This window comes from Lytechinus pictus, chromosome 4, assembly GCF_037042905.1.
Source record: "Lytechinus pictus isolate F3 Inbred chromosome 4, Lp3.0, whole genome shotgun sequence".
Classification (NCBI taxonomy): Eukaryota; Metazoa; Echinodermata; class Echinoidea; order Temnopleuroida; family Toxopneustidae; genus Lytechinus; species Lytechinus pictus.
In genome coordinates this window covers 12425355-12569533 of record NC_087248.1, presented here as the reverse complement: position 1 = coordinate 12569533, position 144179 = coordinate 12425355, and the positions used below count along the sequence as shown (strand labels likewise).

The 144179-nt window shown below is 36.3% G+C and overlaps 5 protein-coding genes and 1 pseudogene across 6 annotated transcripts; 2 read left to right on the top strand and 4 right to left on the bottom strand.

The window, feature by feature from the left end:
- Positions 1–16417: 16417 nt before the first annotated feature.
- LOC129259529 (dehydrogenase/reductase SDR family member 4-like) lies at positions 16418–26779 on the bottom strand. The gene is made up of 9 exons (XM_064098402.1): positions 26609–26779; positions 25795–25934; positions 25347–25439; positions 23420–23558; positions 22946–22986; positions 21097–21166; positions 19922–19958; positions 18686–18749; positions 16418–17649 (listed from the first exon to the last, which is right to left on the bottom strand). Exons 1-9 carry the CDS (start codon positions 26676–26678, stop codon positions 17485–17487), a joined length of 819 nt encoding a protein of 272 aa, XP_063954472.1. The 5' UTR covers positions 26679–26779; the 3' UTR covers positions 16418–17484.
- Positions 26780–29245: 2466 nt separating this feature from the next.
- On the top strand, positions 29246–38768 carry LOC129259531 (uncharacterized; annotated as a pseudogene).
- Positions 38769–39402: 634 nt separating this feature from the next.
- On the bottom strand, positions 39403–54639 carry LOC129258429 (uncharacterized oxidoreductase MexAM1_META1p0182-like). Of its 2 annotated transcripts, XM_054896704.2 has the most exons (9): positions 54512–54639; positions 53676–53815; positions 53254–53346; positions 52296–52434; positions 51807–51847; positions 50969–51038; positions 50386–50422; positions 41798–41861; positions 39403–41360 (listed from the first exon to the last, which is right to left on the bottom strand). In XM_054896704.2, exons 1-9 carry the CDS (start codon positions 54579–54581, stop codon positions 41196–41198), a joined length of 819 nt encoding a protein of 272 aa, XP_054752679.2. In that variant the 5' UTR covers positions 54582–54639; the 3' UTR covers positions 39403–41195. The 2 variants fall into 2 exon arrangements, with proteins under 2 accessions (XP_054752679.2, XP_063954995.1); XM_064098925.1 differs by lacking the exon at positions 53254–53346 and having other exon boundaries at positions 54512–54636.
- A 5525-nt stretch (positions 54640–60164) lies between these two features.
- LOC129259532 (toll-like receptor 3) lies at positions 60165–65594 on the bottom strand. The gene is made up of 2 exons (XM_064098924.1): positions 65492–65594; positions 60165–63352 (listed from the first exon to the last, which is right to left on the bottom strand). The coding sequence occupies exon 2, from the start codon at positions 63231–63233 to the stop codon at positions 61401–61403; it is 1833 nt and encodes a 610-aa protein (XP_063954994.1). The 5' UTR covers positions 63234–63352; positions 65492–65594; the 3' UTR covers positions 60165–61400.
- Positions 65595–75345: 9751 nt separating this feature from the next.
- LOC129259006 (DDB1- and CUL4-associated factor 6-like) lies at positions 75346–98534 on the top strand. The gene is made up of 16 exons (XM_064098401.1): positions 75346–75533; positions 78483–78544; positions 79579–79749; positions 80391–80495; positions 81205–81318; positions 82825–82960; positions 83738–83988; positions 85209–85302; positions 86088–86989; positions 88565–88872; positions 89621–89725; positions 91333–91489; positions 92631–92787; positions 93772–93857; positions 94552–94657; positions 95345–98534. The coding sequence occupies exons 1-16, from the start codon at positions 75446–75448 to the stop codon at positions 95395–95397; spliced, it is 2895 nt and encodes a 964-aa protein (XP_063954471.1). The 5' UTR covers positions 75346–75445; the 3' UTR covers positions 95398–98534.
- An 883-nt stretch (positions 98535–99417) lies between these two features.
- On the bottom strand, positions 99418–143750 carry LOC129259533 (protein dopey-1-like). The gene is made up of 27 exons (XM_064098400.1): positions 143173–143750; positions 135330–135573; positions 134014–134178; positions 131591–131778; positions 129053–129242; positions 127495–128361; positions 125985–127020; positions 125475–125621; positions 122949–123220; positions 122356–122508; positions 120559–120662; positions 117769–119913; positions 117104–117317; positions 116729–116920; positions 115740–115865; positions 114981–115115; positions 114429–114589; positions 112851–113047; positions 112143–112291; positions 110952–111061; positions 110175–110324; positions 109384–109445; positions 108810–109015; positions 108220–108303; positions 107295–107497; positions 104002–104107; positions 99418–103748 (listed from the first exon to the last, which is right to left on the bottom strand). Coding segments are annotated over exons 1-27 (7935 nt in total). The 5' UTR covers positions 143175–143750; the 3' UTR covers positions 99418–103421.
- Between the last annotated feature and the right edge of the window lie 429 nt (positions 143751–144179).

Genomic DNA, 144179 nt, shown 5'->3' with positions numbered 1-144179 from the left:
TTTTTTTTAAACAAATTTTACGCTGTGGTGAACTTTGTTCTCCTTTAGCTTCAAAATAAATAATGAACTTGCTATCTTTAACCCTAAAAGGACTGGGCTATTTGAGATGTATTGAGGACGGGGGCATGATGCCCCCCTTCTGATCTCGGCCGCCGTTCTAGCGATCGCGCCTAAATTTGGCACGCACATTCTTTACCATATAAACTACAAGCCAGTATAAAACAAATTCTGAACATATATTTTTTTATTCATTAGGATTAAAATATGCAAATTTATTCGTGAAAAACATTATTTGCATATTTAACACTCTATTTCAGTTCAAATTATCTTCTTTTCTTCCAGATGTCATCTTGGTAATCTAATTTAAAGGTTTCCACAAAGAAAAATTGCGAAAGCCAAATTTTTCCTTATGTATTTGTTTTTATAATTTCTTATGTATTTTTTCTGTTTTTTTCATCTTTTGTTTTTTACTGTTTTTTTCCATGGAAATTATTACAGACCATTTTATCAACTAAATTAAACCCTAAATTAATAAAGCATATCAATTAGAATAAAAAATAATCACCCCTTTACGAATTTCATTTCTCATAGATTTAGTACACAAAGTATAAAAATTAGACATTTTCGGCATGACATTGTCTCGTATAAAGTCATATGTGGCGTCGCAATGCTATACTAGGATGTCGCAAATTTGGTCTCAAAAATTGCGCGATACTTTAAAGAAAATAAAGAGAGTCATAAATTATTGCGGCGCTGTCCTTCTGCCTTCAGTTAAGCCACTTTTGTTTTAGTATTATTTTCGTCAAATATATTTTGAATATAGAGAATATAAAAACGAAAAGGAAAAATTTACCCAATATTGGGTAGAAAGGGAAAAGCATGTTTGCTGTATAATTTTCCCCCAATATTGGGCAAATTGCATGTTTCCAGGGTAAATTTCAACGCAACATTGCGTAAAGTTTGCTACATATTTGATATCATTTTACCCAGCAAACATACCTGTTCCCATTTTACCCAATATTGCGTAAATTTTTTTATAGAGCGTATATTTTATGGAAATTGGGATATGTTTTTGTAAACTAATTTAAAATAGAAAATTCTAGGATCAATTCAGATTATATTCAAGATGAAAATACCCCGCGTCATATTCGTTAACAATAAAAAGACGCGCGAAACGATGATGGCTGTATACGCTTTATTGTTACGTCACCAAGTGGTGTCACAGTAACTAACGTTGCGCGTTATGTTACAAACAGTTCATTTCTGACTTGTCAGAGCTTATATACGGTTCTAGCTGATTTCTCTGCGAGAATAGAGCTTTTTCCTAATATTTCGGAGTGTTACAATTCGAATTAGCATGGGTACTTTACAAAGCAAGTACCAGGGACGCTACAAATATCTGAAAAATAAGAAAGATGCGGTAAGATTGGAAAAAATGATGATTGGAGAGAGTAAAAATAATATCCCAGTCACATTGTCATTAAATATATAATTTGAAATCTCTTTGTCCTAGTATTGCCTTTTCTCTGTTGTGGAATGGATTATCTCCTTCTTAATCATTTAAAAATTTGAGTAGATATTGCGAGTGGTTTTTACAAAAATTTGAACTATTTTTTAAAACAAAATAGAAGTTTTCTATCGACTTGAATAATCTCATACTTAAATTTATGTTGCGCTCGCAATAATTGCGATTAAATATGACTTAGACAGGACATTCAATAAAGATTCCGTGTCATCATGTAATAATTTTTAAAATTGCTCTGCTTTCTGATCTAGATGAAATACAGAAATGTAAAAGTCCCAATCATTCGAAACTAATCATATCTTAACAAAAGCAACCAAAACGAAAGTACATCATTGTAGATCGCATCTTAACTGTTAGAAAGTATTACACGTTTCATCAAATCGAATGTTGGCTGAGAGAAAAATAGGTTTCATTCCATTATGTTTTAAATGAGTAGAATAGAACTCACTGCTTGAATTCAATAATTCTTAGATTCAGGATCTTGAGGGAGAAGGAAGAGATGAGGATCAAATCCAATCAGAAGGTAATTAATCCGCTCAATAAATGTAGTTTAAATGTCGTACATTATTAAGTTAAGACGTATGATTCATACATGATTTATTATTATAATTACTTTTTTGTGGGGGACAGTCAACCCCATTCCGTTGACTTTGAAATGAGGCCCCCCCCAACAGTCTTCGTTTGAATTATTTCTGAAATTAATTTGAGGATAATTTAAAACCTTAAATCTACATATATATATCCATGTATTTATTATTGACTTCTAGCATCATTTTTTTTTATTAATTACACTTTCAACATTCCATCTTTCAGTGTGATCACAAAGTCCTCATAATTTTTTCATGCTCTCTCCCGATCTCTCTACCATGTCTACCACAAAACCCCCAACTTCACTATATTCAAGCTGAAGTTGCACACAGAAGTAATTAATTATTTTCATTCCAAATTGGTTGGATTCAGGTTCGACCGCGGGGGGGGGGGGGGGGGCGTTGGGGCACCGAATGGTGTGCAAACATTTTATCCCATAAAAAAGGGAAAAAATAAATAACAGCCCCTTCGGCCTCTGGATCCTCTCCTGGGGGCCGTTTCATAAAGCTGTTCGTAAGTTAAGAGCGACTTTAGGAACGACTAGTGATCCTTCCTTTGGTAAATGGTATACACCATTGGCGATGGTTTAGCGCGTAAGAAAGGATCACCAGTCATTCTTAAAGCCGCTCTTAACTTACGAACAGCTTTATGAAACGGCCCCCAGTTTCCAGTATCCCCTACCCCTCTCTCTGTCTACGTCTCTCTTCCCCTCTCAATCTCTCCCAACCCCTCCTTTCTCTTTCTTATTCGAGGAACAACCGTCATCTTTCATACGGTCATGAACTTGGTTTCTTCTAACTTTTATGATTTTCTATCAGTTCCTACTGAATTCACTGGACCTTATGTCGCTCCCTTGGCCACCATGGAGGATGTTGACGATATCCTTATCTCTCCAAGTCCATCTCTCTTTTCCATGCCTCCATTTGATGACGTCATCAAACGAATGATGTCAACCAATAAAAATGCCGATACAACCGACCCGAGTAAGTTGTTATGGTCTGTTAATGTTTTTGCTCTTTACCCCCGATGTTAATTTAGGCCTACTCTTTTATTTTGTGTACGCATGATCGTTATAAATTTCGCCGAAGTAATGGGCCTTTTTAAGATCAGAGTATGCCTACGTGATTTGGAAAAAAAATGTTATAATAATGACTTGCAGTCTTGCACTCGAAACCCTTTAAAGTTGACTTTTTGTGTAGACTATATATTGGCCCATACAATCATATTAATCAGACCAACTCTTATTACTCAGTATGTGGTGGGTATACACTTTTAATATCTCTATCAATATTTACTGCCTTTATTATAATCTTAACATACGCCTGTCATTCAGTCCGAACTATTTGGCGAAAATCATTCCACCGACGGAAACGCCAACTCAACTTTAACAAACAACAATTTGTGAAGTGTTTCAATAGAAGCAAATCATTCACTTAAGGTTCCGTTTGTAGATAATACTTTATGAGCAAATAATCTAAATCTATCATCATGTTTATTTGGGGGCTCTTGATCAGATGACTACGACGGGGAATCCATCACTATGAGCGAGTTTAACGAGGATTCCATCTCCCTGTCATGGGCAACTTCCTTCAGCAGTAGTACGGACATCGATGATCGCCTCAACCAAACCCACACCGACATCGTCTCCGAGTCCGATGATGATGAGGTAGACGATGAGGCAGTCGAGCCTTGCCCTGTGAAGCAGGAGAAAAACAAGCCTTGCTCTATCAGTAAGTACATAATCATTTACTGTAGACAGGAGTGGGTCAAGAATTTTCTGAAATAATCTTGACATGCAAAGAATTGAAGGGGGGGGGGGAACTTTCTTATTTCCTGATATACAATGAGGCATAATGAGAATTTTTTATGATTCTTTAACAAAAATAATGAATGCCCCCTGTGACTCCTTGATCCTGACCACATTGTACTTCTCTGTATGGCGCCGAGCCCGGCTCCGATTATCCTATATACTAGTAGCATCTTTGTCACTTAAAATGCTTGAATTATATAGCTTTCATGGCACACAACAAAAACCAGAAATCTTTTGTCTAGTTTTAGTATTTCAACTATAATTATGCGTTATTTAAAAGAGTGTATGCAGCCGTCATTGCATTTTCTTTTTACATTCAACGTTCTTCATCACTTTCCTTTCACTTTCTTTTTCCAGTTAAGGGTTTTCGTAAACGCCTTCGTCGTTACAGAGAGAGAAGGGATCGGAAGAAACCCAAGGGATGGGTTTGGTGGACGCCAGAGGGCACTCTTTGTGTTTGTGTAAGTAAAAATTATTACTTGAGCAAAATGTGCATTACTTTCAAAGAAAAAAAATAGATGGAGCTTAAGAACGATGAAGAGGATTAGAAGAAAGAAAAGATGATGAAGAAGAATGAGAATTAACAAGGGTAGAAGTGGTAGTAGAAGGAGAGGTCAATAGAAAAAGTGCGAATTGGAACCTTGTTGTGCCGTATTAGAAACCCTTGAGAAAAAGGGTCCCCCAAAAGATTCTTTACATGCTCAAGGAACATTAAATGGTTTAATTAGGAACCTAGAAATTTTCAGACTGGTTGTTTAATGTATTTAGAACATTTTAGGGGTCCCTTAAAGGTTCCAAATACGAGGACAATCATCGAACCCTCGAAGAACTCCCCCTTTTTTGTAAAAGTGTATGATGATAATGACATGACCAGTGATCATTCGCCAGACAGACGGGTTTTCATAGTTCGAAATTTAGAGAGTTGTTCTTTTATAATAATGTTGGAAAGATGAATGCAATGCAATAAGAAAATCATTGTCAAACAAAAGCCTATCATAATTTTTTTCATAAAGATTCTCACTTTACGCCCGCTCGCTCATGAAAATGAATTCTCTGCTTCAACGGGTTCAAGTGAAACTCACCAAGCTCAACATACATTTCATACTCCCACGTATCCTTCTTTCCCTCTCTCCCCCTCTCTCTTTCTTTCTTTCTCTCTGTCTGTCTTTCTCCCTCCCTCCTTCTCCCCCTCTCTTTCTTTCTGTTTTTCTGTCGTTCTCTCTCTCCAGGATGAGAATGGTGATTTCTATCAGGAGCATCACGTGGTTGACAAGATGAGGTTCCGACGAGGCGGAACAGAGATCCTTCGCTACTGGGTTCCTCAAGAATGCAGATGCTCAGATTAAAATAATCTTATCGCCTCAATTTGCATTTCGTTTGCAGTTCATGTCATCTTATCTGCATTCAATTAAATAAATGTATTTTGCATACATTTAAAGCGATTTATATTGAATCTATTTGTTTGTATTGAAGGCTCCCTTTGTGATTGATCAGAGGAAATTATAATGAAAAACTGAATTGTAAAGCGTTGTGGCCCAGTTGATTAGTCTTCGGACTTTGAAACAGAGGGTCGTGGGTTCGAATCCCAGCCATGGCGTAATTTCCTTTGGCAAGAAACTGATTCACAATGTGCTGCACTCAACCCAGGTGAGGTAAATGGGTACCGGTAGGAAGTAATTCCTTAAAAAGCTGTGTGCGCTATGAACGCCTAGCTTAGCCGGGTAATATAGGAGCGCCTTGAGCACCTAACAAGGTGGATATGTGCGCAATATAAATACCCTATATCATTATATCATTAAAGAATGTAATGTGTGAGAGAAGGGGTCGTCAAAGGTGAAAATTGTGGTAAAAAAAGGAGAAATTGGGAAAATGCATTGATATAAAAGCTCTTTCTGGAAGAGAAATTCCACAGCTATGCTTCCTTTGGTCATGTTTATAATTTACATTCGTCAGGTACAGAGATCATCTTGAGAATTAAATCGGTAAATGATTCGGAGAGAGAGAGGGAGAGAGAGAGAGAATGAAGCTTGCGGGTGGAAATGATATTAATATCCCACTTTATATATCCAGGTTTTTTTGCGCTTAATCGACAAGAATAATAAAGAGTAATGAATTAACAATCCTGAAGTAGCAAGAAACTGTCAAAAAGAATATAGAAATGAAAGAAAGGGAAGTTTTGCTAATATACGCAGATTCTACTGATATTTGACGACACAAAATCAAGAGACATACAAAAAACATACATTCTAATTTTTTTATTTTTCTAGTGTACAAAGATCATTTCATTAATAATGTTTTACGAATAGGTCCTGCATTGTAATTTAGGGAGAAATAAATGTTAAGTTCGAGCGCACATTTGAGAATTTGGCGGCAGCGACTGTCGTGTAGGCCCTGTTATAAAAAAAATAGTCTTAACATCTCTAGACAATACAAGAATCATGATTGCTATGATTTTGTACCCTTTTTTAGCCTCTTAAATTATTTGATTTCTCATCACAAGTCTTATCAGGCTTGGTGTATCATTAAAGTATTAGAATACACTTCATTACTCTATTAAAGTGCTTGTTCATGAAATAGAGTAAAAAAAAAAGTTGTGCATATATTGAGAGGTAGTAAGAGGTCACGATCGACAAATATATTAATTTCAAGTAACTCCATGCATAATGAAAATCCCATTCAAGAATTTGAAGATTTAGGCCTATACATTAAATTATAAATTCATGATAAAGTGCTCTAATGCCACCCGACACTCTAAAAAAAGGGTAAAAATTGACCCAATATTGGGTAGCAAAAGAACAAGCATGTTTGCTGCGTAATTTTCCCCTCATATTGGGAAAATGCAAGTTTAAAGGGTCAATTTCAAATAACCTTGCGTAAAATTTACAAAGTATTTGGTATCATTTTACCCAGCAAGAATACATGTTTCCATTTAACCCAATATTGGGTAAGCTGTTTTAGAATGTAGAGCATATCAATCGAAATGAATTGATTTCCGGACCAATGGACAGGCCGATATATTACAGACGGACCTGGACCCCTAACTTAGTGCCAGAATATACCAAAAATAGCCTTTCGTAGTATATTAAAAGTAAGGGTTAGGAAATTGTTGCTCGCTCACTTCGCTAACTCACGATTTTTTTCTACGTATTTCAGTCCCATTGGCTCACGCTTCGTTTTGACCACCAGAGGTTTTAACTCAGTGGCCATTTTATAATTCTTACTTGTGTTGGACTGACCAACGTCAGCGGGCCCTCCCGCTGCCCCCCCCCCCCCCCCGCTGCCCCCCTCCTAGAGCCATGCCTCAGGTGCTGTATTTGGTCTATAAATTCTAAAATGGTTTATGTAGCCTATCTAAAGGGGAATCCAGCCTTGTCCATTATAATTTGTGTGAGAGGGGAGAGAAATAAGTAAAACAGAATGATGACAGTTAAAAAAAATCACACAAACAATAAGAAAGGTATGGCGGCTGTTTTAATGGACAAGTCCACTCCAACTATATATAACACTGTAAAAGTGGATCTGAGTAAAACGAGAAAAATCCGACACACTAATTTTTTTTATCAAAATCGGATGTGAAATAAAAAAGTTCTAAGATTCTAAAGTTTCCTTAATTTCACATCTTGGACCGTATGCGAATGAGCTAGGGACTGATGACAGCACTCACTCACTATTTTTTTTTTTTTTTTTTTTTTTTGAAACGTTTTTATTTAGTATAACCATCTCATACACATATTACAAAACGAGTTTAATAACCATATAAAATAACAATGTACAGTATGGATAGGTTACATTTTGATAAAAAAAATACATACAAAACAAAAACAACAAAGGGAAAAGAAAAGAAACATAGAGAAGCAATACAGGTCTGTTCGTCTACATTACCCAAAATCTAATAGACTCCATTTTTTTAAAAATCTATACATAGTAGAGTCCCTATAAGCAATACACTTTTCTGTTTGGTACACTTGTTTTAATTTACTGGTAAACAAGTCAAAACAAGGAAGGATATTAATATATCTACACAGATATAAAGTTTTCTTTGCTACAATAAGGCAATGATTCAATAACACATCTTGCTTGTTTTTAATTCCGAATAAAATCTCTTCATCCTTTACTTGGATGATTTCTTTTTAATATTTAGTATGCCACCATCTTAGAAATTCATTCCAAAAATCTCGAGTATGCGAACATTCTACCAACAGGTGTTCAATTGTTTCCTGTTCTTGTTTACAAAAAGAACACATCTCATTATCTACAACTTTCATTTTCTTTAACTTTGCATTTACTAGTAAGCATCTTGTATTTATTTTATATTGAAATATTCTTGTTCTTGTATCTGGAATAACTTTAAAAGGCAACTCGTAAATAAAACTAAAATCATCTTCACTTATATCATACCTTGATCTCCAATATATTTCAGAAGTAGGGGTTTGGTATTTATCTTCTTTTAATATCATCACTCACTATTTCTTTTGCATAACTCTATATGAAAGGTATGGCGGCTGTTTTAATGGACAAGTCCACTCCAACTATATATAACACTGTAAAAGTGGATCTGGCTTTACTGCCAACGGAGAACAAGGCAATAGCCGAAGTGCAGATATTCCCTTCAATCAGTTGGATCAATTTACTCATCAAATATGTGAAATTATGTCGTGTGATTATGTGAAACATGTTTTCAAACACCTAACATGAGTGTGCTGATCATAAGATGCTCATGAATGAAATGCGGTGTTTGATATTTGCTCGTCAATTCGTGATTCAATCAGAGCAGACGATGTCACGTCACCAATCAAAATATCTTTGACAGAGCGCAATGATGTATTTAATGATTTGGGAATATCTAGGCACACGGAATCTGTGACTGATATAATTATTAATAATTATATATGATTATAAGAATAAGAAAAATAAAAGCGATCAGATACTTTTCTTGAACTGCTAAGCGAAAACAAAATATACTGTTATACGCATGAAATGAGAGGATTAATCCTTACGATAAAATTCAACAGAAGCTGCAAAATTAAAGAATATACTGACAAGGTTTGACAAAAATCCATCAAAGAATGAGAGAGCTATATGCTTTTAAACAAATAATAAAGTGACGTCATATGCGAGCAGTTGTATTATGTCAAATAATACAAATTCCATAAATTCACATTCTTAACGGTTCATGATGAATACAAATACAAAGAGAAGCTGGTAAGAAACTATGTGAAACAATGGGTCCACATTTAAAATCAATTTTCGTTTTCTTAGAAAATTTTGTTTTATGGAAATCGTTAAAATATCAAACGACATATGGGGCGATGCTCGCTTGTGACGTTACAAGATATGAAAGGTTTAATTAAACCAATGCCACAGTTATATTTTCATGAATGTGTTTTTGCTAAACCTTCACTTATAGTTTTTTCAATTTTTCATTTTTTTAATACTAATATTACGTTGTGGTGAACTTTGTTCTCCTTTAGCTCCAAAATAAATAATGGACTTGCTATCTTTAACCCTAAAAGGACTGTATGCACGACGGGGGGGGGGGGGGGGGCATGATGCCCCCTTCTGATCTCGGCCGCCGTTCTAGCGATCGCGCCTAAAGTTGGCATGCACATTCTTAACCATATAAACTACAAGCCAGTATAAAACAAATTCTGAATTTTTTTATTTATTAGGAATAAAATATGCAAATTTATTCGTGAAAAACATTATTTGCATATTTAAAACTCTATTTCAGTTCAAATTATCTTCTTTTCTTCCAGGGGCCTGTTGCATAAAACTTTTTACCTGAGAAAACTCTGGTAAAAAGTGAAAACTAAGGTTAGTCTGATTTCTGCCGTTGACTTTAACACACGGCAAAAACTCCGGTAAAAACAACCTGAGTTTTCTCAGGTAAAAAGTTTTATGCAACGGGCCCCTGATGTCATCTTGGTAATCTAATTTAAAGGTTTCCACAAAGAAAAATTGAGAAAGCCAAATTTTTTCCTTTTGTATTTGTTTTTATAATTTCTTATGTATTTTTCTGTTTTTTCATCTTTTGTGTTTTAATGGTTTTTTTCAAAGGAAATTATTAAAGACCATTTATCAACTAAATTAAACCCTAAATTAATAAAGCAGACCAATTAGAATGAAAAATAATCACCCTTTTATGAATTTCATTTCCCATAGATTTTGTACACAAAGTATAAAAATGAGACATTTTCGGCATGACATTGTCTCGTAAAAAAAGTCATATGTGGCGTCGCAATGCTATACCAGGATGTCGCAAATTTGGTCTCAAAAGTTGCGCGATACTTTAAAGAAAATAAAGAGAGTCATAAAATATTGCGGCGCTGTCCTTCTGCCTTTCGGAAATATCGAGCGAAGCGTTGGGGGGGGGGCATCATGGCCTCCCAGTCCCAGTTAAGCCACTTTTGTTTTAGTATTTCTTCAAATATATTTTGAATATAGAGAATATTACATTCTAAAAACGAAAAGGAAAAATTTACCCAATATTGGGTAGAAAGGAAACAAGCATGTTTGCTGTGTAATTTTTCCCCAATATTGGGCAAATTGCAAGTTTCCAGGGTAAATTTCAACGCAACATTGCGTAAAGTTTGTTAAATATTTGATATCATTTTACCCAGCAAACATACCTGTTCCCATTTTACCCAATATTGCGTAAACTTTTTTTAGAGCGTATATTTTATGGAAATTGGATATGTTTTTGTATACTTCTTTACTAAATAGAAAATTCAAGGAACAATTCAAGTTATATTCAAGATGAAAATCATGAAAATACCCCGCGTCATATTCGTTAACAATAAAAAGTCGCGCGAAACGATGATGACTGTATACCCTTTATTGTTACGTCACCAAGTGGTGTCACAGTAACTAACGTTGCGCGTTATGTTACAAACAGTTCATTTCTGACTTGTCAGAGCTTATATACGGTTCTAGCTGATTTCTCTGCGAGAATATAGCTCTTTCCTTACCTTTCGGAGTGTTACATTTCGAATTATCATGGGTACTTTACAGAGCAAGTACCAGGGACGCTACAAATATCTGAAAAATAAGAAAGATGCGGTAAGATTGGAAAAAATGATGATTGGAGAGAGTAAAAATAATATCCCAGTCACATTGTCATTAATATGTAATTTGAAATCCCTTTTTCCTAGAATTGCCTTTTCTCTGTTGTGGAATGGATTATCTCGTTCTTAATCATTTAATAATGTGAGTAGATATTGCAAGTGGTTTTTTACAAAAATTTGAAGTATTTTTTAAAACAATAGAAGATTTCTATCGACTTGAATAATCTCATACTTATATTTATCTTGCACTCGCAATAATCGCGATTCAAAAGAAGGGTATTGTTTTGTCAAATATGACTTAGACAACACATTCAATAAAAATTCCGTGTCATCATGTAATAATTTTTAAAATTGCTCTGCTTTCTGATCTATATGAAATACAGAAATGTATAAGTCCCAATCATTCGAAACTAATCATATCTAAACAAAAGCAACCAAAACGAAAGTACATCATTGTATAGATCGCATCTTAACTGTAAGAAAGTATTACACGTTCCTTTAAATCGAATGTTGGCTGAGAGAAAAATAGGTTTCATTCCATTAAGTTTTAAATGAGCAGCATAGAACTCACTGCTTGAACTCAATAATTCTTAGATTCAGGATTTTGAGCGAGAAGGAACAGATGAGGATCAAATCCATTCAGAAGGTAATTAATCTGCTCAATGATTACATTTTTTTTTTTTGGGGGGGGGAGTTAACCCCATTCTGTTTACTTTTAAATAAGGACCCCCCAAAAAATCGCCATTTAAATTATTTCTGAAATTATATTGAGGATAATTTTGAAAGTAGATCTCCATATAAATATATATCCATGTATTTACCATTGACTTCTAGCATCATTTTTTATTAATTGCACTTTCAACATTCCATCACAAAGTCAAATTGTAGTCCTCACACATTTTTTTATTTGATGCTCTCTTTCGATCTCTGTACCACAATAGCCCCCAACTTCAGTATATTCAAGCTGTTTGAAGTTGCACACTGAATTAATTATTTTCATTCCAAACTGAAAAATTCTCTTTTCCATCTATGGTTGGATCCAGGTTCGACCGCGGGGGGGGGGGGGGGGGGGCCTTGGGCTTTGGGGGTACCGAGTGGTGTACAAACATGTTCTCACATTAAAAATAAGGAAAAAGAAAAGAAAAGCCCCCTTCGGCCGCCTGATCCTCTCCTATTCTCAGTTCACCCACCCCCTCTTTCTGTCTCTCTTCCACTCTCAAACCCTTCTTTCTCGTTCTTATTCGAGGAATAACCGTCATCTTTCACATCGTCATGAACTTGGTTTCTTCTATATAACTTGTATGTTTTTCTATCAGTTCCTACTGAAGTCACTGGACCTTGTGTCGCTCCCTTGGCCACCATGGAGGATGTTGACGATAACCTTATCTCTCCAAGTCCATCTCTCTTTTCCATGCCTCCATTTGATGACGTCATCAAACGAATGACCTCAACCAATCAAAATGCCGATACAACCGACCCAAGTAAGTTGTTATGGCCTGTTTAATGTTTTTGCTCTTTACCCCCGATGTTAAATTAAGCCTACTATTTTATTTTGTGTACGCATGATCGTTTTAAATTTCGCCGAAGTAATGAGCCTTTTTTTAGATCAGAATATGCCTACGTGATTTGGAAAAAAAATGTTATGATAATAAATTGCAATCTTGCACTCGAAACCCTTTAAAGTTCACTTTTTGTGTAGCCTCTATATGCCCATACAATCATATTAATCAGACCAACTCTTATTACTCAGTATATGTGGGTATATTGTTTAATATCACTATCAATATTTACTGCCTTTATTATAATCTTAACAAACGCCTGTCATGCCTGTTTTCCTTGTGAAGTGTTTCAATAAAAGCAAATAATTCACTTAAGGTTCCGTTTTGTAGATAATACTTTATGAGCAAATTATCTAAATCTATCATCATGTTTATTTTGGGGGTCTTGATCAGATGACTACGACGGTGAATCTATCACTATGAGCGAGTTTAACGAGGATTCCATCTCCCTGTCATGGGCGACTTCTTTCAGCAGTAGTACGGACATCGATGATCGCCTCAACCAAACCCCCACCGACATCGTCTCCGAGTCCGATGATGAAGAGGTAGACGATGAGGCAGTCGAGCCTTGCCCTATGAAGCAGGAGAAAAACAAGCCGCTCTCTATCAGTAAGTACATAATCATTTACTGTAGACAGGAGTGGGTCAAGAATTTTCTGAAATAATCTTGACATGCAGAGAATTGAAGGGGGGGGGGGAACTTTCTTATTTCCTGATATACAATGAGGCATAATGACAATTTTTTATGATTCTTTAACAAAAATAATGAAAGCCCCCTGTCAGTGACTCCTTGATCCTGACCACATTGCACTTCTTTGCATGGCGCCGAGCCCGGCTCCGATATTATACTTAGTAGCATCTTGGTCACTTAGAATGCTTGAATTATTATAGCTTTCATGGCACAACAAAAACAAAAATCCTTTATGTAGTTTTAGTTTTTTCAACTATAATTATACGTTATTCCAAAGGGTGATATGTATTCAGCCGTCATTGCATTTTCTTTTTACATTCAACGTTCTTCGTCACTTTCTTTTTCCAGTTAAGGGTTTTCGTAAACGCCTCCGTCGTTACAGAGAGAGAAGGGATCGGAAAAAACCCAAGGGATGGGTTTGGTGGACGCCAGAGGGCACTCTTTGTGTTTGTGTAAGTAAAAAAAAAACATTACTTGAGCAAAATGTACATTACTTTCAAAGAAAAAAAAATAGATGGAGCTTAAGAACGATGAAGAGGATTAGAAGAAAGAAAAGATGATGAAGAAGAATGAGAATTAACAAGGGTAGAAGTGGTAGTAGAAGGAGAGGTCAATAGAAAAAGTGCGAATTGGAACCTTGTTGTGCCGTATTAGAAACCCTTGAGAAAAAGGGTCCCCCAAAAGATTCTTTACATGCTCAAGGAACATTAAATGGTTTAATTAGGAACCTAGAAATTTTCAGACTGGTTGTTTAATGTATTTAGAACATTTTAGGGGTCCCTTAAAGGTTCCAAATACGGGGACAATCATCGAACCCTCGAAGAACTCCCCCTTTTTTGTAAAAGTGTATGATGATAATGACATGACCAGTGATCATTCGCCAAACAGACGGGGTTTTATAGTTCAAAATTTAGAGAGTTGTTTTATTATAATAATGTTAGAAAGATGAATGCAATGCAATAAGAAAATCATTGTCAAACAAAAGCCTATCATAATTTTTTCATAAAGATACTCACTTTACGCCCGCTCATGAAAATGAATTCTCTGCTTCAAAGGGTTCAAGTGAAACTCACCAAGCTCAACATACATTTCATACTCCCACGTATCCTTCTTTCCCTCTCTCCCCCTCTCTCTTTCTTTCTTTCTGTCTGTCTTTCTCTCTCTCTCTCTCTCTCTCCCTCTCACTCCCTTCTCTCCCTCTCTTTCTTTCTGTTTTTCTGTCGTTCTGTCTCTCCAGGATGAGAATGGTGATTTCTATCAGGAGCATCACGTGGTTGATAAGATGAGGTTCCGACGAGGCGGAACAGAGATCCTTCGCTACTGGGTTCCTCAAGAATGCCGATGCTCAGATTAAAATAATCTTATCGCCTCAATTTGCATTTCGTTTGCAGTTCATGTCATCTTATCTGCATTCAATTAAATAAATGTATTTTGCATACATTTAAAGCGATTTATATTGAATCTATTTGTTTGTATTGAAGGCTCCCTTTGTGATTGATCAGAGGAAATTATTAATGAAAAACTGAATTGTAAAGAATGTAAGGTGTGAGAGAAGGGGTCGTCAAAGGAGAAAATTGTAGTAAAAAAATCAGAGAAGAAATTGGGAAAATGCATTGATATAAAAGCTCTTTCTGGAAGAGAAATTCCACAGCTATGCTTCCTTTGGTCATGTTTATAAATTACATTCGTCAGGTACAGAGATCATCTTGAGAATTGAATCGGTAAATGATTCGGAGAGAGAGAGGGAGAGAGAGAGAGAATGAAGCTTGCGGGTGGAAATTATATTAATATCCCACTTTATATATCCAGGTTTTTTGTGCTTAATCGACAAGAATAATAAAGAGTAATGAATTAACAAACCTGAAGTAGTAAGAAACTGTAAAAAAAATATAGAAATGAAAGAAAGGGAAGTTTTGCTAAAATACGTAGATTCTATTGATATTTGACGACACAAAATCAAGAGACATACAAAAAACATACATTCGATTTTTTTTTTTTTTCTAGTGTACAAAGATCATTATATTAATAATGTTTTACGAATAGGTCCTGCATTGTAATTTAGGGAGAAATAAATGTTTAGTTCGAGCGCACATTTGAGAATTTGGCGGCAGCGACTGTCGTGTATAGACCCTGTAATAAAAAAATAGTCTTAACATCTCTAGACAATACAAGACTCATGATTGCTATGATTTTGTACCCTTTTTTAGCCTCTTAAATTATTTGATTTCTCGTTACAAGTCCTATCAGGCTTGGTGTATCATTAAAGTATTAGAATGCACTTCATTACTCTATCAAAGTGCTTGTTTATGAAATAGAGTAAAAAAAAAAAGTTGTGCATATATTGAGAGGTAGTAAGAGGTCACGATCGAGAAATATATTAATTTCAAGTAGCTCCATGCATAATGAAAATCCCATTCAAGAATTTGAAGATTTAGGTCTATACATTGAATTATAAATTCATGATAAAGTGCTCCAATGCCACCATTCACTCTAAAAAAAGAGTAAAAATTGACCCAATATTGGGTAGCAAAAGAACAAGCATGTTTGCTGCGTAATTTTTCCCTCTATTGGGAAAATGCAAATTTAAAGGGTCAATTTCAACACAACCTTGCGTAAAATTTACAAAGTATTTGGTATCATTTTACCCAGCAAGCATACATGTTCCCATTTTACCCAATATTGTATAAGCTGTTTTAGAATGTAGAGCATATCAATCGAAATGAATTGATTTCAGGACAAATGGACAGGCCGATATATTACAGACGGACCTGGACCCCTAACTTAGTGCCAGAATATACAAAAAATAGCCTTTCGTAGTATATTAAAAGTAAGGGTTAGGAAATTGTTGCTCGCTCACTTCGCTAACTCACGATTTTTTTCTACGTATTTCTGTCCCATTGACTCACGCTACGTTTTGACCACCAGAGGTTTTAACTCAGTGGCCATTTTATAATTCTTACTTGTGTTGGACTGACCAACGTCAGCGGGCCCTCCCGCTGCCCCCTCCTAGAGCCATGCCTCAGGTGCTGTATTTGGTCTATAAATACTTTAACGTGTGTTCTAAAATGGTTTATGTAGCCTACCTAAAGGGGAATCCAGCCTTGTCCATAATACTTTGTGTGAGAGGGGAGAGAAATAAGTAAAACAGAATGATGACAGTTAAAAAAATCAGACAAACAATAAGAAAGGCATGGCTGTTTTAATTGACAAGTCCACTCCAACTATAACACTGTAAAAGTGGATTTGAGTAAAACGAGAAAAATCCGACACACTAAATTTTTTTATCAAATCGGATGTGAAATAAAAAAAGTTCTAAGATTCTAAAGTTTCCTTAATTTCACATCTTGGACCGTATGCGAATGAGCTAGGGACTGATGACAGCACTCACTCACTATTTCTTTTGCATAACTCTATATGAAATATTTTAATTTTCTACTCGGTACTCATTTGCTCACTGTCACGTGAAACAAAATTTCATTCCTCCCTATACATGCGGAATTACCATTGTTTTAACAATTTTGGGTCAGCCAAGTTGGTCATTATTGTCAAATCTGTAAACTTGAAAACTATAACTTAAAACAATAAAGAACAAAAGAAAAAAGTGAATGGGACACATCATCTACCTTCTCATTTGCATATCATCGAGTTGTGCATTATTTCGTATAAAAAATAGCGAAACTTTATAATGTCATAAGTCTTATTTTACATTCAATTTTGTTAAAATTTTAAAGCTATGCTGTGTGATTTTTCTATATTGATTCAAATCAACATTTTTCTGAGGTGGGCTGATCTTTACAATTAACATCCCCAAGACTATGTAAATTTCAAATCAGCAACTGGGTAGATAACAATCCATATAGGTCACTTAATCGGGGAATTGTAGTTTTCTCGTATTATAATCAATCAAAGTAGCATGTTCTCATGAAACAAAAATGATTATAATTTGAAATGAAACTTTTGTAGAAATGTGACATTTTAGCCATTTTATGCATCGGAGCAAATAGAAAGAGTAGTCCTTGCCCTACATCACTATGACATCTCATTATGCAGCCAATTTTAAGTCTCCAGTGATACAGTGATTATCATTTTTTTAATTTAAAAAATGATAATTTCCTACTGATTGTCCGGTATTGAACAAACTTTCACATATCTACTTCTCTGATTTTTTGTTTTTTTTTCTAAAACCTCTTTTTTATTTGGGTTGGATTCCCGTTAAATGCTGATAATGGAGAGAACAACAATCTCTACTAATCAAGGGTGGTTACTAAGAGATGATTCCCTCCATCTGTCAGGAAATTTTCCCCGGTGGTAAAGGACGAGTCACTGGATGCGAGAAATGCAATGAGTTTAGCCACTTCTTCAACAGTCCCAGTTCTGCGCATGGCATGAGTTTTCTTATGGAACTCCAAGGTCTGAAATACATAAATCAGAAGATATGTATTAAAGGTCAACTCCACCTCAGAAAAATGTTGATTTGAATCAATAGAAAAAAATCAAACTAGCATAACGCTGAAAATTTCATCAAAATTGGATGTAAAATAAGAAAGGTGTGACATTTAAAAGTTTCGCTAATTTTTCACAAAACAGTGATATGCACAACTCAGTGACATGCAAATGAGACAGTCGATGATGTCCCTCATCACTATTTCTTTTGTTTTTTATTGTTTGAATTATACAATATTTCATTTTTTACAGATTTGACAATGAGGACCAACTTTACTGAACCGTATATGGTATTAAACAATGCAACTTCCACATGTTCAGGAGAAATTAATCGCTGTTCACTTGACAATGAGAAGAAAATTAGAATATTTCATATCTCATATAATAAAATACAAAAGAAATAGTGAGTGGATGATGTCATCAGTGTGAAAATAAATGAAACTTTAAAATGTCACAACCTTCTTATTTTACATCCGATTTTGATGAAATTTTCTTTGTTGTGCTTGTTTGATTTTTATCATTTTATTCTAATCAACTTTTTGTTCAGATGAACTTTAAATGTACCTAAGTATCTTTATGATATTCATTCTAATAAATAAAATTAAAAAGTAAGCCAAACGAGCCAGCATGAATTAACATTTCTGGTTATCATACAGGTTTCTTAATGATTTTGTCATAAACTTTATTTACATATAAAATATTCTATAGGGGAAAAAAGTTACGCAGATGCAAAATAAAAGCTGGGGTGGGAGTGGTCTAACTCCATTCACAAACTTTGTCATAAGCCCGTGCCCACCTGTGAAAAGATAGACACTCATGATTTCGTGGACATTCCCCCACACAATAAGAAATTAGCATGTATGCCCAATGCAAGGGGGGGGGGGGGTCATGCGCCCTGTCCTTTTAGGGTTATACTGTTTAACAATTGATGTGAGGTGCATATATAGTGAACAGCGTTGTATAAACGATTAAACACCATTGTGTACAGGTAACGGAACAACAAACCTCTTGGACTTGCTCATCTGAAAGTCCTGCCCGCGCCGCCATTTTAGTAGGAATTACACCAGGGCTGTAAAAAAACAATAAGCATACGAACGTCTTTCATTAATTGGGGATGACGAAATGATAGAATATTCAAGCATTTTCAATAAATCATAATAAATCATACATCATAAATTTCACGAGCGTATACACGAAGATAATACTGCTAGCTCATCATCATCACTTGTCCTTTAAAAGATAGTGAGTGAAGGACTTCATCGACTGTCTCATTTGCATGTCACTGAGTTGTGCATATCACTGATTTGTGAAAATAAGTGAAACTTTGAAATGTCATACATTTCTTATTTTACATCCGATTTTGATGAAATTTTTAGCTTTATGCCAAATTATTTTTTTTCTATTTATTCAAATCAACATTTTCCTGGGGTGGACTTGACCTTTATGATACTCCACATTTTATCGACTGAAAATTTGAAAAAATATTATTGTTAATTACATATTGTTTTCTTTCAAATAATTCTCAAACTATGATAATGCGATTTCTCGAATTCCACATTTTTCAAGTTTTTACAAAGTAAAATTGGTGGTCAATGGTATCGAAGGCTTTGCTTAAGTCCATAGATACGCATATTATATATTCTTTGTTTGCCGTTGTGTTTGTAGATTTATCGTAAAGGGCTGGTCAGTTGAATGTCTTTTCCTGAATCTTGAATTCGTTTGAATTTAGAAAATGAAAAGTATTTAAGAACTTAAAAAGTCTGTTGCAAATATTCTTCTCTAATATTTTGGATATGCTTTCTTGACATTATTTTTCAAATAAATAATTTTATTACCGAATTTATATCCCCTTTATCATGATCATGATAGTGGCGTAATAAGCCAAAATCTTAAGGGGCTAGGTATTGGGTATCGGGCAAACTTTCTATTAGAAAAAGACATGCGAGCAAGCGAGCCAACAATTCTGTGATAGATTTTGACAGAATATTCAGAAAATAATGTAATATTTCACCCTATACACTCTGACTTCCCTTTCTTCCCTTTTCTATTTGTTTTCTTGGTCTTGGAAAATTTTAGGGGGGGGGAAGTGCCCCAAAGGCCCCCATCTGTACACCACTGGATCATGATTACCATAATCTTTCAGGTCCTGAATTGTCAGAATAACTTGTCTTATGATGAAAATCACATCAATGTTTGAAATGAAAAGGGTTCAACTTTGAAAAAAAATCTTCAGAAACTTACTTTACTGCATTAACTCTGACTCCATGAGGTGCCAATTCTGTTTCGTGAAAAATAAAACGCGTTAACAGGTGAACGAAGACAAATACATGTAACCAAATTTTATATATTACACTATTGACAGTCCACTATCTACCCTTCAAAGTGTTATAGCATAATGGCGGAAAATCACTCAGAGAAGAAATTGTTTAATTTCTTGGGACCAAAACGTCCTTCATTTTGTAGTGAAACCTTTTTTTCTTTTTATTTTCTTGTCAAATTTACTTCAGCACCCCCAACAAAAACATCGTTGCCAGCGCCCTGTAAGTTCTCAAATCGTACACAGACTACATTTCTATTTCTCCTAATGGTGACGTTTATATGATCATAATGATGTTTTAATTCTTGAAAATCAAAATATAATTGAAAAACCTGGACTTTGCAGGAACTTTCGAATGGCAAAAATAAACCATTATGTTCGAATGGTTACCTTCTCAAACCGTCATTTTTGCATTCTTGTATGTCGATCATGCTTCGTCTCTTTATTGCCTCTCTCTCTCTTTCATTTCATTCTACCCCAGTTCTCTAAACTCTTTGTTCCTCTTCTACTTCTTCTCTCTCCCTCTCCATCTCTCTCTCTATCTCTGAATATTGTATACATGTATCTGACAATTACTTTGATACTATGTTTTTGCTTTTTGTGTTACTTTGTAGCATGATCATTGTTGTCAAGTTCGACTATTGTGTACTTTCTGATATGGTAACACTTAAGTTCTCAAAATATATGCAACTCCACCTCCTCAGGCTTTACTATCTGATAATAGCATAACATTGTTTATTTAAATACATGAACATTTCTTATTGACTGGACATTATAATTGCACATGGAAACAAACAATCTTTATTATTAGGTTCTTTGTTTTAAAAAGTAATGCATCTAAACATATATTGTCATTTTATACCGATTTTATTTTTGTATATTTGTAAACCCCGACTAGTGAGGAGAGCTTCAGAAACAGAAACTAGTTTTTCTTTTAGTCATCCTCAGGCACTAGTCGGTGGTAATTTCTTCCTGTTGTGTATATTCTTGTTGTCTTTTGCCTGGAAATAAAATAAATAAAATAGCCACCTTTTTTATTTTTTTTTAAGAAAAGCACATCGAGCTACATAAGTCTTGGGAGTGATCAAGATAAACTTACCTTCAGCGATACACCTTGTCATGTGATTCAATGCTGTCTTACTTACACCGTAGCTTAACGTCATCGGCGGCTATACAAGCAAAAATAAGATAATGGGTATGGAATTTAAGAGAGTTAAGGTATTATTTGAAAACACAATTTAAAGTCATATCAAACTAAAAACTTTAAAATAGATAATGATTTTCTATCTTGAACTACAAACGCGACATTATGATTGTAAGGTAACAGCACCCAGCAGATACTGCATATTTTAGATTAGTATTGTATCTTAGTTCTCCCTACTTTCATCAGTATGTGACCTCACAGTATTAGCTCAAACAGTGGCGTAACTACGGGGGGGGGGCAATCGGCTGGCAAAAAAAAAACGGATGAAAGGGGAAAAAGAGGGAGAAAGGAAGAGAAACGCAGTGGGAAAGAAAAAAAATTGGTCAATATAATGTTATATTTTATTATAATTATGTTATATCACATAAGATACATTTTTATCATAACTTTATGAAACATAATTTGCTCAGGGCTTATGTCTTCATTGTTCCTGTTGCTCGCATTGTCTGTGTAACGAGATATTTAATCATGTTGTACTAACACCTCCTGTTTCAAGTCAATATACACCAAATATATTTCCTCGCACTTCGAGTTATTATTGTTTTATGTAATGATATATGCTTCTTTTTCATGACGTCTTAAAAAGATTGCCTCATTTTAAGGTCTAATATAAAACATTTCCTGTCTATGCATACGTTCGTATTAGTGGATTGGTGAGATATATCTGCTCTCCATGAATTCCTAACATCATTCCTTAATATGTCCCTTTTTTTAACTGAATATCAAAAAATTTCAGTTCGCGCTTCGCGCTCGCATCATTTGGTTAGTGAAATACGTATGGTCTTAGTGAAATCCTACAAACAAGCCTTAGAATGCTCCTCTTCAGGTCTGAATTTCCTAAATTTTCAGCTCGCGCTTCGAGCTCGCAGTATATTTGATAAGTGAGATGCGCGTGATAATCATGATTACAATGACTACAAGTGCTTCATGTGTTTAGATGTATCTCTAACAAAATCACTAAGTGTATGGCACTAGCATTAGATGACTATGATGAAATATGTATACTCTTAATGGATTCCTAAAATATAGTCCTTAAAATGTCCCTGTTTAAATATATACAAAAATGTCAGCTCGCGCTTCGCGTTCGCATTGTTTGTTTAGTGAGACAAGCAGTATCATGATTGCAAAAAGTTGTTTTCAATGTCCCTTTTTAGGTCTGAATATCAAAGAATTTCAGCTCGCGCTTCGCGCTCGCATTGTTTGATCAGTTAAATACAGATCCGTCTAATGGCACTGTCCTTAAAATGTCTTTATAACATGTAGGTCAGTATACCTGGCAACTGAGCGCGCTTCGCGCGCTCACCAATTGACAAAAAAAAATTTGCTGGTGCCCTCCCAATGCCGTGACCCCTGGTACGCCACTGAGCTCAAATATTTTGCCAAAAAAAAAAAAATCTTGGTAAAATAAAAATGCTACTGACTGGGAGATTGTGTTGAACCTTTAATTTTGTAATCTTTGATGGACTGCACAGGAACTAGATATGTTTTCTTCTAACATTGAACAAATTAAGCGTTTTTCTAAAAGATTGCGTACAAATTCAGACTTTTTTCATATTAATTTAAGCGTACTATTGTAAATTCAGGCTGTAAAAAGTCCATTCATTTAGAAACATTTACTGTGCTACTTTCTCCTTTCTATATATATATTTTCAGAATGATTATAATTAGCAAAATATATTTATGCCCGACACATGAATACAAATTACAAGAAATAAAAAAAGTGATATAAACGATTTACACTCACAGATCTGATTCCATAAACGCTAGAATTATTAACAACAGTGCCTGTCAAAATAGACGAATGAAAGTAATGTAAAAATGATTATTATCATGACCACAGATGAACAAACTGTACCTTCTCAGTTTTGCTATTTTTATGCCAAAGAACACTCCCCATAAAGTTCTCTGCTGTTGACCGCACGATTACTTCGGTGAGAACATTTGCTCGTTCGTTGCCTATGACGTACTAATCTCCAAGATGTCAGAACATTTTCATTCGGTAAACAATTGAATTTTTTATCATACAGTAAGTGTTATATTTTAAGCGTTTTGCACTATCAATCAAATATTGCGTTTCCAAACTAGTTTTCTATTATAAACTGACTAATATGACTGATTTCGCTATGGCCATTTCTTCATGAAAAAGGAGTCTTTTGATTTTTGTTTAATGTAGCTTATCAACATAATTATCTGTTGAACGAAAATCATTTATTCTGACCTTTTGACGCAATCAAGTACGGAGTTAGAAGATGGGTTAGATGTAGGGGTGCTCTGACATTTACTGCAAATGTTGTATCAAAATTTTCCATTGATAGCGTCTCTATCGTATCCAAGAAAGCAGTTCCTGCGTTGTTGACCTATATGAAAATAATCAAACATGAATTCAGAACGCAATGTAAAGAGGAATAGCCCTGGTAGCCAGCAGTATGCAATTCTTTGTTGCATCAAATCTACAGAGTGAGTCAGAAAAAATGTCCCACTTTTGTAAAGTTGAATGGTTTAAAATATGAATATTTAATCATTAGTTTCATGATATGTCTTGATAGAGGTATCCTCCAAGTACATTCAGGTACCATTTTCATTTGATCCCGTGCACGCATGACTGAACATCGGACAATCTTTAGAAGACTGTCAGATCTCACTTGCGCCAAGTTACTGGGTGATGAATAAAACAGTGCTTTAGACAAAGACAGTCAGACAGACAGACTGGCATGCTCACACACACAGACACACACACACAAACACACACAACACACATGGTAATAACTGGTTCATAATTTTCTCTTTTCTGATTAAGCATTGATTTTTAGCAAGATCGCTGAATGTTTAAGTGGCAATTCCCGACAATCTTTCCCCTTAAAACACATTCACTACCACCATCATATCATCATCATCATCCTCATTGTCATCATCTTCACCTTGATCTTCATCTTCATCATCATCATCAAGTGCACATAAATCCAATATGCTGGTTATGTCTTTTGTTGGTTAACAATGAAAATTTACAATGAATGTCTGTGCTTTTGTTGCACTTGCCTATAAAAGGGCTTGCCTGATTTGGCAGCAGTCACTTGAGCCTCTTTTTACAGTAGCAAAAGTGCACGAATCATGGTTCGTCCTCAATTCACACCACAACATAGGTCATTTATGGTCACCGAGTATGCAAGGACGGACTGTCTTTGTTTAAAAGAGTGTTTTATTCCCCACCCTGTAACTTGGCGCAAGTGAGATCTGACAGTCTTCTAAAGATTGTCCGCTGTTCAGTCATGCGTGCAGGGGATCAAATGAAAAAGTTACCTGGATATACTGGGAGGATACCTCTATCAAGACATATCATGAAACTAATGATTAAATATTCATATTTTAAACAATTCAACTTTACAAAAGTGGGACATTTTTTCTGACTCACTCTGTATAGAACCTTAAGTGTCACAGTCATGATTATACAATTGTATAATTCATTGCCATGACATAGTAACTCGTTTTCTAGACTAATAACTCGTTCCACAACTTATTATTCGTGTTGAAGTCATGGGGGTGTGTTAGTAAGTCGAGGGAACGATTTAGTAAGTTTCGAGAATAAAAATATTACCTCAGCGGCTTTAATTGTCACAACAAATTATATGTTGTGTGACCCCTCTCCCTTCTTCTATTTATTTTTTCCTTCTTCTTCCGGGGGTAGTATATACCTCTGGAATGTCTGGGTAGAGTATTTACCACGCTTATACTTTATGCAGTGCTGATAAACTAGTACGCAATGTTACAACGTCGATCCACAGTAATTTACTCATGGAGTTACAGAATGTATGTACGCACGATAAATATGTTCCTAGTGCTGGCGCTATCCAAACAAATAACCACCGATTACAAGAGCAGTTGACCTGAGACGTTGAAACCTCACAGTAAAAGTTTGCGAACTTCGAACATATTGAATTGAAATAAGCAGCAGGTTTAAATAATAATTGTTTTCATGTGTGATGACGAGCTTTAAGCTATTGCCCTAGGTCACTTGCCCGTTACACATATGAAAGGGGTGGACAGATGATTAATGAAAAACATAATCAGTGAAAAATGAATGTACATATTTTTGAACGACCTTGGTCGAATCATAAATGAATATCAAGACCAATTTTGACACATCTTACCAAAATATCAAGCTGGTTGAACTTCTGTATGGTTTGGTCTGCAGTTTTCTTCACATCGCTTTCAATCTCAAAGTTTGCCTGAATTGTCAAGATCTATGTGATTGGAATGAGAATATAAGAATCTTAAAAACTAAGCTCAGAAAAAGTGATTGATTTTGTCATTTGTCAGTTTGATAATTTTACTGTCTTGAAAAAAGAATATTCATGAGTAGGCCCACATCAAACTTGAATTAGACACCAGCTTACATAGTCCGACTATTGACTAGCTTTTGAATAGTGTATGTTCTAGCATGGGCCATACTAAGGCAGAAATTACAGGGAATATCATGAATACTATTTATTAAAAAAACCCATTGTAACAAATTGCTTTCAATATACAAAATTCAAGTATTCAATGGCTTATAAAATTTATAAGTAGAATTAATGGATTGGTCAAAGTCATAATCACCTGATCTCTATCGAGACCTCTCTCGATACATTCTTCAACAACTGCTTGAAGATTATCCATGTTCCGACCTGTCAATGCTAGTCGACATCCAACAGAAGCAAAATAGCGGGCCACCCCTGCTCCAATACCCGAGCTAGCTCCTAAAATAATTATCCAAAGGAAAAAAACAGAACATAATTATCTTTGAAAAAGTAAATACACCCTAAGTAGTAAACAATTATTCTAAGAGGATGACCTGTCAGGTTAAGAATTAATGTAGGACAAATAACACACGGAACTTTTAGATTGCTATTCTACTAAACAAAATGGCTAGATGTTTGATCTTGTTGAGTCGACTTAACTACCATATCATACTATACAAACTATATCACCGAGCTGGCATATACAAAAAATACGTAAAATGTCCAAGAGGTAACCATCAAACCCTAAAACTTGAGACCACCATCATGCCGCGACAATGATGTTGTTCCGTTATGGACCTTTAAATCAATTAAATTTTTGCTATATTTTACATTAATTTGTATCGAAATAATATTATTGATTATCACATCATCAACTGACCTGGGGAGCGTTTCATCAACATTTGCTGTCCGCTTATTTGTCAGATCTGACAAGTTTCCTTGATTTTCATTGGCTGAGGACATCTCATAATGGTCCGACAAGTCCTTCCACGACCCCCCCCCCCCCCCGACGTAGTGTCTAAGCGTAAATATAGGACGAGACGGTTTTTAAATCCTTATCTTACGTTAAAAATATATAATCCAATCATACTCATTATGATCGTGTATAAAATATTCATTCAGTTCTTACTCACCAGTAATAAGGGCCACTTTTCCTTTCAAGGAAGCCCCAAGAATAGATGGACTTGCAGGTGGTGCCGACATTTTTCAATCCGTTGAAAACAAATTGCTCAGCTTGCCGAGATATTTCTATACGAAGAGATCGATAGACTGACCTGCCTATACGTTCTACCCGTAAAATATCCAACGGACTTTGATCATATCATCAAATGTTGACAAACCTGTTCGGTTCTGCATGTGTTTAGATATGATTGAACATACCTGCGCACATTTTGAGAATGGGGTATAGCGGGAGGCGGGGTTGAGCCATTCATGTTGAGCCATTTTTTGTTTTTTTTTTCATATTAGAACTTATATGATTTATAATCTTGTATAAATAAGTACCTTGCCTTAAGATTTAATTCTTGGGGGACATTTTCTTAACTATATATATAACATTCTACCCACCCCCACACTAAAAGTCACTGTCACCTTTGAAAAAAAAAGAATGTCAAATGGCTCAACTTGCCCACCCATGGGGTAAGTTCAGCCACCTTCTGGGGTAAGTTGAGTCACGAAAACTATGTAGGGGAAGTCGAGCTAAGTTGAGCATAGGGGAAAGTTGAGCCACCAGCCCCAGGCCAATAATGAATGAGTCAGACATTGTGGTTGTGTTATGTATTGAAGACCCATTGTATAACCCCTAACCCCACCACATTGTTTTCAACTTTGAAACGAAAAGTACTATTAAGAGGAAAAATACAAATTTCAGCCAAAAAAGTATTAAAAAAAAGTGTATGAAATAGATAAGTCCTTTCTACATACACGTCTCTAGATATAATGAAGACATAAGAACAACATTGTTAGTCCAGGTATGAATCTTCATTCTTGTCATTGTCTTCTATATGATGGATGCATAAGAAATGTGGGGATGCGAAATTGTCGCATTACGTTCGGACTGGGGTAAGTTGAGCAATGGTAATTCTTATGGTAATGCATATAAAAACAAACAAACCGTAAAAAGCCATCGATATGCAGGCATAAAGGAGCAAATTTACATGACTGTTCTTTTCCTTTCAGAGGATGTTAGTATTTATAGAGAATTGGCAAGTGAAAAGACTTTTAAATAAAAAATTGACATGCTGATTCCTCCTCCATGCATTTTGTACATAGTATTTTGTTGCTCAACTTACGCCAGAAGGTGGCTCAACTCACCTCACAGATGAGGCAAGTTGAGCCATTTGACATCGCTTTTTTCAAAGGTGACAATGACTTTCAGTGTGGGAGTAGAAAGTTAGTATATAGGTGAAAAATATTTCAGAAGAATTAAATTTTAAGGCAAGGTACTTATTTCTACAAAATTTTTAATCGTATCAATTCTAACATGCAAAAAGCAAAAAGTGTCACAACTTACCCCGCCTTCCCCTAAAAAAGGTGTGGGACAAGAACTAGCATGGCATTTAAAAAAATTTAAAGTCTTTTCACTTGCGAGTTCTCTCTGAATACTAATATCCTCTAAAGTAAAGCAATTGCCTTGTGCATTTGGACCTTTATGCCTGCATTAATATATATATTACCTTATGAATTACCGTGGTTCAACTTGTTCAACTTGCACCATGTTGGCTGGCTCAACTTACCCACATCCGAACTAAATGTGATATTTTCACATCTACACATTTCTTACGCACCCATCATGGCTATGAAGAATGAGGATCCATACCTGGACTAACGACATTGTTCTTATGTCTTTATTATATTCAAAGATTTGTTTTACTTCTTTGACTGAAATTTGTATTTTTCCCTATAAATTTGCTTGTTTTTGTTTCAACGTTAAAAATAATGTGGTGGGAAGAGGGGTTGTGCTATGGTTCACCAGTGAAGTACAAGTTTGACGCTGACCCACCAGGCCATTATCCGGCCAACCAAAAGAGGAGACAGAATTTGGAGCAGAATACAGAGTCTTACGTTCAGAAGCATTAAGTATCCATAGGTAAGTATCAATATATGGCACCACCACACAACGCCTGACGCATTCATTACCTGACTGGGGTGGTGGCTCAACTTACCCCGCCTTCCCCTACTCCATTCTGATAGTCCGGTCCACCGTGGCGTACCGTGGGTCACGGCATTGGGGGGGCACCAGCAAAAAGAAAATAGTCACTTAGCGCGCGAAGCGCGCTCAGTTGCTAGGTATACTGACCTAATAGAGACATTTTATCTGCGGATAGGATCATTGCATTGATAATGTATATTTAGTAATACGTCATATACATAAGGAACATCAATATGATTCAGAATCTGAAAAAAAAATGTATTTTTATAGCAAACTTTTATCAAAATCCAAAAGAGCAACGGAAAATCTTGTATCCAACGATCGTTTTAGAAATATTAAGGGTTCAGTTTCATCCCAAATTCCAAAAACGTAACAAATGCCCTGTATACCAGGGCGAAGCCCTTTATCATGTTTATTGTTGCCTGACTATACTGACGGTGTATTAAATCATAATAGAACTATACAAAATTGTCAGAACACGATCAAACTCCATATAGATGATATAGTTGACATGTCCTGTAGAATTTCAATAGGTCAGATTCTAGATCAGTTAGTTGATCTTCTCGTTTAGAAAACAATTCAGCGACCTACAGAAAACTCGATGAAACAGATCCAAAAAATGTCGGCACCATCTCCATTTCCATCCACTCCTGGGCCTTGGGCATCGTTGAAGGGGAAAGTTGCCCTCATTACAGGTAAATAAATAACTACCGGTCGAAGATAACATTTTATATGATCTTGTTTGAGTACCTTTGGTAAGAAAAGATTGTTTTAAAAATAGAAAGGGCGTAATAATACCAGTCTAGTTCTACACGTACCAGTCTAGTTCTACATGTGCTTGTAAAGTGCGCCACTTATACAAGTTAAATGTTACGGTACAGTTGTAACGATGTATCAATCAATGACGCGTCCAGCGCAAAGCAGTCATTTCAAATGCTTGAGGTATGATCCCACCGCTGCCACTACACCAATATATTTCATGTTTAAAGTCGGTCATGTTCAACCATTAGCCAATATGTGTTACGTTTATGCCTGGTGCTATGTTCAGGCATATTCAGTCTCAGTTCCTAATAAAGATGGAATGACTTTATACAAAGTGTCCGATGTGTTTGATTTCCTCTGCCTCGGCACAGGATTTCTTAGGACATGTAGGATTGATGAGGGGGCCCTATTTTGAAATCAAGAGAACTTTTTGGCGTATTCCTATCAATATGGGGACGGTGTGCATGGGCAGTCAAAGTCATAAACAGTTATGGCTATGTCAGTATGTTACTTTTATTTAGCCGAGCGAGCGTTCCTCTTGAGCTAGCTGTCTTTGGATATCACCGAGTTGGGTTTTCTGCTAAAGTAGATTTTTTTTGTTATTTCGCTAGGAGCTAGCTCGGGTATCGGAGCAGGTGTGGCCCGCTATTTTGCTTCTCTTGGATGTCGACTAGCCTTGACAGGTCGGAACATGGATAATCTTCAGCAGTTGTTGAAGAGTGTATCGAGAGAGGTCTGGAAAGAGATCAGGTGAATATAATACAATTCATTTGATATGGTATCAGACACTCTTCCAGGGGCGGGGGAATTTGAATAGTGGACTATCGTGTTAATGTGTTTAGTGTGTCCGACAAGTTGTCAGATCTGAAAACTTTCATTTTGATTGGCTGAGGGGCACTGTCGGAAAAAGCGTCCTTTCATGAAATGCTCCCCTGGTAATATCTTTGGAGGGCTATGCAGGGTGGGCTTCTAATCTAGATTTCATGTACATGTCTAACAAGCCTCCCGGATCTTCTCAGGTCACTACTCAAGTCCTATGAAGTGAAAATTAGGAGATTGCTTGAGTGTTAACTGTACGTCGGATGGTGGCAGTGCATGGCTCTGGTAGGAGGGGACTGACTTAGAGGTGTTGCATCGCCTGCATCCTATCTGTCATAGCATTAGTCCCACCAACCCTGTTGTTTCCCCATTACTGCATTGGAATTTGTATCGTTCTATTCCAGACACTGATCATCAGCAACAGATTACTTGATCATGTTAAAATTAAGAAGTTGCAATGGACACTGTGATAGAAGGAATCGCAGGATGAAGTAGGGTTTTTCCCCATTTGGTTAAATGCCACTTGGTCCAATTACCAACTCGTCTACTATCATTTGGTCTACCATCAGATCGTCCAATATCCACATGGTCTAATTGCCATTTTGTCCACTCACCATTTCGTATAATGACCAGTTGGTCAAATAGCCATTTAGTCCATATACCATTTTGAATAGAGTAAGTGTCAATTGTGCAAAATGAATGAAAATAAAACAGATATCAGACCAACTGGTTATGAGACAAGATGGTCATAGAGGAAATTGTGATTAGACGAAGTGATGATTGGACCAAATGGTTGTTAGTCGAAATGTTGCTGGACAGAATGGCATTAGACTGAATAAAGGTAGTCCATGGGATGAGGGGACGAATTGGCGTGACGAATTGGCAATTTACCGAAGTAGGCGTATTGAAGGGACCGACGCGTCGCGACGTACGTGAATGTTCCTAATGCCTTTCTGACGTGCAGTCCTATTTCTGAAGAAACAATGAAACTTGAAATAAAATACCTGAAGCAATCCAACTGATTTTCTGAGAATGTGATCCATCTGCACTTATTTCCATATACATAGATATTGATCATTCAGGCTAATTTTGAAGTTGAAGGCGATGTGAAGAAAATTGCTGACCAAACCATACAGAAGTTCAACCAGCTTGATGTTTTGGTAAGATTTATCCTATAGCCTCTTTGAATTAAATTTGAAGGAATGGATCCTAATGATGTGACTGGGTGCGTGCGCGCACAAAAAGTCGTGACCTGTGAGTTAAGTATATATAATGACCGGTCATGATGGTTTTAAGATAAGGATATGGTTTATAAATATAAAAAAATATCGTTATCTTATAAAACATTCATTACACATCATTTTGCTCGACATTAGAATAATTACCAATAGTTTTTTTATCGTTTAAATAGTCCAAACGCTAAACACCCTCAACGATGGGTATTCCAAAATTCACGGAGTGCATTATAAACAGATAAATCCACCCAGTTCGACCAGGTTTAAAAAACAACAATGACAAACACGTTTCTTTATAATCGTAGATCATCATTTCACCTGACATATATGAATGTGTGTACACTCTAAATTCCAAGGATTTAAAATAAATCCAGATCGACTGTGAATAGTGACCAGCCGAATATTAGATTCAGATTTAAACCTTGTTGATTGAAATATAAATCTAAAACATATGACTCTACATCTTTTGAGATTTAAAAGTTTATCCTAAAAATTTAAAATAGATTCAAAATTTGGCTGGTCGCTATTTAGAATTCAGAGTGTAACGGAAAAACCGACATAGTGCCTGCATGTGTGTGACGTCATGTCATCAGTTATTTACCCGCGCTCATTTCACTAAACTTTGCTTTAAATCTTACGTCAAAATGTACAAGTCAAACTACTCTGATAATGTAACTTGTTTCTTGTTTTCTGATTTGTCTTGTTTTTATGTTACCTGCTTTTTATCGGTAAACTTTTCATATCACCGTGATCACAGATTTGTCAATAAAGTTAGTTTCATACGTTTCCTTTCACATAGGTAAACAATGCAGGAATTGCTTCTTTGGATTCATTAGAGACTTTGAAATTGGAAACTTTTGATACGACATTTGCTGTGAACGTCAGAGCACCACTTTATCTAACTCATCTACTGGCTCCATACTTAATCGCATCAAATGGTCAGGATATGAGCTTTTAATGCATCTTCAACATCCAAATGCATTTTATAGCTAAAAAACCCCACACATTTATTCAAACATGAGAATATACATGTTTCATTTGTTACCTTTTCTGCACAAGTTTACCACAAGAAATTAATAGGTTATTTCCGTAAACATGTTCAGAAATATAACATGGTCGAATAGTCCAAAGTATCCTTCTTTCAATACCGTCTATTCTTGGTTTAATTCATTTGTTACTAAAAGCTTTTATTTCTATATAAAAGTTATTTTCTTCAGATATTTTTGATACCTTCTATTTTGTGTTTTATTAATTTTTCTGTTTCGAGAGTTACGATTTTTTATATATTTTAATTTAAGCAGTTATCTTCTTCAGAATAATTTCAAAAGTATTTTTGTAACAGTCATAAAGATGTCTTCTTTAAATCTAACGAATTCCTATATTTCGTTACCCGTGTAAGTGTAGGAAAGATATGATTATTAATGAATATATGGAAACGAAATAAATACCTCCCTATATAGGTCTTGCTACTAATGATTATGCCAGTCATTCAGTTTAAATAAAATAATCAGTTTATTTTGTTGAAAAAAAATCACCATAAGAATCACCCGAAGACATTTTCCAAACAGTGACCATCTAAACTCCAAAGTTGATTATACCGATTTTATTATTTTTATGATGGCAGTTTCAAAAGGTTGACTCTGCATCGGGTGTATGAGAGAGTCCTTTATCGGAAAAAGGCAACAGCAGGAAACTTTAAAGTTCATCGTCCTAATATGTAGATGTATATTTAACAACAATTTTGATTGACTGTTCTCTTCTATTTTGACAGGCGCTGTTGTTAACAATTCTAGCACATATGGAATCAGACCCGTGAGTATGATCGTTTACATGATTTTTGAAAGATGCAAGTTTCTTCTAGTTTATTTTTTAAAATATAGTAAATGCCTTCATTTTAATCATGGGAAAGAAGGGGGGCATAGGGAATATGTCTTTATATTAGATTTTTTTTTACGATAACGGTTCGTGATGAATACAAATACAAAGAGAAGCGGGTAAGAAACTATGTGAAACAATGGGTCCACATTTAAAATCAATTTTCGTTTTCTTAAAAAAAATTTGTTTTATGGAAATCTTTAAAATATCAAACGACATATGGGGCGATGCTCGCTTGTGACGTTACAAGATATGAAATGTTTAATTAGACCAATGCCACTGTTATATTTTCATGAATGTGTTTTTGCTAACCATTCACTTATAGTTTTTTTCATCTTTCTTTAAAAAAAACAAAACTAATATTACGTTGTGGTGAACTTTGTTCTCCTTTAGCTCCAAAATAAATAATGGACTTGCTATCTTTAACCCTAAAAGGACTGGGCTATTTGAGATGTTTGCACGACGGGGGGGGGGGGGGGGGGGCATGATGCCCCCTTCTGATCTCGGCCGCCGTTCTAGCGATCGCGCCTAAATTTGGCACGCACATTCTTAACCATATAAACTACAAGCCAGTATAAAACAAATTTGAAAATATATTTTTTATTTATTAGGAATAAAATGATGTCATCTTGGTAATCTAATTTAAAGGTTTCCACAAAGAAAAATTGCGAAAGCCAAATTTTTTCCTTTTGTATTTGCTTTTATAATTTCTTATGTATTTCTCTGTTTTTTCATCTTTTGTTGTTATAATGGTTTTTTTTCAAAGGAAATTATTAAAGACCATTTATCAACTAAATTAAACCCTAAATTAATAAAGCAGACCAATTAGAATGAAAAATAATTACCCTTTTATGAATTTCATTTCCCATAGATTTTGTATACAAAGTATAAAAATTAGACATTTTCGGCATGACATTGTCTCGTAAAAAAAAGTCATATGTGGCGTCGCAATGCTATACAAGGATGTCGCAAATTTGGTCTCAAAAGTTGCACGATACTTTAAAGAAAATAAAGAGAGTCATAAAATATTGCGGCGCTGTCCTTCTGCCTTTCGGAAATATCGCGCGAAGCGTTGGGGGGCATCATGGCCCCCCAGTCCCAGTTAAGCCACTTTTGTTTTAGTATTTCTTCAAATATATTTTGAATATAGAGAATATTACATTCTAAAAACGAAAAGGAACAATTTACACAATATTGGGTAGAAAGGGAACAAGCATGTTTGCTGTGTAATTTTTCCCCAATATTGGGCAAATTGCAAGTTTCCAGGGTAAATTTAAACGCAACATTGCGTAAAGTTTGCTAAATATTTGATATCATTTTACCCAGCAAACATACCTGTTCCCATTTTACCCAATATTGCGTAAACTTTTTTTAGAGCGTATATTTTATGGAAATTGGATATGTTTTTGTATACTTCTTTACTAAAGAGAAAATTCAAGAAACAATTCAAGTTATATTCAAGATGAAAATACCCCGCGTCATATTCGTTAACAATAAATAGACGCGCGAAACGATGATGACTGTATACGCTTTATTGTTACGTCACCAAGTGGTGTCGCAGTAACTAACGTTGCGCGTTATGTTACAAACAGTTCATTTCTGACTTGTCAGAGCTTATATACGGTTCTAGCTGATTTCTCTGCGAGAATATAGCTTTTTCCTTACCTTTCGGAGTGTTACATTTCGAATTATCATGGGTACTTTACAGAGCAAGTACCAGGGACGCTACAAATATCTGAAAAATAAGAAAGATGCGGTAAGATTGGAAAAAATGATGATTGGAGAGAGTAAAAATAATATCCCAGTCACATTGTCATTAATATGTAATTTGAAATCCCTTTTTCCTAGAATTGCCTTTTCTCTGTTGTGGAATGGATTATCTCGTTCTTAATCATTTAATAATGTGAGTAAATATTGCAAGTGGTTTTTACAAAAATTTGAAGTATTTAAAAAAAAAATAGAAGATTTCTATTGACTTGAGTAATCTCATACTTATATTTATCTTGCACTCGCAATAATCGCGATTCAAAAGAAGGGTATTGTTTTGTCAAATATGACGTAGACAAGACATTCAATAAAGATTCTGTGTCATTATGTAATAATTTTTAAAATTGCTCTGCTTTCTGATCTATATGAAATACAGAAATGTAAAAGTCCCAATCATTCGAAACTAATCATATCTTAACAAAAGCAACCAAAACGAAAGTACATAATTGTATAGATCGCATCTTAACTGTTAGAAAGTATTACACGTTCCATTAAATCGAATGTTGGCTGAGAGAAAAATAGGTTTCATTCCATTATGTTTTAAATGAGTAGCATAGAACTCACTGCTTGAATTCAATAATTCTTAGATTCAGGATCTTGAGCGAGAAGGAACAGATGATGATCAAATCCAACCAGAAGGTAATTAATCCGCTCAATGATTACATCTTTTTTTTTTTTTTTTTTTTGGGGGGGGGGGGGGGAGTTTCCGTTGACTTTTAAATGAGGACCCACCCCCCAAAAAAAATCGCCATTTAAATTATGTCTGAAATTATATTGAGGATAATTTTGAAAGTAGATCTACATATAAATATATATACATATATTTACCATTGACTTCTAGCATCATTTTTTATTAATTTTACTTTCAACATTCCATCACAAAGTCATATTGTAGTCCTCATAATTTTTTTTATTTGATGCTCTCTTTCGATCTCTGTACCACAATAGCCCCTAACTTCACTGTATTCAAGCTGTTTGAAGTTGCACACAGAATTAATTATTTTCATTCGAAACTGAAAAATTCTCTTTTCCATCTATGGTTGGATCCAGGTTCGACTGCGGGGGAGGGGGCGTTGGGGGTACCGAGTGGTGTACAAACATGTTCTGACATTAAAAAAAAGGAAAAAAAAAAAAAAAGCCCCCTTCGGCCGCTAGATCCTCTCCTATTCTCAGTACACCCACCCCCTCTTTCTGTCTCTCTTCCACTCTCAACCCCCTCTTTCTCGTTCTTATTCGAGGAATAACCGTCATCTTTCACATCGTCATGAACTTGGTTTCTTCTATATAACTTGTATGTTTTTCTATCAGTTCCTACTGAAGTCACTGGACCTTGTGTCGCTCCCTTGGCCACCATGGAGGATGTTGACGATATCCTTATCTCTCCAAGTCCATCTCTCTTTTCCATGCCTCCATTTGATGACGTCATCAAACGAATGACGTCAACCAATCAAAATGCCGATACAACCGACCCGAGTAAGTTGTTATGGCCTGTTTAATGTTTTTTCTCTTTACCCTCGATGTTAATTTAAGCCTACTATTTCATTTTGTGTACGCATGATCGTTATAAATTTCGCCGAAGTAATGAACCTTTTTTAGATCAGAATATGCCTACGTGATTTGGAAAAAAAAATATTATGAAAATAAATTGCAATCTTGCACTTGAAACCCTTTAAAGTTGACTTTTTGTGTAGCATCTATAATGGCCCATACAATCATATTAATCAGACCAACTCTTATTACTCAGTATGTGGGCATATTGTTTAATATTACTATCAATATTTACTGCCTTTATTATAATCTTAACAGACGCCTGTCATGTCTGTTTTCCTAAAATTCAGTCTGAATTATTTGGCGAAAATCATTCCACCGATGGAAACGTTATTTTAACTTTAACAACACAATAATAACTTGTAAAGTGTTTCAATAAAAGCAAATAATTCCGTTTGTAGATAATACTTTATGAGCAAATAACCTAAATCTATCATCATGTTTATTTTGGGGGTCTTGATCAGATGACTACGACGGTGAATCTATCACTATGAGCGAGTTTAACGAGGATTCCATCTCCCTGTCATGGGCGACTTCCTTCAGCAGTAGTACGGACATCGATGATCGCCTCAACCAAACCACCACCGACATCGCCTCCGAGTCCGATGATGATGACGAAGACGATGAGGCAGTCGAGCCTTGCCCTATGAAGCAGGAGAAAAACAAGCCTCGCTCTATCAGTAAGTACATAATCATTTACTATATAGACAGGAGTAGGTCAAGAATTTTCTGAAATAATCTTGACATGCAAAGAATTGAAGGGGGGGGGGAACTTTCTTATTTCCTGATATACAACATGTACAATCAGGCATAATGACATTTTTTATGATTCTTTAACAAAAATAATGAATGGCCCTTGTGACTCCTTGATCCTGACCACATTGCACCTCTTTGCATGGCGCCGAGCCCGGCTCCGATTATCCTATATACTTAGTAGCATCTTTGTCATTTAGAATGATTGAAATATTATAGCTTTCATGTCACACAACAAAAACCAAAAATCTTTTGTCTAGTTTTAGTATTTCAACTCTAATTATGCGTTATTTCAAAGGGTGATATGTATTCAGCGGCCGTTATTGCATTTTCTTTTTACATTCAAAGTTCTTTATCACTTTCTGTTTCACTTTCTTTTTTCCAGTTAAGGGTTTTCGTAAACGCCTTCGTCGTTACAGAGAGAGACGGGATCGGAAGAAACCCAAGGGATGGGTATGGTGGACGCCAGAGGGCACTCTTTGTGTTTGTGTAAGTAAAAAAAACATTACTTGAGCAAAATGTGCATTACTTTCAAAGAAAAAAATAGATGGAGCTTAAGAACGATGAAGAGGATTAGAAGAAAGAAAAGATGATAAAGAAGAATGAGAATTAACAAGGGTAGAAGTGGTAGTAGAAGGAGAGGTTAATAGAAAAAGTGCGAATTGGAACCTTGTTGTGTCGTATTAAAAACCCTTGAGAAAAAGGGTCCCCCCAAAGATTCTTTACATGCTCAAGTAACATTAAATGGTTTAATTAGGAACCTAAAAATGTTCAGACTGGCTGTTTAATGTGTTTAGAACATTTTAGGGGTCCCTCAAAGGTTCCAAATACGGGGACAATCATCGAACCCTCAAAGAACTCCCCCTTTTTTGTAAAAGTGTATGATGATAATGACATGACCAGTGATCATTCGCCAAACAGACGGGTTTTTATAGTTCAAAATTTAGAGAGTTGTTTTATTATAATAATGTTGGAAAGATGAATGCAATGCAATAAGAAAACCATTGTCAAACAAAAGCCTATCGTAATTTTTTCATAAAGATTCTCACTTTACGCCCGCTCATGAAAATGAATTCTCTGCTTCAAAGGGTTCAAGTGAAACTCACCAAGCTCAACATACATTTCATACTCCCACGTATCCTTCTTTCCCTCTCTTTCCCCTATTCTCTTTCTTTCTTTCTGTCTGTCTTTCTCTCTCTCTCTTTCCCCCTCCCTCCCTTCTCTCCCTCTCTTTCTTTCTGTTTTTCTGTCGTTCTGTCTCTCCAGGATGAGAATGGTGATTTCTATCAGGAGCATCACGTGGTTGATAAGATGAGGTTCCGACGAGGTGGTACAGAGATCCTTCGCTACTGGGTTCCTCAAGAATGCCGATGCTCAGATTAAAATAATCTTATCGCCTCAATTTGCATTTCGTTTGCAGTTCATGTCATCTTATCTGCATTCAATTAAATAAATGTATTTTGCATACATTTAAAGCGATTTATATTGAATCTATTTGTTTGTATTGAAGGCTCCCTTTGTGATTGATCAGAGGAAATTATTAATGAAAAACTGAATTGTAAAGAATGTAAGGTGTGAGAGAAGGGGTCGTCAAAGAAGAAAATTAGTGGTAAAAAATTATAGAAATTGGGAAAATGCATTGATATAAAAGCTCTTTCTTTGGTCATGTTTATAAATTACTTTCGTCAGGTACAGAGATCATCTTGAGAATTGAATCGGTAAATGATTCGGAGAGAGAGAGAGGGAGAGAGAGAGAGAGGGAGAGAGAGAGAGAATGAAGCTTGCGGGTGGAAATGATATTAATATCCCACTTTATATATCCAGGTTTTTTTGCGCTTAATCGACAAGAATAATAAAGAGTAATGAATTAACAAACCTGAAGTAGCAAGAAACTGTCAAAAAGAATATAGAAATGAAAGAAAGGGAAGTTTTGCTAAAATACGCAGATTCTATTGATATTTGACGACACAAAATCAAGAGACATACAAAAAACATACATTCTAATTTTTTTATTTTTCTAGTGTACAAAGATCATTTTATTAATAATGTTTTACGAATAGGTCCTGCATTGTAATTTAGGGAGAAATAAATGTTAAGTTCGAGCGCACATGTGAGAATTTGGCGTCAATTTTTTTAACACAACCTTGCGTAAAATTTACAAAGTATTTGGTATCATTTTACCCAGCAAGCATACATGTTCCCATTTTACCCAATATTGGGTAAGCTGTTTTAGAATGTAGAGCATATCAATCGAAATGAATTGATTTCCGGACCAATGGATAGGCCGATATATTACAGATGGACCTGGACCCCTAACTTAGTGCCAGAATATACCAAAAATAGCCTTTCGTAGTATATTAAACGTATAAGGGTTAGGAAATTGTTGCTCGCTCACTTCGCTAACTCACGATTTTTTCTACGTATTTCTGTCCCATTCTGTCCCACTACGTTTTGACCACCAGAGGTTTTAACTCAGTGGCAATTTTATAATCATTATTTGTGTTGGACTGACCAACGTGAGCCCCCTCCCGCTGCCCGCCCCCTCCCTCTTAGAGTCACGCCTCAGGTGCTGCGTTAGGTCTATAAATACTTAAACGCTTCTAAAATGGTTTATGTAGCCTTCCTAAAGGGGATTCCAGCCTTGTCCATAATATTTTTTGAGAGGGAGAGAAATAAATAAAACAGAATGGTGAGAGTTAAAAAAAACAATCAGACAAGCAATAAGAAAGGTATGGCTGTTTTAATGGACAAGTCCACTCCAACTATTACAATGTAAAAGTGGACATTGAGTAAAACGAGAATAATCCGACAACACTATAACAAAATTCATCAAAATCGGATGTGAAATAAAAAAAGTTCTAAGATTATAAAGTTTCCTTAATTTCACATCTTGGACCGTATGGGAATGGGGGGGGGGGGGGGGGACTGATGACAGCACTCACTATTTCTTTTGCATATCTCTATATGAAATATTTTAATTTTCTACTCGGTACTCATCTGCTCACTGTCACGTGGAACAAAATTTTATTCCTCCCTAAACGTGCAGAATTACAATTGTTTTAACAATTTTGGGTCATTCAAGCTGGTAATTATTGTCAAATCTGTAAACTTGAAAACTTGTATAATTCAAACAATAAAGAACAAAAGAAAAATTGAGTGAGACGCATCATCTACCTTCTCATTTGCATATCATCAAGTTGTGCATTATTTTGTATTGTATAAAAAAATAGCGAAACTTTAGAATGTCATAAGTCTTATTTTACATTCGAATTTGATGAAATTTTCAATGCTATGCTGTGTTTTTTTTTTTATATTGATTCAAATCAACATTTTTTTCTGAGGTGGGTTGATCTTTACAATTAACATCCCTAAGACTATGTAAATTTCAAATCAGCAACTGGGTAAATAACAATCCATAGGTCACTTAATCGGGGAATTGTAGTTTTCTCGTATTATAATCAATCAAAGAAGCATGTTCTCATGAAAGAAGAATAATTATAATTTGAAATGAAACTTTTGTAAAAATGTGATATTTTAGCCATTTTATGTATCAGAGTAAATGAAAAGAGTGGTCCTTGCCCTACATCACTATATGACATCTCATTATGCAGCCAATTTTAAGTCTCCAGTGATATAGTGATTATCATTTTTTTAATTTAAAAAATGATAATTTCCTACTGATTGTCCGGTATTGAACAAACTTTCACATATCTATATAGTTCTCTGATTTTTATTTTTCCTCTAAAACCCCTTTCTAATTTGGGTTGGATTCCCGTTTAATGCTAATAATTTAAAGAACAACAATCTCTACTAATCAAGGGTGGTTACTAAGAGATGATTCCCTCCATCTGCCAGGAAATTTTCCCCGGTGGTAAAGGACGAGTCACTGGATGCGAGAAATGCAATGAGTTTAGCCACTTCTTCAACAGTCCCAGTTCTGCGCATTGCATGAGTTTTCTTATGGAACTCCATCCACTGAAATACATAAATCAGAAGATATATGTGATATTCATACATAAAATTCAAAAGCAAGCCAAACGAGCCAGCATGAATTAACATTTCTGGTAATCATACAGGTTTCTCACTAATTTTCTCATAAACTATATTTACATATGAAATATTCTAGGGGAAAAAATACTATGCAGAAGCAAAATAAAAGCTGGGGGTGAGAGTGGTCTAACTCTATCCACAAACTTTGTCATAAGCACGTTCCCACATGTGGAAAGACAAGACACTCCCGATTTCGTGGGCTTGCTTATAGATTCCCCTACACAATAATGAAGACATTAGCATGTATGCCTAATGCAAGGGGGGTCATGCCCCCATTCCTTTTAGGGTTATACTGATTAAACAGCTGATGCGAGGTTCATAAACGATTACACACCATTGTGTACAGGCAACGAACAACAAACCTCTTGGTCTTGCTCATCTGAAAGTCCTGCTCGCGCCGTTATTTTAGTAGGAATTATACCAGGGCTGTAAAAAAACAATAAGCCAACATACGTCTTTCATTGGTTGGGGATGACGAAATGATAAAATATTCAAGCATTTTCAATAAATCATAATAAATCATAACTTTCACGAGCGTATACACGAAGGTAATACTGCTAGGTCATCATCATCACTTGACACTTGTCCTTTAAGAAATAGTAAGTGAAGGACATCATCGACTGTCTCATTTGCATGTCACTGAGTTGTGCATAATTATCACTGTTTTGTGAAAAATAAGCGAAACTTTAGAATGTCATAAATTTCTAATTTTGCATCCGATTTTGATGAAATCTTCAGCTTTATGCCAAATTAAATTTTCTATATTTATTCAAATCAATATTTTTCTGGGGTGGACTTGACCTTTAAGGAACTCCGCACTTAATCGACTGAAAATTGGAAGAAATATTATTGTTAATTACATATTGTTTTCTTTCAAATAATTCTCAAACTATGATAATGCGATTTCTCGAATTCCACATCTTTCAAGTTTTTACAAAGTAAAATTGGTGGTCAAGGGTATCGAAGGCTTTGCTTAACTCCAAAAATCACAACAATTGTGCAAATTTTGACTAAAGCATAAAACTTTCACAAGTATTAGTATATGCCATAAGATTTATTTTAAAGATGGGAGGTAAATTTATAAATGCCATTTTCGGCCGTTGCCATGGCAACGGATTAATTTCTCCAAAATAACATACATTCCCATATAAATGGTAAATAAACATGATATAGATGACCAAAATGATAATTTTCAGGCTCCCGATTGAAAACATACGAAATTTAAAAATATTCAAGATCATCAAGATAGTTCCAATTGGTCCGTTGCCATGGTAACGGCTTGTTTTTCCCCAGAAAAATAAAAAATTTGATTAAAAAGTTGTAGATTATGATATATCTTTAATTTCCCCTAATTTTACAGTGCTTAACAAAGATATTTTGGTTGCTAAATGTGTAAATTACATTTCAAGCCATTGCCATGGCAACCAAATAACATCTAATTTACAAAATAACATGGTTGTCAAGACAATGGATAGGTGGAAAATACAATTGGAATTGACTTAATCTGTATGCTTAAGTTTCGACCCCCTCATTTGAACAAAAAATACAAAATTGTTCTTCAGGAGTTCTTTATAAAGATGAAATATTATGTTGCTTTGGAAATGCCTGAATCAAATTTAAAAAGGAACAATTTTACAAAGGGCCCGTTGCCATGGCAACAGCTTATTTCCCTCTAGAAAGGTAAAAATATTGATAAAAATGTAAAATACATGTACAGTATGATCATCATTCCATTTTCCCTAATTTCAAGGTACTAATCGAGATATTTTTGTGACTAAATTTATAAATATAACATCTTAAGCCATTGCCATGGCAACCAAATAACATCTAATTTTTTAAAAAAGTGGATGATAAGGTTAAAAACAGGTGAAATATACAATGAATATTAACTTAATGTGCATTCGTAAGGTCTGACCTACTCAACTAATTTAGGGGAAAATAATACAGTCAGTGTTCTGCATGAACTAATTAAAATGATAAACATTGATGTTGCCTTGGTAATACTTGAATTCAACGATAAATATCAATGTTCCCAATGGCCTGTTGCCATAGCAACGGATCATTTACCCAAGAACATTAGCAGTTTTGATTTTAAAAAAGGACTGTATAATCTGATTTTTCTTTCATTTCCCTTAAATTTAGGGTAAGAATAGATATGTTTGCTGTTAACATGCAAATAACATATAAATCCATTGTCATGGCAACCAAATAACATCTAATTTTAAAAAAATATTACATGGTTGACATGATAATGGACAGGTGGAAAATGCAATTTATAACAATTAACTCAAGGTTTGACCCAGTCATTTAATTTTGAACAAAGATTACAGTGTTTCGCATTAGTTCATTAGAATGATGAAATTTGAGGTTGCCTTGGTAATGCTTGAAGTTAATGATAAATATCAATGTTGCAAATGGGCCGTTGCCATGGCAACGACTCTTTTTTCCCAAGGAAAGCACCAAATTTGATAGAAAAACAGTTTAAAATCTGCATTTTGTCATAAATTTCCCCTAATTTTAGGGTGCAAAGCATAGATATGTTTGCTGTTGATGTACAAATAACTTAAGCCATTGCCATGACAACCAAATAACATCTAATTTCAGTGGCTTAATTTGGTTTCTATGCGATGGTTTTAAGGGTGAAGTAGTACATTGGGACTAGTTACAAGGACAGCCAGTGGTCTGACGTGTCCCCTGTCCAAAACCCTAAGACGGCTTCCAAAAATGGAGTTTGAAATGGTTGTTGATATATAAATGGACATATAGGTCATTTCCTATCAATCTGAGATATATGATTTTGGTGTCTAGACCATGGTTTCAATGGTCAAATAATACACTATGACAAGTTGAATGGACAGTCAGTTGTCCATTATATAAAAAAAATCCAAGATGGCTTCCAAAAATGGAGTCTAAAATTGCTGTTGCTGCATTAAAAAAGTAGTTTGTTTGATATCCTGGAATATGTTTATGTCATGGTTAAATGGGTCAAATAATACATTAGGACAAGTAACAAGGACAGTCAGTGGTCAAGTTTGTCCAAAAATCCAAGGTGGCCTCCAAAAATGGAATAGCTCCTGTTACTAACAAATGGACATATTTCGTGTAATATATGCCAAGGGCATATTATTTTGATATCTAAACCATGGTTTTAAAATTCAGTAAATACATCATGTACATTGGAACAAGTTACAAGGACAGTCAGTAATCCAGTGTGTCTAAACATCCAAGATGGCTTCCAACAATTGGAGTCTAATCGGAGTCTGTTACTTAAAAATTGACATAGTTCATTTAAAATCCACCAAGAAAAAATAATTTTGGTGTTCACACTTTGGTTTCAAGGTTTAAAAAATATGTTTAGACTGGTTACAATGATATCCAGTTGTCAATTTTTTCCTAAAAATCCAAGAGGGTTTTCAAAATGGCATCTAAAATGACTTATATCACTCAGAAATTATCTGAGTTCATACAACATCAACATGTGAGAAACATTTTGGTGTCTACACTGTGGTATGAAGGGTCCACTATTACATTAGGACAAGTAACAAGGATGGTTAGTTATCAATTTTGTCCAAAATCCAAGGTAGATTCTAAAATTACATCAATGGGTGCTGTTGCCAACTCTTACCTGCTTGCATTTTGAATGTAGGCACCAAAATTATTTCTCACAAGTGGATATTACATCCACTTCAAAGTAACAGTCGTCATTTTAGAACCCATTTATGGAAGCCATCTTGGATTATCAGGCAAAATGGACAATTGTAACCAGTCCCAAAGTATAATTTGATCCTAGGGTTCTTGAAACCCTAGTGTAGACACCAAAATAATATCCCCAGGTGTCCATTTTTTAGTAACATTATAACCCACATTTTTAAAGCCATCTTTGAATTTTTTGACACAATAATGACACCTGACTGTCCTTTCAACTTGACCAAATGTACAGTATTACTTGACCCTTCAAATACTAGTGTAGACACCAAAATCATATCCCCAATGTATATCATTAATGAACTATATTATGTCCATATTGAAGTACCAACAGTCAATTTAGACCCTATTTTGGAGGCCATCTTGGATTTTTTAACATACCAGTCCACTGACTGTCCTCGTAACTTGTTCTAATGCATTAAACCATGGTTTTACGATTATGGTTTAGACATCAAAATCATATTCCCCAGACAGATATTGAGCAAACTATGTCCTAATTTATATTTGACTCTTGAAAATATGGTTTAGACACCAGAATCACATCTCACAGGCGGATATAGAATGAGCTCTGCCAATTTTTAAGTAACAACAGTCAACTTTAGACCCCATTTTGTAAGCCATCTTGCGTTTTTTAACATACCAAACCACCGACTGTCCTTGTAACTTGTCCTAATGCATTACTTGACCCTTTAAAATATGGTTTAGACACCAAAATCATATTCCCCAGACAGATATTCAACAAACTATGTTTATTTGTAAGCAACATTAGACATTGTTTTATATCTTTTTTGGAAGCCATCTTGGAATTTTGGACATACAAGACCACCGACTGTCCGTGTAGCTTGTCCTAATGTATTATTCGCCTTTGAAATCATAGTTTAGACACCAAAATCATATCTCACAGGTGAATATAAAATGAGCTATTCCTTTTTTAAGTACCAGCAGCCATTTTATAATTATTTTCGGAAGCCATATTGGATTTTCGGACATACTTGACTGTCGTTGTAACTTGTCCTAATATTATTTGACTCTTGAAACCAATGATTTAAAGTCAAAATCACTTCCCCTAGGCCAAATTGAAATGAGCTACGTCCGCTTTAGGTATCAGCAACCATTTTAGATTCATTTTTTTGAAGCCATCTTATGTTTTTGGACATTCCAGACCACTGGCTGTCCCTGTAACTTGGCCCTATGTACTATTGATCCTTGATAATAACCAATGAATAAAAAACAAATTAAAGCCATTTTATCAAGTAATGGATGAGTTGGGGATTTTTAGCCTACGGCAGCCAGTGAGGGCACCATCTTGGATTTTTCCTGTTACCCTGGAGTACTTAATTTTTCTTTTCAACCTTTCAACCAGTAAGGGTATTTTTAAAAAATTAGATATTTTGATAAGTCTACTTATCATGTAAAATTAGCAGTGAATAGATTATACTTCATGTTGATTAGATTCATAATTATGTTAATTTAAAAATTATCACAGTATTTCAAAATCTTCTTCGTCAAAATCTGTAGTGTAATTTTGAGGGGTCCAGATATGATGTATTGAGTAAAATTTATTTTTAAAAGTTGTCAGCTAGCCCAGCGAAAGAGTAAAACTTTCGAAATTTTTCATTTTTTTTTACAAAAATAAAATGTTGTAAAAGATTTTGGGTATAGTATTCGTAAAATAATCATATTTTATCCATCTCTCTTTCACTTTCTCTTTATTTTTTTCTTGGTAATAATTTTTTTTTGGGGGGAGTAGGGTTGCAGAATTTCCGGGAATTTTCTTGATGGAATTTTTTCATGGGAATAAACGGGAATTTGGTGGGAATTTTTTGAATTTTCAGCAATTTTCAAGAAATGATGGGAATTTTCAAAAAGTAAAAATTTTCTGATATATGCAGAAATTAAAATGCGTACTAGCAGATGATACTTGATAATTCTTTGCCATCAAATTTCGAGCCAAGTATTATGCTAAAACAGTCAGACAAAGCAAAATTTTAATGATTTCCATGTAAAAGTTGATTTACTGTATTTACATTGATTAGGAGCTCAAGACCATGTCAACTCCTCAGATAGACTTTTGATTTTGATTTATCAACGCCTATAATCCCCTTATATATTGATATGAAGAACGGCCTTAAAGCACAAATCACACCAAGACGCTTTTTTCAAAATGGCAGCCTGCGAATACTTTGAACGAAATTGACCAGCCTCGAAATTAGAGTTTCAGGAATTTATTTGAGCCCCAAAAAGTCTGATATGATTTTTGTAGGTCTTATTTCGATGCCATGTATATATAATGAAATAAGATGGTGCTTATAATTTTAGCATATTTATGTTCAGCACCCTCAAACAAGGGAAAAGGAAATAAAATAAAATTTTATTTTTATCAAAATTTGTACTTTTAATGGCGATTGGCAACATTGATATTTATCATTATGTTCAAGCATTACCAAATCAACATATCGTAAGAAATCATGCATAACACTTAATGTGATGTTAAAATTAAAAGAGGTCAAACCTTACGCATATTAAATTATTTTATTGTATTTTCCACCTGTCCATTATCTTGTCAGCCATGTTATATTTTGGTAAATTAAATGTTATTTTATTGCCATGGTAATGCCTTAAGATGTTATTTATACATTAAACAACAGAGATGTACGTGTATGTTTGGCACCCTAAACTTAGTAGAATTGAATGGAAAATAAAATTCTACAAGGTATTTTTTATCAAAGATGGTATTTTAGGGGGAATAAAATGACCCTTGTCATGGGAATAGAACATACATTTGTAAACATTGATATCAATAAATTCAAGCATTACCAAGGCAACATCAGTTTGTATCATGCTAATGAACTCATGCGGAACACTTACTGTATTTTTTGTTCAAAACTTAATGACTGGTCAAAGTCAAACCTTATGTAGATTAAGTAAATCTTTACTTTACACTCCACCTGTCCATTATCATTACAACTGTGTTAGTTTGTTTTAAAAATTATATCTTAATTGGTTGCCATGGCAATGGCTGAAGATGTTATTTATTTATTTACAGCAAGCATATATATGCTTAGCTCCCTAAAATTGGGGCAAATGAAATACAAATCAGATTTTACAATTTTTTTGTTTATCAAAGATGATACTTTTCTGGGGGGAATGAGCTGTTGCCATGGCAACGGGACATTTGAAACACTAATATTTATCATTAAATTCAAGTATTACCAAGGCAACATAATTTTATTATTCTGATGAACTCATACAGAACTCTTACTGAAATTTTTGTTCAAAATTAAATGACCGGCCAAACCTTTCGCATATTGAGTTATTTGTAATTGTATTTTCCACCTGTCCAAAATCTTGTCATTCAAATCACTATTTTTTTGTATTAGATATTATCTGGTTGCCATGGCAATAGTTTCAGATGTTATTTATACATTTTGCATCAAACATATCGATGTTTAGCAAGAAAAAATGCAAGAAAAATCAGATTCTACAGTCCTTTTTTTAATAAAAACTGGTACTAAATGATCTGTTGCTATGGCAACAGGCCATTTTGAATATTGATATTTATTGTTGAATTCAAGTATTACCAAGGCAACATCAATGTTTATCATTCTAATTTAGTTCATGCAGAACACTGACTGTATTATTTTCCCCTAAATTAATTGAGGTGGTCAAACGGTACGCATATGTACATGTTAATTTTTATTGTATTGTTCACCTGTTCATAAGCTTATCATCTATGTTTTTCTTATTTTTTTTTATTAGATGTTATCTGGTTGCCATGGCAATGGCTTAAGATGTTATATTTATAAAATTTAGTCACAAACATATCTCGATTAGTACCTTGAAATTAGGGAAAATGGAATGATGATCATACTGTACATGTATTTTACATTTTTAGCAATATTTTTACTTTTCTAGAGGGAAATAAGATGTTGCCATGGCAACGGGTCCTTTGCAAAATTGTTTCTTTTTAAATTTAATTCAAGCTTTACCAAGGCAACATTAATTTTTATCTTTATAAAGAACTCCTGCAGAACACTTTCTGTATTTTTTGTTCAAATGAGGGGGTCAAATCTTAAGCATACAGATTAAGTTAATTCCACTTGTATTTTCCACCTGTCCATTGTCTTGTCAAACATGTTATTTTTGTAAATTAGATGTTATTTGGTTACCATGGCAATGGCTTGAGATGTAATTTACACATTTAGCAACCAAAATATCTTCGATAAGCACTGTAAAGTTAGGGGAAATTAAAGATAAATCATATTCTACAACGTTTTTTTAATCAAAATTTTTATTTTTCTGGGGAAAAACAAGCCGTTGCCATGGCAACGGACCAATTGGAACTTTCTTGATGATCTTGAATATTTCTAAATTTCATATGTATTCAATTGGGAGCCTGAAAATTATCATTTTGGTCATCTATATCATGTTTATTTACCATTTACATGGGAATGCATGTTATTTTGGAGAAATTAATCCGTTGCCATGGCAACGGCCGAAAATGGCATTTATAAATTTACCTCCCATCTTAAAAATAAATCTTACAGCATATACTAATACTTGTGAAAGTTTCATGCTTTAGTCATAATTTGCACAATTGTTCGGCTAATCCGCTCTACTATAAGTCCATAAATACGCATATTATATATTTTTTGTTTGCCGTTGTGTTTGTAGATTTATCGTATAGGGCTGGTCAGTTGAATGTCTTTTCCTGAATCTTGAATTCGTTTGAATTTAGAAAATGAAAAGTATTTAAGAACTTAAAAAGTCTGTTGCAAATATTCTTCTCTAATATTTTGGATATGCTTTCTTTACATTATTTTTCAAATAAATAATGTTATTACCGAATTTATATCCCCTTTAACATGACCATGCTAGTGGCGTAATAAGCCAAAATCTTAAGGGGCTAGGTATTGGGTATCGGGCAAATTTTCTTTAAAAAAACATGCGAGCAAGCGAGCAAAAAAAATTGTGATAGATTTTGACATAATATTCAGAAAAAATGTAATATTTCACCCTATACTCCCTGACTTTCCCTTTCTTCCCTTTTCTATTTGTTTTCTTGGTCTTGGAAAATTTTAGGGGGGGAAGTGCCCCAAAGGCCCCCATCTGTACACCACTGGATCATGATTACCATAATCTTTCAGGTCCTGAATTGTCAGAATAACATGTCTTATGATGAAAATCAAATTAATGTTTGAAATGAAAAGGGTTCAACTTTGAAAAAAAATCTTCAGAAACTTACTTTACTGCATTAACTCTGACTCCATGAGGTGCCAATTCTGTTTCGTGAAAAATAAAACGCGTTAACAGATGAACGAAGACAAATACATGTAACCAAATTTTACATATATTGCACTATGACAGTCCACTATCTGCCCTTCAAAGCGTTATAGCATAATGGCGCTAAATCACTCAGAGAAGAAATAGTCAAATTTCTTGGGACCAAAACGACCTTCATTTTGTAGTGAAACCTTTATTTTTATTTTTATTTTTTTGGCAAATTTACTTCAGCACCCACAGCAAAAACATCGTTGCCAGGGCCCTGTAAGTTCTCAAATCGTACACATACTATATCTCTATTTCTCATAATGGGGACGTTTATATGATCATAATGTTTAATTCTTGAAAATCAAGTATAATTGAAACACCCGGACTTTGCAGGAACTTTCGAATGGCAAAAATAAACCAAATGTTCGAATGGTTACCTTCTCAAACCGTCATTTGCCCTAGCCACCTTTATTTATTTATTTATTTTATTATATTTTTTTATTTTAGAAAAGCACATTGAGCTACATAATTCTTGGGAGTGATCAAGATAAACATACCTTCAGCGATACACCTTGTCATGTGATTCAATGCTGTCTTACTTGCACCGTAGCTTAACGCCGCCGGAGGCTATACAAGCAAAAAATAAAGATAATGGATATGAAATTTAAGAGAGTAAAGGTATATATTTACAATCACAATTTCTGTTTCTGTTTATGGTAACTCCCGTAGGAACTCGGCTGGACAGCGTTTTTGCCTGTAAACGCCAAGCTGGTATAATTTAAAGTAATATCAAACTAAAAACTTAAAATAAATAATGATTTTCTATTTTGAACTAAAAATACGACATTATAGACTTAAACAAGGTCCTATAACGTTCATATTAGCAGATCATGCAGATAGGGTATTTTGATTGTGAGGTCACAACAGCATATGTTAGTTTAGTATTGTATCTTAGTTCTCCCTACTTTCATCAGTCTGTGACCTCACAGTATAAGCTGAAATATTGGGCAAAAAATAAAAAAATTTCTTGGTGAAATAAAAATGTTACTGAATGGGAGATTGTGTTGAGCCTCTAGTCTTATAATCTTTGATGGACTGCACAGAAACTATATAAGTCTTCTTCTACCATTGAACAAAAGAGGTTTTCGAAAAGATTGTGTACAGATTCAAGCGCGCAGTCTTTTTTTCATATTAATGTAAGCGTACTATTCCAATTAAGATTGTAAATTTAGGCTATGAAAAGCCCATTCATTTAGATACATTTACTGTGTTTCTCCCTCCTTTGTATATATATTTTCCGGAATTATTTCAATAAGCAAAAATATATGATTGCAAAACACATGAATACAAAATTTAATTACAAGAAACTGAAAAAAATTAACGATTTACACTCACAGCTCTGATTCCATAAACGCTAGAATTATTAACAACAGTGCCTGTTAAAATAGATGTATAAAATTAATGTAAAAATGATTGTTATCATGACCACAGATGAAGAAACGGTGCCTTTTAATAGTTTTGCTATTTTTATGCCAAAGAATACTCCCCATAAAGTTCTCTGCTCGATTACTTCTGTGAGATCCCAACTCCGTGATGATTAAAGCGAACATTAGCACGTTCGTTGATCTCCAAAATTTCAAAACATTTCCATTCGGTAAAAAATTGAATTTTCTATCATAAGTGTTATATTTTAAGCGTTTAAATAACTTTCCATTATCAATCAAATATTGCGTATCCAAACTAGTTTTCTACTGTAAACTGACTAATATAACTGATTTTCCTATGGCCACTTCTTCATGAAAAAGGGGTCATATGGTTGTTTTTTTAATTTTAGCTAATCAATATAATATTATTATCTGTTGATCAAAAATCATTTATTCCAACCTTTTGACGCGATTAAATATGGAGTCAGAAGATGGGTTAGATGTAGGGGTGCTCTGACATTCACTGCAAAGGTCGTATCAAAATTTTCCAATGATAATGTTTCTATTGCATCAAAGAAAGCAGTTCCTGCGTTGTTGACCTATATATATGAAAATAATCAAACATGAAATGAGAACCAATGAAAAGGGGAATAGCCCTTGTAGTTCACTAGCAATATACCATTCGTTGTTGCATCAAATCTATAGAACCTTAAGTGCCATGATTATACAATTGTATGATTCATTGCCATTACATATTACCTAGTTTCCTGGACTTGTAACTCGTTCTACAACTTATTATTCGTGTTGAAATCATTGGGATGTGTTTGTAAGTCGAGGGAACGACTGAGTAAATTTGGAGTTTGGAGAATTAAAAATGTTAATGTAACCTCAGGGGCTTTGTCACAATAAGTAATATGTTGTGTGGATCCTCTCCCTTCTTCTTCTTTTTGTTTTTTCTTTCTTCTTCCTGGGGTAGTACAGACCTTTGAAATGTCTGGGTAGATTTGCCACGCTTATACCTTGTACAGTGCTGATAAACGCCATGTTACAATGTCGATCCACAGTGGAGTTACAGATTTATGTACGCAAGATAAAGATGTTCCTAGTGCTGGCGCTATCCAAACAAATAACCACCGATTACAAGGGCAGTTGACCTGTGACGTTGAAACCTCACAGTAAAAGTTTGCAAATTTCGAACATATTGAATTGAAATAAGCAGCAGGTTTAAATAATAATTGTTTTCATGTGTGATGACGAGCTTTAAGCTATTGCCCTAGGTCGCTTGCCCGTTACACATATGAAAGAGGTGGACAGATGATCAATGAAAAACATAATCAGTGAAAAATGAATGTACATATTTTTGAACGACCTTGGTCGAATCAGAAATGAATGTCAATACCAATTTTTGCACATCTTACCAAAATATCAAGCTGGTTGAACTTTTGTATGGTTTGGTCTGCAGTTTTCTTAACATCGCTTTCAATCTCAAAGTTTGCCTGAATTGTTAAAATCTATGTGATTGGAATGAGAATATAAGAATCTTGAAAACTAAGCTCAGAAAAAGTGATTGATTTTGTCATTCGTCAGTTTGATAATGTTATACTGTCTTGAGAAAATTATTAATGTGAAGGCCCACATCAAACTTGCATTCGACCCCAGCCTACATAGTCCTACTATTGAAGAGTGTTTGAATAGTGTACATTGTATGTTCTAACATGGGCCATACTAAGACAGAAATTACAGGGAATATACAATTTGCTTAGAGTAGACAAAATTCAAGTATTCAATGGCTTATGAAATTTATTAGTGACATAAATTGATTGCTCAGAGTCATGATCACCAGATCTCTTTCTAGACCTCTCTCGATACATTCTTCAACAACTGCTTGAAGATTATCCATGTTCCGACCTGTCAAGGCTAGTCGACATCCAAGAGAAGCAAAATAGCGGGCCACCCCTGCTCCAATACCCGAGCTAGCTCCTAAAATAATTATCCAAAGGAAACAAACAGAACATAATTATCTTTGAAAAAGTAAATACACCCTAAGTAGTAAACAATTATTTTAAGAGGATGACCTGTCAGGTTAAGAATTAATGTAGGACAAATAACACACGGAACTTTTAGATTGCTATTCTACTAAACAAAATAGCTAGATGTTTGATCTTGTTGAGTCGACTTAACCATATCATACTATTCATAAATATTGAATACTGACAAGGCAATAAAAACTCTCTCACCGAGCTGGCACATACAAAAATTACTTAAAATGTCTAAGAGGTAACCATCAAACCTTACAACTTGAGACAACCATCAAGCCGCGGTGACAAGGTTCTTGTTCCTTCATGGACTCTTAAATCAATTCACTTTTTGTTATATTTTACATTAGTTTGTATCGAAATCATTGATTATCATATCATCAACTGACCTGGGGAGCGTTTCATCAACATTTGCTGTCTGGTTATTTGTCAGATCTGACAACTTTTCTTGTTTTTTATATGCTGAGGACAGTTCATAATGGTCCGACAAGTCCTTCCACGCCCCCCTCCCCCTGACGTAGTTTCTAAGCGTAAATATAGGACGAGACGGTTTTGAAATCCTTATCTTATATTAAAAATATATACTCCATTCATACTCTTATATGATCATGTATATAATAATCAGTCAGTACTTACTCACCAGTTATAAGGGCCACTTTTCCTCTCAAGGATGCCCCAAGAATAGAAGGACTTGCAGGTGGTGCTGACATTTTCAATCCGTTGAAAACAAGTTGCTCAAAGCTTGCCGAGATATTTCTGTACGAAGAGATCGATAGACTGACCTGTCTATATAAGTTATATATATATAAAATATCTAACGGACTTTGATCATCTCATCAAAAAAAATGTTGACAAATCTGTTTGGTTCTGCATTTATGTAGATATGAATTATAAACATACATGACGCATATTTTGATAAAGGAGTAGGACCCTACTTCATTCTGATAGTCCGGTCCACATTCACTTTATGGCATTGTAAAGGGTACAATAGCTATAAATGCTTGCCGCGGGAAAGCGTTTTTAAATTAATATTTCTCATCTAAAAAAATCTAGCAGCGTAGCCAGGATTTTCAATTAGGGGGTTCGATTCCTTGGTTGAAAATTTGGCAAGCAAAAAAAAAAAGGTTCTCCGACAAAATTGTTTGACATTTGTCCACTAAAATCTTTTCCCCTCCCTATTCTTATTTATTTGGAAAAACCTCGCGACCCCCCCCCCCCCCGATATCCGCTATCCTTTTTTTGTGGGCATCACTAACGGATCATTTTCGGTCGATGAATGCAGTGCACAGATTGCTATACAGTGCGTCCCAGAAAAAACGAAACCGAGATTTAGCGATGATTTATCATAACTTAATCATAAATAAAATAGACAAATGACCTACCAATGTAAAGCTTAGAATCTCCTCTGCCATCTGGTATTACTTAGATTATTCCTTATTCACGCATGATTGAGCAAAAACAATTCGAAGAAAGAATGCCAAAAACTCATTTGGCGGGGGTATCTGAATTTCATAAAGAAAATCACATGACTAAAAAGTTCAATATCTTCTCTTTTCTTTGATACCTAAATCACAGAAAATGGTCAAGTAGTAAAAAAGTTATGATCCCTCGAAACGATGCTTGTATTTCCATAATTTCATTAAATAAACGTGTTTTCACCGGTTTCCCACTGAAGCTATCGCACGGTAACAAAAGACTTAATGCATGGCTGATCGTCAACAAAACGGAGTGTCGAGTGAGTTTGAACGCTAGCCTGTAAAACATCTTCATTTTATGAAATTATTGAAAATCAAGCCTTATTTCAAATAATCAGAACTTTGTTATTTCTTGACCATTTTCTGTAATTGAGGTATCAAATTAAAGAGCAGATATTGAACTTTTTTAAAATGTGGTTTTCTTTTAAAACCCAGATACGGCCTGCCAAGTGATTTTTTGTATCCCCTTTTCAAATTGTTTTTGCTCACTCATGCGTGAATGAGAAATAATCTAAATAATTTCAGATGAAAGAGGAGATTCTAAGCTTTAAAATGGTAGGTCATTTGTCTATTGCATTTGCGATTAAGTAATGATAAATCATCGATAAATCTCGGTTTCGTTTTTTGTGGGACGCACTGTATATTTTTGTTATTTACTGCCAAACAAAATTTATCTAAAATTATGATAATTTGATAATAAATATTAACGCGTGAAGCGATATACAGCTGTTCCTGAACATTTATGATATCTTTGTTCACACGCGTACAGGGCGGTTGAGCTTCAAAGAAAATTCGAAGCCTATTTTCTGGAAGCTTATCAATCACCAGTCATAATTTTCTTCTTCTACTTCTAGAGCTGGCTAAGTGCTGATTCAATATGTTGAAGCGAAACGTACTGGTTGTGTGTATGTGTTGAAAAGTGCTGATATTTTGAAAACAAGCACATAAACCCCAAATTTTTAATGGTCACACCTCTTTAGTATATCTTTAGCTACGACCATGCAGAATTTAGTGAAAATGACATGGGTTTAAATGAAGTGCAGCATTTATTGTAATTCTTAAATTTGTTATATAAATTTCAATTTTTGTAGACATATTTTTCTCACCTTTCATACCTTATCTTTAAAACTGAAGGTGCTACTACTCTTTAAAGAGCAAGCGAATCGCAATATGAGTGGATTCTTTATCTTAATTAGATATATGTAATTCTGAACTATTATGTAAACTTTGGTGAATTTTTTTCTAATTAATAAAGGTTTACACTCATCGTTGTGATCTCGTGGGGTTTAAAAACGCAAAATTATTTGTATTGCGTATTTCTCGAGACCATGCAAATGGGTGAACTTCAAAGCCCGATAGCAAAAAAATCAAGCACGTGAACCCGCGTTAATATTCGTATATTTGGAATAATTAGGTGCTAATTAAAGTTACTGTGCAAATTTTGGTGAAAATGACATGGATTTCATTTCAACTGTGTGTCACAAGCAATTCTTTCTATTTTTGCACTCAAGTCAAATTCTAAAATTTGTTTATTTAACATAGGAAATGTTAACAGGAAAAATTGATTAATGGTGTAATTTTGAAAGTTGTGTTTAAATGAAGAAAATAATCTAGACTTAAAAGGTATTGATAAATTACTCATTTTGGCCTTGTGATGGCAGTATTATTGATTGAGTTGTATAAAATAAAACTTGTGTATTTAATTACTTTAAATAGGAAGGGCTATAATGTATTCAGCTCTTGCATGTTCTTTTGTTGTAGGTTCTAGGTTCTAGTAACAGGTGGAATAAACACTTAGCATTCCAAGACCCGCCCAAGGTCCATTGATTGTACAGTGCACCTAATTGCTGTGCACAGAGAGTAGGATCACTTTCATTTTGTTACTCTTTGAGAGAGGTTGTGTTCTGAGGAGCAAGGAAGAAATGACCCTCAGTTTTTAATTTTGTTTTGGAGTTTTCCTACCCACAATGGTGGTGAGTCTATTTTGTATTTTATTAGTATATTTCAGCTTAAAAAAAGAGAAATATTAGATTCTTCAATCTAGGAGATAATTTTGGTCTGAATTTCTAATCCAGATTTTGTTGCAATAATTATATCAATCAGAAGCCTGTTTTCGGTAACTTTGATAGGCATAATTTTACGCTGTGAGTTTTTAACAATTTCCAGCTTTGAATAATTATCACAAATATATTGCAGTGATGGAATGGTTGTATTTCAGTATTTTTCAGGAGAGAATTAATGTCAATTTTTTTTTCTAGGATTGATACATTTATGCTGATGAATTAATATTATCTAGATACTCTATCATTGCTTATTAAATAATAAGAAAGACATGTATTTATCAAATGATTTATAAAAGTAATCATTGAGATGCTAAAAATTAGGATTTGCCATTTAGATAATGGGAATTGATTCAATTTTCAAGGGTCCTTTGGTCAGGGAGCTGTTACCCATGGACAGCCATTTTATTCTGGGGCTACATCCTTAGAAGCCTTCAGTTTTCGTCAGCCCTGAACCAAGATGTCATATCCTGAGTATTCAACCCTGAGTTCTGCTTAGTTTCTTCTCGACGTCATGCGACAGGTCGAAAGCGCCTAGACTTCGGTGACGCCATTCTTCGACAGACTTCGTGGATCTTCGATAACCCTCGACACACGTCATTCTACGTCATCGGTCTTCAAGGTCATCGGATAACCGCTATTTCGGTCAACCTGTCATTTTTTCATCGACATCTTACGGACTGCATCCATGATTAATCAGGGAAGTCCTTTAATTTAATAAACCCTTTATATTGTCCGGACAAATTATTATTTCTCCCATCCATTACCGATATATATATATATATATTTTTTTTTTCCAAATCGAATTCTAAATTGATAAAATCAAACTCGTTTTTTTTAAAGATCTTTTGAAAGTCAATATCATTTATATGTGAACTTATGTTATATTCATTGTTGAAATTTCCATGGAAATGAATCGCATTTGGAGCGAAATGATATAGTTGTAATAAACAACTTTAAACCGGAATGATTATTGTGCAGTGCAATTATGTGTACTTTGACTACATCACAGACATAGCTCTCTTCACTTTAAAAGAGGATGATTGGGGTATGTGAGGTTTTTTATGTGATTTGGGGTGATTGGTGACCAAATCTTTAGGTAAACAAAAACCCAGGTTTGATCCTGACAGAGTCGATGATGTCCATCACTCAATATTTCTTTTGTTTTTTATTGTTTTAATTATACATTATTTCAATTTTTACCAATTTGACATCAAGGACCAACTTAACTAAACCATAACATTTTGTAACAATGGTAATGCCACATCTTCAGGGAGGAATGAAACTTTGTTTCACATGACAATAAGGAGAAAATTAGAATACTTCGTATTTCATGTAATAAAATACAAAAGAAATAGTGAGTGATGTCATCACTCCCCTTATTTGCATACAGACCAGTATGTGCATATAACTGTTTTGTGAAATTAAGCAAAACTTAAAAATGTCATATCTTTCTTATTTTACATCCGATTTTGATAAAATTTTCAGTGTTATGCTTGTTGGATTTTTCTCTTTTTATTCAAATCAACTTTTCGTGGGGTGGACTTGTCCTTTAAGGCCAAAACGAAATATTAATCCTTTTTTGGTCCAGTTCTTTTTTTTTAATGAAATAAAGACAAAAATCGAAGAACCCCGTCGAGGTTTTTTTTTAACCCCCTATTGGCGGCTGCACGATCGTGAGCCGTCTGTGTACGGGAAGAAATAAAAAAAAAATGATAAAAAAATGTTTTAAAAAATTCCTTGAAACAGACGGCTGCCAACTGTGAGTCATTTATAAGACAGCTTCCCCTTTATTTTTTTTTGAAAAAATCGGTGCTGCTAACCGAATAATGGAATTAATTGGTAATGATACAGTTAGCTTCTTTTTTAAGGTTTGCGGAATATGTTTCTGTACTTTTCAGTGCAGTTAACCCAGAATGAACACTCATGGTCATTACATGATTCCAAAGTGGTTTTGGACGGATGGTGTATATATTCCGCATATTCAATGTATTATTCACGTAATAATCGCACGCAATATGGTACCATTTTCATTAATTCAAAGTAGGACACGGACATTTTGAAAACAACTTTAAAAAATCAATGTTCATTGCATTAAAATTATCTTTCAAAGCTGGATTTATCTGCAATAAATTCGACATCTGGTGGGAGGAAAGAATCTTTGATTTTCTGATGTTCAAAATCGCGATTTATATTTAAACCTCCAAACGTACAGTGCTTCCTTTCATTATTTGAGTGCACAAGCCATAAAGTTTCTGGAATTTTTAAAAGTGGGGTGTCTGGATTAAAAAAGGTAAAACATAACAAAAATATGTAAAATGTTATTGGAGGAGAGAATAAGAGAACGAAAAAAAAAACATGTAACAGAACAAACAGTCTCAACGGAGCGACAAACGTAACCAAGATTAGGAAATTATTACAAACGTATGAAGGAAGAAGAAATAGGGCAATGTTATAACCATAAATAATAATCATAGTCATAATATTTAAAAAATAATCACAGACAAAAGCGGCAATAACAATTTAGGATGATAGTGACAGTTGATTATCCGCCTATTGATCTTTAAAAATAAGAATGGTAACAATATTGTATATTTGAAAGTATTATAATAAATATCCGTATTTTTTATAACAGAAAGTGATTGTGCTTTGATCGTTGTCAAAATAAATAATATGAATAGAAACTCAACGCTTAAATCAGGGTTTTCTTTTAGGAAACGCATATTGAACATGATGAAAAGGTCGAACGGCTATTACTGCAATAATTGGTTTCACTTGATTTGATTATTGTTTTCTTCTGCATTCGTATAATACATTTTTCATTACATAACAAATATAGTATATTGATCTTTGTTTTAGACATGAATCACAGAAAATATCAATTAGAAATATCATTCCAAACGAATATGGTTTACTTAAAAATCATTAGAACATTCACAATTTTGCAGGAGAGGGATTGACATCAAGTAGATTGCTTGAAAAAAAATCACTTAGAAGTGCAATAAAAAATAGCCTCCAGGGATATATTTTAAATCTCTTCATTTGACATCGAGGGCCGGGAACGGGGGCTGATATGAAGATAATTTATATTACAAAACCATTTGTATTCGAGCAAACCTAGGAAAATATTTTCGAGGTGAAAAGTAGCATTTCGAGCAATTATTTTGAACCTAAATTCCATGTTTGCCCTTTTTCTCTCATAATCCTTGAATTGGAAACCAAACAGGTGGATAGAAAAAAAAATCATTAAAGACAAATTGATCCCGAAGTAACAGTCTTGCATAAGAACATACACAATACTGGAGGACTGTCAAGACCAATATACGATACATTTCTAAAATAACATCTAGGTCAGTAAGTTTACGATATGATTTCTAGATTGATGTTATGAAAGTGTTAACTATATACATTTTAGTCAGTTTTCATAATCTATGGTGCGGGCAAGAGGAGGCACAGATCCTTATTGGAGGGGGAGTGGGTAATGCCCCACCCCCGTGTCGCCACTCGCCACTAGGCAGGCATTCTTGCACTTTTTTTAGCAAATTTCTCTCAAAGTCAATTTTAAAAGCAATTTAAAATGAATCATAATTCAAATTTTCATTATTGCGTATGGATTATAACATATGGACATTCAATTTCAAAACTTAAAACAATTTAACAATTTCAAGCTTACATTCAATGATTAATCAAATACTGTCAGTTTACAATCAACATTTGGTTTCACAAACGATTTTTTTTTTCAGTTCTAAGAATCTTTCATAAATCTATATCAAAGCGCTATTGGTTAAACAAGTTCAATCATGATGTTCATTAGGTCTACTATTGTATTGAAGGTTATCAAGTTTGTTTTATTTGGCTATGTTTTAGTGGCACCGGAAACGTAGTGGCTCCAATAATCTGATAATTATGAATCAAGACACTTATTCAGAATATAATTAAGCATTTGAGAAAGTATAGGTCATTAGCCTCTCCAAGCAGGGCTATAGTGCACGTTTCATATTTTGTCCGGCTCTCTAAATTGTTCAAGTGCCCTCTCAAGTCTTCTCCAACAACGCTCTTCATTGATGTTCTCCCACTCCAGGGTGACCAAGCGATCGACTAGAACTCTTAGGGTTTCTGGCAGTTCATCCAAGAGTACTGGGTCTAAAATTACCAAGATCAGTCCCGTTTGCTTCAGGTGCGCTGGCCCAAGATCATCCCGATGCAAGAACTCACACGCCACTTCAAGTGCCTGCTTGCATCTGGCATCTTGGACAAATGCCTCGCTGATGACGAAAATGGCGCACCTACTGGCGATCATGGACTCGCGCAGATTGTTCAACTTCTTTGCACCTAGACGGAAATCACGGATCAAAGGAAGGCATAAACGGAAGTCGTTCGGTGGGTCTTCAAGCCTTGGTCGGAGACGGTCGTCGACAAAATTGCTCTCCCGGACGTGGTTATAAACAAGAGCATCAAACCTGATATCGGGAGCCCTTCTGTTATTGAAATTGACGAACCCATGTCCAGCAAAGATGAAACCTCGATGACGATGTCTCAAGCGACGAAATGCGAAAAAGACAAGGAATCCAAACACAACCCCACCACTGCTAAGAACACCCAAAACTGTTGATATAACGCGTACAGATTTTCTGTTCTTCTGAATAACCACCGGTACTTCGGTCGGTAGCTTTAGGTTTCTTATGCAAAGATCTCCATAAACATTGACAAAGGTTTTTCCCAAGAACCTAAATGGATAGCCACATGAGTAGGTACATTTTACAGAAGGCCCCCATATAGAATCCAGAAGATCGTACGGTGAAAATGACAGGTATATATTGGAATAGAACATAAAATCACAAAGCGCCTTGTTACATCGAAAGGGGTTGCCGCAAAGTCGGATATCGACTAAATTTGATGAGTTATACAAAACATCTGAAGAAACATTATCAATTGTAGTGATTGCATTTCCTTGGAGTTTCAAAGAGGTCAGGTTTGGCATGAATGCAATAAAATCAAAATTCCGCACATCTGAAATGTTATTGTAACTTAAATCAAGTTCTACAAGGTGGATAAGGCTATTTATCGTAGAAGGTATCGCGTGAAGTTTGTTGAGGTTCAAATCGAGACTCTGAAGATTCTCGATGGGATCAAATACGCCATCATTAATAGTTCCGATATTGTTATTCTGAAGAGTCAATGTCTGCAATTTACTTAGTCCACTAAATGAGTAACTTCCGATTTCCAAAATGCTGTTGCTGCTCAAATCTAGTGATGTAAGGTTGTAAAAGTCATTCATTCCGTTGAAATCGACACTCGTCATCCTTCTTTGGTAAGAAATTTCTAACTTTTGCAGAGAATTCGCAAATGAGTTTAGAGATGTTGGAATATTTTGTAACCCATTCTTATAGAATGTAAGCTCTTGAAGATAAGGCATCTTTTCAAATGCCGCATCTTCTATCAGTCCAATGCTGCAAGTTGAAAATTCTAAAGAGTGTAGGTTTGGAAAGGCTCTCCCCAACAAACCGTCTCTGAGATATAGCGATCGGTCTTCATCTGCGTCACGTTGTGTGATGAACAGCGATGTTGCTTCTGGAGCGTATATGTTTGCAAAGGGGTATGAGGTATTTAGCTGGTCCATAGAACAAACAATAAATGTCCCGTCGTATCGGCAGCTACAAACTGGACACGTATAATCATCATCGTCAGCAGCAGAGGAAGATGCGATCTCAGTGGTTGTTGATGGTTTGACACAAAGCACACTTAACATCACAAGTTGAACAAGAACCTGAATAAAAAGATTTGATGTCATTTTCAAACAAACTCCTTTAGTAGAAAATAAAATCATTTTTAGTCCCCGGGTTTCAGTCACTCTGTAGTTTAGAGTAGTGGAGGAGAAACACAATTTTCAGACTTCTCTGGCCTTTCGTCTATTTGTTTTCGCTGTTCAGGGCTTAAGGCAGGGCACTATAAACAGAGAAAGAGTAAAAGAAATAAGAAAAGGGGGCACTTGAGGATAATGATGATGGTGATGATAACATGATGTTAAAGACAGTAATGATAATGATAATGTATAATTACATTAATGATAATAATAATAACAACAAAATTGTTATTTTAATCGCGCCTTTTCCACGAGATACAAAGTACTTATAATAATATTAATACAGGGGCGGCGGAACCGGGGGATCAGGGGGGCACCCCCCGGAAAAAAAATCCCCTTAGGAAAAAATACCCTTTTTCGAAATGAAAGATACATTTTAGATTAGAAAATCATAACATTTTGGGCTCGCGCTTCGCGCTCGCATCAATGCTTGTTTAGTAAGGTACTCATGTTGTTCATGGTTAAAAAGATGCTTAGAATGTCCAGTTTTAAGTTTGGAATATCACAAAATTCAAAATTTCAACTCGCGCTTCGCACTAGCATTAATCGATTGGTGAGATATGTATTCTATTCATGAGTTACTAAATGCAATCCTTCACAGGTTTATTTTATGGTCAGTATAATAAAACTTTTAGCATGCGCTTCGCGCTCGCGTTTATTATTTAGTTAGATACACATTTATATCATGATAACAAAATTTTCGTTTGTTATTACATCTCGCAAGGATGTCCTTTTAACAGTAATTATATAGCGCCATAATTGACCAAAAATCTAGTTTCACAAGTTCAGCTTTTATTTTTATTTTTTCCAAACCAAAAGGCTTTGCTCAACTTAATTAATACAAAACACACAACTATATACTTCACGCAGATGATAATCTCACGGTGGAAATATCCGTTTGCACCTATAAAATGCAAATTTTTACATCAAGTGCCCCCTTTTGGCTTTGCCCCCCAAACGAAAATAGTTCCACCCCCCCCCCCTGTAACAATCATGATGGCATTCACTTATGAAATTGATAATGGAAATAATAACTAAAATGATGATAGCGACAACAATACGATACGTTAATAACACTAACAGTATATAATGATTTTAGATTTTGTACAGCGTATATAACATGCATATCCTTAAATTCGGTAAGAGAAAACACAGTTACCCATTTTTCGAAAGTTAATACAAAGACCTTTTTAAATGATAATAATCCCCTACAAAAATCAGCATTATCAAAAGCAAATTATTCATGTAATTCGGTCCAGATTGAATTCACCTGCGAGGTTTGATTTCTTAAAAAAAATCAGATGCTATCAGATATGATGTTAGCTTTGTATTACTCTATTCAAATAAGAATAGAGCAACAGTAACAGTTTCACCCATACATGCGCCCACAGGCGATGGAGTAAATGGTAATAAACAGGTTAAGGTTATGTATATGTATATTAATTTGTAGTATCTGATATATAGCCAGTTTATCCCGGCAATGCGAGTCTAAAAGAGGCTTCTGATTTAGTGTGTCTGATATTCCTTTTATATTTAATATATTATGAGCATGAAGATATCGTTCAAAAACCATTCCTACAATACTCAGATAGTGCAACGATGATGGAACGAGCGTGGGTTCCGGCGTGGGTTATACATCATTAATGTTCAATGAGTGAATAAACAGGGGATAGAAAAAGAAGAAAGAAAAAAAAAAATACTATCAACAGCAATCGGCCTATTCGTGCAAAGCATGCAGTCATGAAAGTGACTCGCGTGACCCTTCTACAGCCTGAGAAATAAAATGTTCTTCACCCATAATAGGCCCGAGTGCACCCAACCCAACCCCCCTGTTCCCCGGCCTCCTGTCGACATGATTTTGAAGGTGTAAACCAGTGGCGTACCTAGGATTTTCCAAAGGGGGCAAATTCGTCCGCCAAAAAAAAAAAGAAAGAAGGTCTTCAACCGCAAGTAAAGGACATTTCGCACCAGAAAAAAAAAAAGGTCTTCAACCACAAGGACATTTCGCACCAGAATGAAATTGACAAGCAAAAAAAAAAAGGTCTTCAAGTTCAAAGGAGGGGCCCACTTAGCTCGTCAGGGATCACTTTTGACTCATCAGGGGGGGGGCAGAGATACGTCCCTTGCATGTGTTGTGACTCGTCAGGGGGGCAGTCTGCCCCCCCCCCCTTAGGTACGCTAATGGTGTAAACCTATCACAAAATAGAAAAGGAAATACTTACATTTTCTTTCTGGTGTAGGTATAATAGGGTCAATCTTATGACAATATTCGAGTCAAGTCGATGGAGATTAAACACACCAACATTTACATCTTCATGCTGAACTGATTCGTAGATTAGGAAATCAACGCACAGCCTTGAACAACCGTTTCTTGCGAAACCATAAATTTAAAGGTCTAATTCGACAAATAAGAAAACTCACTTACCTCTCTTTTCATGAGTTATATGGATTTGCCTATTTATTCAAAACATGCGTCAAGATAAAAAAAAATCGAAAATAGGGAAATTCTATCGCCGTATGCCTCTAGTATTGAAGTACCCAAAAGTCAAGATACTAAAACATTCTTCTTTTCCAAGGTAGGCCTATCTCAAAAAGCATCAGTTTAAATATTCATATTTCCTACCATCATAATTGCTCTGGAAATGGAACGATCGGTTGATTGAAAAGTCTACTGGGAGAAGAAAAATATGACAGCTGTGGTTTAGGTATCCCTGTGTCAGTTGTCAACTCATGTGGTATAAAAAATGAATCCCTCGCTGCAGAAAAAAAGTCTTACAAAATATTATCGTGTATATATTTGAAAATATGGAAGAAATATTGTTTAACCCAGCATTAGCCTACAATTAGTGCATGTATTAAGGCTTAGTAATAAAAATCCAATTTAGACTAGGGTTAAACCAAGATTTGAAAAAAGGGTGAGTTTATAATGCGGGATGCAACTTTAACACCACCGGGAGAACGTGACTTCCCGTGATAATTTAAAACAAAGGGGAAACGAAACCCTGAAATTCATATAAACACACGTTATTATTAGACGTCAAGAGTTTCGATGGCCGGGTTTCTCTTCTTCATTATGTTGGGTTTTCGGTGTTCATCTTAATTAGTTAGTTTTAATAGTCAAAAGAAGTTTTACATTCAACGCAGGTCCGACTCTGCGCACTGACGTCACAATGGATGAATTGGTGATTAATCAGCTGTAGGTAGTGTGAGCTGATTTTTCTCCTCATCTGCACAAACTGTGCTATCCGATGTGTTATTTTATGAAGCTAATAAAGTGGAATTATTCCATGGACCATTTTTTTATACCTCAAAATAGTTTCTCTGTAGTGCTGCAAAGTATGATGAATATATAACCATTATATGTGTCTTGACTATTTCAAAATATATTCCTCTACAAATCTAGAGAGTATGATGAAAATGACATGGATTTTGAATGTTTGGGAGCAGATCGAACTACGGAACCATTCGTATTTTAGACATTTTGGACGGTATTATCAGACTTGTTTTCGGCGCATTTTGGGCTGTTTCAAGCCAACTCGCAACACTTTAAACACTGATCGAGCACATGGACCCCATAGTTTAACTATCTTGACTTTTTCAGAATATATTCTTTTACAAATCTAGAGAGTATGATGAAAATGACATGGATTTTGAGTGTTTGGGAGCAGAACTAAGGAATCATTCGTATTTTAGACATTTCGGACGGTATTATAAGACCTTTACTTGTTTTCGGCGCATTTTGGGCTGTTTCAAGCCAACTCTCAACCGTTTAGACACCGATAATTTAAAAACGAGCACATGGACCTCATGTTTTTAATATGAGAGAGTAGGATGAAAATGACATGGAGTTTGAATGTCTGGGAGCAAAACTAACATTTCGTATTTTCGACATTTTAGACGGTATAGACTTATGCATGTTTTCCGCGCATTTTAGGCGATTTTCAAGCCAACTTGCAACATTTTGGACACTGATAGTTAAAAAACGAGCACATGGACCCCATATTTTTAATATTTCAATGTCTTCAGAATATATTATTTTACAGATCTAGAGAGTATGACGAAAATGACATGGATTTTGAATGTTTGGGGGTAAAACTACGGAACCATTCGCATTTTAGACGGTACACAATTATTAGACTTTGCACGTTTTCGGCGCATGGGGTGGTTTTCAATATTTTCAAGCCAACTCGCAACAATTTGGACACTGATAGTTTAAAAACGAGCACATGGACCCCATACTTTTAATATTTTAATGCCTTTCGAATATATTCCTCTACAAATCTAGAGAGTATGATGAAAATGACATGGATTTCGAATGTTCGGGGGCGAAATATGGAACCATTTGCATTTTAGAGGGTATTAAGAGACTTTTGCATGTTTTCGGCGCCTTTTACGCGATTTTCAAGCCAACATGCAACACTTGGGACACCAATAGTTTAAAAACGAGCACATGGACCCCAGTTTTAATATTTTAATGTCTTCAGAATATATTCTTCTACAAATCTAGATAGTATAATGAAAATGACATGGATTTTGAATGTTTGGGGGCAAAACTACGGAACCATTCGCATTTTAGACGGTATTATTAGACTTTTATTTGCACGTTTTTTTGGCGCATATTCGGCGATTTTCATGCCAACTCGCATCACTTTGGACTCTCATAGTTAAAAACGAGCACATGGACCCCATATTTTTAACGTCCCTACACCTTCGATATGCATTCCTCTACAATTTAGCCGAATTTGATGAAAATGACATGGACTTTGAACAGCTGACATGGATTTTGAACAGCTTACAAAATACTTTTTAAATTTTTGAGTAGATTCACGTCTTTGAAGATTTTTTTTTTTTTTCAAGTTTATGCACCATTCTTGCCAAATGAGGGCGCTGCTGACTCCAAATTAATATAGTTTTACCAATTAAAAGACTTTCTCTTACTTTGGTATACACTTTGTAATATACATGTATCTTGAAAAATTTATGAAGTTTCAGATGCGGTATCCACTTAATAAAGATGATTTAAACTCATTTGGTGAATTCGTGAGGTCGAAGAGAGGCATATGATTCTCTTGATTGCGCAAGATTGCATGTCATTCAAATACGGTGACTTTGAAGACCCGTAGAAAAAAATAAGCACATGAACAGGTTCCATGACAATTGCTCCGCCGACATTTGCTCCGCCGACAATTGCTACGCAAAATACGACAACTGCTCCGCCGACAATTGCTCCGGACAGTTGCTCCGCCGACAGTTGCTCCGTCGACACTTGCTCCGCCGATATGTGCTCCGTCGACACTTGCTCCGCCGATATTTGCTCCGCCGATATTTGCTCCGCCGACATGTGCTCCGCCGACATCTGCTCCGCCGAAAATTGCTCCGCCGACAATTGCTCCGCCGATAATTGCTCCGCCGACATCTGCTCCGATAATGCGACAATTATTTATTTATTTTTTTATTCGTACTTTCATACGCATAACAATTGTAGCACAGGCTGAGGGCGTCAATTTACCATGGAGCATAGCTCCATGAATTTGCAAAGTAAACTTTAACTATGCTTGCATGATATATTACATGTCATACACAGGGGCCGCGGAACGATTTTCAAAGTGAAGGCTGAGTCAAAAGTGGGGGGCTGTCCATGCTAAAAATCAAAATCTTATGGTCATTCTTACGTTTTTTGTACACGGCTTTGGAAAATTGGGGGGCTAAATCCCCCGGCTCCGCGGCCCCTGATACATGCATATAGAAAGAAATAGAAAAAAGGGGTAAGCACAAAGGAGGGAGAGATATTCTTAATGCTTATTCATAGTGGGGGGGGGGGAGCATTTGTGTAAGTTTTAAAAAAAACGCGTTTTCATGTAATTATTATAACCATATAGCTCCATGTTATAACAGTAGAAACAAATTAGACATACCCCATTCTTAGCGTCAAAATCGCTCAGACTGGCGAAATATGCTCCGAAGTGGAGACATTTGCTCCAGGTGAAATTCAACGGTATACCCCACCTTATTTTGTCGAAAACCTGTACTGTAGTCACGCAAAATGTTTACTGTCGGCAAATTTTGTGCCACACAAACATGACCAAGACATTCAGTAAGTAAAAATTAATATTCAAGAAAATACCAACTTGTGAAAGGCTACATGTCGTGTCACCTTCTCGGCACACCCCTCCACTCTGGTTTCCATATCCTCTCGTACACACAATGCTCTCAGTCTGGTCTCCACATCCACATCATGTCATACACACCGTAGGTTTTTAGATTATGATAATACTGTATATAAAAGTGAGTTGCTTTTTTGTTTTATGTTGATCATGATTGTTTTCTTCACTGATAGAAAAAGGATAATTAAATTTTTTAAAATAATCCAAAAATAAAATCCATATGTTCTGTTTTATATAGTTATTAGTCAAGGTTACTTTAGTTCGCATTAGTTCTCATTGTTTATACGTTCTAATTCTTATGCATTATTCCGATTGATATTGTACTTTAAATTTGACTATGTATTGTGTTGATTTTGTTGTGCTTTGTGAACGGAAAATGAATAAATCTTAATCTAAATCTAAATATGGTCCGCCAATAGTCGAATTATATTCATTATGATGTTATAATGTAAGTAACAATTTGTTGTTGATGGGGGATATAATTTTACACGTAGTTTCAAAAAATAAAAAAATAAAACAAGATTTTCTTCTATAAATGATATACCTTCATGTGTATATGGCCGCCTATGTATTTTCCAAGAATGAACTACACTACTCAAAAAAAGTTAAGGACCACTTTTTAAAACGTACATAAAGATTTTATACAAGGTGTTTTATTTCTGGAAATACCTCAGTACAACTGTCCTAAATGTCCTTAAACACGCTGTAATCAATTTCACGCATGGGTGGTTTCAGTTGTTGCACAATGTCTCTCGCATCACTGCACATCCTGAAAAGTGGGCCCCGAGGGGTATCAGCTACCGACATGAAGTGGTAAAAACGAATGTCTGAGTGTCTTTCAGGCAGTTCAGTAACGAGTGTGACCACCTCCTGCAGCAATAACGGCTTCACAGCGCTGTCTCATGGAGCTGATGAGGCGATTGATGTATCTGACGTCCAGTGCATCCCATGCAGCCTCCAGAGCCACACCCAGCTGCTGCAGTCCAAGTGGATGGGCTTCGAGCTGCTCGAGACTCCTCCCCATCATGTCCCAGACGTGCTCTATCGGGTTTAAGTCCGGGGACCTCGCTGGCCACTCCATACGCTCAATCCCCTGGCCCTCAAGGAACTCGGTCACCACCCTAGCTCGGTGGGCACGGGCATTGTCATCCATGAAAATGATGTTTTGTCCCACATTTTCTGCAAATGGCACCACTATAGGTTCAAGGACCTCATCCCTGTACCTCACTCCTGTCATTGCTCCCCCTGGGACCACGTAGAGACGAGTACGGTTGGCGTAGGTGATGCCTCCCCACACCATGACGCTGCCTCCCCCATAACGGTCATGTTCTGCAATACAGGGGTCTGCAAATCTCTCTCCTGGTCGCCTCCAGACTCTCGAACGTCCATCATTGTGGTCAAGGGAAAGTGTCTTCCAAAGCATTTTCCGTCTTTAGTCTGTACAATCAACAACTTGCCTACAACAGCAATGCCAAGACACCACCTAAGTGAAACAGATGTAGCCAGAGCCCTAGGGATGCTGGAAGCTGGCCTCAGTCAGCGAAGAGTAGCCAGAATGATGGGCGTGTCACACAGTGTCATTAGCAGAGCAAATCAAAGACACCGAGAGACAGGGCTATACTCCGAGAGACCCCGCAGTGGCCGACCAGTTTCGACAACCCCTAGAGATGATCGCTACTTGACGAATCTCAGCCTCCGCAACCGCTTTCACAGTGCACGCCGCCTCAACAATGACTTCGCTGCAGCAACTGGAGTGATTGTTTCCACTCAAACAATCCGTAACCGACTTCACAGAGCCAATATGCATGCCAGACGGCCAGCTCAGTGTGTCCCACTCACCCCTGCTCACAGAAGAATTCGTCTCAACTGGGCCCGGGAGCATGTCAGATGGACCAGACAGCAATGGCGTAGAGTTCTGTTCACAGATGAGAGCAGATTTTCCCTTGACCACAATGATGGACGTTCGAGAGTCTGGAGGCGACCAGGAGAGAGATTTGCAGACCCCTGTATTGCAGAACATGACCGTTATGGGGGAGGCAGCGTCATGGTGTGGGGAGGCATCACCTACGCCAACCGTACTCGTCTCTACGTGGTCCCAGGGGGAGCAATGACAGGAGTGAGGTACAGGGATGAGGTCCTTGAACCTATAGTGGTGCCATTTGCAGAAAATGTGGGACAAAACATCATTTTCATGGATGACAATGCCCGTGCCCACCGAGCTAGGGTGGTGACCGAGTTCCTTGAGGGCCAGGGGATTGAGCGTATGGAGTGGCCAGCGAGGTCCCCGGACTTAAACCCGATAGAGCACGTCTGGGACATGATGGGGAGGAGTCTCGAGCAGCTCGAAGCCCATCCACTTGGACTGCAGCAGCTGGGTGTGGCTCTGGAGGCTGCATGGGATGCACTGGACGTCAGAGACATCAATCGCCTCATCAGCTCCATGAGACAGCGCTGTGAAGCCGTTATTGCTGCAGGAGGTGGTCACACTCGTTACTGTACTGCCTGAAAGACACCCAGACATTCGTTTTTACCACTTCATGTCGGTAGCTGATACCCCTCGGGGCCCACTTTTCAGGATGTGCAGTGATGCGAGAGACATTGTGCAACAACTGAAACCACCCATGTGTGAAATTGATTACAGCGTGTTTAAGGACATTTAGGACAGTTGTACTGAGGTATTTCCAGAAATAAAACACCTTGTATAAAATCTTTATGTACGTTTTAAAAAGTGGTCCTTAACTTTTTTTGAGTAGTGTATATGAGAAGAAAACGTGTGTTCATGTACTTATTATCATTATCATTGTACCACCATTATCATCATCAGCATCATTATCAGCATCTTCATGATCACCATCATTATCATTGTCGTCGTCGTTTTGCTTATGCGGAAATCAAACAAAAATGATTGTGAAAAGGGTTATGGAGGGAAAGAGAGAGAGAGAAAGAGGGGGAGTGAGTGAGAGCTTGAGGAAGAAAGGAGGTGTATGACTTATTATTTCTGAATATCGCGATTTCTGTTTATTCATGGGATTGAAATAGAAGGATAAACTTAACAAGTTCTTGTCATTATCATTTTTTTATTTGATTTACTGATCAGAACATGAGATAAATGAAATCATAAAGACTGTACGTTCTCGACAGTTTTATTAACGTTTTCCAACCAAAACTACACTTTAATGACTGCAAACACCTTCATTTTCACACACTCGCAACTATGGACACAGTATACATGTAATTGAGAGTAGTGTCATTTTCAAAACCTTTCTTAGCTGCAAGGAATACTGAATCTCATTTCCACAATGTGCATCTGAATGCATAATGCCTGTGTTTCTAACATGTACCCAAATTACCAAATTTAAAGAACACATGTTAAGATCTAATGAATCAGCAAAATAATCCACATTCTATCATGATCAGCAGGCATAACAGCCTATATACTCTTCAATACTTCAATTACAGTTTGTCGAAAGAAATAACACAAAGAAAAAGAAATATATAGAATTGTAACTCTGGTAAATATATCAAAAATATTCAATTAACGCATCGTGCTCTCATTTCTTTTACGATATATCTCCCCCCCCCCGAGATATGCTTCATGTTTACAATTAAAAAAAGGCGTATAAATGTCCCCTTTCCATGTCAATAACAGCTCGTGCTTTGTGCTCGCATTATAAATTCAGTGAGATGCGTATTGGGTTTCATGAATTTGTAACTATATTATTGCTGGTATATATATTATTGTCTTTTAAAAATAACATTATTTGTTTAGACGTAATGAGAGATATACATACATATATTTATTTATTATAATATATTTATATTGTCGCTATTGCACAGAATAGAACAAAAATACAACCGAAGTCTAGTTTTATAGTAACTCACCAGTAGCGTAATGAGCCAACAACAAAAAATGGAGGGGGCGAGACAAGGATGACATTTATTTTCCTTTCCTTTATTCTTTTTTTTTTCATTGGTAGGGAGAATGGGGGGATCCGTGACCCCTAGCACGCCCCTCCCCCATCTGTACGCCAGTGATGATCATACTTTCGTTTGAAACAAATTGAAGGAAAAAAAGTGCAAGGGTAGATAAGGCCGAAGACGTAAATAAAAATTATTGATAAAAATATTAATAATTATAATACTGATAAATATACAATAAATCAAGCGGTCACCAATAAAAATAAACAACGTGAAAGAACAAAACGAGAAAGAGAGAGAGAGAGAGCCCGCGCGAATGTATGGTGTATAAGTTGCTGGAAAGCAGAAGAGATATTGTGTCCAGCACCCCCCCCCCAAAAAAAAAAAAAAAAAAAAAAAATCTCTCCCCGCTCAAGACCGGAGTGAAACCAATGATAATAATATAATATAATAAAACAAAAATCCAGATTCACAATTTCAATGGGGAGTGTGTCATTCCCCTTCTCCGTTACAATTTGTCAAGTGGCAAGGGAGAACAATTTGTTTTGTTTTTTAGGCAGAAAGCTGTGATGATAGGGGGAGAATAAAATAAATAAAACATTAACGAATAACAAGAACAACACAACGACAAAACAATTTGTATCAGGATGAATTTCTTATCATTTAACATAGACCAACTTGGAGAAATAAGATGTTCATGCAATTGTCGTATAATCGGAGCAGATGTCGGCGGAGCAAATATCGGCGGAGCAACTGTCGGCGGAGCAATTTTTGGCGGAGCAGATGTCGGCGGAGCACATGTCGGCGGAGCAAATATCGGCGGAGCAAATATCGGCGGAGCAAGTGTCGACGGAGCAATTGTCGTATAATCGGAGCAGATGTCGGCGGAGCAATTATCGGCGGAGCAATTGTCGGCGGAGCAATTTTCGGCGGAGCAGATGTCGGCGGAGCACATGTCGGCGGAGCAAATATCGGCGGAGCAAATATCGGCGGAGCAAGTGTCGACGGAGCACATATCGGCGGAGCAAGTGTCGACGGAGCAACTGTCGGCGGAGCAATTGTCCGGAGCAATTGTCGGCGGAGCAATTGTCTTATTTTGCGTAGCAATTGTCGGCGGAGCAGATGTCGGCGGAGCAATTGTCGGGTCACCCATGAACCTATATTATTTTTTGCATTTTCATAATGCATAGATGCATAGATACCAAGGTAACTCTCTGCAAAATTTGGTGAAAATGACATGGACTTCATTTTAACTGTGGAGCGTCCTTAACATAATACTTGTAGCATAAATACAGATACATAAAGTAGAAAGTGAAACTGAAAAAAGGAGAGTAGTAGGTAGCTGCATGTATGCCTTCTATTCAAAAGAAGGATTTCGGTAAAATAACCCCCCCCCCCCCAAAAAAAAAAAAACAACAAGAAACAAAACTTCACTAGTCTGGGAACACAGACTCTAAATAGTCCGTTTACCATATCGATGCAGTTCGGAACATTGACATGGTATAATCCAGGGGCGGATCCAGCTTTTTATAAAGGGGGGGGGTTGGGGTGGTATGCGAGGGAGCGTAGCGACCGAGTCCAAGCGAGCGGAGCGAGCGAGGGGGAGGGTGTGGGAGGGGGATGTCCCCCCTCCCACAGTAGGGAAAATTTTTGAAAATCTGTGTGTGAAAATGGCGTTTTATAATAATAATAATAATAATAAATGAAATAAATACATAGAAATAGAATAAAATAAAATTACAAGTTTAAAAAAAAAGATAAGATTTAAAAAAATGGTCCCCGGATTTTTTTTTTTGGGGGGGGGGTTGCAACCCCCCCAACCCACCCTCTAGATCCGCTTCTGTAATCTGTTAAAGAGTGAAGATTAAACTCAGAACTCTCTCTTTATCTAAATTAAAAAAGCTCCAGCACATGTGTGTGTGTGTATAGATCTAGCTAGCCTTACTGCTTCAGACTCTTCAATATATTTATATCCAAAACCAAAAGTAGGTCTCGGTGCTTGCAGACTACTCGAACTCCGAGTTTGGCGAGTGATGTATGATACCAACGAAAATGATTATGATATGCATATCTTTCCATTATCATTGAGACAAAATGGATCGAAATACCAGCTTCCCAATAATAACTGGTCGAAGGACATTGAGTTTCAGGGATGAAAAGTCCATCCGTGAGGCTGTGTTTGGTAAGAAATTGTATTGCCATCGATACCTTTTTTGACGCTGTGTCCCACGTATTGGATACGGTGTTGGCGTTCTTATCGCAAATTGCATTGCAGCCATTGTTCTAAAGAAAGTTAGACAGCTGGCAGCCGTCTGTTTTGAGGAGTTTTTTTAACATTTTTTTAATTTCTCCTCGTACACAGACGGCTCGCTATCGTGCAGCCACCATTAGGGGACTTACAATGCAAAATCCCCCCGTCGGGGCTCTTCAATTTTTGTCTTTAACTAAGTTTAATGAATCAAACTTTTGAAAATTAACACAACCGAAATGCAAATTAATATTCCCTCTTGGCATTAATTGCCAAAAAACGGGGAAAATCAAGTTAAAAGGAGCAAAAACAGTGACTTACCTCGGCTGTCGCGCAACTTCACTGCTATGTTTTATCTGAACTTAATACACAAACATATGATATGGCCATTGAGTCCCCTGTACAGATCGCGCTAGAGCCTAGACATGCTAGAACTTAGAAGTTTCGGTCTCTGTATTTGGTGAGTGAAGCCAACGGAGTTTAGCTGAACAACCAACATAACAGAGACCGAAGCTTTTGGTCTACCATTGTTCTAGACCAGAAAAGCTTCGGTCTCTGTTATGTTGGTTGTTCAGCTGAACTCCGTTGGCTTCACTCACCAAATACACTCATTCAATGAACAAGGTTATGATATAACCTTGTTCTCAGTTACATCTCCAGAGTCCATGTGTTGCAAAATAAGGGTAGCAATGTTTGGCTTATTTTCTCTTTTTCTTTGGGACAAATGCTTGATTTTTTTACACTGTTTGTTTCCATTACAGCTATTCATCATATAACTTGGCTCTTAAGTAAATTTGATTCTTTAAATTATTTTTTCTTAATTAAAAATAGAGATTGAAAAGCGAAAATTTTCTTACCATATTACTTTCCACCAATAGAGGGCGTACACAAAAATATGCCCAAAATTTACGTTTTTGAGCGCTCTGGTGAATACAAAAATTATTCCCTGGTTACTAATGAAAAATAAATTGCAACTGTATGGAAATTAGTAATTTTGGCCACAAAAGTGACATTTTAATGAATTTTTAAAGTGTGTGCTGTGTACAGCATTGGCATACCATAGTCCTACCTGTAGATTCCCCACAGCCAGGATGGTTACAGTTAACAAGTGACCAAATACAGAGACCGAAGTTCTAGCGCGATCTGTACAGGGGACTCAATGGCCATATGTTTATGTACTAAGTTCGTATAAAACATGGAATTGGAAGTGAAGTTGCGTGACAGCCGAGGTAAGTCACTGTTTTTGTTCCTTTTATTTTTTTTAACTTGATTTTTTCCCCGTTTTTTGGCAATTAATGCCAAGAGGGAATGTTAATTTGCATTTCAGTCGCATTAATTTTCGAAAGTTTGATTCATTAAAGACAAAAATTGAAGAGCCCCGACGGGGGGATTTTGCATTGTAAGTCCCCTAATGGTGGCTGCACGATAGCGAGCCGTCTGTGTACGAGGAGAAATTTAAAAAATAAAAAAAGATTTAAAAACTCCTCGAAACAGACGGCTGCCAGCTGTCTACCATTGTTCATGAAATAAAAAAGCCACACCCACCATTTATTGCAGTCTGCAACCCTGTCTGTGTTGAGCCTATATATTATATGCAGTATGTTAGCACACACTGCATAGTTGTACTTGATGTCCCCAGGGGACATTAACGCTTATACCTTTCCAAAATGCCTCGAAATAGTACTACCTCACACTAAACTATAAAATCATGGACGAAAATGTAAAGTGGGTCAAGGGGTTTTGCCGGTATCGCGATCTCAAAATTCTATTCCGATCGGCGAATGCACGCTGTGCTGGATAACCGTTCTGAAAAAGGGTGACCTAACTTCTCGGACCAAAGTTTTTGTGGAGATTTAAACAAAAACTCAAGCTCAAAAAGTGAAATATTTATATCAGATTGACAGCAAAAAATGCAATAGAATCGGTAAGTACTGTACCACATTTAACTCACATTTTGATGATTTTTTAAAATGTGAAAGTGGTTCTGACGGGTTTTCGATACTTTTTGTTCTTCTTATCTGAGCTTATTGATATTATAATCAGGGGTGTGAGAGTTCAGATTTTTTTCTGATTTCTGATTTTTTTTTTCCAGCTTAATTTCAGCTTATTTTTTGCCTTCCTCTGTACAAAAAGTATGGGAGCTCTTTCTATTTCAGACTTTCAACACTCTTCAGCTTTTTTCAGATCTTTTTATTTGTGACCACTCACACCCCTGATTATAATAAGTTTATCTGATTCTCTGTCCCAAATATTGAACATCCTTCAATACCAAATATTTCCTGATCATCACATTCCATGGCACTTGCAGTAAATCCATTGATTTTCACATCAAATTAGTTTTATTTGTGTGTGTGTGCTCTGTTTTGAATTGAAATAGTGCCAAATAAAATGACGCAACTAACTCTTCATGCACCCCTCTCTCTCTATGTTTAGCTCTATGCGTGTGCCCACCTATTCATCCATCCTCAACTCTATTGTACTTTCACTCGATATCCCCATGAAATATGAAAATAGATCCATCAAATTAACCTTGATAGCTAAAGTAAAGTATAAACGTCATCGGATATAAAGTAACCTTGATAGCTAGAGTATGTCTCTATATTCATTTTATGGTTTTATATTCTGATGTTTACATTCCACTTTTTGAGGACCTGCCGACTGACTGATGAGTGATGTCGATCTGCATGTCAAAACCTTCAACTACAAAATGAGATGCTGCCAACATTTTAAAGTTAAATAATGAGAGAGTTAAAACTGAAATAATGCCTTACTGTAATGCACTTCCAATCTTGTGTGCGAATTGCTTGTTTGGGTTTTATGTATGTGTTCATGTGGCATTGTTTTTAATAATTTTCTAAAAATGTTTTGTTCATCCTATTACAGGCAGTAAGGACTTTGTTCAACGAATGAAGCTTGATACAACACTTGATGTACATAGGGGATGTGTAAGTCTTTATTGTATTCTGATCATATTACTTTTCCCTAAGTGAATATCTTTAGGATGGAGAGTAACTTATGGGTAATAATAAAATGTATATCTTGATACAATTGCATAGGTTTGGACTTTGATTTTAATATGAATTTGATTTCCTCCAATAAGTCAGATGGCAATGAAAGTGAAAGAAAAAAATTAGATTGAGATAAAATAGATGAAATTGATCTTCATTAATTGGATTGCATTATTAAGAATTATCATTATTCATCTGTATTTTTCTCTTGTGCCTCTTTTCTTCATTTTTTTTTTTTATTTATGCTCATTTTTTCTTGTTCCCTGTATTTCAATTTTTCCTCATCGAATTGCTCTTATCTTCTATCTCTAAATTCATTGTTCTTCAATTGTAATTTATACCAGCTCATAAATTAATCAAAGGCCATTAAGGGCCCTGGCCATAGTTGCCGAGTCTGCAGGCACAGACCCTGATTGACACTTTGATCAACAAGTGGGTCTTTACACAAGACTAGCAGATTGCTGTTTAAAATTTCAGAGACCCTCCGGTGCACAAGTCATCGTAGGTTGTGTATTCAGACTTCTTAACTCAAGTGGAGGGTGTGCACATCAAACTACATGTAATGGATGCCCTTTTGACTGGCCTTGATGCCCCTTCCACTGGTCTTGGAGATTGTTGGCGCTCTTTTTACTGTTTTCCCATTTGTGTTGTTATGTCCCCAATGTAATGACATTTCTCTGAATACACTGTTTATGGAGATTTAAGGCTCCATTTCATAATCTATTCCTACTTTGTAAAACTTTTTTTTTCTTTTTGTATGTTTTAATGAAATAAATCAACATAATTACATATCTACAAGATTGGAATCATTCAAAGTAAGTACAAAATAAAAAAAAATAATAATGAAAAAAAGGCAATGCATATAAAATATTGATAAACAATGATCCAAAAAATGAGGCAGAAAGAAGAACTGACATACCGGTAATGGTTTCCCATAATTTACCAATTCTCATTTATTCCTTGCTGTCCAGGTCAACACGATATCATGGAATGACCGAGGAAGTCTCCTTCTGTCTGGATCGGATGATAAAAAGCTCTGTTTTACAAACCCATACACCAAGCAAGTACAGGCATCCATCCCGTCGGGTCATAGGTCAAACATCTTCAGTGCAAAGTTCCTACCCTTTTCAAACGATAGGCAGGTAGGTAGAAATAACCAAGATGGAGAGAGAGGTGAAAAATGTGATTGGAAATGGGAAAATAATTTTTAGGATTTACTACAGATACAATTCTGGGAATGTTCACCCTGATGATAACTTAGTTATTCTCATTTTTGTCGATGACATCTATACTCATGTTGGCAGTTTCAAAAAAAAATTTTTAACATCCTCAAATTTGTTTACCTTTTGTATTTTGTTCAGGGGAAGTTCACCCTGGGCCCCGTCTTACAAAGAGTTACGATTGATCCAATCAATTGCAACTATTGAAAGCCAGCAAAGTCAACATCTAAAATGCATTTTTTGGTTTTAAAAAATTCTAGATATGAATGTATATCCATAAATTCATTGATTTCTTGACAATTTTGTGTGTTCTCCTTTGTTTACAAAGGACATTTTGCAAAAATCCTGTAGAAAATATTATGATGCTGATGGATTTCCATAGAGTTACGATTGATTGGATCAATCGTAACTCTTTGTAAGACGGCCCTGCTGATGATAACTTGGTTATTCCCATGTTGATGGCAGTTATTTTTCCTGGCAGTTTTACTCATGTAAATGGCAGTTTTACTTATGTTAAAAAATTAAAAATCCTCAAATTTGTTTGCCTTTTATATTTTGTTCAGGTGGTTTCTTGTTCTGGTGATGGCTGTATAATGTTCAGTGATCTGGATAATCCTGACATGTACGGGCACAACTCCTTTAACTGCCATTATGGAACGGCATACGAGGTAAGTTAAAAGGACTCCTGAAACGCCCCACCATTTGGTCAAATTAGCTTTCACTATATCTTTACATACATGTGTATCTTATTTTTCTTTGAAATTCAATTTATATAGCAACCAATGCTGGCGTTTAGGCATGTCCCTGCGAAGAGCCTGGGTACATGGCTGCCAATTATTCCTGTGTTGGAAGAATAATTAGTAATTTTTACCTCCTCAAATGCATGATTTTCTAAAGATTCCTCAACAAAAAGTCAAAATGTTAAAGTATTCAACTTCTGTGAAGATTCCTACTTTTTACCTCATTCATTGTTATGTCTGGTCTCAAAATATTGGCAGCTATGTATTCAACTATTGTGAAGATTCCTACTTTTTACTTCATTGTCATTTCTGGTCTCAAAATATTGGCAGCTAAGTGGGTACATCTATTCTGCTTTAGAGGTCAGGGAGTGTTTCATGAAAGGAATTGTCTGATATTTTTAACTTACAAAGTGTATGTTGTACTGGACAGATCTTGTGGGTTGGTTTTTCGGTTGCTTATGTTTGTCACAGGGCCAATCAAACATTGGTTTGCCCAACCTTGCAGAATTCCAGCTACATGCATATTGCTACTATTCTGTCTTGTGGGGTCTGGCTATTTTAACTGATTTAGCTAATTAGGAAATGTATCTGATAAGAGTAACCATGTCTTTTTTCTTTTAATGTTTTTTTTCCCCAGGTTGTGACCTTGCCCTCTGACCCCAATACATTCATGTCATGTGGTGAAGACGGGAACGTTAGATGGTATGATCTACGAATCAAGACTAGCTGTTCAAAAGAGGAGTGCAAAGAGGTATGTATCACTTATAAAATGCATTTATGTGTAATCTCTTGGGTTACAATGAACTCGGTAAATCCTGAGGAAAAGTTAAGGAATGAAAGCGGAAATGTGCCAAAACTTGGATGATCATAGACAATTTTGAAGTTGATGCAGGACGTGCCTGTGCTGTTGCATCATTTCAGTTTGAGAAGTTGTAGAAATGTGTTTTTTGTTCTTTCTCTCACAGCCATAAAATGTAACACACAAAAACAAGTTTGTGCTGTTGATTTCTCATCTCCCTATATCCTTTTAGAATGATGATTGGCATAATAGTGTCTTGTTTGGTCATAAAAAGAGAAAAAAATAACTACAAATGGTCATGGAATTTAGAAACTCATACAGCCATCCTCTGTATTCATACTTATACTACAGTGACACTGCACAAGAGAGAGAAGAAAGTGAACCATATACTTTAAAAATAGAGTCATGAAATTTAAAAAGAACTTCTACAAAAACACAAAATAAGCATCCTTTTAATCTTGTTGGGATTCCTGTATCTCATCACGAATTATAGAAGAGATTTTAAAGAACTACTTGATTTTCTTCCCCTGCTACAGTCACACCGATGAAACAAACTCCAGGGGCCTGTTGCATAAAATCTGTTGTAATAACAAATTTACAAACGGTTAAAAGCTACTGAAATATTTCAATCTGATTGGCTGAAGCTATATTTTGTTATAGAAGTTGTGCATTTGTTATTGTAACAATTCTTCATGAAACGGGATCCTTGGGCCTGTTTCATAAAGAGTTACAACTGTAACTTTGCGATTATGGCAACAACCACGGTAACAGGGTTCAGCAGCCACTGACAATCAGTTACAATGGTAGTAACAATAATGGCAAAGTTACAATAGCTGTAACAGGCCCCAGACCAATAATATAAGTATGTGATTTCAAATGGGATCTCATCAGTCGGTTTGGAGTCATTGATTTGACTGACTGCAGCATTAACTGCACTCTATACATTTTCTGATATGACGTCTCAAATCTTGATTCCCCCGTGTTCTTCAAAATCCTTGTTATAACGTTTAAGAGCACCCAAGGAAAGTCCCCTCGTGCGTCTTGAGCATGATGAACTCCTTTGAACCTTTTGGTCAGTTCGGTCATCTGACAAGAATCTTTTGGTCATACCCAAGGCAACATTTCTTACGCATGGTGACAGAGCCTTTTCAGTTGTGGCTCCTGCACTCTGGAACTCACTTCCCCTTAGTTTAAGATCTCATTCCTCTCTTAGTTCCTTTAAAGTAGCACTTTAGACACATCTCTTCCGCAAATAGTAACTGATCTGATTTTTACAGACAATTTGTCCATAGTTAAATTGATAGTTACATTATTTAAGGTAGTTTATTAGTTATATTTGATAAGTAATGGAGCTTAGTTAGTTAATATTAAGTTAAGTAGTTAGGTTGTGTAATGTGAAGCACTTAGAGACATTTTAATAGCCGCTACTGTATATGAATATTGAATTATTATTCACAGGACGTCATGATCAATTGTCGTCGGGCTGTGACAGGCATATGTGTGAATCCTATCCTACCTTACCAGCTTGCCGTTGGTTGCTCAGATAGCTCGATCAGAATCTTTGATCGGAGGATGTTGGGCACCAAACTCTCAGGTACATTATCAGCTTAAAACACACTTAGACTAGGGTTAAGTTAAACCAGGCTATCAGAATACGGGCCCTAGAGGTTTGCATGGTGAAGAAGAATATTGTAGTGGTTTTATTGTACATCATGTATTCTCTCGTGGGAATCAATATCGGCTTACATTTCACTGTGGTTTACTCCGCTGTGTGTGTTTACAATGTCTGTTGTATGCAATTAATTATGCCAACCTTAAGTCAACCTTCCAGAGATTAGATAATTGCTTAATTTTTCAGATTTGATTCGGCTTGGCACCAATCTCAAAATGTTCATTCTTTTTGTGTTTTTGAGGGTACAATTTCTGTTGTATACAGTTTATTATGTAGTTGACTTTCCATAGATTAAACAATCCCTGAGTAAGTTTTCAGGTCACATTATGCAAAATATGGGTTGTTTTACCTCTGGTAAGCCAAAGTTTGCTGACTTGATAATATTGCTTGTGTTCCAAGAATTTTGAATCGGCAGAGTTGTATGTTGTACATTCAATTAGATTTAAGGGCAAGGCTGCTTCCATAGGGCACATAATTATATTACAGGACAAATGGGATTTTTTGTAAAGGGTACCAACATATTCAAAGCTAATGAAAGGTGCAGTACAAATTGTCAGTTGCAAAAAAAAAACTGTTTGAAAGACCACTTCAAATTTTTTTGGATTGCACAGCCATCACCCGCTTTCCATTATGACATCACAAGCATGATAGTGTTTTTGCTGATACCAGTATTAAAAGAAACATGATTCTGTTGTATAGGGAAGCAGTTAGGGCGTGGAATGCAGGGTATTCTGTGTCGCTTCTGCCCGCCGCACCTGCAGAACAAGTACACCCGCCCTACCTCCTTGTCCTACTCAGCCAATGGTCAAGACATGCTGGTCAGCTATTCTTCGGATTATATCTACCTGTTTGGTACCAATGCACGCTACAAGGATCACCATGAAGCAACCTGCGGGGCGGAAGACGCAGGAATCGATGTGCTAGAAGCCGATGAAGATGATAATGATGAGGTAAGGTTCAGTAAGACATCAAGGATGAAGCGGATCATTATTGGTATACCGAGAGTGCGCACTTGACCAGGGGACTGTTACATTGAAAGTTTTGTGTGTGGTTTTCACTGACTTATTTGCTTTTACCCAATCAGATGCAAGGATTTGCAGTAGCTTATAACAATAGTTGGTGAAAAATCACTGAGCATTCGGATCATGGAACATCCCCCCCTGACATTTATTTTGCCAACCATGCAATATCCTTATGACTTGTCATGACTGGTCATAAGAAAACTTCAAAGCATTTTTTTTTCAGTCATGGCTGTAAGACAACAATGATTTTATTAGGATGATCTATATCATTAATTGAAGAAAAATATTCACATCATTTTATTTTGGCACTGTACACACTCATTAGCTACAAAAAGGTAAAAACAATGTCATATGCAGCCTTACCCCTTTATAGAGTGTCATATTTTTCCACAGGGAAATCTTACTTATACTGCCACTTATGATCATTATGCGTATGATTACTTAAGTGAGTAATTGATCGCAGATACTTTCTATGAGTATACATGTAATATGTGTAATTACATTAATCTTGATAATGATGCTTACAATATTTTCAAACATGATCTCTTATCTGAATTCTGAGTGATCCAGATCTATAAACAGCTGAATTTTAGTGATGTTCAAATTACATTAGGTATTTTAACTATGGTGTGATTATTGTTGAGTAATTGTATTAATTGATAAATCTTATTTCCAAGTTAAGCTTGCCATTTTACTGTGCCAACAGAATACTGGTCAGTATTAGCAGGTTGTTTCTAAGCATGGCAATTACCAACACATTTCCTTTGCAAAGGACGCAATGTGAGTGACTACTTTGACGATTAAACCTTTGAAAGGATATGAAAATACCTTTGACTATCCTCATTCTAGTTGATACAAGCACTAAACCAAGATACAATGGGTGATTTAAAGTTTGGTGTTGACCCCTCCGTGTTAGTGTAAAGTCAATTTTTACACATTGGCGCAGCACTAGAGGAGACATGAAGCTGGTCCTGACACAAATTCAACTAGGTTTTGAGCTTACAATAATGATTTTTCTATCATTTTTGGAAACTCAGATTAGGTTTTCCAGCTCAAAAAGACAGTCTAAAATGTATTTCCAACATCAGTACCAACAGTAAACTTGAAATCACCAAATGTTTTTTATGTTCATATGTTTTGATTTCAAGCTTGCAGCTGGTAATCCAGTGAAGAGGTTAAGATTGAGGGGAGACTGGTCGGATACTGGGCCTAGAGCTCGGCCTAGGAGTGAGCAGCCAGAAGGTATAAATTAATCTCATCATGTTGGAATGTTCAAGAACTATGTTGTTTGCTTTTTATTGAATGGGAATAACACGCTAAAAATGTTGATATTGATATTAATACTTAAATGATAAATAAAAAATAAAAGATGAAAGAAAAAAGAAAAAAAGAATAATTGAACAAAATACAAGAAAAATGAAAATGGAAAAAAATTGGAAATTATAAATCTAAAAGAAGGTTAATTTGGTAAAAAATAAATAAACAAGCACAATTCTGGAATTTCATAAAAATCAGATGTACTGTAAAATAAGAGAGTTAACAAAGTTTTGCTGACTTTCACAAAACCATTTTATGCACAACCCAGAAATATAGAATATGAGAGAGCCAATGATGTATATTTTCACTATAAATTTCTTTTGCTTTTTATTATGTGAAGTTCATGTATCTAGAATAGTTCAACTCTTGCAGATTTGACAATACTACCCTCTTGATTGAATCACAGATTATACAAGAATGGATATTCCACATATACAGGAGCAATCAAACTTTGCTTTGCTTTGAAAAATTAAATACAAAAATCCCATTTGGTGGACTTCCCCAATAATTGAATTTAAGAAGGACCACCTTTTGTGGGAAGGGTGAAAATAGACATTGTGAGTTTGCATGGTCTTTGTGTGATGTAGGCAGTGTATTTAGTGTACTGCTCTTGCAGTACCTAACAAGTTTTAAAGCCAAAATAAAAAAAAATGATTTGTCAGAACATTGTTACGGGTTAATACTTCTTCATTGTGTCTGTACCATGGTAGGTGAACGACCAAGATCAACAATGGTCCAGAGGATGTCTGAGATGCTGTCCCGCTGGCTGGAAGAATCATCTTCATCGCCTCGAAGACCTGTCAGATCTGGTCAGCCGGGTGTCATAGGCTCTTCCTTCTCAACCTCTGCTACAACCACATCAGCAACACAGTCAACTACAGTGATAGCATCGACTACAGTGTCAACGACAGCAACAGCTTCGTCAACATGTTTGACATCACAGTCAACTACAGCGATAGCGTCGGCGACAGCTTCGACAACAGTGTCAACTACAGCAACAGCTTCAACAGCACCGTCAATTTCAGCGGCTGAACCGGTGACAACCAAAGCATCAAGTTCACAAGCGCAGCCCAGTGAAAGGCATGAAAAGTTTGAGGAAAAATCTGGGCCATCTCCAGGAAGAGACTTATCAAGAACGCCAGATGTTGTTCCTGAAACTGATTCAAAGATGCAAAGAGAGTCCGGCAGGATGCCAGAGGTTGATGAAACAAAGGAAGAGAGGACTCGGACAGAATCACTTAGTGCAATGGATAGTGCAATAAAGAAGGAGAGTGGGAAGCAGATGGAAAGAAGAGTTCATGATAAAGAAGATGAAGGAGAGAATGACTCAAAAGGGAAAAACCAAAGAGCAGAAAGTGGTCGGGATGCTGCTACGAGACGAAAGTATGAGGAAGGGCCAGAAAGCTGGAGGAAGGGGCTGAAATCAAGAGGAGACCCTATAGAAAGTAGATCTCAGAAAGGTTCAGATGGAAAAGGCAGAGAGGCAAAGTCGTATGTGGATACCCAAAAGTCAGAAAAAGAGAGTAGAAAACAGGATGAAAAGAAGAAAGAGGAAGAAGAGAAGAAAGGCATCTTTGCTCTTGGTGAGAGGATGGAAGACAGGAACCCTATGGTAAGAACTTGACAGAGCATACACTTTTACAACAAGGATATATTCTTGTATTTTATAAGTTTCAGAAATATAAAATTTGTAAATGCGAAAGATATATTTCCCTATACAGATATGCTTTAAGCAAAGCTGTAAAGACTTCCTGATTATTGGGGAGAATATCTGAGAGCCAAATAATATTATAATGATAAACTGAACATGATGATTTTCAATATCTCTCCAAATAATTCATTGACTACCTTGAAAGATTACTATTAAACACGCATTATTATTTTGTATTTTTAGACTACTTTAAAAAGCAAAAGTCATCTGGAGGTTAGTTCCTGGTAGAGGGTTTTTGTCTCACCTGCATAGCAGAGTGAGACTATAGGCGCCACTTTTCCGACGGCGGCGGCGGCGGCAACACCAAATCTTAACCTGAGGTTAAGTTTTTGAAATGACAGCATAACTTAGAAAGTATATGGACCTAGTTCATGAAACTAGGCCATAAGGTTAATAGAGTATTACTGAACATCCTGCCAGAGTTTCATGTCACATGACCAAGGTCAAAGGTCATTTAGGGTCAATGAACTTAGACCATGTTGGGGGAATCAACATCAAAATCTTAACCTAAGGTTAAGTTTTTGAAATGTCATCATAACTTAGAAAATATATGGACCTAGTTCATGAAACTTATACATAAGGTTAATCAAGTATCACTGAACATCCTGCATGAGTTTCACGTCACATGACCAAGGTCAAAGGTCATTTAGGGTCAATGAACTTTGGCCGAATTGGGGGTATCTGTTGAATTACCATCATAACTTTGAAAGTTTATGGATCTGATTCATGAAACTTGGACATAATAGTAATCAAGTATTACTGAACATCCTGTGCAAGTTTCAGGTCACATGATCAAGGTCAAAGGTCATTTAGGGTCAATGAACTTTGGCCAAATTGGGGTATTTGTTGAATTATAGCCATAAATTTGAAAGTGTTTTGGTCTAGTTCATAAAACTTGGACATAAGAGTAATCAAGTATCACTGAACATCCTGTGCACATTTTAGGTCACATGACCAAGGTCAAAGGTCAATGAACTTTGGCCATAATGGGGGTATCTGTTGAATTACCATCATAACTTTGAAAGTTGATGGATCTGACTCTTGAAACTTGGACATAAGACTAATCAAGTATCACTAAACATCCTGTGCGAGTTTCAGGTCACATGATCAAGGTCAAAGGTCATGTAAGGTCAAATAACTTTGGCCACGTTGGGGGTATTTGTTGAATTGCCATCATATCTCTATAAGTGTATTGGTCTAGTTCATAACACGTGGAAATAAGAGTAACCAAGTATCACTGAACATCTTGTGCGAGTTATAGTAGTTTTCAAAATCAGCACTGCTGCTATATTGAATCGCGTGATGCAGGTGAGACGGCCAGAGGCATTCCACTTGTTTATTATTAATATGGGGGTAGTTCATGGGGGTATACATTTATTGATAAATTGCATATTATGTCCATTTTGTTGTTAAACTATTAAATTTTGTATTCATGTTAGAAAATCCAGTGGGAATTAATTTTTCTTCCACAATTAGGCTAGACTTACCAAGCAAGACAGTCTTGAGCACTCACGGTCACGGAAGAAGAGCATTGTTGACAACCCTCCCAACTTACCAGCTTACACCGAACCCTGCGCTGACAAACCTCAACCGACATCATCTAAAGCTGAGAAGACCAAGGAGCAAGGAGGGGACCGAGAAGAGGGGAGTCAGGGGGGTCAAGTGGAGGGTGATGAAGGAAGAAGAAGAGTTGACAGGAGAGAAGAAGAGGAGAAGGAGGAGACGAGGAAGAGCAGAAGTTCAACCAGCTCCATGCAGAGCACTGAATCCGGAACTTCACAAAGGTAGGGATTTCCTTCATCAAGACATTGACCCACATTGTGCTGCACTCAATGCAGGTGAGGTGAATGGGTACTCAGCAGGATTGATTCCTTGAATGTAACAAGTGCCTTGAGCAGCTGGAACTACAGCCGGGGTAATGTACAAGCAGAGCGCACCATTGATTAGCTGCATGTACCTAGATAATGGGCACCTTATAAATGCTATTCATTTTCTTTAGTTTTCAGTCGTATTCCTTTCGAGTGAAATAGTTTCTGATTAAATCACTTCCCATGATTCTTCCAGCACCTCAGCAAAGTATTGCTTGATATAAGATTTTTGCTAAGGATGTACATTACATATACGATTTTCGTCTTGGGCACCAGAGGTGAAGGCGAGACTAAACCTGGCGCACAATACACAATCCGTTGCTATCAGATTTTCAAGTATATTGCATTAATAGCATTTAATATGAACATTCCAACCTACAAAATCTCAGCAATCAAACATACAAATAGTGGTAAATACTGAAGTCAAAATTCCAGTCCATTTTGTTGCAAATTAAACTCCAAATCCTGACGACGTCATCATCGGCTGGCACTTGAAGCCAGTTTGGATTTTACTCTAACTGCAAGGCTTGAAGCAAAGCAGAATTCTGACTTTAGTATTCCATAATATTTATATATATATTTATATCTTGTCACAATACCAAACCTTTAATACCACCAAGCTATTTACTTGATTCTTTTCTTTCTGTGTTTTACTTGTGAGTAGCAGCCAGTCCATGACTTGCAGTGAATCTGACAGTGATGAAGAATTGGAACTAATGGGAGCAGGAAGAGAGAAGAAAACACCACATCAGTTAGATACTCCTACTGAGTGAGTAACCCATGGATATTACCAAATTCCTTAACCCTAAAAGGACGGGGGAGCCATGATGTCCCCCCCTCGACGCTTCACGCGATATTTCCGAAACGCAAAAAGATAGTGCCGCAAAATTTCATGTCTTTTTTCTTTGAAGTCTTGCGCAATTTTTGAGACCAAATTCGCGACATACGGGTATAGCATCGCGACGTCATGTGACTTTTTACGAGACAATGTAATGCCGAAAATGGTTCATTTTTATACTTTGTGTACAAAGTCTATGGGAGATGAAATTCATAAAAGGGTGATTATTTTTCGTTCTAATTGGTCTGCTTAATTAATTTAGGGTTTTATTTAGTTGTTCAATGGTCAGTAATAATTTCCATTGAAAAAAAACCAATGAAAAACAAAAGATGAAAAAACAAAGAAATACATAAGAAATTCTAAAAACAAAGAAATACATAAGGAAAAAATTGGCTTTCTACATTTTTCTTTGTGGAAACCTTTAAATTAGATTACAAAGATGAAATTTGCCAAAAAAGAAGAAAATTTGAAGTGAAATTGGGTGTTAAATGTGCAAATAATGTTTTTCATGAATAAATTTGCATATTTTATTCATAATAAATGAAAAATAATGATTTTCAGAATTTTTTTATACTAACTTGTAGTTTATGTGGTAAGGAATGTGCATGCCAAATTTCGGCGCGATCGCGTGAACGGCAGCCGAGATCAGAAGGGGGGGCCATCATGGTCCCTCCCTAGTCCTCAATACATCTCAAATAGCCCAGTCCTTTTAGGGCTAAGCTTGTACTCATACTACTTGGAATACCAATGTATGTTTTCATGGAACTGAATTTTTTTTTTCATTTCAAGGAAAATCTGATCAGGGGTTTGAGAGTTCAGCTTTTTAGCTGTTTTTTTTTATAGCTATGTTGGTTTTCTATTGTTGGCATATTTTCAACTTTTTCTTAACTTTGTACAAAAGTATATAGGAATTTTTGGAATTCAGTTATTTACGTTTGTGGTCACTCATACCCGTATGATAAAAACATTATTAATTTCATTATCTGCCTGAAATCAATTTAGCGTGCAGAGTGTTTATAAACATATTTCACAGCCATTCAAAAATTTGTTGCAGCAGAGACTAAAGTCCACTCTTATTCTGGTCCTCATTTCGATCATACAATTTGTCAGAATTTTACCTAACTACCTATTTAATAGCTGATATTGCAATCGCCTTAATGTTTCCTTCTGAGTCTTCTCTTCCTTTGCTTTATCAACCTCTGGCATGCTCCTAGACTGTCTTTGCATCTTTGAATCAGTTTCAGGAACAATGTCCGGTGTTCTTGATGAGTCTCTTGCTGCAGTCATCCCCATTTTTTTCATTATCATAGTCGCAGTTGTACTATTTGTGGGTTCATATCCTAGCCATGGTGTAAATTTCTCCCACAAGAAATTAATCCACATTGTGCTGCACCCAACCCAGGTGCGGAAAATGGGTACCTGGCCGGAAAATGATATCCAAGTTATTAGGATGCACATAGTGATGTTATATCATAATGTAATATGCTATTCAAGAACTTCTTCTCCTCCCCCTTCTTCTCCTTCTTCTTTGTAAACAGACCCAGAGAGCGTGTGAGATCAGAGGCCGAGATGAGATTGAGGGAGCTCTTCAAGACAAAGAAAGAAGAACGGGAGAGAGAAGCAGAGATTATCAAGAACGTCCACTCTCCGTCCATCGAGATGGTCTACAAGGGACATAGGAACTCAAGAACCATGGTAAAATCATTGTTGCATTGGTATTACCAGGAATAATTTTTTCCAATTGAATGTGATTTGCAGTGTGGTCATAAGAGAATAGCTCTTTCATGACAAAAAGTGGTGCCAAGCGTCATCGCAAGGTTCTAAGCGACAAGATCCAAGGTATCACAAAGCTATATACAATTACACTCTCGCAATCTTTAAAAAATTTGGAGCAGCTCGCAATGATATACCATATAACATTATTCCCTGGTATTTTGTGTCTGTTTGATGTTTTTCCTGCCAAATTGTCTCCTTTCCAGAGGCACATGTATGAGTCATTTAGAAATTTGGCATTATTGTGAGTAAATAAGTAGTACTTGATAGTTGATGTAGTAATCCCTTTGGCAGCTCATACAGAAGCTATACTGGGATGATGAGTAAAGTGAGCCACTGGAAAAAGTGTCATGAAGTGCAGAAATGGTGATGGATAGACATAGACATAGTGCTATGCATTAAACATCATCAACCATTTGGTAAAATTTACCCTATGTTTCATAAGCTGCAGAGTCTCTCTGTCATAGCATGAAAATATAATTGATAGTTACAAAAAGTAATGACGTTGTGATTTTAAAGGCTTGTTCCACCCTGACATCCAGTTGGTCATAAAAGTGGAAAAAAAATGAAAGAAGTAATCTGTAAATTGTTGACAAAAAATTCAGACTATAGTTTTAGGGACGTATGTGAAAATTCAGTTGTGGTCGATGTCTAGAGTTGCATTTTATTGCAACTTGCAACTCTTATGCCTTCCTTAAGGCTGGGCAGTACAGTTTGTAGAACAGTGCCTTGTCTTACAAAGAGTTGCGATTGATCCGATCAACCTCAACTATGGAAAGCCAGCAACGCCCACGTCTAAAATGCATGTTACATGTAGTTCAAAATGTTTTCTAGATATGATGTATATTCATAAATTTATTGTTTTCTTGACTATTTGGTGTGTTCACCTTTGTTTACAAAGGACATTTTGCAAATTTCCTAAAGAAAAAATTATGACACTGATGGATTTCCATAGAGTTACACTTGATTGGATCAATCATAACTCTTTGTAACACGGAGCCCGGGTTTCTTTGTTTGATTCTGTTATCATAACTTCCCTCCATCTCTACTATGTTTCATGTAGATTAAGGAGGCTAATTTCTGGGGTGATCACTACATTGTCAGTGGATCAGACTGCGGACATATATTCATCTGGGATAGATATACAGCTAAACTTGTAATGCTGCTAGAGGGCGACAAACACGTCGTGAACTGCATTCAGCCCCACCCTGTTGATCCCTGTAAGTTCTTCATGTCTGTTATAAAAATATTTAATTATCACAGTTGCTTCGTGCTTCAGAAGTGTCTATGGCAGAGTGTGCATTGATGAAAATAGTTGCCTTTTATTTTTGTTTCTTTTCTTTTTTAAAGTATTAAGAAAAAATTGTTGATTTAGCCTGTATATGTTCATCAATCAGGGTTCCCACAGTCATGAAAAATCCTGGAAAATTCTGGAAAAATTTGTGGTCATGGAAAGTCAGGTAAAATTCAGAGAATTTGGAAAATTTGTGAAAAGTCATGGAATTGAATTTATCTCTTGGCTATAGCAGCTGTCCAGTTTGTTGTGTCTCATAACTCTCACACTCTGTGATCATACTCTGCTATTATAATTGGTGTTCATGATTTCCATTTTTCCCAGTTTTGTGACATCCCAAATTCTATATAACTCCTGGGACTTCACGGGAAGTCAAGGAAAGCAGCAATTTAGTCATGGAATTCTGTTTTCGAATTTTTGTGGGAACCCTGTCAATTTCAGATTTGATATAAAAAGTCTCAGATGTACATGTATCATTGTATAAATATTCTTTATGCTGAATGAACGCCCAAAAAACACAGCAACAACAACTCTGCCCTGAACAAAATTTTGTTGGTTTTTTTTCAGATAATAATAAAAAGAATGAAACTTTGAAAGAGAACTATTATTATGCGCTTTATAAATATCCTTTGTTATTATTATGATTGCGCTATAGTTTGCACAGCTTACGATGAAGTCAATAAGCGCACTCTGAAATAGAAGATATTTGGATAGAGTGAGAAAGAAAGAAATGAATTATGTTGTATGTTTCCTGACTCAACTGCTTTAGTTGCTTTATTTTTTCTTGCATGTACGGTTTCAGCTTTCCTCCTACTTTAATAGCAAACTCCAGAAAAACAGTATTTATTTCCATGATTAATTGTTTTCGTGTAACTAACCAAAGTGTCCTTTTCTATTTCATTCATTGTAGTGCTGGCTACTAGTGGTATTGATTACAACGTGAAGCTATGGGCACCCATCGCGCCTGAGCCATACTTCTCTGAGAATTCAGCCGAGGTATGTTGATTTTATTTTTGATTAGTTGGAAATATATTGTGGTGTTGCTGGTATATTAAAACATTGTATCTCAAAATTTAAGAAGAACAAAGGGGGACAGATTAGATATGGCTTTTTAGTTTAGTTATGACTTCCGTAGCAACCTTTTATTTCCTAGGAAGAGTTTTCTACGGTAATTAGGAGATTATATAGAGACTGTAGAGGTAGGAACCATTTAACTCTTTCGAAGTAGTATTGATTTTTATAATTTAGTACTGAAAATGAGAACAATACTGATCATTTTATGCAAAACACTGATTTCTATACAGGTTTCAGTTTTGTGTATAATTGTCCTGTGGTATTTTTTTTATTACTGATTTCCTTAACAAAATACTGATTTTCAGCTTTTAAAGTACTGAAATGTTCCTGTTCAGGTTGGCAGTTTGGTATCTAGGAACAAGTGATGCCAATCACCCATAATGGAATCAAATTTTATGACTAGTATATTTCTTTCATAGCCTCATAAAGTCACATGTCTCCCAGTTCCGGAAAATACCTGAAGCTGGCAATGGAATGTCAGTGGTGGGACTGGTCAAACAGGTGTGTCTCAACATTGTTGTCATACTAGTATCTTAAGGTATTTCCAATACTGAAGAAAAAATAATAATTCAATTCTCATGACTGGAATTGATGTTTCTTTAATGTTTTATATCAGGTGATGAGAATCAATGAACTGATGTTGGAGGAGACGAGAGATACCATCACCGTACCACCGTCATTCATGCTGAGGATGCTAGCATCACTCAATCATATTAGAGGAGGTAACTAATACCAGCATGATGCATTATGGTCATCAGCAGTGGTGGATTTCAAAACTAGAGGGGGCGCAGATGACAATTTTTTTTGTAGATTGAGATGGATTGATATGTAGAATGTGTGATTCTTAGGGGTGCACGCCCCTTCCGTCCCTGTCTGGATCTACCATTGTCATCAGGGATAATGGTAGTGAATGAGATGAGGTTACTTGGTAATGGTAAAGGAGGAGATGGGGGGGGGGGGTTTAGGAGAAGGAGAAATAGCAATACATGTTCTTTGAGGGGAGAAATGGAAGATGAAAATATTGACAGGTTTATGAAGAAAACAAAGGAAGAAATGTGACGGTTAGGGAGAAAGGAGAGTGAGAAGGAGGATGGAAGGCCAAGAGGAAATAGAAAGATGAAGATGAGAAAGGAAGAAAGGATGAATTGGGAATTGAGGAAGAGGAAAAATAGGAGAAGGAGACACAAAAGAAGAAGGTTGGAGGATGGGCAAAGGAAGAGGAGGAGAAAGTGGGGATGAGTGAAAGAAAGATTGGTAGCAGAAATGTGTTAAAACCTTAATCTTGACGTAAGACATTGATAAACAAATCATACCACCAGTTTTGCATTGCTTTCATTAGACCAGAATTTATTTAAAGAGACAAAGAGCCTTAGATGTATTTCTTGTCGATATATGACTTTATCTTTCAGACCGCAGCAGATCTAATGAACCTCGGTCTACCAGTGACAGCTCAGATGATTAGACCAGATCCAGTGTCATCATGCTTGGTCTATTCAACAATGTACTGACTGGACCAGGTCCTCTCTGTCGCGCCTGGTCTATTCAACACTTGAATGCTAGGACCTGGGCTCCGTAACACAAAGATTAGTGATGAATAGCAATTATGAGAGAACACTTCTGATTGGTTCCTGCTCAGTATTATGCGCCAAATGCGCGTGTAATGTTGATTGGTCAGTTCATTTAGCGATTGATTGCTAATCTTTGTGTTACGGGACCCAGGACTTGCGTGTCTTGCTAGGTGTATCCATCAACTGATTGCAGGGAAAAGGGTCCTGCTTCCTTTTCTTTCTCTATGCAACACTGCCATGCAGATTGGAGACTCAAACATATGTGTCGGACTGTTCTGTTTCTGTATGATTTATTCAATTTTTTCTATGGATTGAATAATATACAAATAATGATTGTTTATGAGTGCAATGGATCATTTCATCTTTCACCTAATGAAGTATTCTGTCCATTGCACGAATGAAAAGAACATTCATTATTTGGTTTATATGACACCTAAAAACAGATTCCTTTTCATATGAAATTTGTGAATTTCGATGCAAAATATGCTCATGCAGTGAGAGCTTGGTCTGTTGATTATCGCATACATACAGCATGAGCGCTGCATACACGAGTGGTGCCTGCAGTCTTGGTGCGCGCATGCAATGGACAAAATTGTGCGGTTGATGACGTCATTGTAAAATGGGCTGAATGGTCGATATCAACTAACCAATTAAATGACAAGGATCTATCTAGGTGTCATATAATGCATGATATGCTATTTATGCTGCAAACTGCTAGAAGTAATTCACATTGGAAAGTTCGTTTAATCAGGATAGTTATATTCAACTATCTGGAGTGATTTTCAGATAATTGATAATTGTATTCCTTATATTTCATTCAACCTCATACATGTAGCTATTGCTAGAGATTTGAAGTAAAATTGGGTGTTAAATATGCAAATAATGTTTTTCACAAATAAATTTGCATATTCTATTCATTATAAATTTTTTAAAAAAAAATTTGATTTTTTTTTTTTATATTGGCTTGTAGTTTATGTGGTAAAGAATGCATGCCAAATTTCGACGGAACCGCTCGAACGGCGGACGAGATCAGATAGCTTAGTCCTTTTAGGGTTAAAACAATACAAAGCAGCATTTGTGGTCAATAAATGGTGATTAACTTTTCATAATCAACAATATCTTGGTCTTACTGTGTTACCATGATTAATTAACATAATCATAAAACAATTATTGAAAATTCAATATTTTTTCAGATCGCATAATTTTGATAATGTAGAAATATCGCTCAGCACTAGTTCCACTCATTGCCAATACTTTGTGTCTTAAGTACTGTATATGGTAAATTTTGAAATACATGTATTGCTTTTAAATTTTTGAAATATTTCTTCCATGTATTTGATACAGCTGAATTCATATATCAAAATGCATGCGAAAACAGGTTTTATTCTCTTATTATTTTCTGTTTATTCGAAATGGCTTAAATGTGATGATAGATTTTGTACTTCCATATTATAATTGAATATTTTTTTAAAGCCATACATTGTAGCTTTTTGGGGGCACAATGACACCGATATTACTTTGTAAAATGAAATACAAGATGTAGTATGAAGGGAGGTTCTGTGTTTGCAATCCTGAATTTCTTTGATATTTCTCCTCATATTGTGAAAGGTTACATGCAAGTGTGCTACATGTAAATATCTCTACAAATTAAGAGGAAAAAAATACTTGAAACTTTGTTTTCTACAGGTATATTTTTTAATGAAATACGACAGTCTTGTCTTTATGAAATACAAATTTTTAATGGTACCCACTGTTTGCACTCCTATTTCATTATGCACACTTCGGATGTTTCGATGAATAAGACTGCATTTTTGGCTGATATTAAACATTTTCTGCCATTTTAATGCCGATTTAGACTAACAAATACCGTGCCCTCTGTTGCAAGTATAAAATTTGCAAAGGTTACTTATCTATTTTCATTAGGATAATTTATAAGAGAATACAGTGAAAACTCATGAAAATCAAAGCAAAATCCAATTAAACAAAGTGCATGTATGTGTGTGAAATTGTGCCCCATCAAACGTGTTTAATTGTGTTCTTTTGCCAAGCTTTATCTGCATGGAAATTTAGCGATTTTCCTAGATTTGCAATATTTAAAATTGCATTGATCTTTAATGTTACACGAACATGTTATGAACCAAGGAGTTTTCAATGCAAGTACTGTACATGTTGTACCCGTAGCTTCTAGAAAAATAACTTGTCATTTTAAACAATTGGCTGAATGTGTATACATATTTTAACCTAAATTCTTTTTATTTTCATTTAATATTTTTCATTTTATTTCCACATGTCTTTGTAAATTAGGATTTCCATTTTTGACCGAACATGTACATGTTTTATCATCCATTTGAACAAAAAAATATATCAGTTACTGGACACAAAATTATTTCAATTCTTGTAAACTACCATATGGTGATGTAAGTATCCTTTTTAAAATTCTTTTGTCTATGCATATTATTTTGTAAAGGCGATTTTCATTATTTGATATAATAATGAAATGCGTTGTTTCAAAGAACACTGTGAAATGATTTCTCTGACATTTACGTCTTTCCTACTCATTGTGAAACAAGGTTTGAATTCTTGCTGCACAGAATTCACAAATTATGCCATTGCGGGGATTGCCAAAACCAATGATGTAATTTAGTGATTATGCTAAGTGAAAATTTTTGGTAAGATTTTGCATGTTTTATTCAGTCAAGCGAAAGGGAATTTTTCAAATTGTGCAGATTTGCTGTGTTGAACTACATGTACATGTACATGTAGGTTATCATTATGTTATTTTCATAATAATCCAATATATTATTGGAGTGGCATTGAATTTTGGAGTTCCAAATGATAAATTGTTAATACTGTTAGATGTATGGAAAAATTTGTATCTATTTATTTATTCATATTTATTTTGAACAGTCTTTGCTTCTTCATCACATGCAATGTGATTATGGTAAGGGAGTACTTTTATACTTCTATTTTTGTTGCATATCTGACTGTTGAAAACAGTAAGGAGAGTTTAAGTAAAATTCATGTATGAAAATCTGCTTCATCTAAATAGTTTGGTATTTGTTAAATTTTTATATCTAGCACAGTTTACTGTATCATGTGAATACAGAATCTGAAAATGAAGTAAATGGCGAGAATTAATTCTATATCCAGTGTGGCTGGCCATAGGTAATAATTCTCCCCATCTTCATTTTATATGTCAACTGGATAAAATTATCTTGCCATGTGGACACTTGGTGAGATAAAAGTATCTTGCCATGTTGACACACGTTTTATGTCAACTTGGGGGGAGGGGGGGGGGGGGGGGGGTTCAGGGGAAAATAAGATATGGCTTTTGATAGAGAGAAGGGTCTCTTAAGAGTGGACGAAAGAGCAACAGATATCTTTCAATTTGTTTTCTTCTCTTTTTCTCTGTTTGTATATTTCTCTTATATTCTCTTGCCTCTCCCATTGTCTGTAGATGTAATTGAAGAGGGGGGGGGGGGGGGCTCTTTCCTGTTCTCTGTGCCCCCTCTCCCTAGTAAAAATAAGCATGAATGTAAAGTTCTTAGACTGTAGATGGTAAGAACAGGGGAAGCAGGATTAGAGCAGGAGAGAGGCAAGTGAAGGTGGCGAGCAAGATAGTAAAATAGACAAAAGTGGATATACCTGGGGTCCGTTGCAGAAAGAGTTGCATGCGTTAAAACGCAAGACAAAAAATCAATCGCAAGTCCCAAATGCGCGCTGTTGATTGGTTGAAAATCAAGTTGCATGATTTTAGAGTTGCGCCTGACTTAGAGTTGCGATTGATTGCAACTTTCTGCAACGGGCCCCTGGAGGGACTAAAAAGGACACCAAAAAATGGACAAACATGCGAGATAGATATATCTTATCTCTAAAGAATTATTATTAACAAGTCACAATGAAACCCTGAAATATTCTGTTTTCTTCTTTATTCCCAATAAACTTCATTCACCATTCCAAACCTACTATAGGCAGCCACATGAAAACATTAAGCCTTTCAAGATACACAATCCAACACATTTCTCACAACATACAATTATAAATGAGACAAATAATTCTTCTTTTCATTTTGTGGAAAACAAGACCATATTAAAGCAAATGAGATTTCACGAGGCGAGAGAAAGCATAGAATCTATATACACAAATTAGAAATATAAGATTTCATGTCATAGAAAGGCAAGTACATTTGTACAATCAATTTAAATAAATGTCCCAAAAGGAATTAATATACCAGTACTGACGTTTCATTGAGATCGTGTATGAATATACATTTATCAACAATAAAATGAACTATATTTTCTTCGAATCACAAAGTTACCTGCAGAAAGAATGGAAAGTGGTAAATATACATAAAGTTCTATTCTTGGCTTAAATGATACCACTAGACGAAAATCAAGTTACTCTATTCATGTATACCTACATGTAAATTTCTAATAATGTTACTACATGTATATGGTACAAATGTACCAAAAAACATATTCACCAATATGTACATATAAATAATAAAGTCACTTTCAGTGACAAAAACTGTACACCATAACATTTCCCCAAAAAATGTGGTGGCTTCTTCGGAGCATTCTATCATGCCTTTGCCTTACTCCAACATCATAATCACTTGCTACTCATAGAGATTGTTTTCATAAAATACAAATCTAGTAATCACTATGATTCATTGTCCAAAAGGCAGATATGTTTTTGTACATAAAACCCCAAAATATAATTTCAATTATACGCTTCCATAAACAAAATTCTAACATCACATTTGTTACATATACATGTACACTGTACCAAGCAAGCAGCATTTCATATAAATTGTAAAAGGCAGATTATTTCTTTGTACAAATATGGTACCCCCAAATAATATTCAACAAATTTATATAAATTGTCTTTCTTTACATTATTTTTTTTTCTTTTTTAATGAAAGTTTTTGAGTGGTAGACTCCCTAGATCAGCTCTAATTTTTTAACAAATTGATTACCACATTCTCGTACGTACTTTAAAATCCCATTAACTTTATACCAGCAAACCTAGTTTCTGTAAATAGGTTCAAAAATCAAGTGCAGTTTGGAAGAAAAAAATCCAAATTAAATCTACATGTATACTTATACCTGCAAAAATAATGTTGATTTCTTTTATTTACTTTACACAAGATATCCTAAAATATTTTATTCATCAAAGTTATTTTGTGACATTGACTCATGCATTAGAATGGAATGATATGAATTAGAATGAAAACGACAAGCATGTTATAAAAGGTTTAGACATAACATATTCGATTGGGTGGTCCTTTTCAGGACCAACATCTGCCCAAGAAAGATACATGGTGTACCGTGAAACCTACTACAATATTCCTGCAATAAAAAATATATTATTTTGCGAATTAAAACACAATGAAAATATCAGCATGACTCTACATGTATTAGCTTGGTCACTCTGGTAATATGATGGACATCTCAACCTTGGCACAGTGGAATAGGTTCACGAAAAGGGATTAACAATCACATATACAAACTTAGTTCCGTGTGGTAGATAACAAATCACTGCTTTGGTCAGATCATGCTAGAGGAAGCATGCTACCGCATCTTCATGTACGAGATGACATGTTAAATAGCATTTGCATGTTGGCTCTAAACAGCTTTTAGTCACACTTACCTCATTGTGAATTGCCCACCCCCCCCCCCAAAAAAAAGGATGAGAATCTCCTTTTAGTACTTTACTCTCAACATCAAATGCCCACATGTAATTTATTAAATCTGTTGGAAATGTTTGGTTAATTCAACAATAATAATTGTACGCTTGTATATAGCGCTTAATAAACTGGAACATCTCTAAGCGCTTTACAGATATATTATTACCCCGGTCATTGGATCGTCGCATGCCAACATACAATGTATGCACCTTTTCCACTCCCTAGAGAGCATTCTACGACTCAATTGTTAGGCATACTACATAGGTTTTCGCATCCTACCGGGTACTTATTCAACACTAGGGTGGAGAGTGGCAAAGTGTGGATTGACGCCTTGCCAAAGGATGCTAGGCCATGGTGGAATTTGAATATGTGACCCTCTGATTGCAAGCTGAGAGTCAGACCCACTATACCACACCGCTCTGTTAAAAGCTCCTGAAATCAGTATATATGATTGGCTTAGAGCAAAAATGTGATAGTAACATCACTGATAATGACTATAATGGCACGGTCCCCTAGATTTGAGATGATTGAAGATAACTTAGGTTGAATTATAGCCCAAGTGCACAATGCAGACAGATAACAATTGGTAAATGTAATACCAATTACTAAACCAAAAACTCTAAAGTGAAAAATATGCATTACAAAGTTGTTTGGCAGCATAAGACTTCAGGCAAATTTTTGTAAAGTATAGATAGATCAGGTAAAAAAACCCCAATCTCTCAATTAATCAACCAATCAATCAAGTAATCTAACAAACAGACTTATATTAGGCCTAGCTTAGATCAAGTAACAGCAAATAACATTGATGATTAATTTTTAGGAATGAAATACTCAATACTTTTTCATTATCAGTAACATTATACTTAAAACATGTAGAAGAAAATTGGATCAATTATTCAAGGAACTATTCATTTAATGTTCCATACATCAATTATATCATTTGATTTGTTGGTTAATGAGAATTTGGGTACTACAGTTGGTCTAATTCTACACACTCATTGGAACACTTTTTTTCTTTTCCAAACACATCCTAAACATGAATGAATATGAAATAAAAATATTGCACTTCAGAATACCTGTGTTGATTAATTATGATCTAAGGTGAAGATTTTTTCTCAAGGCTTTAGTATATCATCGGTGAGCTGTGAAACTTCATCTTAAAAAATTTGAGGACAATTGAGAAACAACAGCATTTTAAAATTACGGCTGTAGTGGCAATCTCATACGGTCTAAAGCAGTCTACTAATTCCTGCAGAAATCTTTTTATACTTTAAATTTTGAGCAATATAGGTTTTAACAGCCCACCAACAATATTCTACAATTGAAATGAAAAACTATTGTGATGTCACAAATGGCAGATGATACATGTACATGGAGATTTAAATTAGAGATCAGTGGATACAAGCAAATTTAATCTTGTGCAATATATTTCTAAGGCAAGGCATAATACTTATGAATTGGTAGATTTTATAATAAATTGTAAGCTACATTTATATATATATGTATATATCTATCAAAATAATCAAATCTTTCAACCTTGCCACCAAATAATGTAATTATTGATATTCAGGATACCTATCAAATGAACTACTGGATGAAGTTTGATAAATATTTAATGAATGAAAGTCTATCCTGTAAAGATTCGTCAAATAAATCATTCCAAACTTTTCATACATAATTTCCAAAATTAAAATAATGACATGTTGTTTTCAACTTCAACATCCAGTACGGTAGATATCATAACATTTTTTGGTCTTTGTAAAAGAAAATTATTGATGCATTATGCCTAAGGCCAGATGTAAAATAACATGCAATTGAAGAAAGTCTCACATACATAAATGAAAATCTTCTGATAATATACCAATCCAGGTATCGCTGTTCTTCGTGATGAATTTTGATCTTTAAAATGTGACTATTCAAAAACTTGTTCAGCTCAGATTATATTCTCAAAACCTCCAGAATGCTTTGTACGTTTGTGCAGCATCTCTTGTATTTTGAAACAAGGAAGTTCCTCTGCCGGGAATAAATATCAGCTGGTTGTGTCATAAATAACTATAATATAAAGGATCTCTGTCAAACAACTTAACCATAACCTACATGTCGTTTTCAAAATGCAGCCATAGATATATGATTGTACTCATCTTCCAATTTTTGCAGGTATCTGTATGCATCTACATGTTTTTAATAGGCTAGTTTACTTAAATATTCAAATATTTTATGTTAACTTCTTTATGCTATGAGGAGGAAATCTCTTTCCACCAAATGCTCAATCAGCTCATCGTCGGCCATCGCGGACTGGACACCACTCTCCTGCTTTTCCATGACGATCACCTCCTCCCCGTCGTCCCTCACATTGTTTTGCCTGTTGTCATGGCTACCAGCGGTCATGGTCAGTCCCTGGGAGGTGGTCGCAGGTCTCGAGGCGGACGACTGTCGCATGTTGCACAGGGTATTGAAGAAAGGCAGGAGCTCTTCTACCGACCGGATGTGGTGCATGGTCAACAGGGGGCGCCCTTGGCTCGCTCTCTGCATGATGGTGTGATTCAGGCTTGGGTCCTGAAATACAATGCAAGAATTTGGACATAATGAAGCTACATGTAGCAAAAGGCTGTTAGTATCAGTTGAAACATGAGCTGGGGCACAAAATTTTTCTGCCAAGCAAACAAACAACCAAAAAGGTCAAAGATCACTATTGCAGCAATAGCCAAAAAGAAACTGACAAAAAAAGAGGTCAAAGGTCATATAATTAACACCCCAAAACAGGGGGTCAGGAGCTGTCTTGATCGTCGAGTGAATGAATTTCACCTACCTGTTTCTTCCTGGCTCTAAGTAGCTTGGTAACTCTGGCAATATGAGGTACAAATCTGGTCTGGGAATCACCTTCATTACTCTCACCAACAAATGCCCACTTGTAACTACAGATAGAAAATATATAGAAAACACAGGGTTATCAAAGATAGCCTCAGGACCATATTTTATCATACCTGCCAACCTTTGATAATAAAAAATCAGTATCAAAGTCACGAGGGCGCCGAGCGGGTCGCGCGCGAGATGGTTTCCCCCTCCCATGGTAGGGACTCTGCATTTTCTGCATGTAAAAGTAGCATTTCCCTACCCTTTTTAAAGCAAATTTACCCTCTTAACCATACCACAGGATGACCTACATGTAACGTTAGTCTACTTATATGTAATATAATATCATTTATCAATCAAACATTAAAACAAGGGTCTTTAAGATATCACGTTTGTGACAAAAAAATACACCCAGTTTCATTCAGGTGTGATTTGTTTTCATTGAAATCTATATAGATTTAGGAATAATTTGATTTTGAGCATATTTTTGTAAGGCCCTCTATTGTTGGAAAGTTTCTGGAAAGATTCTCTTTTTAATCAGAAAAAAACTTATTTCAAGAATTCAATTGAGTTTTGGGCCAAGGGATATTTTGTATCATTAATTCAGATTCAAGTTGGCCTAGCCTACTGTATTAAAAACTGAGTGCAAAAAAATCTAACAAGTGATGGAATCACTTGAGTGACGCTGTCATCAACTCAACATCGACAAGCTCATTCAAGAAGGCCATTGACAGAGCTTTCTAATACTCACCCCGCCCTCTCTCACCCGATGCGTTTATGCCCAGGAGGGCCCTGCATCGTATACATCCAGATCCAGAACATTTATTTATCATTTATAATTATATCAAGTCTATCATATGCATCAAAATAAGCCAAACATTGTCATCTTATTCATGTTTATATTTCACCACACAGGAGTAGTGACTGAGGACAAGGTTATATCATAACCTTTATTAGATAAGTGCTTGTTGGCATAAGAAAGCATATTTTCAGCCATGACAAAAACGGAGCCGAAGTAATACGGCGGAATACGCCCGACCCGCACCCACCACTGCACTTGCGATGCGCCGATGAGACTGGGAGGCTGAGGCGCTGCAACTCGGGCGCCGGGAGTTTAGGCAAGCGAAGCAAGTAGATTTGGCGTTCGGCTCCGATGGATCAACTTGACTCGAAAGTTGATAATTGCCGCTTTCTTTCTCACAAATTTGACAATTATTCGAAAAAATAAAGTACAGATCAATTTAACATTGCGTAGGGATAAACTTGAGTAACTGCGGCAGAGCCTCCCGATGTGCACGGCGCGGCCGATCGGCCGGGTAAGCAGGCGCCGGTAAGCAGACTCATCAATGATATTACCAACACACTCAAGACACCAGTACACGACTCATTCACTAACTCATTCCACAATACAAAATCATCCGGCGAAAAGAGCAAAACCTCGAATAAAAAGTGAAATTATCTTACTAAATCACCATATTTCGCGTCAAAAATATCACCATCCTTAATTCTATACATCGTAGTTAGGAAACAAGGGGTCTAAAAAAGTGAATTTTTCACGGTTTTTCCGATGTTCGTGGATTTTGAAAACGTGTCCTCACTGAAAACTGGCACTTTCGCGAGCCGATGTCAGCCGCCATTTTGTTCCGGAAGTCAACGCTAATATCGGCCGCGCCGCTGTGGCCGCTGCTCGTAATTTTCACATGCAATTGCAATGGAACTGTGCACTTAGCACTTAGCCGTGCGCCCCAGTTGTTTATGCGTTAGTCGTATGTTACAGCCGCTTATGCGTTAGTCGCATCATACAGCCGTTTCAATAATTTCAACACTATATTGATTGACCTAAAAATCGGAATTTTGGTTTAAAAATTCGGAATTCGGAATGGAGGCTAAAAAATCGGTATAATTCCGCCAAAATCGGAATGGTTGGCAGGTATGTTTTATTAATAATGATAATAATAATAATGTCGTATTTTACCCAGGGTAGCCATTTCAGTTCTGAAAACTATTCTCCCAGTGGGCCCTGCTTAACATGATAATGTTATTACCTGGCTTGAGCACGGCTACCTTGATCGGGCACTCTAACATTCAAGGAATTTTTTCCTACCGGGTGCCCATTCACCTCACCTGGGTCGAGTTCAGCACATTGTTATCATCTAATGCCATTATTTGCTATACTGGATTATTTTGCAACACTATTCTGTATTATTATAATCAAAAGTATTGTTTTGTATTGTGTTGATATTGCATTATTTACTCAGTAAAATATGAGAATAAATTCAATCAATCAATTCAATATTTCATGAAACTTGAAATTATCATGGTGGATGGAACTCCCACCAAAATCTTAATGTTGATTGGCTGTTTAAAAATATTACCATGGTTAATATTGATAGCAGACAACAATCAATTTTTGGTAATTTTTATGTAACAGAACCATGAAGGGGAGTACAATGAAAAAAAAGACAAATTTTTTCACAAATTTCTAAACTCAATCAAGAGAAAGTGCACAAGTGGATTTCACCAATTTAACATGGAAAAATTATACAACTTGTTCTGTCAATTAAAAAAGTCTGGAGTATTCTCCTATCTTCATAAGCATTAGGATTAAAACTTGGCACACATACATGTATAAAGAGTATGTGTACTTAAATGATGTCAACCATTATAACAATCACCATAATATTGCAAATATGAAAAGCCTTTGTACCAGAAAAAAAAATAATGTGCTGTATCCATACAATAATGCAAGATTTAAGAATATTATGTTACCATTGAATAAATAAACTTCTTAAAAAAACAGCAATATTTTGTTTTCTTTGGACACAGGGGGTGTTGCAAGATATCAATTGCAGCCCGTTGCAACATTCTGTTGCAATTTTACAATTGATAGATCAATTTTAACTGTAGCAAATTAGTTTACTTTCCTTGATGTATAAAGCAGATCAGCAATCACATACAAGTTTGCACATAATGGCATGGCATATGAATGGATCGGGTAGGTGTTACATAAAGTTGTTCGTAAGTTAAGAGCGACTTTAAGAACGAATGGTGATCCTTTCTTGTGGTAAATGGTATGTTCATTGGCGATTATCTAGCGCGTAAGAAAGGATCACCAGTCGTTCTTAAAGTCGCTCTTAACTTAAGAACAGCTTTATGAAACGGGCCCCGGTACTCCTAATGAATTTGCAATTCAATTGGTCATAAATTTCCTGCATTGCCCAAATAATATCCTTCATGAGCAAGACTTACACTTGGAACTGAGGAAGGGATTCGGAAGGCAAGCACAGCGCAAGATCAAGGAACTTTGAAGCGGCGAGGTAGAGATTAAGGAATGTCTTCAATGGGTTGCCACCGTTAGAACCAAGCTGGAAGAAACTGACCAAAGCTGACCGTTTAGAACCGTCCTGGGCATTCTTAGCCAACTGCTCCTCCATGTGAAGGAATACTTGCACCTAGAGAATCAAAACATGTAATCTTATCAGGAGAGTATAAGAATTTACAGAACAACATCTATCTTGACATACAATACAGTATATTCCCATGGCACAAGTTGATAACACCACTACCTCATCTTTAGCTCAAGCTGCTGATTAATTGAAATCTGCTGTAAATCATCGCTTGTCAAATGCCCTTGAAATCACACGTTATATCAGGTACGAAGGTTAGCCCCACACAGTGATACATAAGTGATAATCTTTATAATCAACCTTTCAGTCACCCTGCTAAGTTCCATCCACTACTCAAATTCAACGCTAATGGTTAAATGAATATGATTGACAAGCTAACACTGATTCCAGGGAGGGTACCTACTGAACTTCCTTTTTCCAAATTGTAAAGATATATCACCACTTTGGAACTATTTTTTACTGGCAGAAGAATTAGGGCCATTTTACTCTCTCAAGTGATGAATTTGATCCTGTCAGGTGTAGTCTTCCTAAATGGCAATTTATTTTTAAAATGAGCTGGTCGAGGTACCCTTTTCTGGTCAGATATGGAATGTCAGACATACATGTATATCCTGTCCAATGGTAGTAAACATTCAACCCTCAAATTTTCTCCTTATTTTTTATGAATTTTTTTTAAAGTGCCACTTTAACACACGAGTCTATGGGAAATGAATCAGGCCTGTTATACCTAATACTCAAATGTATCTTCAATCAAAGAGAGTATTTACCATTTCAGTGATCATGGTAGGCCATAGACCCGTCAGATGATGAGGTGAAACTCGAAGGAGGAGAACTCGGAAGAACATGAACACCTGTGTTTGACGACAATAAAAAATAATTGCATAAATATCTCTCATTGAGATATATAATTCAATGTTTCAGGTGGGATTTCATAAGAATGTCATTATATTGAGAAGAAATAAATGAATATCAAACACGGGCTAAATTTGATTGAAATGAAGAGGAAAATATAAAGTGAATGACAATCTTATCGAAATAGATTTTTAAAAACGTGTCAGTATTTTAAGTTTGAATCGTTTCTAAAATAATGAATGAGGCTGAATCATCATCATCATCATCATCACCATCATCATCATCATCACCATCACCATCACCATCACCATCATCATCATCATCATCATCACTCATCATCATCATCATAATAATATTAATCAATTCTTATATCATATCACATTAATATGAAGGGCCAAAATTACAAAGGAAAGAGAAAAAAGTAGAATCAGCAATATCAGACATTCCATCAGATTTTCTTCAAATTGAAAATAAAATATTGAAAGATGACACCAAGAAAACTAACCTGTTCATGAACAACAGGGCTCTGGCTCAGTCTTAGACTCTCAGCCAGTCTTTCTTGTATATCAGGTAGCGATCGTACATACTGGTCTCTCTCACTGCAGAACACTACAAAGCTTAGTCTCTTTAGAAGCTGAGCTCTCTGTTCCATCTCCTGCTCCTTGCTGGCAAAGATACTCAGGGAGGTGTTCTGCAAGGCTGCTACTCGAGCTGCATGGAGGTAAGAATTGTAACGTGTGTAAGATTTGATAGCTACATGTATACATTAATAATCAAAAGGTGCCTTGGGGCAATTTCATAAAATAATCAACCTTTTTTGTACGTCCGACCCCCATTTTTCTCAAGTGTTACTTCACTTCATAAACTGACCAAGTCATGGTCCATTACAGACTGTCAAAAAAACAAGAAATCAAAGATAGACAATTTCATGAAGGTCCCACGTATAGGGGGTCGGACGTACATATTTTATGGAATTGCCCCTTTACAAACATATTACATGTGTAGGACAGCCATATTCTGGAAGCAATCCTTAAAATGTATGATTTTGAGATACATGCATGCCAAATTGCTATACTCACTCATAAGATCTTTGAACGTCGTTCTGTCGTGTGTCATGAGATTGTCAATTATGCATCTCCACCTGGAAAATAAGTAAAGATACAAGAAAACCATTTGTACTCTTATCAACAGTAACAATCACAATTAATATAATGTTAATGTTTTTCAAGATAAGACTGAAGGGAGAGATTAATCAAAGCTGTTGAATGAATTCGAACAAAAGCCTGGTTTTCCTAGATACAAGACAAATCGAACTGAAAGAATGAAGCATCTGTATAAAAAAAGGAGATCAAAGACATCATTCTCTTAAGCTTTCCTGGAATACTGGTAATCACTAAGGCCCGTATTCTGAAGTCAGGTTTAATTTAGACCATGGTCTAACTCTGTGCTAAAATTATGGGAAGCCAAAAGTGTCAAAATTTTCATTAAGTTGCAAGTTTCTTATATTTACTGTGCTCTTTCCCGATTCATCGATGGTGAAGACGATCATCTATTTATACTTCCTAGACAATTATGAATGATTTGAGAGCCAAATGAGCTGAGATATGATATCTCTACTGTTAGTGATTTATGTAACAAATGGCTATCCATACTTAAACCACAACTTTAAACCTGACTTCAGAATATAAGACTTGATACAAGAGGAGGGAATCCTTTAATGTACTAGTAATCAAGTTTAGCTGCCTTATCCCTGGCAACTTGCAGTGTTCATGAATATCATCACTCTGTTTGTGTAAATGACTTGTATCTATTGTATTGTTCCTTCAATCTACAATTTTGCCAAATAAATATGATTAAAACTAAGTCTCACCCTCCTATGCAAGATGTATCCATCTGGAAGAATGAAGCATCTACAAGGAGATCAAAGGCATCTTTCTTCCAAGCTTTCCTGGTGTACTGGTAATCACTAAGACTTGATACCAGAGAAGTGCAGGCACGGAAACTAGGCATGTTTAGGGCACTGTAAAAATAAAATGAGAGAGTGGCAAAGTGTAGAGTAGAGTGAAACTTGATCATTTGACATCTGAGAAAATGTCAACAGCACTACAATATATTGTCTAGTTTGAAAAGCAGATCCTAAGCAATAAAGTGATAAAATAAATTTGAAATACTAGAGAGATTTTCATTAGTTTTTTGCAAAATTAACTTATCATTACCCAACAATTACCATAGTAACGGTCAGACAACTGTACTTCTCGGTAAATAACAGCCCAGGAAAGTTGTCAGATCTGGCAACCTGCCAGATTACAACGTTGGTGAAACATTCCCTGATCAATAATTCTGGGAGACATGCCCAAAGACATAATGAGGTATCAATTGTACCAAACCATGGATTATGTACATTTCTTGTATAATCATGTTTCCTTTTAGCAACATTTGCCAATAGCATGCAATTAATTGGATTTTTCTTAGTGAACACGATGAAATATAAAGCGTAATTATGTACAAAAGTCTGTATACTAGTAGTCCACGATTTAGTATCATGGCACAATTGAAACGTCTTTCGAGAATACGGGCCAATATCTACGGTGGGGAGGAGTAAAAAACAAAACTAGATATGAAGCTTGTGAATGATGGACAGACGTACCTATGGTTCTTGAGGTATGGTGTAACATTGTGCATGATTGATGTCAGGAGAGGGACGACCTTGTCTTTCTCATCGCTGCCGTACACCATGTCTAGTAATGGAGCCATCAACTGTTACAAGAAATAAATATGTGGGATTAATATTAATAAAATAATATAGGATTTATATAGCGCACATATCCACCTTGTTAGGTGCTCAAATATTACACTTGCTAAGCTAGTCTACCGGATCCGGTGCTCACAGCTTTTTGAGGAATTACTTCCTGCTGGTACCCATTTACCTCACCTGGGTTGAGTGCCGCACAATGTGGGTGATTTTCTTGCTGAAGGAAGACACGCCAGGGCTGGGAATCGAACCCACAGATTGAAAGACGGTAGTCTTAACCACTAGACCACGACGCCCCCGCAATATTGAACTCACAAATAGTCTGCTACACCTTTCTGATAAACTAATCTCCTAGGGCCTGTAACACAAAGCAATCATCATAGGACTTCTTGCGATTGATTGCATTGACTACAATGTACAATTTATCGTAAAAATCAAGTGTAATATTAATCGCTAACCATTGAGTTATGGGACCCAGTTATTTCATGTCTTACTGTGGTTGATTTTTCACTTACAGCATTTGCTCTTAGCCAATGCAGATGCAAGGATTTCAGTAGCTTATAACATTTTGGGCCCACTTCATAAAATTTGTTTAAATAAAAATTTTGCAACAACAGTTTAAAGCTACTGAATCGTATTATGATTTGATTGGCTGATAATGAACTTGTTATAGAAATTCAACATTTTTCATCATGAAACAGGGCCCTATTGGTGAAAATCACAGACAAAACTGTTCATGAAATGCCTCCTTGATGTGAAATATATCTACTCAGAGACTAGTGAAATCTGATAGTGAGCAATTCCACACGGGCGACGTAATTCTGTGAACACTTTTTTTGGAGTGTATACGTGCCTCCTTTGTACATGTATCTTGCTATCTATTTACCACTGAATCAAGATGAAGATGTCTGTACAAAAATGTGAACTCTGTCTGTCAAATAATACAATATAGTGGTAATAAACCATCATGGTTATGGAACATGGTTTGAGGACTTAGGGAGAATACAAGAAACTGGCTTCTGAAATTTACTTGATTTAATTTTACTACCATCTACTTGATATTAAAAACAAATTCAAGATCTTTACCTCAGCAAGCAGAGAGAGAGCTTGAACGCTGTACTGTGAATAGGACTGTTGTGCGGGTGGGGTTGTGATTGGGGGTGTGGTCAACGGACTGTTGCCATTATTGACAGCGCCCTCTGTAGGTGATTCTGGACCAACTGCTGAATCTGAGGCTGAAAATGAGAAACAGGGGCAAAGTGATGGATAAGTTTATAGTTTTAGGGAGCCAGGTGGGTGTTTCACAAAGCAGTTTGTTACGCACAACTTTGTGCACAACTGAAAAATATACGACTGGTTGAGGAGGATTAATGCCATACCAAAAGACACCTGTACATTCAACTTTCTTTCTTTTTTTTTGCAATACAAGACCACTGTTTTATCAACTATGTCTCCATGGTGTTTTGTTTTCATAATTGTCTCTCGCATTTGTATTCAACGATAACCGAAGCAGGAATCTTTCTTTATTCAACAATGACGTACCTATGTACCAGTCCACTAGTGAACCTGGTGGGTGTTTCATAAAGCCGTTTGTAAGTTACGATCGACTTCCCGAACAACTGGTGATCATTTCTTAGGTTCTTAATCACCACCAATAAAATGTTGATGCACACAAATTAACACAAGATAGGATCACCAGTCGTTCGTAAAGTTTTACTAAAAACTTCCGAACAGCTTTACCGAAAACACCAATCTGCAAATTGAAAATTCCCTAATAAAGGATAGTTGATCTACCATCAGCATCGGATTCTGAGATATGTGAAGCATTGATCTTGACGGAGACATTCCTCCTGAGCCACGTAGTCTGTTCCAGTGATGACCCTGCTATGGTGTTGGCTGCTTCCATCAGGCGTTGGCTGATCTCCTGAAGGTCTCTCTGATCCTTGCGCTCTTCAAACGGCAGAAGCTTGTGGACGATTTCATTCAGAATTCTAAATATGAAGGAACAAGAATATTCTGTTTAACATCACATGTTATTATCTATATAGAGTGTTTGATGATGCATCAAAAATTCATATTTTCGTCCGCATCATTTGCCTGGGTTCCATGACATTTGCTCAAGCAACAATTACTCCGCTATAAACTCCACATCCTAATCGAATGACTAACTTCAACACTGGATTCAACACTACACCTTACCCTAAACCTAACACTAAACCTAACACTATAAAACCCAACATAAAATCCTACTGCAACCCTACATGTATTTCTTAAACGAAATAAAGCCTGGAGCAATTATAGTAGGAGCAAATGTTGTATCACCTTTGCCTGTGCAGTACGAGAGCATATTGCACAAAGCACCGAAATCTGATGAATATCCAATTGGGTACTCTGTATACATGTAGATCTTGCGTTTCAATATGATACCATATTGAAGAGTCAAATGCGCATGAGCGAAATATATCACGAGCACAATAACCAATACACTGCAATGCAAAGCATAGAGTGCAGTGATACTAATGATGTCATGACGATGAAAGCCGCATTTCTCGGATAAAATTTATCTTATGAAGTAAAGTCATATTAACTGATTGTGGTGAGTGACATATGTTTGAGGGAGAGGATATATAAAAACAATTATACTGGATGGCTCTATTTCACGGAATACCAGGGCCCTGTCTTCCAAAGAGTTACGATTGATCCGATCAATCGTAACTCTATGGAAATCCATCAGTGTCATAATTTTTTCGACGAAAAACTTGCACAATGTCCTCTGTATGCAAAGAGAAGTGCAGTGAATTTTCGAGAAAAGAATGAATGCATGAATATTCATCATAGCTAGAAAATATTTTGAACAAACATGCATAATAGATGATGACGTTGCTGGCCGTCCATAGTTACGATTGATCGGATCACTCTTAACTCTTTGTAAGACGGGGCCTTTTTTGGAATATCTAGTATCCCATTCTGAGCCATTCGATATCAATTCGATATTGATTTTGGGGTTGGCCAGCATATGCCAATGTACAGTAGGCCTTCATTTCTATTCAGTTCAGTGGGGCATGTCAACCCATGAATTTGACCAGGACATTGTTTTTTTTAAATCAAGCAATCAAATTATTGATATTAAGCCCAGAGCAAATGTCATGTCACCATTTGTAATAAATGTACAATGTCTGTAAATTTAATATCAGCCAATCGGGTTGAAGGATTCCAGTAGCTTTTAACTCTTATTTCAAATTTGTAATAACAAATACACAATTTCTATAACAAATTTACTTTCATCCAATCAGATTGAAGAATTCTAGTAGCTTTTAACTGTTATGAAATCATAACGGGTTTTATGAAAAGGCCCCCTGGTATGACACCTACCCAAGGAGTAAGAACTGTGCAGGAGCAGAGAGGTTGAGTTGTAGAGCATCCTTGAGTAGTCCTAGGATAGAAGGCCAGGAGTCCCTGAGAGGAGCAACAGCCATCTTCTGAACATAGGCATACAGGAACTGTAGCATGCTAACCTCTAGGCCAGGTTGGTTCTACAATGATGTAAAGAACACCAAAATATAAATAATAGTTGCATTTATATAGCGTTTAATACTCTGTGTTTCTAAGTGCTTTATATTATAATCATTATTATTGGATCCTGGTATGCCTGCAAACACTGTATGCACTTTCTCCACTCTGTGGAGCATTCCTAGTTCCAAGACTCAATTGCTAGGCATACTACATACATGCAGGCTTTGACGCCTTGCCAAAGGATGCTAGGCCGTGGTGGGATTTGAACACAAGGCGAGAGTCAGAACCGCTACACAACGCTTCCAAAATACTACAGAGTTCCACAGATATAGGAATACACAGGTTAAAATGGAAAAAGGATATTCCAATTAAATAAGGATGCTTGGTAGGTATCTTAACTATCCGCCTCACCTTGTCTCTGATTGTAAAGGGTGGTGCCTTGAGAACCTGTTTGATGGTCTGAACCAGGGTGTCGGTTGGTAGGGCTTTGATAGCACTCACTAACTGTACCAGGACTAGCTGTTCATTAGAAGGCTGGGCCAAGACCTGGGAAGAGAAGTGGAAAATGATATAGAAACAATTCATCGTCTACATCTTCAGAGATTGTCAATTATCTTCTCTCTGTTTTTAAGAATTTTATTTTGGCTATGCCCAATGAAATATCCAAGTAATTGTAGTTATCATTTTACAGTAAAACATCTGTGGAGCAGGATGGATTGTACTGCTACTTTATTATTGATTATAAATTTGTATTTATCAGTAATTATAAGCTGGTGAACTTCGATCATTTGTATTACATTTCAGTTAATTAACAGTATTTCCAGAAATAGAGGCATCATCGTAGGGGTGTTGCAAGTACATGTTTTGCAATCAATTGAAAATTTCTTGCTGCAATTTTACAATTGAAAAATCAACTTTGGCTGTTAGCAAATCAGTTTAAATTCCTTCTTACAAGAAGCAGATCAGGGGGGCCTTTCATGAAAGGACTAGGAAAGATATCAGATCTGACAACTTGTCGGACAAAAATACTGATATAACGCTCCCCAGCAATCAATTGCAAATTTGCAAATACATGTACTAGCAAGACATAGGATTAATGGTGGATCCCAAATAGATTTTCTATTTATCGCAATTTTGTTGCAACACTCCATTTGAAAACGTCTTAATCACCTTTCCCTTTGGTGGTTTATGCCTGCGTCTGCTATCGCTCCAAACGACTCCTACAGCTGCTAGAAGATTGGTAGAGTGATGCAAGGCTATGGGACTCAATAGTTCCATGATTTGCTGTCTAACAGCCTGTAAAAAAAAGAGAAAGAAACCCAGTCAGAAACAGTTCTTGCATGTTTTGCATCTTATCATTGTAGAAGTTTCTTGATTGACTTCGCAAAGAGATGGGTCATTTGACAGCTTAGATTAAAGACAAATGCCAGTTGTGGTTAATATTTCAAAACGGGTTCATACAGGATCCAAAAAAATTTCCACCAAAGTGTCTATACAATGCATGTACAAATAAGAAATATGTGCCAAACAAATATGTAAGTAATTATTGTGCGATTGCTGCAATATTAAAACTTCTCTGATGTTGCAGAATTAGCCAGAAGGTTGAGAAAAGAACATGTAGCCCCCGAAATTTGTTTTCGCCATTGAACATAAATATTTTATGAAATTAATAATACATGATATTTATAAAGCCCACTTTCCATCTTGATTAGATACTCAAGGTGCTTCAGAGCAGAACAAAAACTATTTACATATAATACATGTCTGAACAATAAGTCAATGTCTATCAAAAAACACTCTTATACAGGTATGTTTTCAGGTTGCCCTTGAAGGTGGTCACTGAAGTCTGGGTTTTCGAAATGTGTGGGAGAGAATTCCACAGGCTAGGCCCTGCATGAGCAGAGGCCCGCTTCCCGCATGATTTCTTAGCAACTGGAATTTGTAGGAGATTAGATGATGAGGATCGTAAATTTCTTGAGGGTTGGTAATTATGCATCAAAGACCTATTGTAACTGGGGGAAGTTCAATTGACTATATGAAAAATTAAAAGAAGGATTTTAAAGACTATGCATTCCTTCAGGGGCAACCAGTGAAGAGTTTTCAATATAGGGGGTGATGTGGCTGCGCTTGCTATTGTCCTGTTGTAGTTAATATCTTGCCTTTGGTGTTCCCATACTATAGGAAGGAGTCTCTTGATTCTTCTCCTGATCATCTCGACCGAGTTCAGCACTCTGCACTGCACTCCATAGACGGGATATACTGGCCATGATCCTTGGTAGCATACCGAGCAGTCCTTTCCTGGCCTCTGTCTTCGGGCTGCTCATCGGGCCACTGGTCGGTGTGGTGGCACCCTGAAGAGGTAAAAAGGCAAAGTATTGCAAAAAACCTTAGGGTTAGGGTTAACAAAATAAGCACTGGGCATCTTGGTGAGTGCCGATAATCCAACTTATATTAGGTAAGTTACAAATAGACAGAGGTACAAGATGTCACAGGAATATACAAAAGTAAATAGGCAAAGTCAGATGATAACTGACCTTTGATTTATCTCTTGTCAGAGCACCAATCAAACTGCTGAAGATCTGAGTTGTTGGAGTGGATTCGCTGTCATTGACAGGACTGGATGCGCTGTGTCTGGACGTCATCGACGACAGGCTCGACGACGACTCCAGCAAGCAGAAGTGGCAGATGTTGGTTAGACCTTCAAGCATGGTAATCACATGATCAGGGGGAAGGTCTTCCTTGTCACTGCTAAAATGATGGAGAAATATTCAATAATTTTTCCTTCATTGATCAATTGCATACAGGATACTAACTTATGTACATAAAGAATTAAGTTCTCAATCAAATTTGTGTGTATAGTTTAGCGTAACAAGCGTTCGGGGAATCAATAGATAAAGTTAACTTCAAAGTGGAATTCAACAAGCTACATGATGACAACTATGAAAGTACAAGTACTTTTAATCATTTCAAAATTGTGTTTAACATCTACTAAAACTGTTTAAATTATTGATGGCCTAGAATGAAGCTCAACTACATGTACACATATGTTCAGGCAATTAAAAGGAGCTTGACAATGAAGTCTCCACAGAAATTGTAATACAAATTATCTAAATTTTTATGAAGATTCCTAGATTGTATCAAGGTTACATGTACGTCAACTGCATGCCGATAGGATCAATGATTACATACTATGTTTTACCTTTTACTGTTCTCTTGCATTTTGTATACACCAGCAAGGGATTCCAGATTACGACATAGTTGACTTGTTAGGGGGATTCCTAGCTTAGGTAGACCTCTTTCCAAGTAAGGTAACGAGTCTGTTATGAGGGCTATCCAGTGCCGGTGCATGTTGGCATTATGGTGCTGCTTGAGGGCTGTTTGAACCGCCGTCAAGAGAAGACCCTGACAGGACAATCGCTCTGACTTGAGGAAGCCCATTGCAGAGTTCTGGGACTGGAACTTGAGATGGCGGTACTCCCATTCCCCATCGTCCATTCCTGCTGTTGTTTCTACAGAAGAATCCCTGAGAACAAAGAGGTGATCTTCCAGAATAATGATGGTAAGGACCAGTTTCAAAAGTTGAATCTGGAAAGTTTGGGCACCCTCTGTGAGGAGTTCTGGACAGGAATCCTGTATGATCGTCTTTTCCTTGTCCGGAAGTGTAGACTTGGACTTCCTTGCACCATACACGGATGCCAGCAAACAGTACACAACAGCCTTCTGGACTTTGCACCTGACAAGGAGATCACTGATAAAGGTTGCTAGTCCTCTACCGCCATTCTTAACAACATCTACTAGTTCAAACAAAACATGCTGAAGGACTTCCATGCCTGCTGTCTGGACATCCCGGTTCCCAAGAGCATCTCTCTCTGTGGCACGGCCATCCTGTGGGTAATAGCTCCGCATGAAATACACACAGGTGAGGATAAGAACCTCAAGATAGGTGGTGCTCCTGAAACTAAGAAGTGCTTCTTGCTCCAGCTGGGTGTAGAAATCCCATCCTGTGATGCAACGCTTATGACGGGCAAGTAGCTGTTGGAGCTTGATCAGCTGGGGAGTGTTTGTACTGCTGATATTCGTGGATGACATTGCACAGACAAACTGCCGAGGGCATGCATGAAGGATTGATTTTAACCTCGCAAGAACATGCAAGATTTGCTCTTCATCATACACTTGAACGTAGAGCAGGATATGCTGCTGGAGCGGATGCAAGGAAGTCAGTTTCGACTCTGGCAAAAGGCGGATGCGTTTCTCATCAAATGCTTGACAGTATTCCTGAGGATATCTCCAAGTGATTTCTGAGTCACTTGTTGGTTCAGTTTCCATGCCTGACATGACCCCATCTAGATCGTCCAACATGAACTCTTCCGATCCTTTCACAGGGGAGGAAGGTGCAACAGGACCTCCTTTGGCTCTCACATAGCCTTTAGAACTATGATGGGTACTTGCAGGTGGTGAGGATACAGGGGGTGCTCGTCTAACGGAAGCAGAATCTGATTCATCAATTTCCTTCTCCTCAATGTTTGAAACAACCTTATCCACCAAGGCATAGAGAATACTTCTGACAGCATCCTCTATGGATTCATCTACCTCTTCATTATACACATAAGAAGGTTCATCATAGCCTACACAGACTGATAGGTCATCAGTGCTTCCCTCTCCACTACCTCTAACCGGAGTCGCAGTGTCTGAACCCGAGTCTGCCTTCTTATCTACAGCCACCTTCCCTTTAGTACTGATGCTTAGCTTGGATTTATCCCCAACACTTGTCCCACCAGATGTCCTCCTGTCTGATGACCTATCTGCAGCCTTTGAGGTTGGTGCACTGGCATCACTATCAGAATCACTGAAGGACGCATGCGCACTCATACTCATCGGATTAATGGTCACACTGAGGGGCTTGTGATGGAAATCTGGTGGCTGGCTGAATCGTAAACCAAGGTTACTCCGCGTCACAAAGTTCATCTTGTCATCGACGCTTGTGCAGGCAAAGACGGGATCCTGCTTTCCAGCGTTCATGACAAACTTCTGCTCTCCGTCTTTCAGGACGTAGAACTTGATCTCCCCGTCGACAGAGCCAATACTGTAGATACGATTCTCGATGCTGTCTAGGTGCTGCTCTCGCTCACGGAGTTCCTCCTCCATCTGCTTCCTTCGCATGGCATCCGCTCCAAGGAACTGGACAGATGCCCTGGCTGTTGCAGGGTGTAGCAGGACTAAAAGAATGGGTTCAAGGAGCCTTGCTATGTCACCACGGTTGATGGCATCCAAAAGCCAGCTCTGTGTGGTAGAACGTATCATACTGCTAGGGTGTTCCATGCTGTCCAGGACCACTAATAAGGATCTGTGAGAACAGAATAAAAATATTACAAAGAATACTATCAAATTGCTAGGCAAGGAAGTCTACAAAGATGATAGCACTGTGCATATGTCTAACATGCATGCATTTATGGATGACAATTATATTTCCAGGATATTCTTTGCACTGCAACATCTCCCCTATAATGTAGGGCAACTATGAAATATTATATTGAACAGTGTTCATGTACCAACTACCATGTACCAATATCAGATTATGTTCATCTCATATCGTCATGATTGTAGTTGCATAATATGCAGGTGTATTGTTTTTAATATTCAAAATCATCTTGAAAAGTCATACAGATGTTTTATATTATGGAATTTATGGTAACTTGCAAAAAAAAATAACTGCAAATAAAACAATTATCAAATAACTTATTTTTTTTGTTGCCCAATTGATTGTGGGCCAAACAGCTGCCATGCAGCTTGAGATCCAGCTCTAGCCCATCTTTTAACGTCTTTTGGTTTGACACCTATGGGATTTGAACTGCCGACCTCACAGTTGTGAGCCGGATGCTCTACTGATCCAACACACCGGTTAACACATACCAGTTCAGCCAATATACATGTACATTAATCAGACATGCATACAGTGTACCAGCAAGAAGGGAAATGGGTTGTGTCCTACCTATCAAATGTCCTGATCTTTGAAGCAGGGCTGCTTGATCTTATCTGACTTCGTATCAAGTGCCACAGTAAAGCAAATTTAGTATGAGCTTCCAACGATCCAGTCTGTAAGAAATCAAGTGATATAGTTGGTCATTCGGAACGTACCATCAATCACAATCAATTTTTTGTATGACATGAATGTTATCCAAAAAACATGCATGATGAGTGCTACACAATACACACTTTTATTACTCTGTTACTATGCCAAGTATTCAATGTTTTGAATGGGAAGAGAACAAAATTATTGTGAAATGGAGTACCAGTTATGTTGAAGCAATTGTTTATATAATTCATGTAATTATTTTTATTTCTGTAAATGTGCAAGTTTATTGTAAATAAAATTGCCCGTATGGGGGAAAATATAAGTATTCAATGTTTTCAAATGAGGCTAGTAAATGCTTTGTAATGTATTTCCTGAGGCTTTTACACAGATGCACAAGAAAAGGCCAAACTAAGAGTGAAAGTTAAAAAAAACAAGTGGAATGCCTCTGGCCGTCTCACCTGCATCACGCGATTCAATATAGCAGCAGTGCAGATTTTGAAAACTACTATAACTCGCACAAGATGTTCAGTGATACATGGTTACTCTTATTTCCAAATTTTATGAACTAGACCAATACACTTATAGAGATATGATGGCAATTCAACAAATACCCCCAACGTGGCCAAAGTTCTTTGACCTTACATGACCTTTGACCTTGATCATGTGACCTGAAACTCGCACAGGATGTTCAGTGATACTTGATTATTATTATGTCCAAGTTTTATGAACTAGACCAACACACTTTCAAATTTATGGCTGTAATTCAACAAATACCCCAATTTGGCCAAAGTTCATTGACCCTAAATGACCTTTGACCTTGATCATGTGACCTGAAACTTGCACAGGATGTTCAGTAATACTTGATTACTATTATGTCCAAGTTTCATGAATTAGATCCATAAACTTTCAAAGTTATGATGGTAATTCAACAGATACCCCCAATTCGGCCAAAGTTCATTGACCCTAAATGACCTTTGACCTTGGTCATGTGACGTGAAACTCATGCAGGATGTTCAGTGATACTTGATTAACCTTATGTATAAGTTTCATGAACTAGGTCCACATATTTTCTAAGTTATGATGACATTTCAAAAACTTAACCTTAGGTTAAGATTTTGATGTTGATTCCCCCAACATGGTCTAAGTTCATTGACCCTAAATGACCTTTGACCTTGGTCATGTGACATGAAACTCAGGCAGGATGTTCAGTAATACTTGATTAACCTTATGGCCAAGTTTCATGAACTAGGTCCATATACTTTCTAAGTTATGCTGTCATTTCAAAAACTTAACCTCAGGTTAAGATTTGGTGTTGACGCCGCCGTCGCCGTCGCCGCCGCCGCCGCCGTCGGAAAAGCGGCGCCTATAGTCTCACTCTGCTATGCAGGTGAGACAAAAAACTATATAAGACTGTCACCTTTCAAAATAGTACCCATACGCTAAAAAAATTATTTCCTTAAGTCAGCACAATATCAAGTGTTGCCTGAAAAAAATGCAGATCTATTCATTACATGAATATGGAATAGGTCATAGGCCACACAAAGTTTGAGGGAATAAGGGTCTGACTAAAATACACTTCAAGCACTATTTAAAGAATGCAATCAAAATGGATACATTGGGGGTTATTGTTTTTTAAAAAAAATGGTTCAATGGTATATTACTGTGCAAACTAATGTTTAAAGTACATGTACCTGAAATTAGTTCCTTTCTTACCGTTTTGCTCTGGACCAGTGAGTTGCCAATGATATCTTCACAGATGTAGACATCAGGTGTAGCATTGTGAAGTTGATGAAGCAGATCTGCACTGCGGGAATGGTAGACTTGTGTCTGAGGGCTCATGTGTGACCAAAGACATACTGCAACTCTCTATGGGATAGCAAATACAAAATAGTAAATACAGAGCTTGCAGTGTCCTTACTAGATCTGGACCACAGGAATGGAACAATGGCATTAAATATGTAGGGCTCAAATGCAAGCAGAGACAAACTGAAATTCCCTAAAAGTTTAGTGAACAATTTCAAAAGCTAATCTTAAACATCTCGAGGGTAATTTGCCCTTAAATGCCGATGGAAAATAATGAAATGATTTGCCCCTAGCAGTTAGACAGTCTCCATCACGAGCAATTATCAGAAATGCATTAAAACTCCATCTTTTTTGCACTTTGAAGTTTTAAGCTTGAATCCATTAAATGAAAACCGCTTCGAGCCTAATACGATTAGCGCAAGTAAAAGTACTATGCAATAATAATAACAAATTCCTAGCCTTTATCTCACCAAGGACAATGACAACAAATAAGACCTCTGTACCTGGAAAAAGCTAGAGCTGTAGTTGAGGCACTCCAAATGTTTAGATGAGATAGCTGGGATGAGTACAACCGATATAGTCCCTGACTCAGATCTAGGTGAGTTGGGTGGATTGGGTAGTACTAGCTTACTATCTGAACTTGACATGACTGACTTGGTCAAGGTAATGAGCTCCAGAACTGTTGAGATGGCCATGGTCTGGGTGTCAAAGTCCTTGAGGAAGCAGCAGCAGGTCAGAAGGTTCTGTAGCCAGTCTGGTAGGCCTAGCATACTCCCTGTAGTAGGAAATTGGAAACACAAAAACATGTATGTGGGACTGTATACATTTTTTCTACATTGTACACTGTACATTCTTAAATGTATAAACTGATTAATAGTCACTTTTGACTGTTAAAAAAAATCAGAGAAAATAATAAGCAATTCGTTTGTTAAAGGTGTCAAGTCACTGTAATAAACCAATGGTTCGTAGGCCAATACATGTATGTTCATTAATGTCTGATCCTTATATCGAGGAACTTTGTTTCTGATTCCTAGTTCAAATGATAGGTTGTAATGCTCTCAAATTATCTTGGTTTGAGCAGTTCATAAAGTGAATTAAGAATAGAGAAAAAATATGAAAAAAAAGGAAAAAAGGTAGATTATAAATTAGTGCTGTAGCCGAACCGCCGAACCGAACGGTAGTTCGCCGAACATGGCACTTCCGAACCGAACAGAACCGAACCGAACACTAAGACTTGGTTCGGAAGTTCGGCAAAAAAAAAAAAAACGGCTTTCAGCTAATAAATTTATAAGTTTACACCCTTTATAATCATTATATTTGCGCATTCTCTATTTAATCTTCTTTGCAATTGTATGTTGGAAGTATGCGCTTATTTTGCGGTTACTAGGTTTTGTTTTCATTTTCATGTTGACATTGTGGTTTTTACGGCCCTGATTAAGAAAGGAGATCCGATGAATGATGTTGCGCGAGCTTGCGCTATAATCATTTTACTGGCTTTCATCATCTCTCGCTCTGTGGCCGAATCGCCGAAGCATGGTAAAGAAAACCAAAACTGTATGAGTGTTCATTGGTTAAATCTAATTATCTAAAATATTGTTGTTTTTAGGTGGCGAACAAGATTCTTGTTTGAAAATCTTCAAAGTATTTTGAATGAACGAGCTCAATAAACTGAAAGTGAAAGATGAAGTACCATTAATATTACGAATTACGATACGATGTGATTAAGATCGTAACTCGTGTATTGTTCCGGCGGAGAATAAAGATCTGATTGAGGTGATTGACATTATTATTGAGGTGTCGGCTCGATACTGTCTAGTTTTCATGATTTTAGAGAGAAGTAAAGAGTTTTGAAAACGAGAGATCCAGTGAAAGTGGGAAATAAAGTGAGTGACTGTTAGAGATGGAAAGGAGAGACGCAAAACAAATAATATAGAAATGAGATGAGGTGAAGTTATCTTTTTTATTGTTAACAATCAGATGAAAATAAAAATCAAACACTCATGAATGATTACGGTATAGCATATAGCAAGATCCCCTTCCCCTCGTTGACAAGTTGAATGAAGAAAAAGCCATGCGGAAACATTCATCTCTTGGGGGAAAATGACCCCCAATCTTTACTTTTTTTTCCCTTTCTTATCAACTTCTCAAATTAACCATAAACAATTCGATGATAACTCTACTCCCCCTGTCCCATTACAGTCGTAAAACTTTGCATCCCACTTGGTCTGTATGTTCATGGTCGAATGAAATCTGACCAATGAAATCACAGAAATCTCGGGAATTGCTCTTCAATCAGTGAGCTGAGTTTCGCGAGCAGACAAAGCACGTGGCTGCATGTACCGATGCGACAATCAGCGACATGCGATTGGTGGTTTAGTTCACCCATCGAGCCAATTAGCGAAAGGCGCATTACATAAGCACGCTTTCTTCGACACGCCCCTGGCCCTACTATGCCTACAGTTCAGTGCACTGGCGCTGGTCGCCTCGTATGTGATGCAATTGCCAATCACGTTTGGCCGGACTGTATATATAAATATTCATGAGCTCAGAGTCCCGCTACAAGCCTAGCCTAGCCTAGCTGGTACGAGTGCGAGCGCGAGCGTAGTTAATTTGGCAAGTATCCAAAGTGTGGTCCAGGTATGGACGACTAGGAAGAGTCGCCATTTTAGAACTGTGAGTTACCCAATAAATCTGTCATCAGATAATCAAATTCGAGATAACAGTTGATTCGTTGAGCGCTATAACTTTCATAGTTTCATGTCAACAAGATAGAGATAAAATGGTTTGATGTGACAGAGGTACACGCGAGCACATGCAGTCAATCAAGTACAAATTGTCTACCGGTACGCTACGTATACCTGAATGAACTATAGCTTTATCAGTCTATCATTACCGAACCCCGAACCGAACCAATGTTCGGCAAATTTCTGCCGAACCTTGCCGAACCGAACCGAACCCGAACATGGCGCCTGACTTGCAGCACTATTATAAATTGAATTGCCCTGCAGTAAAGGGTTGTAAGATCTCACCTTTCATTCTTGGTGCCTTGAGTAACGATGCTGAGATGGTCTCATTGCAGTACATTGGGAAGCAAGCAAACTCAACCAGTAGATTACAAGCTGTACTGAATGCCCGACATAGCACCTTGGATGACGTACAACTGATAGTCACATCAACTACACAAGAAAAAAGATATGAAAGATATCATTTTGACTAAGAGAAAGGAAAAAATATCAATATTTACCATTTCACAAAAAATCATAAGATATTTATTAGCATACATGTAATATCAAAAGAAATATAAATCAAGAAATATATTAAAGTGTCAAGTAAATAAAAAGAACAGATTTTTTTTCGTGTGGCAGTATTCTAATCATAAAATGATCCCATGCTATCATCCTATAACAAAATCACACACAGAAGGACAAACAAAGAAATTCTGGGTTTACAACTTTTAGAATGTGAAAATTATATCAACATTCCAAGGGCCAATAGACATAAATTTATTAAGTACACTGAAAAACACTAAATTTGCTCACCTAAATACTGCCTGGCAGCCTCATCACTTGTCAATGCAGAGTCTGTTCTTGTCCTGACATCTTCAAGCTTGTCACTCTTTGGTTTCCAAGGCAAATCCTCCCATGATTTCCTCTTCTTCTTTTTACCAACCTCTGTCTCATCACCGTCTTTTTCTAAAGCATCACCACTCTCTTCTTCCCCATTCTCAGAGGGTTCCTTGTCAGGCGGAGCAACATCACCAACCTGAAGCTTGGTCATGCACGACTTCACGATGTCCGCGTTTGGCAAGATCTTCTTGGTGATTAGTTTTGCAAAAAAAGTCTGGAAACACTGGACGCAGGCCTGCATCAAAAACATGGGAGGTCCATCCTTCTCACTCTCGCTGTTCCCCAGGGAAGATATGCTCGGATTAGGCGGTTTCCAGTCCTTCACCTTGGCTTGTTCTGGAGTGTCCAAAGGCTCCTCCAAGAGGGAGTCCTGTCTGCTGCTAAGGCTCGTGGGACGGCGCAGACGGGTTGGAGGAGGGTTGTTCTCGCTGAACTTTTGAGGCTGCGAGGAAAGGCGGTCAAGCGATTGCACTGTCCCTAAGTCATCATCATCACTATCCTTATCTTTTGCATCAATAAGCTTACTACTCTCATCATCTTCATCCTCCTGGTCTTGGTCCTGCTTTTCCCCTTCCTTACCCAGCTTTGGTTCTTCTACACCCATCCCTTTTCTTTCAGACTGATCACCTTCTCTTCTATGGGCAGAAGCACCACCTTGTCTGCCTTCACTACGTTCATCTTCTATGACATCATATCCATTCTCTATCCCCTCCAACTGCTTCAGGAGTGCTTGAGGAAGCTGTTCTGGGTCAGCATGCGGTATCAGCCCGGTCTTGGGCTCAGGACTGGTCACCATGGATGGCTGGACTTTGGTCAGCAGTTTGAGGCACAGTCCAAGGGCATGGTGGATGTCACTCAGGTCCAGGTAGCCACAGTAGTTGGTCAGAGTCATAATTATCTTGCACAGGAGCTGTGGAAGATATTCTGTTGGGGTTTCAGGGTACGTTTCCTGTATTAATAAAGAGGTTGTGGAAATAACAGTTAAAAGGGCTGAAACAAGCAGGTCTAAAATTAATCTTTACAATACATACAAGCAGTCAATAGAAATGTCAAGTATGGTTGAAAATTGTGATAATCACAGAATAACATTATTGAGTCCATGCAACATCTTATCAAGATCAAAGGAAGAACATTTGTTGAAATTAGGTCAGGCAAGCCAAGCCTTTGAGAAATGTATTCCAAACACTACTTGGGTTAACTCTGGTGATTTTTACTGCAATCAAATTAAAAGAGCATTACAAAATAAATATAATTAATTTTTATGGATGTGGTAACTGGGTAAAAAATGCCTTGATTGATCTAAATTTTTGCAAAGAAGATAAAATATATCTGTAACAGTTCATGCATATTTATTTCTTAATCATTTTTCTTAGATCTACATGTAGTCAATGAATGTATTAATAAGATATGGAAAGGAACTCACTAAGGCCACAATGTCCAGGAGAAAACTGACAAGGACGCAAAGTTTGGTACAAGTAAAGTTAGTACTAGTAGAGCTGGTTGAGACAAAGCTCTGTGCAGTACCTCGAAGCACACTATGCTGACAGCACAACTCAAACTTCTGGGCAATGTATTCCCAGATGAAGTAAGGTTCAAATGAGTTAAAGAGCAAATTAGCAGTCTTGATCAGCTCGATGGGCTTCTCCGATCCTTGAAGCATTTCCCAGTTGGCAAAGTCTGCTTCTTCATTGGAAGCCAAGGGAACAGAATTATCTGGTTTTGATGGTGCCTTCCTCTTGGTACAGTGGGTGAACACTGCCAGGAATACCTCAAGGAGAATCTCATCAATGATGGGAGTGCTGATCTCTGGTTTATCCAGAAGACTGATCAAGATACGGTAAGGTTTGAAGAAGCGTTGTTTGCTGTCCATGTTGTAGGGATCCTGGGGAGGGTCGTGGAGCCACTTCCGCAAGCCCTGGATCAACAACTGCTTAGAGTGCATCTCAAAGTACTCCGACACTTCATCCTCGTTGCTAACCATACTATCATTTGTAAGCACACTGTTTGTCCTGCGGTGCATCATCGCAGAATTGTCCATGCCCACAGGAGGAGCGGGAGGCAAGGTTGGCAGCTTCTTACCGTTCTCGATACCCAGCAACCAGGAGAAGAGTCTTCTATTCAAGGACATGTCCCGGCGGAGAAGGACGCTGAGAGATGCGGTGAGTAGCTCGGCGAGTTCATCAGATTGCAAGCCAGAGTTATGGATGGGGAAGCAGATCATGATGAGGTCTAGCACACTTCGTTGTACGAGCACCACTGCATCGTTGATTGCTGCACATACAGCTTTTACCTGCAATGAATAATGCATTTGTTTCAATTAAAATTTATACGTCAGGTATCACTGATTTTTTTTTTCTGATTTCTTTAAGCACGTATCTGTCATTCAATGTAATAGAGATCCCACTAGAAAGTGCATGGTGTATACTCCAAATGCCTGCCTTACATAGCGGGGGCAGTTCACTCAAGCATGTACCAATATCAAATTTTCCAAAATACCTTCATACTCAGATGTCACTTTTCTCCAATACCATTGCACATGTGCTTTTGAACAATTTTTTGAAGGAGCTTAATATTATTTTGCCTTCCCCCATCCCCTTTGAAAAACAAAAATATTATGTGCAGAGATGTATACATTCATACTTTTTCAAGGCGTCTCCTGTTCTGCCTCAAAATACTTGCACACTCAAAGTGGTTGGTTGCTTTACTTGCACTGTGATACATGTACATGTAGGACCATACTCCTCCATCTCTTCTGACCCAATACATTCTCCTCACAACACAGTGGCAACTACCTACACATATATGCTTCTACAGGTCAAAGGTCACATGGTCATGACCTGTCATCACACGCACGTGCACACTTAAAAAATGTTTAGAACAAGTTGCCATGAGGAGGAATGACTGAGCACTTTACTTCAACCGAGTCCTCTTCCAAGAAGGATCATTCAAAGATTACAATAAAGACGGACGTTGGTACTGACCATAATGCATTTATTGTTGCCCAGGAAGTACTTCTGTTCACTGATGGGCAGTTTCCTGTCCACCTGAGATAAGATGAAGGAGATGGCTGGAAGTCTGACCACTGGACTGGACAGTACACACTCCCACAAAGCACCGTAGAAATTTGATTTCACCATACCAGCACATAGCTGCTCCAGTAAGGTGTTGGTCCTAGATAAGCAAAAGAAAGAATGGGTGATTTCAAGTTCAGTATTGACCTCTTGGTGCTGGTGTTTTGGTGCTGGTGTTATGGTGCTGGTGTTAAATATCAAGTTCATTATTGACCTTCTGGTGCTGGTGTTCAATTTCAAATTCAGTACTGACCTTTTGGTACTGGTGTTCGGTCAATGTTTACATGAGCATAGCGCCAAACATAAATTGACAATAAGTAGACACTGTGTTGCATGCTATAATTCATGAAATTGGTCGATATTCAATTGGACCACAGAAAATCTTTCTAAGAATTTCTTGCATTAATTAGCAATTAATAAAGTTTAATGAACTCTGTTTCTATTGTACATTTATTTGCAATCAAAGCTTTAATGAAATCAGTTTCTAGTGTAGATTCATTAGCAATTAAAAAGTTTTATGAAGTTTGTTATAGTGTACAATTAGGTGCAAAATAAGTTTTATGAAATCTGTTTCTAGTGTACTTTTTTTTTGCAATTAATAAGCTTCACGAAATCTGTTTCTAGTGTGCTGAGATTGATTTGCTCAATTTGGATACTCTCTAATCAATGACCCTGTTGCATAACAATCTTGATGGTAATTTTGCCATCCAGTAGTAAACTCCCACATGCCCATATTCTGAAGTCTATCTCTGTGATAGAGTTATGGGAAGAAAAGAATGTCAAAATTGCATTTACATGTAAATGTTTCTTTACTTGGCTCTTTTATCATGTATAAATAATGAATAGAACCATTTCAGTACCTACATGTACATGTATTCCAAGTCAGTTATGGATGATTCGAGTGTCAAATGACCTGACAAATCAAACTTGTCCTGTTTATTAAAGATACCTGTCAAATTGGCTATCCATAGTAAAACCACAACTTTAGACCAAAGTTTGAATTAAATCGGAGCACAGAATGCTAGCGATTCTGATTAACCATTAACCATTCCATGGTAATATGTACATTACAGAAAACAGAAAATCTACAACAGTAGTCTGCAGGCACAGACCCTTGGTTTTTGCAATTCACATAGCACATAATGCAGAGTCTGAAGTACCAAGACTACACTCACTATACATGTATGTATGTACTGTGGCTGCCCATGGAATAATTTTGCTTTAATACGAATTTGAATAGCATTTTTGGTCATAAGAGAAAAGCTCCCAACTAAGCAATGTACAGTCCTATGTAAAAATATGCTATACAAAAGACTTTAAGGACGTTCCACAGTTAAAGTGAAATCCATGTCATTTTCACCAAACTTTGCACATAGATACTTTAGAACCTTAATATTCGAAATATGCAAAAATTAACATAGGTCCATGTGCTTGATTTTTTGCTACAGAGCTTCAAAGTTCACCCAAATTGATGTTCTTAAGAATTGCGCATTCAAAAGAATTTGGCATTTTTAGACCGCCCAAGATTACTACAATGAGTTTAAACCTCCATTACTCATTCAAAATACATGAAAAAGTCATCAAATTTCGCAAGAGAGTTAATAATTGTATCGTTAGAATGGATAATCTATTAATAGTGCTATCTGTTTGCAATTTTAAGTTTAACAGCACTGTCAGTTCTTAAAAATGGCGTAAAAGATAACAAAATCCCAATCTGAAAAATGTAAAATTTCAGTAACAAACTACAAACGGACAATAAATGCTGCACTTTATTCAAAATCCATGTCATTTTCACCAAAATTTGCAGAGTTGTAGAGGAAGGTATACCTAAGAGGTACAAACATTAAAAAATAGGGGTTCATGTGCTTGTTTTTAAACTATCAGCATTTTTATTAGAGCAAATGTGCTTTTTAAAACACCAAAAATGGGCCGAATGCTTAGTATCTATGTGAAGAAAAAATCAAAACCACTCTACCATTTATTCAAACTCGGGCTAATATTCGTGATTCTTGGCAGCACTGCAGAGTAAAGTATTTTGAAATTGTAGAGAATATTTTTTTGAATGGTCCATGGAATAATTCAATTTTTTAGCTTCATGAAATAACGCATCGGATCTGCAGTTAAAGTGCAGAAGATGAGAAAAATCAGCTCATACCCGCAGCTAATTAATACCTGTTCATCCATTGTGACGTCAGCGCGCAGAGTGTAAACTATGCGCAGATCATAATGCGCACAAATATAACTGTGGAACGTCCTTAAGCACAGCAGTCTTTCAAAACTGTGGAGCAAATTGCGATGCAATACCAGGAAAATTATTCCCAGCTGCCTGACAGAGAGTTTGGCATCTAGTCTTCACTCTAGACATGGTGTAATTTGTTAAAGTGTCAAACATGAGTCTGCGCTTGCAGACTACTGCAACAGGGCCTACATGTAGGATCAATACAATACCTGTCAAAGAAATCCGAACCTTCCTCTAAACCTGGAAGGATGCCCTGAAGAAGACCAGTTAGGGCGGGCTTCAGGTGCTCTCCTAACGGCAGATAATGCTCCTCGTATATATTGAGGAGAACTGGCTTGACCGACATAGAGGCATTGCCCAGGAGAGGGAATAGGCCTGCGCTGTAGATAAACATATCCTGAAAGAAGAGGAATGAATGAATTTATAAAACCTGTTACAAGTTTCAGAATGTTTTTAAAATGTTTTACACCATAATTTGTCATCTTTATTGGAGGTTTGTATCAATTTAAAGATTTTCTGACTGTGCTGTATGACTGGCAATCTCCAATCTCTTAAACCATTTGTTACATCTTTATTTCTGTAATTCAAAAAATCTTAATAAGGAAATACAATGGTGCTAAAAATGTAGTGAACCTCATCAGGAAATGAAAATATTTACAAAAGGGTTCAAGTTCTGCCATCTTATTAATAGATATTTAATTGTGAAGTCAGGTGATAATATAAACATTCATAAATTTTGTTGCTCTGGGCTCGCCGGGCATTGTAAAGTTTGTGCGTACATTCAACCCTTGGCATGAAGGAGTGCTTTTTCTGATGGAGTTCACTATTAAAACTTTTTAGCATCACTGTGTATTGCATAAAATGTACCAAAAAATGTGCATTCATTTCTGTCATGAATTATATCTCATTTCAGTATGAAGCCTTGGTAATATCAAAATCTACCTCAGAAATTCTAAATCTATGAATTCCGACATGGTAAATTCAAGAGAATGAACCACATATTTTTAGTATTGAAGATGGTTCATGTTCTTGATGTATTTTGTACATTATTGAAATTTAACCAATGACTGAACATGTAACATTTGAATTCAAACAAAAGTGAATAAAAACACCTTGTAACAAATAAGTGCAAACAAAAATATTGAACCAGCTGTTGAATTCTACCAGATGGTATAAACTGTCATATTCCCACAATAATAATATAATGATAATTATAAGAACTATTGAAACATACATGTAGCATTTGAAATTCATAAGCACCTGAAATGAGGCATTGCAATTAACTTGCTCTTTGAAATGTGCAATGTACAATCCCTCACTCTTTCAATATATTTGTTGTCAAAGTGTATGTAAATATAAAAAGCAGCATGGTACTGTAATATGTATCTGTCAATTATATGATACCAAAACCACAAATCAAAACGAGTAGAACCACAAAGGTACATGTATACTGTAATTTCTTATTTTAAAGATAAATCCAAGTTGTAGTTACTTAACGATCTCAAAATGACTTTTTACAGAATCCAATATAAAAAATATGTGCCAAAGGATTCTGGAAGAAATTGTGTAATTGCTGAGAAATAAGCAAAATAAGCGCGGATTAGGGCTCTTCTGTCGGGTCTTTATTCCAGCAATAATAATATACACTGTCCCACATGTGCCTATCTGTGTTGGTGATCTTCAGTGTGATCGTTTTTCAGCTTAGATTTTATGATTTCACAAAGTTCAGTTTATGTAACTGTACCAGATCTAGATCCAAGATGATATAGGAATACTTAACCTTGGTTTTACCTAGACTTTCTCATGAAATCAGTGTTTTACTGCAACTACTTTTATTTAGCTTTAATTTGAAGAGCTATCCCACCACTTTTCTTCCATACTTTTTAATACCCTAAATATCAAGGAAAATAGGAAATAATATGAAAGTTCACATTATTTTATTCTTAGCAATTGACATCACTTTATACAAATAGTGAATAGGCATGAGTGCGATGGTGCGAGATTTCGCATGAGGTGAAAGAAACATGCTCTACTCAACGAGGCATTAGCTGAGTTGAATAGAGTGTTTCTTTCTTTCACCGAATGCGAAATCTCGCAATATTGCACGAATAAGAATATTCGCTCTATGTGTAGTACAACGCCTCTGAGTTTAGCGAAAATCGGGGGGAAAAAAATACTTTTCCCTGCAGTAATCTATGAAAAGGGAGCAAAAATATTGAAAGCAAAAAGCAAATCGCACAAGCGCACATGACCTCGGGCAGCATTGCACATGTAGCCAGCAAGCTATGTGCGTATTTCACCCGGTTTTTACTGAGCGCAAAGAATTAAATCGTATTGTGACTTCACCTCCTAAAGCCGTGCAACTGTACATTTTGGATGGTACGTACGAATATTTGACATTCAGCCTCCCATTTGCTCGCGTACACCAAGCTATTAGGCATTGTACAATATAGAGTGATCACAAATTTCCTAGAAAGCTAGTGAACACTTTTTGCGAGAGTGATCACGAATTTCCTTGTTGACCAGTAATTGACCAGTAGATTGCGAGACAAATGAATACCCTCTAGCGATTATTTCATTCCGCAATAATGAACCTATTTAGTATTATAGAATAATTCCTTTCAAAATTTACCTGACATAGCAGCTTTGGTCCGATGAATCTGAAGATAAGATCATACGTTTCTAATGCCTTGAGATGAACACCGCTAGGGAGGGCAGGGTGTGTACACTGAGCCAAGCGTTTGCCGATCAACAGACGCTTCGGTATGATCCGGTATCGAGAGTTGGTTTGCAAGACCTATATTGATACAGAATAATATTTGAAAACAATATAATCATTCATATTCAAAACTTTTTTTTATTTCAATTGATGTTTTAGATGACAATACATGATGTGATAGGGGCAGTTATCATGGTACTTTTCATGTGAAATAATTAAAAGTACAAGAATTGAAAAGATTACATTTTGAATCTAACCCATGTGACTGCAATAAAGTCTCTCTCATATTTTTAATGAGTATTCTGTAATTACAAATTTATAAACATGGAGCCATACATGTACATGTTATAGTGGGTAGATATGAATAATGATTTGAACAGTTATTCTCTGTATACATTACATGTACATTGCAATTCAATACAATTAACCTTTTGCATTAATCTTAAATATCATATTCTTGGAAAAGGAGTCTTTATGAAACTAAAAATTTGTAGAATTAAATATACACCTTGAAATAGTATCAAATACTTTCAATTTAAAGATAACTTCGAATCTGCAACGATTAGTCCCAATTGTCATGTGACACTTGTACGGTAATTAGCTTATTAATTTATACTCTCACTTTAGAAAGCAATTCAAAGTGAAAATGAAACTTGACAAAACAGCTCCATTTTGTAATTTGTTTTTCTATGATTGATGTGTACAAACATGTACAAGGTGTCAAAAAGATGTGAGATGACATTGTTTAGTACTGTGCACCTGGCTTATTTCCATTAACATGTAATACCAAGTTGAGAAACAGTTTATATTACACAATCAACATACAGTAGCTTGCAATATTCAGTTATTCTTTCTTTGTGAACACCCCCCCCCCCCCCCGGACTGAACATGTACGGATATGATCTACAATATTTAAAATATAAAGAGTGGACTCTCAATATTTATGAACAATGTGAAATATACGTACATGTAGCAAAAGATGCCAGTCTCTGACAATGGATTTCATAAATAGATTATTATACATTTTTCTGCCATGCACTGTATAAGATACATGGAGTATATCCCCTTTCAAGGGTTTAATTTGAAAGACTTCTTATTTCATAAAAAGTCCAAAAGATAAGGGAGACACCCACACTCAGTCACTCAGTATTGTCAAAGCACATTATCTGTTTAAAATCCAACAACATTATTTTTATCAGTTTGCAATGGTCCAAAATAAATATCAATACCTTGTTCAACTTGCCCAACGCCGAGATAAGATCGGCCCATTCGCTTGAATACTCGAAGGCCTTGAGGGCTTTCTCTACCGCAGTGACGTAGGCCCGGTACTTGGGCTCCGACAGTAGCTCGTTCTCATCCATACTCATGGAGTCCGGTAGAGCACGGTGTCCATTGGGTTGACCAGCGATGAGAGGTCCTAGGCCAACCTTCGGCAGGCTCTTCACCCCGTTATTGATGGCAGTCACACCCTTCCTGCATTTAATGAATTTAGATTTGAATTGATAATGGGGTAGATTTTCAAAAAAATCCTTCCTATTCAGTTTTATTGCCGATTCCTCTTCTGAACACCTTTTCACTAGCTTTCTATTTTGCAAGTTGGAACTTCACATACACATATAATATGCATCTATAGTTTGTTGTTTTATCTGGAAGATCTCAGGCAAGGTGTAGTTTACCAATAAGCTTGTAAATGAGCATTCATAATTCAGAATTCCTTTCAAAATTAGACTGTTGATACATGTACGCTGGTTCAAGGAGTATGTAGGTATACATGTATCCCTAAATGATAGATACTCCTCTCCTTTGTTTTCAAAATATCAACCAGAACAGTCACACCCGAAAGCTAATAATTCATCTAGCTTTTACATTTACAAAGTCATTGCTGGGTAGGCCTGCAAAGTATTTCATTTCATAAGGATGTGATAGCCAATATACAGTATTCCTAGCAACGGAGTCTTGAACTCTTGTTGGAACGCTCCCCAGGGAGTGGAGAAAGTACATGTACATTGTGTACATGCAGGCCAGGATAGATCCGATGACCAGGGTAATAAACTCTCTTTATAGTACACAAATGTTTTCCCGATCATTTTAATTTGGGGTAATAATAAATACTAGAAATGTGCTTCGATAGAAACAATTAAATACATGAATTACAGTAAAGTTCCAGTAGAATTACACAAATATTTTATGTATTGCCAAAATGAGAAAAACATGCACAAGTTTACCTTGAACTCAAAACCATGATAAATCTCACTTTGAAGTTTGACATTCAGTAAAAAAAAACAAGAGTGCTGGGTGTAATACATGTACATGTAGCTCAGCTATAGGACACAGTCACAATAATAATGAATTGTAAAATTATGAAGTTGAACTTAGTGAAAGCACTAAATACACAGAGAGAAGCTCTGGACAAGGATATTACAATAATGCAAGCAGGATCAATACTGATCCCTTTCTAATCCTGCTAATCTTGCCTTATCCCAAATCACATACATGTAATAGTGCAAAATCTTTGTCAATAATCTCTTTTTTCTCTCTCTCTCTTCTTTTACTATCTCTCTACTCATAATTCATGAACGCAAGAGCCAAACTCTTTTTTTTTAAATCAGATTCCCCTAATTTGGATGCTAGAAATATATCTACATCTCTAAAAACAGCTGTGTCTAAAGATGTCACAAATATAGTTTGAAATAAACTGAGGCACCACGTTAATATTCCAGTTTCTTTCGATAGGGATGTTCATTTATTCAAATAAATGGACTTTTGGTAGCCTGGCAAAAAAAAATACAGGTATTATGAATGGAGATTTTCCAAAGCTCTTTAGATGGCACTTTTTAGCATTTGGCAGTCTGACAAGCATCTGGAAAGGTTTTGGGCTGTTACAAATCTTGTTTAAATAAGGAAGTATGCAGAAAATTGTAATACACAGGTCTTAAAATAAAGCAAATAAATTCAAATGAGTCATCCACTTTTATACAAAAGACTGCAAACAATGTTGATTTGTCCATGATTATTAGAACATGAAAAATTTGTGATAATATTCAGTGTGGTGATTTACTATGTTACTGCATAAAACCAGCCAATAAACATTAAATTGCTTCCATTTGTTATACAGCAAAAAGTGAATCAATTACAGTGTAGTTATATATGACCTGACATACATGTATAAAGGGATGCACTATTGAATAAAAGCATGGGAATAATTCCTCTCCATACTATCTATTTGAAACTTCCACCAAACTTTGTCTTTTTCAGGATGAGTTCATGATGTAAAATTTAAAGATGCTCAGGGGCACAATTTTCATTATGTTTTTTTCTTGATTTAATTCAATTTTTCTCTCTTCAAATGAAATAAATGGAATGCTTTTATATTTCATGCCATGTTTTATTCCAATAAATCCTTTATCGACTTTATTCAAGGGACTCTGTGACATTTCAAACATTTTTCTGTTGTTGTTAATTCATACTAAAGAGGTTTTTGTATTCTATTGTTCGGTCAACGATCATCTATTTGTACTGTACGAAGGAGGCAGACTCAAACACATTAAAAAGAAGATGATTTTGTATGCAACTAGGCTTGAGATACATGTATGCTGACCTTGAAGAGAGCCAGTCACCCACACAGCAGGGCAGGGAAGTTTTTAACTTGCCAAGAATATTTCTTAAATGGTTTTTAGGGAGGCATGATGACAGTAATATGATGACACATCAAGACATCAACGGAAAGATACATCATCATCTTCTTCCACCTGTGCACCACCTGTAGTCTACATTCATCAGACCTTTATACACTGTACTCCTCTCAGGTGTCTCTCTGCTGTAATGATAGTTCTATATTGTATATGCCATGGACCTAGGAGGTCCATGTATATGCCTACTGTGTGTAGGCATAATGTAGGCCTGTATTTATGTTCACTGAATAAAGTGTACAGTATTTTTAATACATTCATCGCCTATACATGTACACTCTGTTCTTGCATTAGTTCTTGTTTTCTTTGTATTAGTCTGGTCTGTTAGCGGAATTATGTGGACACGGTGGACAAAAGCATGATTTTTTCTCCAGACCTTTGATTATGTATGAGAATTAAAAATGGGGTATGCTCCAAAAAATCTGGCTGCAGGAACAGTGAAAAAATGGATGAAAATGTCAGAATTTATGAGTTTAGATTTGTCTGATATATAGACTAGAGCTAGTGCAAAACTCAATAGCAGTGCATTATTTTGCATTGGTTTAGTTCTTGAATTCAGACCCTTTTTGAACAGATATTCTGTTTGTCCTCACATCTCAATGCACTAAATATCTAAATGCAGATTCTAAACAAGCCGAAGGGTGGTGGTGGAGGGGGTTGAATGTTGGTGTGTATGTACATATTTTGGTCTTGGGGTAAAGATGTGCAAGACACATTTTTCGCATGTGTTGGAAATTGTGTTACCATGGTAACAGTGTATTATGGCAAAAATAAGGTACAAATCTTGCAGTTAGAACTACTTCCTCTGTTTTCATCCGATTCTCATAAAATTTGGCACACACATTGGTCTTGAGGTGAAGATGTCTGTCTAAGACACATTTTTGTGTGTCTTTCGGAAATTTTGTTGCCATGGTAACAACATATCATTTGGTGAAAATGGGGGAAAAACCTTACAATTCAAACTGCTTCATCAGTTTTCAATCAATTCACATGAAATTCGGCACACACATTGGTATTAAAATAAAGATGTACAAGGCACCTTTTTTGTGTTTCAGAAATTGTGTTGCCATGGTAACAGCATATTATATGGCAAAATTTAGGTAAAAACCTTGCAATTTGAACTACTTCATCAGTTTCAAACCAATTCTCATGAAATATGGCTCACACATTGGCCTTGAGATAAAGATGTGCAAGAACCTTTTTTTTTCATTTGTCAGAGAGTGCATTGCCTTGGTAACCACAAAATCATATAGTCAGAAATATGGGGAAAACTTATTAATTGTGGATCAATCTACTTCCCCTGTTTTTAGTCAGTGCTCATAAAAGTTGGAAGAAATATTCATCTTTGGGTAAAGATTCATATGAAATTTTAAACTGCATTAAAATGTTCATGCCAGAGTGTGGGGGTATTAATCACCTTCAGTAATATTTCTAGGTTTTGGGTGGAGGAGCGGGATTGGTCCTTAAAATCTGACATAGAAATAAAGAAGGTTAAAGGCGGTGGCCATTAGGAACATAAACACTCTTAAAATAAGCATCCGCTCTAAGGGCATAGGCTGGGGGTACACTGGGTGAATGTGAAACCTTCCGCTGTGGCAAAGGAGTTCCAACACTGGCAAGCAAAACAAAATGTGTACTTCTACTTTCAACGGCTGATTTTCCAAACCTTAGTTCCACCTCCCCAAGATGTGCACCCCTCCCCATACCACTTTTAGTTCTATCTCCCCATGCTCAACCAGTCTACGCCTTTCATGCCCCTCCCTCAGGGGTCATTGCATTTTAAAGCGAGACATTACTCCCTTTTTTGGGGGGTGGGTCTTTAGAAAATGACCTCATAAAAGTAAAAGTTAAAGGATTATGACTAGGAACTAGGAACCCCCCCCCCAAAAAAAAAAAATAGGGGGCTGATATCTTTTTGTGCAGAAAAATGCCCCTCCCCATTAAAATGTAAGAATAGTCCTTTGCACTTCAGAGTTCAGACCATTCATTTGAAGTTTAATGCATTCTGCTTTGGTAAAAAATTGTTTACAGTAGCCAATTAATCATTGTTTATTTATACTCTCCTACTCAGTCTTTTATTCATATTCTATTCCTACTCTTTCTTTTTAACTTTATCACATCACTCTTGATTTTGAGCTTCACCACACCATCTTATGTTTCCTCTCTCCTTTTTTACTCTCTCTCTCTCTATATCTCCCCAAGTATATTTTTGACATATTATAAAGTGTACCTTTAATCATGCAACTAATTAAAGAAATATATATTTATATACAAAAATCTAGGCACTTGTTTTAGAAATTCACTTGCAAATCCATGACTCAATAACATACAATATCAAAAATATACAAATGTGCACAGTAAATTCTTGCCTTCTATTTTCTTTCATTTTCTTTCATTTAATTTTGTCAGTATATTTCTGTGACAGCCCCTGCTTTTTTACATCCTACATGTACATCTCCTATTGTCAAAAAATGAATATTATGTTTCAGTAGCAAAATTGTTGGATGCAAGATCTGACTGTCACAACTTTTATTTTTATTATTATTTATAGACTTTTATTTCTCTACATATAATTACATTCTAGTCATATCCCTTTCAGATGGTGGTAACTGCAGGAATGGGAAAACTCAGTGATATGACTAAAATTTTCACTGAGGATCTTCGGAAAACAACTAAATCCATTTTTTTTCAAGCAACAGTTATTCCATTCTGAATGCTGCAACTATGAATTTGATGCACCTTTACCAAAATATAATATAATGACAGCCATTTCTTCATTTCTTTAAACTAGACATTAAATATAGCTAATAGTATTTTTCAGGACAGAGTGTAGCCAAAATGGAGTTTAAAAGATTATGAAGAAAACAATAAATGTTATGTTATTATATTTCAGTGTAGGTGTAGGCATTCAAAATGGAATAATTTTTGCTAGATAATAATGAATTAAAATAGCAAAGAAAAATGTAATTAGAGAGGGAGAAAACGAGGGGAGAGAGGAAACAAAACAAGAAGGTATGGCAAAGCTCAAAAGTGCAAAAAGTGATGTAAGAAAGTCTGAGTAAGAACTGAAATGAACAAAGACTGTGTAGAAGGAGATAAATAAAAAGTTGATTAATTGGGCACCGGAAATGATCTTTTATCAAACCAGAATGTTTTAAGCTTTAAATTAATACGCTGAAGTGTAAAGGATTTTTCTTCCCCCCTTTTTTTTTTTGGGGGGGGGGTTCAGTTCCTAGTTGTAATTATTTCCTTTTACTCTTTATGTGGCAATTTTCTAAAGGCCCCCCCAAAAAAAAAATGGAAGGGGTGCTTTCTTTAAGAGTGTTTAAGTTCCTAATGGTCATTGCCTTTAACCTTCTATATTTTTATGTTGTCAGTTTTTAAGGACCTCATCCGCCCCCAAAAAAGAACCTATAAATATTATTGAAGGTGATTAATACCATGAATACCCTGCGCTATTATATGGTGTTAAAGGGGAATCCAACCCAAATAAACACTTGTTTTTAGAGGAAAAGCAAAAATCAGACAATAGGTCAAAGTTTAAACATCGGACAAACCATAAGAAAGTTGTGAATATATAAAAGTTGTAAACATTGGTAATCACTATACCCATGAAGCCTTCAAATTGGCCGTATATGTGATGTCATGATGGTGTAAGGCAAGGCCCACTCTTCCATGTATGGGAATAATTAATTGACTAAAATGTCTTTTTCAAAAGTTTTTACATCAAATTGTGTCTTTCTTTCATGAGGACATAAAACATTATACTAACAGGTATATATTACGGCCCCAATGGAGTTAAGGAGAACAACACAAATCAAAGTACAAGGCCAATGGGAAAGTTGTCCTTGCGGCCTCGCCCCTTGTCATAATTTACTTACCCATTGCCAATTTGAAATCTACATACTAGTAGCCTTAGGGATCTTAATTTTAAAGCAGCCATAACTTTATTTTGCTTGTCGATTGCTTTCAAACTTTCACCATTCTTATTTTTCTCCTTTTCCACACAACATTTTATGACAAAGGCTGGATTCCCCTTTAACACTGGATATGAATTTTTACCCAAAATGAATATTTGTGTAAACTTTTCTGAGCACAGGCTGAAAAGTGAGAAGTAGATTGATCCACAATTAATAAGTTTTCCCTGTATTTCTTACTATATGACTTTGTGGTTATCAAGGCAATGCACTCTCTGACAAATGAAAAAAAAGGTTCTTGCACATCTTTATCTCAAGGCCAATGTGTGAGCCATATTTCATGAGAATTGGTTTGAAACTGATGAAGTAGTTCAAATTGCAAGGTTTTTACCTAAATTTTGCCATATAATATGCTGTTACCATGGCAACACAATTTCTGAAACACAAAAAAAGTGCCTTGTACATCTTTATTTTAATACCAATGTGTGTGCCGAATTTCATATGAATTGATTGAAAACTGATGAAGCAGTTTGAATTGTAAAGTTTTCCCCCAATTTTCACCAAATGATATGTTGTTACCATGGCAACAAAATTTCCGAAAGACACACAAAAATGTGTCTTAGACAGACATCTTCACCTCAAGACCAATGTGTGTGCCAAATTTTATGAGAATCGGATGAAAACAGAGGAAGTAGTTCTAACTGCAAGATTTGTACCTTATTTTTGCCATGATACACTGTTACCATGGCAACATAATTTCCAACACATGCAAAAAATGTGTCTTGCACATCTTTACCCCAAGACCAAAATATGTACATACACACCAACATTCAACCCCCTCCACCACCACCCTTCGGCTTGTTTAGCATCTGCATTCAGATACTTAGTGCATTGAGATGTGAGGACAAACAGAATATCTGTTCAAAAAGGGTCTGAATTCAAGAACTAAACCAATGCAAAATAATGCACTGCTATTGAGTTTTGCACTAGCGCTAGTCTATATATCAGACAAATCTAAACTCATAAATTCTGACATTTTCATCCATTTTTTCACTGTTCCTGCAGCCAGATTTTTTGGAGCATACCCCATTTTCAATTCTCATACATAAACAAAGGTCTGGAGAAAAAATCATGCTTTTGTCCACCGTGTCCACAAGTAGGGTGTTTTTGACGCTAACAGACCGGACTATATCAACTAGGATTCGTTGCAGGTTTTCAATTTCATTTCAAAAATTGCCACCACCAATTTGTAGATAAAAAAGAAAACAGGAAGTAATGCAAGACTGGAGCGTAATTTAGTAATGTATCTTGGGGGTGGCCTTTCCGCATCACACGTATTGCTGATGTTCACGTACATTATTCTGCATCAGACTCGTCAAGGCAAATTAGAAAAAAGCTGCAGCCTTCTCCTAGATTATAGTAGACTGTACACGGCCAACACAAAACAAAACAATGAATTTACTTACATGTATCGCTTGCTGACACTAATTCCGACATGAATATATCCACAGAGGCATAGAGAATACAGAAACACACTGTCACTTTTTTAATTTCCATTTTAATCTGACACAAATATTAAACTGCCATAATAAGCTCCAGCAATCATTGCGTCTGACTGACTATTGCAATTTGTCAAAGAAAATCAGAGATAGAATGCTCCTCAAATATTACATCGACACATGTATGAGGGTACCAAGCTGCTCAACAGTTGTCACAAGCTAGAGTGACCTTGTCTCAAGTGGAAACTACATGTACACTGTGTATGTAGTCCTATACCGGTATATGCATCACTATACCAGCAGTTTATCAAAGTTGCATTTCAACAAACACAAACCAGCATATTATTGTGAGTTTCTTTAATATCCGCAGCTGATTGTAGCCTTGTACACAGAGCTCTGCAACTTGTATAAATATGGAGCATAAATTTACTTCTTGCAGTTAATTAGTACAAATTTATTGACATGCACGTAAACGGTGACTAATCGTAGGCGTGAGCGACGGTGAGCCCATCAGCCCAACATTGTTTATAGATCCGAAAATACTTGAGACTAAGAAATGAAACTGGGATGGAAATCACTGTCTGTGCAAGAATAATCACATCAACTTGACTTTGTCAGCAAACAGAGAGAGAGAATGAGAGAATGAGATGAGGTGTTTACTATTTCAATAAATGTACAGTGTACACTTTGTGTTTTCTTTACGTTTTAATTTCAAATGCAAGATAGGCTTTTAATAGCTCCTCCCCTCTCCAAAATCTGTCATACAAATCAACACTTGAATACAACCAACTGTCCTGCCTGATACCCTCCTACTTCTCACTCTCCCCTCCCCCTCCTCCTCCATTAGCTCCTCCCCCTCTTCAAATTAATGGACACTTGAATAAAACCCACTCCCCTCCCCCTCCTCCTCCTTCTCCAACTCAGTGCTGAAGATTTGATTTAGTATGATATATAGTTAATCATTAAGCTCTTTA

What these genes read in the sequence shown, in the direction of transcription:
- LOC129259529 (XM_064098402.1), bottom strand. Translation starts at nt 26,678, where the DNA reads ATGTCGGCACCACCTGCAAGTCCATCTATTCTTGGGGCTTCCTTGAAA. An exon ending in GCGTTTATGGAATCAGATCT is followed by an intron (nt 21,167 to 22,945) that starts GTGAGTGTAAAT and finishes TTGCTTGTATAG; the next exon opens with CCGCCGATGACGTTAAGCTA. An exon ending in GACAAGGTGTATCGCTGAAG is followed by an intron (nt 19,959 to 21,096) that starts GTAAGTTTATCT and finishes TTCACGAAACAG; the next exon opens with AATTGGCACCTCATGGAGTC.
- LOC129259006 (XM_064098401.1), top strand. Translation starts at nt 75,446, where the DNA reads ATGGATCGAAATACCAGCTTCCCAATAATAACTGGTCGAAGGACATTG. An exon ending in ATGAAGATGATAATGATGAG is followed by an intron (nt 83,989 to 85,208) that starts GTAAGGTTCAGT and finishes TTTGATTTCAAG; the next exon opens with CTTGCAGCTGGTAATCCAGT. An exon ending in TGGAAGACAGGAACCCTATG is followed by an intron (nt 86,990 to 88,564) that starts GTAAGAACTTGA and finishes TTCCACAATTAG; the next exon opens with GCTAGACTTACCAAGCAAGA.
- LOC129258429 (XM_054896704.2), bottom strand. Translation starts at nt 54,581, where the DNA reads ATGTCAGCACCACCTGCAAGTCCTTCTATTCTTGGGGCATCCTTGAGA. An exon ending in GAGGTCTAGAAAGAGATCTG is followed by an intron (nt 53,347 to 53,675) that starts GTGATCATGACT and finishes CCAATCACATAG; the next exon opens with ATTTTAACAATTCAGGCAAA. An exon ending in CAGATGAGCAAGACCAAGAG is followed by an intron (nt 41,361 to 41,797) that starts GTTTGTTGTTCG and finishes TATGTATTTCAG; the next exon opens with TGGATGGAGTTCCATAAGAA.
- LOC129259533 (XM_064098400.1), bottom strand. An exon ending in ATAGTATGGGAACACCAAAG is followed by an intron (nt 115,866 to 116,728) that starts GCAAGATATTAA and finishes TTTTTTTTACAG; the next exon opens with GCTGTTAGACAGCAAATCAT. An exon ending in TTAGAGCCAGGAAGAAACAG is followed by an intron (nt 103,749 to 104,001) that starts GTAGGTGAAATT and finishes ATTGTATTTCAG; the next exon opens with GACCCAAGCCTGAATCACAC.
- LOC129259532 (XM_064098924.1), bottom strand. Translation starts at nt 63,233, where the DNA reads ATGATTTTATTTTCTACTAAAGGAGTTTGTTTGAAAATGACATCAAAT.